Source organism: Meleagris gallopavo, chromosome 2 (assembly GCF_905368555.1).
Source record: "Meleagris gallopavo chromosome 2, MGAL_WU_HG_1.1, whole genome shotgun sequence".
Classification (NCBI taxonomy): Eukaryota; Metazoa; Chordata; class Aves; order Galliformes; family Phasianidae; genus Meleagris; species Meleagris gallopavo.
Genome location: NC_139405.1, coordinates 9,794,399 through 9,938,577, shown reverse-complemented (window position 1 = coordinate 9,938,577; position 144,179 = coordinate 9,794,399). Strand labels below are relative to the sequence as shown.

General features: G+C 39.5%; 1 protein-coding gene and 1 long non-coding RNA gene across 6 annotated transcripts; one reads left to right on the top strand and one right to left on the bottom strand.

Moving 5' to 3' along the window:
* Positions 1–34,320: 34,320 nt before the first annotated feature.
* Positions 34,321–110,595, top strand: FSHR (follicle stimulating hormone receptor). Of its 5 annotated transcripts, none has more exons than XM_085218884.1 (11): positions 34,467–34,578; positions 35,525–35,631; positions 63,651–63,722; positions 84,744–84,818; positions 85,199–85,273; positions 91,594–91,665; positions 93,782–93,859; positions 96,650–96,718; positions 96,831–96,905; positions 101,669–101,854; positions 108,366–110,595. In XM_085218884.1, the coding sequence occupies exons 3-11, from the start codon at positions 63,670–63,672 to the stop codon at positions 109,591–109,593; spliced, it is 1,911 nt and encodes a 636-aa protein (XP_085075010.1). In that variant the 5' UTR covers positions 34,467–34,578; positions 35,525–35,631; positions 63,651–63,669; the 3' UTR covers positions 109,594–110,595. The 5 variants fall into 5 exon arrangements, with proteins under 5 accessions (XP_085075007.1, XP_010704906.2, XP_085075008.1 ...); XM_085218883.1 differs by having other exon boundaries at positions 34,470–34,578; positions 35,493–35,631; XM_085218881.1 differs by lacking the exon at positions 35,525–35,631 and having other exon boundaries at positions 34,321–34,578; positions 63,654–63,722.
* Positions 101,669–133,900, bottom strand: LOC116216294 (uncharacterized). Its single transcript, XR_014881857.1, has 4 exons — positions 133,815–133,900; positions 121,011–121,091; positions 118,179–118,342; positions 101,669–103,177 (listed from the first exon to the last, which is right to left on the bottom strand). It is a non-coding gene; the product is annotated as an uncharacterized LOC116216294 (long non-coding RNA).
* Positions 133,901–144,179: the final 10,279 nt, after the last annotated feature.

Genomic DNA, 144,179 nt, shown 5'->3' with positions numbered 1-144,179 from the left:
AATGCTGAATCCCTTCTAAAAACTGGGTTAGATCATGAGGAGCCTATAATGGGACTTGCATTGGTAGGCAAAGTTGTTTTCAATTTTATTTTTTTTCTTGTCTTAGGGAATGTTGACATGTCAATGACTATTTTCCGTTCTATTTCAAAAGAACAAACAAGTCTGTAAAACCTCCCATGAAATTAATTAAAAAACATATGTAGTTTTGAGAAAGATTAGTGAAACTCATTAAACAGGAAAAGTTTATCATATTATATCCTGGCATAACATTCTCAATTCTCATTCTGCATTACCTGACCAGGCAGAGAGTAACATTGTTTTTTTGAGGTTTATTCTATTACCATTAAGGTTGTTGGGAGTTTCAGCTATCAGCTGTGATTTTGGTTTGCAGGATTGGAGGTTGGGTTGTTTTTATTTTAAGCAGTCGGTGCTTGTGCTGTAAGTTGGAAATTTTAATAGCTGTTATTTGAGCATTTCTAAACCGACTACAATAGGAAATTCATTTTAGCAGTCTAGGCGAGTTCTGTATAATTTTGACTTATGCATAATAATGTGAAAATAAAAAGGAAATAGCTAAACTAACAGCAGTACATTTGTAATAACTTAAAAAAAAAAAATTGACTAAGCGTTTTAAAATGTTCAGTATAAAGAAAACTTATTTCATTGACAGAGTCTGACCAAAAAAATCCAGTCTTTCTTAATCTAAGCAACTGGCAAATATTTCACAATAGGATATGTCTTCATGATCAAAGACGCTCCCAGAATTTCTCTCTGGCTCATAGCAAGGAATAAATTGGCTTTGTGTTTTAAAAGTAGGTCTTCAGCTGTATTTCATCAACAAGGAACAGGTGAAAATAGAATTTACAGAGCATGTCTTCTAGTTTGTTTTAATAGCTCATAAACAGCTTGTGAACAGCATGCTTTAGAGTTACATTTTGCTTTTCCAATGGGAGAAGATGAGCTCTTAGAAAATGACAACTCATCTGCATGCAATTTACACACTGCATTTTTGCAGGAATACATTTAACTTTTTTTGCACTGTTTTTTCTGGTAGTAGCATTTCATTTTCTCAGTGCTGTAGAATAGTTTTAAGTTCAGATTTTGAAAGGTAGATCCTACGTTCTTTGCAGATGTAGACTTAAGAGTGCAAAAATAACAGGATGGCCCTCTTTCTAGCTCTTTGGGCAATATGTAAAATCTAATATATATATTTTTTTCTGATATCTAATTATGTATTTGTCTCTTTGTCCTTTATATCATGCTGATCACTCTGGTATCTTACATAAAATTCCTGCTTCATTATTGAAAGGCATGGAAAGCAGAGCTATTTCTGAGGCAATAATCTTTGCTTTTATAGTCTATTCTCGTTCACATTGATTGCTTGAATTTGAAACTCTGATGACATTCTGAAGGTAATAAAAAACTGGTAGAATTTGTTTCTTTTTTGCCAATGTATTCTTATAAAATCAAGCAGAGCTGCTTACAAGCATGGTACAGTTGCTGTTGACAAATTCAGGTAAATGAGGAGCAAGACAAATTCCGTGGGGGTTGAAGCTGGAGCTTCCTTTGGCTGTGCTATGATATCCTTTCCTTTTCCAATTCAATCTGTCTTCATTCCATTTGAGACTTCGCTGAACTTGAGTGGATGAAGTTCTCTGGGGAGAAAAGAAATACCATCATTCTCTTCTCTCTAACTACGCACTTAAAAAAAAAATTCTGAAGTGTGGTGCAGATTCCAAAGAGGCTGGCTCACTCAAGAGTTTCTACCTCCATATACATTAAAATGTACTACAGTGTAACAGACCCTCTTATCTGTTCTATTTTTGAGCCCAATGAGATTCCTTATTTTAGTTTAGCCAGTTAGAAAGTGCAAGATGATGTGTGTTGATGCAGTGGAGCAAAGTCTCGTGATTGAATTTTCAGGTGTATCTCCTCCATAGGGTAAGACCTTTTTTTCTGTGTACAAGTATGCTAACAAGTATTTGCTCCTATTCTTTTCATACTCCATGTAGATACTTTATAGGTAGCTTCAGGTAAGCATAGTAACATGCAGATAATCTTGTAAGTGAATACCACTTCTAAATCTTCTTTTTGTCAGACTTGAATTAATATTTTAGTTACATTTTAGAGGTTCCATTTAGAGTTTCAATCTCTATACATATGGCATTGTGCAAACATATTTGAAATGTAACTTCTAATGTAGTCTCCAATAATTGAGAAAGTGAAGGTCTAGTTGAAAGTCATTGATTTAGGCTTGAAAAAGCAGAGGCAGGTAAAGTGTGGTGACATGATAGAATGGGAATGTGAGAGATTTCAGGTCTGTTCTTTTTTTATTATGTCCACCTCTGTTCTCTTCGTGTTTCTTCTTGTAAAGCAGTTTGCAGATGACAAACACAAGGATGTCCCTTGCTAAGGGTGACCAGTGATTCATGTAGACTTCTATCTTGTTTTTAATACAGTCCAGGAGCAGAGCAGGTATCTGTGAAAATAACATATGAGTGGAGCAAATACGCAGTTACACTTCTCCCACCACTTTCCCAAATTCTGGCAGTCTGTGGCTATTGATATACTGACCAAGTTCATTGTATAAGTCATGTTTTTTCTGGCATTTATAGGTCATTCTTCCACAGATTTCTTTTTCTCTCCAAAGCATCCTTGGCAACAAGTTTTGACATTTTAGTTATAGATTGTGGTCAAAGAGAGAAATCTGCTTGCTTTTCCTAGTCTTAAAACTACTGCCTGAAATTACAGAAATGAAAAAGTGCCAGATCAAACTCAGGCATAAGGAATAATAAGCACTTAATTGCCTCTACCAGCTTTCATCTGCTGCTGTATCCATTTGGAGGTGGGTTGCCTAAAAATGCATGCAGCATTCAAGCTGTGGGTACACTGTAGGCTTATAAGGTGGTATAATACTGATTTTGCTTTTGTTTTTCATCCCTTCTTAATGATTCCTATCAGTCTATTTTCCTTCTTGGTGCCTCTGAGCCATGAGCTGACATTTTCAAAGAACTATCCTTAATGACTCTGAAATCTTCCCTGAATGCTGAGAGATAATTTAAAGTACATTAATATATACATATTTAGACTAGTTCTTCCCCAAATGCTTTACTTTAAAATTCATCTGACATTGATTGATTGTCTCGTCACACAGTATTGTGAGATCATTCTGCTACTTGTCACAGTCAGTTTTCATTTTTAGTACTCTGAATAATTTTGAATCACGAAGAAACTTTGCCATCTTACTATTCATTCCTTTCTTGAGCTTTAAATATGCTGAAGAGGACTCATACAGGCCCACAGTTTTGATGTGTTATGAAAAATGACTATTCTTTATGCTTTATGTTCTACCTTTTAATAAGTCATTAATTCTGTAAAGGACATAGCTTGCAGTTCCATACAATTTAATTTTTTTAAGATCCTTTGGTGAGAGGCCTTGTCAGAACCTTATTGGAAATCCAAGTGGAGCAGATCAATCGAAATGGCCTCATTCCCATTTATCAACTCTTTCAGCGAACCTGAATACCCTCATGAGACATGACTTTGTGTCTCGGTTCTTCTGTGTTGTATTTATTTGTGTGTCTGCTACTTCTTCCTTTATTACAGTTTTTATCAATTCACTTGATATAAAAATGAGATTTACTGATCTGAACTTTGGTGAGTTTTCCATTAATCTTTTAAAGAAAAACTTGGCTCACAAATCCATGCATCTCCACTGAAGCTTGTTTAAGCAAGGAGTGCTTTCATGTGTGATTTGTTTTCAGGCTCTTACTGAATATTAGTATCTATTCTTTCTTAATCTTAAACCTTCCTTGGTTATGTTTCAGTTTGAGGCAGTCAATCTGACTTTTCTCCTGGAACGAAATGATCCAGTGTGCCATTTCTCTTGCTTCCTATCGAACACTGAAATAATGGATTTCAGAGCTCTGATAAATAGTGACCATTCGCTACTTCTAGAAATTTTTTGGCAGACATGATACTACTGATACACTCTTTTGGAAAACTATCTTTCCTCTTTGTAATTTCATCCTTAAAATTCTCTTTTGTCTGTACATATCATGATTTTTAGATTTGATTTCCTAGTATGCGTTTTTCCATTTTCTTCAGCAGAATGCAGCTTCCCATTCTTGATTTTTTTTTTTTTGGATTTGCTGGAAGCATGAATGTAGTTTCCAGTGTGATTTGTTATCTGCCCTTCCTTCTTTCACAAGTAAAATGAAATGGTTTACAGTACTGAAGTGTGAATTATCTCTGCGAGGTGCTCAAATCAATTCTGTGCTAAGGGATTTTGACTCCCCCCCTCTCTCTAGAAGCTCAATGAAGCCCACCAGCGTGGCACTTGGTATGGTATTTTTTAAAGCATTGCAGCCTGAGGTCAGCACCACTGTATCTTCAGAGCTAGTCCTACCTGAGCTGGGTGGATTGAACCTTGGCACAGTCTCCTCTCCTGCCAGGTATCCAAGAGATTCTGTGTTGAATGCACATTCATTTCCAACCTAAACATGGTACTCACAGTTCACTTCATGTGTGTGCTGATGACTTCACGTGTTTCCTTCCAAATACTCATGCACATTCTGAAAGCAGTGTGCCATGAAAGCATCTGCATGAAAACACTTGTTATTAATGTGCCTCATTTATTTTGCTATTAATATGCCCAGTGCTGCTACTGACATCAGTAAAACATCTTCTAAACTAAATGTCTGTTTATAAGTTGACTTTGCATGCTAGTTCACTAGCTTGGAAATAATGGGAAGGAGAGTTGTAGGGCACATAACTCTCTGACTGCACAGATGGCTTCTTCTTAAATGTTGAGAAGGTGAGTCTTTAAGAAAGTCTTTGTCAGGGAAGCATAACAATTGGTGGCTGAACGGGGGAAAGGTGATTTTTTATAAGAGAAGGTTTTGTTGGCAGGAAGCACACTTGAGATTGGACCAACAGGCAGCTAATTGAAAGAAATTAAAAATAAAAGACCCACACCAAACCAGGTTTCATCAACAAAATACTTGAAGGTAGATAAAATATTGAACTTCTTTCTGTGCATATATTTAAGGATTGCTTTGTTCACCATTGTTGAGAGCAACTGTCTTTTAGGTAGGATGTCCTGTGAAGTGCCAGAACACCTTTCTGATGAGGTAACCTGGTGCCTGCTAAGCCTGTGCAAGGCTGGATCATCTGAGGCAGGTTCTGATCTTACACCATTCTAAACATTCAAAGCATTTAAGCTGCAGATTTCTGTACTAAACACAGGGAATGTATCTGCAAAGTTAAACAATCTTCATGGTCAATAATTGTAGGCCTTACTTAATTTGTGAAGAAATGTACAGATATAGAAAGTTGTTCTTGCAAACTACATTGTGGAAATAAAAAAATATATGGCTTTATAATTTTGCCATGTTGAATTAGGTATTTAGGAGAAGTTCCATCTAGCACTCATATCAATTGCTCTTTAACTCGTTAAACAGTCTTTATTGCTTAAGTGTGGTTTCGTAGTCTTGGTTTTGCTTGGCATTGATGTCTTTCCATTTTATAGTAATGACATTTGTTAGGCTATGTATCAGTCTTTATTACTTCTGTCTATTCATTTCAGTTTCACCTTTACAAGTAAAAGACTATTATGTTGGAAGAAATCTCTAATACATTATTTAGCCTCCTTTTAAATGCAATAAAAGTAACTTCTCTACTGTAGATGATCTCTAATCTATTGATAGCCCCATCAAGGACATTGCCTGGGTATTATAAAAATGCTTGATACCTTATTCCTAGTGCTATATATGGCTGCCACTATTTCTCTGTATCTTTTCAGGAAAAGGTCTATATGAATGATTATAGATCTGGAAGTACATTTCCTCCTGAGCAAGAAGAAGAAAATTTCCTGTTTTCCATTGTTTTAAATACTTTTTCTGTCCTACATCGATCATTTTTACTCTTATCTTCCAACTAGAATGCTGGTTTGTGGTTGAAATAGAACTTCAAGACAACATTTTTTCTTTATAAACTACTGTTTTCTTTTTTATCTTCAACGTTTGTTCCACATACTTCCAAAATGCGTTCATTTTTGGTAGTTAAGAATTTTGAGGCCAAATATTAAGTATGCATTAAAAAGTGTGAATAGTTCTTGCTTTGGTTGGATATTCTTTTTAAATTGCATTCATTTAAACTCTTTTTCTGCAGGTGTCTTGCATATTTAATACACTGATCAAATTTTTTTTGAATTGTAAAGGAATCTCACAAAACTTTGAAATGATTTTATTCAACATTAAGGTATGTGGAACAGCCATCACTTGTGTCTGTCTCAGCCAGTGTCTTTCTCTTAAAAACAGAACTTTGATACTCTTCTTTTGCTGCATTTGGAATATTTCTCTATTCATGCATCAGTCGCAGAATATCAGTGTTGAGATATGTGATGCAAAAGTCAGAGAAAAAGAGGCACTAACAGCTAGTACAGAATCTACTGGAGCTGTAGAAAGTTTCCATCAATTTATATTAATAAGATACCTTTGTGGGGAATTAAGCTGTTAACCCATCAGCTTAATATGAAGCGTTCTCAGCAATTTGAGTCCTCTCCTTTCCCTGTAAAAGACATAATACAACTAATCGAGTTAAGGGCCTGTCTTAAGATGGTACCACCACTACATACCCTTTTCCATTCAGTTAGTGGGAAGTTTTATGAGTCCGGACTTTTTCACACCTTCTTTGTATTACTTTCATCGTAATACGAGTAAGAACGGCGAGAAAACCAGACAAGTTACTCTTATGGGAATAGAGAACAGGTTGATTACACTTTTGTTTTCTAAAATACACCGAAATTTCTGTTTATGACTGAACTCAAGGCTTGCCTGGAGGATTCCCACAAAGCAGAACAAGCACTGTGTATTTCAGAGTGGTGTAGATCTAATAGTGGGCTGATGAGCAGCCCATGTGAATGCAGACTTGGCTGGCAGCAGCCCTTCTTGGAGAGAGGCAGCAAGCAACTTCCAACGTTTCCACTCTGGCTGTAGTCTGTGGAGTTAGTTAGTATGCTGCAGCTGTGCAGATTTTCATTTCTGATAAAACTTAGCCTGAGAGGTATTTGCTGATGATTGTCAACAATCAAATGAATTATAGATGATGTTGGTAAACAAAATGCTGCCTTGATGAATGATGAGTTGGTTATACTATGACATGACTGCTAAGTCATTCAAAGTACTGATTAAACCCATTACAGTAAAATAATCACCATCCATTACCTTTAATGTCGTGAACTGACAACCTAGTTAAGGCAGCTGATGGTGTCAGCAAAATGATTTGTTGGTCTTCTTGTCCAACGACAATAAATCACTTCGATAAATCAATGAACAGTAGCAATAAAACAATATATTTTCATTTTTCTTGACATTCAATTACAGAGTGTGTATATGGACTTATTCTTAAACACTCAGTGATATGGCAGGATTCAGCATCCACCAGTAACTAATACATACAGTTGTTGAAATCTAGTTTTGTCCAATGATCTTTTTCCCTTACTGTTTTTTTTCTGTTGCATCTCTTGTTGTGATACACCACTTGTTTTACTCAGCTAGATTTCCTCAGGTCTAAAAGGCAGAACTTACAATATACTTTTCACTGCATCCAAAGAAGTTTCATCTTCTAAAGGTTTTAGAGATACAGCACTTTTTTTCAAAACCTGGAGGATAATAGTAATGTTCTTCATTTTTCTTCTTGCTAGTAATGCCTCCAGGCAACTAAAGTCCATAATTCGGCGTATAGATTAGTTGAAAATTGAACTTGAAATGCATTTGGTCAGCCAGAACAGAATCCAGACTTCTATGTTGCTTGTTGATGAAACTATAAAACCTAACTTAGATGGCAGCCAGTCTTCCCACTGTTCTGCCATCATCAGGGCAATGCCAATCTGTCCTTGCAAGTAGACAAAGAGTATTGGGAGTGTTGGGTTATATTTTAGAAGAGTATATCAGTATCTGCTTATTTTTCTGTCTCTTCAGATATATGTTTTGTGTGTGTGATATTAAAATTTTGGTTATGCACTGAATTTCAACCATAGTAGTAGTTTCCCTGGAAATCAGTCATATGCTCCTTGGCAATTATGAAGGGAAGGCATCTCCTGAAGACTGAAATTATCAAGTACTTCTATTAGAAAGCATTGTGCATTTTAACTAAATGTTGAGAAGGCTAAAATCCTTCTTTATTTATTTCAGATTAAGAAAAGATTTGGAGTACTTTAACAATTTTTTTCTGAATTCCTTCCTCTGTCCCACCCATGCACACACAAACACACACTGCGCCAGACCTTAAGGAATTCAGAGGATACAGATGTTTTGTGTAATTCAAAGCAATACTGGGAGGGTAATAATAAGACATAAAACAAGAAGATACAAAACGATGTGGCTATGGATCTTCTATCCTGAGTTTTCTTGTCATTTATGTGTTCTTGCTTGATCAGACTTGACTTTTTTTGCATCACACTTGCATTGTACCAGCAGAAACAGGTCTCTTTCATGTATGTGTAAAGATAAGGAGGAAGAGTTCTATCTTTTCCTTGTACAGGGCTTGAAAAGAAGAGCACAAACTGAGGAAGTAGGTAATGTATTGCATCTGCATTTACTAATGGCTAGAAGTATGCCAAAAGTTCCTTAGCATGCTGGACCTTATCCTTAGTGGTTATATGAAGTCAAATAAGAAGATCTCAAAATATGCATCAGCTCTTAGCTTGTTAACCTCCTTTTTAATGAAGAAACTATGAAAACCATGGCTGATATGCCTTTCTGTGCTGCTAACCTGGAGACTTCACCCAGATGAGCATTTGGGATAGTATGTGTTCCCACTGTCAGATCCTGTGCAGCCCATCAAATAGCTGAAAATAAGATTCAGTTTTCATTTGCTTCTCATTCTGACTCAGTTCAAGGTAATGATTTTATGTGGGATCCATTTCTTTTAGCGCTTGCCTGCAGAAAACAGAAGGATCATTGTGGAGATGAAACTTTTTCAATGTGGCGATATAGCATATGAAAGATTTTCTCATTGCTTTCTAAAAATGGATCTGTCTGTAGAGAATGATTGGTCTCACTGGACATATGGGCAGTTAGAACAAGAGAAGCTGAATGTCACTAAGGGATAGTAAAAATGAGCTGTTTGAATTATTTGTCATATTTAGATTCGAGTATAGAAAATGCAAGTACTTGATACAAGTTATGTAGCAGATGCCAGAATGTGTCATGAAGTGTTCCATTTTTTGATGAGAGTGAACACAGTGGAGACCCTGCATTGACTTTGGAGAAGAAATAAGTTGTTGGTACTTATTCCAGAAGTATTATCTGCAGCAAACTGTTCTGAAATTACAACTTTCAGAACACCATGGGATATTTTCTGTGTAAGTTTTATTAAAAGATCATTTGAGATAACCATCTTCAATTTGGTTCTGGAAAATCTCAGCAATTGCTCAGAAAACAGGCAGTAAAGCAGACTGTTGTCCTGTATTGAACCGCCTGTCTGTGAGATCTGTAAAAACAGTTAAAAAGACACGATAGGAGAGAAATAAAGGTAGAAATAGGGATTTTTGTTGAGAAAAATAAAATAAAAGCTTTTTTTTTTTTTTTCCTCAAGATTTCCTGGCCTCCCAACTCAACAGATACCTGTGTCTTTTCTGACAAAGCAGGGTGTTTAGATGTGGGCTTTTTTTTTTTTTTTTTTTTTTTTTTTTTCCTAAACCATGGATGCTCTCACCTAGAAACTGACTTCTTTGGGCCCTATTGGAGCTGGTTTGTACTTTGTCATACTTCATCAAGTGATCTTCAAAACTACCAGGACAGTGCACAGAGCCTTGACACTTCCTTGCTAATGCTGCAGTACTTGAATGCCCAGTAGGCTTTGATTTGCCTCATGCCACAAGGAGTTACCATCTCCAATGGGAGGAACTTATATACCAGCTGGGGCAGAAGATAAGGAAGATATTTTATATTGCAATTTTCTGGGTTATAGCATGCGCTCTTTAGGCTTCTCTGACTTTAGCCTGGTTTGGTGTGCCCTGTGAAGTTCATGTTATGAACTAGTCAGTGCCCACTCGTGTCACACAGCTGTCACTCCTGATCCTGAAACTAGAGAAGGGGAACCCTCTCTACTGCTGATGAAAATTTGAACAAAAAGCTGTGGGAGAGCAGGATCGGGTGTTCTTTTATAACAGCTGCACCTGATATGCAAGGCCATTGGCCTCCAGCGAGGTACTGCAGCTTTGAGTCATGGAAATACAGAGAGGTGAGCGCGGTGTTGTAGAGTCACACCAGAGAAATTTTGTACTGTCAAAAGCAATTTGACGTCCTCAGCTCTAGAGCAAAGATGAGATAGAATTGCTTTTTAATCTGAATCAGTGTGGCCATCTGTATGAGAAGCATTAGGTCACAGCCTGAACCAGTGATTGAGCACCTGGTGAAAGGGCATAGCCAGCCCTGGGAGCACAGGTGCAACCAATTCCCAACAGGTGCAAAAAAACCCTGGGTCCACCCCTCCCTAACCTCATTTAAAGTCTGGTAGCTGCAGGGGAAAGTTCTCTACTGGGAGATTATCTCTTTTGGAGTGTTTGGTGAGCTCTGATCTTTGGAAAGGGGTAAGCAAGTTCTTCTTTAACAGACTGTGATTGTTAACTTTCTTGGATGATCCAAAGCTGGTTTAAAACAACTATATCTGCTGCTTCCTATCCTTGTGCCATCTCAGAGTTTTACTAGACTATGCAGTATTTCAGGTGGCATAGATACAGCCTATTTAATAGGCAGTTTTCCCATAGAGAGCCAAGAGTGTATCTGTGGAGTATTTTTCAAGCAAATGCTTTTCCATGCCTTGCTGTAACTGCGAAGCATAATAAGAAAACTGGTGATGTGCGGTAGATAAACTTGAGCATTGAGCTGAGGATTCCTCTGAAGAGTTAAATGGTGTTGTTTTTTTTTAAGTGAAGCAATAACTTTTTGTATTTTTGATAGCTAAATTCTGAGATAGGTGTGCTATAATGGTACTTATAAACTGTATCTTTGGAGAGCATTTATCATTGAGTATTGCATGTGTCAGAGAAAACCAGCTTGAAAGAATTGCTTGAAGGAGGCAGAGGCAAGTTGTTATCATGTTTCCTTTAGTATTTCTAGAGATCGCATTTTGACAATTCTGTTGCTGTCTAAGTGTTAAGAATATGATACATATCGGTTTAAATGTGTACTTTTATATAGATATTAGCATTTTAAATAGCTTTTAAGTTGCCCAGACTGAATAACTTTCATTCTCTGTGTGTGAGGAAATCCTGTTGTATGATACTCTTGGATTTTCCTTTTCTTGGGAGAAGATGACTTTATTAGCCTTTTTAAACCATCATCTGTGAGGTTCTTGCTGTTAAGTAGGTATGCTCTATCTCAGTCAATGGTGATTTATTTGTAAAGCTGGCTTTGCAGTGTCTGATTGCCGTATCTACAAACACTTCTATAAATACCTTAACTACTGTTGGCTTTCTTCCAAAGCTGCTGTAGAATTTTAGAAAAAGCTCTAATTTACTAAGAGAGCAAATATTGAAAGTTCCCCCTGAATACATTCCTTTTGTATGTTGGCTGAGTTTGATTGAATTAGGATCCCTAATGTAGCTTCCTGAAGTATATCTGGTCTTTTTTGTGGCTGTGGGAAATGAAAAATGAAATATTGAGACTATGCAGTTCCTGTCATCCAGCTCAAAAGATGTAACAAGCTCTGGGTGATTCCTCCAATGCTTAACAGTGATCCTGCATGTGGCTCAGAGAAAACTGGACAATTTTGCCTTGCTGTCGAGTACAGTTTGAAGGCATGCTCCAATACTGAGACTATTGCAGGGAAAGGAGAGGGGAGAGGAAAGTGGGAGAGAAGAACATGCACATCTAATTTTAATAGCTCTCAGAAGTGCTTTCTTTGTCTTTGACACCTGCCCTAGAGTAAATGCAGTGCGCTGCTAAATAACATCTTGTCACAAAGACCAAAGAAATGATTACACTATGATGAGGTTCGTAATAGACGCTTGTCTATTAAGGTACAGGCAAGAATGATTGTTCAGGAGGAGAATGAGAGGTTTTTTTAGTATCTTCCTTTTGAAACCCCCTGAGTGTTCTACTGCAGTCATATAGTAATAATGTTATTATTTTTAAGCAAATAAAAGGCTTCCTTTTTGTTAGAAATGCATTCTGTGTCCCAGCTCACAGCAGTTTGTCACAAATTTTCCATTTTTTTTGTCAGCTCTGCATATGGTGTTTGAGAATTGATATTTATTTATTTATCTTTGTAAAGACTGGGGCTGTTGATATTAAGAGCATTCTTCCCACGATTTGCTGGAGGGGAAAAAAAAAAAGGTAAATTTTACACTTCATCAGTTCAATGTTATTATTAAAATTTAAAAGTCTTTCACTTTATTTTCTTGTGAGGCTCCCTCACTTGGCAGTAATCTTAATTCATGCCTTCATTGCTCCTATAAGAATGTATTCAGGGCTGGGAATTTGGTGTATATTGAGAATCCCATCATAAAATTCATATTCAAATCAAAGACTTGCCAAAATATTGTTAAGAATCAGAACAAATTCCTGACCAAGGGAAAACACTGAGATAACCAAAGTAATATATATGCATGCATGTATGTAGGTACAATACTTCCACACGTTCTCCAGAACATCTGGTCTATTAGATCAGTGTTGGAGTGACTCTGTTAATGTACTTTGAGACCACATTTACTTTTCCCACGGAAATAGCCAGTTGATAACCCATACTCCGGGAAGCGCATCACATTCATGTTACCTGTAATAGTCCTGGGAGCCAGACACTATTTACTCTAAGTGGAGAACAAGGAAGGAGAAGAGTCATTTCAGAATACAGAGTGAGCTCTCTGAAAAACAACTTCCAGCAAATTTGGCTGTGCCTGTGTCAGATGATCCTGACATCACTTGTTGTCTGCAGCTGTACTGCTAGAGCACTGTGACCTGAACACCCCAGACTAGCACTTTTTGCATCAGTGGAGAGCTTATAGTAGGTGGGACTTTGACATCGAAATCTGCAAACCAGAGCAGCAGAGGCACAATTTCCTGCTGAGCCAGCCTGCTAACTTTTAGTAGGAGGGCACTCATGACATCTTTGACTGCTGGTATTCGTTTATCAGAGCCCAAAACCCATCTTCCCTCCATTGGAACAATAATATCTGTGACAGAGCCCAGTGAACAGCTGGTACCCGAGTGGGCACACCACAAGGTTCTGCTTACAACAGAAAACGTTTCACTGACATTAAATGAATTGCCAAAAGAAAAAGACTGAAAAAATAGCCCCATCTTTTTATTCTACCTGGGGGAAGAATTTCATACAGCAAGTCACTCAATCGGTGGGATAGATAATAGTCCTGTGGCTCTGTGTTGCCTTGTTATATAGCTCCATGGGAGACAGTGCCCCCTCAGTTGAAAAAACGCCTCTTTCTGCAGCCTAATGAACAAACTCCTTCACAGCGTGTTCCCCCAGCACTTAGAGGAAAAAAAGTCTCAAATCGAATATATTGTTAGTGTTCCTAAAGTGAAAGGGAATAAAATATTTTGTTCCTGAGATGTAAGACTTTAATTTTTTTATCTCCTATTTTGTTGTCCCCAGGAAAGGATCTGATTTCTTTTGTAGGAAAACAGGTTGTGATTGGTAGAACATTATCTCCATTTAGAGAAATGCATCAGTGTGTTCCCTATCCTCGCATTAACCAGAAAACAAATTTGTTTTCTTTTTCTTGACATCTCATTCTTCAGTGTATTCTTTTCTCTAAATAATCAGCATGAGATATAGTATTTGTATTATGATGTTATTTCTTACTCATCATTTCTTGCATAGTCTCAATTCATTTCAAACATCTTATGAAACACTGGGAATTTTGCTCCAAATGTCGATTTATTCTGGGAGCCACGTGTGTAACTCAGTTCACCCAGGTTATGTTTTCTTTTTCTTGGTAGTCATTCTCTCATACCACACCAGTGGCACCAAGTATCAAACTATCAAAGCAAAAAGCTTCCTGAACAATAGGAGTGATCACAAACCCTCTTTCAATTTAATTAATTAGGAAGAACTTCTCTGAAAGGGTGGCAATGCATTGGCACAGGCTGCCCAGGGAGGTGGTGGAGTCGCTGTCCCTGAAAGTGTTCAAGAGCTGTGGAGATGTGGCACTGAGGGATGTGGTTGGTGGGCATGAAGGGGATGGGTTGGGGTTGGACATGGTGATCTTAGAGATCCTTATCACCCTTCATGATTCTATGACTCTATGATTCTAATGTATTTTCTTCAAGGTATTTGTCAAATAATTGCAAGCACTAAAGAAAAATCAGGCTTGGTTAGGAAAACCTGTCATGTCCAGATTGATATGCAGTGGGTATGGAAAATGGAATATGGATGGGGGTGAGATATCCAGTGGGATTCTGTGGTGACCTAAATTTCTTGCACTTTTTTCTGATCGTGAGTTGCATCTGCACAATGGAGTGCTAAATGTATCTCATTTTCACTCTATAGAATCATAGAATGGCTTGCGTTAGAAGGGACCCCAAGAATCATCAAGATTTAACCCCCTGCCACCAGGGCCACCAACCTCAGATCTGAAGCTAGACCAGGTTGCCCAGGGCCCCATCCAACCTGGTCTTGAACACCTCCAGGGATGGAGCATCCACAACCCTTCTGGGCAAATATCCCACCATTACTACTAGCATATAAAAATAAAATTCAAACAACCAATTGAATGCACTCATGGCAGAAAAGAAACACAACAGTTGATGATAGGGCAAGTGTTTGATTTTTCTTATTTTTTTTAAACTAGATAACATGGATTATCTTTCACCTGCTTTGCTCTGGTGGTTAAACAAGACATACTGAGCCCTAAGTAACAATACATGAGTAAAGGAGACTCAGTCCCTTCAGTTTTCTGTACAGAACATCTCAACAGGTAACAACATCATTGTTTCATATACAGTATTTCATATTGCTGTTTCAGGTGTATTTGAACTCTGCATTCTGCGATGCTCAGATATTTGGGTTACTGCATTCAACTAGGAAGGATAGCTCTTGGGAATTGTATTTAAGAGGTGCTTCTGTAGTAACTACTGAGAACAAGTTACTGTGTGGTAATGAGAACTGTGTGTTATAAGAGGAGGAGTTCAAAGTCAGTGCAGAGTGAAGACTTCTGTGACACCCAGCTCTACATGTTCTCTGATATCTCTCCTGTCATACCAAAGAGCTGGAGTGTTGCCCATCCAGCAGTGCTTTGTTGTGATGCTGTACTGATGAAGTACAGGAGGATGCAATTTGGTAAACTTGTTATAAGCAAGCCTACAGTAACGTAAAATGAAATGTGAAACCAAAGTTTGTAGCATTTTAATTCAAACATTCACAAAGAAATACTGAGTATTTTGATTTAAAGTGTTTATCTGATTATCTGGAAGGATAACTGCAAGTTTATGATCTATCCCAACAATGAGACCAGAACAAGCTTAATTCTGCTTCAGAAATTGCAAGAATGCTGTAGTAAATGGGCATGGACATTTATGCTTGTACTTACTTGGTTATGGATATGTATACTGCCTATATATGTAATATATTATGTAACATTTTAAAGTTTTGCAGCCTGTGTAACCTAAGTAAATTGGTGAAGTACTCCCATTGTCCTCCTATGACTCTAAAGTAGATCGCAAATTTATTTGTGATTTGTTTCCTTTAATCATTCTATGAAAGGCCTGCAATTTGTCTTTCTATCATAGCATCCCTATAGTTATTAATTAAAAAATAAATACAAAAAAGAATAAATGAAAGAGCAAAAATGTATCTGCAATTATAGTATAAAAGTGGCACAGTCAAAAAGCCAGAGTGCTATAAGACATTTTATTGTGTATTGTTACTAACTATAACAGTAACACTTCTAAATCTCTGAAATCTTACTAAGATTATATCCTCTTCTGTTATAAAAGGAATTTAGTACCAGTGAAAGATGTACCACAAAATGATGCTGCCTTTATGTAAGATGGATGTGTGGTATCAGCAGTGAGGCTCCCCCACTATTTAGGTGTCAAACGGTCTTGTAAAACTAAATCAGTTGTTTGGGAAGAAATCTGTAGAAGTGCTGTAACTTAATATGTCAGCCTAGGAACTGCTGCCATGCCTTTGCTGGTTTCTGAAGAAACTCTTCTGGAGCAAATGGTTGCAACTCCCTCTTTACTGTGCTACATCTTTGCTTATAAAAAACCTTAGGAATTTTGGGAGGTCATTCCCTGTCTTTTCCCAAATTGCTGAGATCAAGTTTTTTAGTTCCTAAGCCTCACTGTGGACAGACTTTCCCAGCATACCACCACATCATAGTATTTCTTATGCATATGATGGCTGTAAGTAAATTACTTGCAAGTCCCTTGGCAATGTCCCAATAAGTGGATTGTTCATATCCTTTTTTTTAGTAAGTCCTATGCCCAAGACAGTGTTTTTCCATGTTTTCTGCCGCCGCTGATGTTGGCTTATATGTTTAGCTAACAGGGTCTTGAGTGTTCAAGTTTCCACTGCTGCTCTGGGCCTGCAGCTGCCTGGTATAGACTACTATTGCAGTTTATCTTTTGCCATTGCTGTTCGGACCAAGGCCTGATCCCTGTGCACAGTGTCTCCCAGTCAGTGACACCTCTGTAGCAAGCTTTTGGCTTTGCAGCATGCTTCTATAAGCTAATCTAAACTCTAAACAAGACCGTATTTCATTTTGTGAGGTTTTTAGCAACAGCCTGTTCTTGCCAGCTGGCCCCAGAAAACGTATTTTCCATCACCTGCAGTTGGTGACACTTGTCCAGCCAAAGATTGCTGCTTATCGTTGTTGTTTTAATGATATTGCATCTGGCTCCACAAACCAGCTGGAATGAGAAAAGTCATTCACTGAATGGTATAGCTGCAAATATGGCAGCTGAATGATAGGTGGCTGACTTCTGCTGTGCATACACTTCAGGAATCGCCACTTTCACTGAAATTGTATCACAGACATCTTCCTCCAAAACTGAAGCCCTCCACATTTTGGTGTATGTTTGCACTACTTGCTACTTTCTTCCTGAATAGCTGCAAAGCTGAGATTGCAGGTGGCTCTAATTCACGTTTTCCTTGCGCTTGTCCCTCAGTACTTCTTCATGGAGATCTTTAGCTCAAGCCTCTTTCTTTTGTTTTGTTTTGTTTTCCCAAATTGTGCTTTTCCTGTTTTCTCTAATCCCTTGGGTGGTTCCAACGGGGTTGGTGATATTTGGAGGTACCTCCCTGGAGGAAAAGCCATTCTCTCCTCTGTCTCTGGAATCACAGGTTGGTAGGGAGTCCTTAAGTCTCCAAAACTACAGGTAGATAAGAAAGATTTCAGTCCTGAAGCTTAAACTTCCTGATACTTACTGTGGTTTAGTTTGCTTGGGATGGCGATAGTTACTCAGTGCTTCTCTTGGATGCCTGTTGTTTTAGATACTGTTCTTGGCAATGGTGTTTATCTCACTCTGCCTTTTTTTTTTTCCTTCCCACTGAGTTAACTGACCTCCCCCTACCCATTTTACCGTTCTTTATCTTTCAGCAGCCATCTCTAGTTCTCTGTACGTACTTTGTTCTCCCTGAATTTGTTTGTGCCAGATTCTTTGTTAGGAATCCAGTGTGGCCAATGGTCTGAGTCACTCTGTGCTAATCATATTCTCTTTCTTGATGTGTATCTCACTAGAAGGCCTCCGCTGCATTTCACATACCACATGTTGGCTCATAAAGAAAGAGGGTTTCATGCTGGTGAATGTAAGTTGTTCTTTATTTAGAGGATTACTTTAGAAATGCTGCTAATGTGCCGTAGACTTCATCTATAATATATAGGCTGAAGTCATGGTTCTTTCTTCAAATTCTTCTTCCTTTTGTACTTTTTTGTGTTTCAGGTTTTAACAGGGACAATGTCTCTGGGGGAGAAGCAGTGTTTTATCTCTATTTCCTTTAGTATTTAGTACTTCTGCAACCAGCATGCTTACTCTTTTTAAGAAAGGTCATTCACTATGTACATTAGCAACAGTTTCAGTCTATGCCAAAGAGACATCCTGCTGAATATGACATCAGTTCTAAAGTGCTCCAAGAGCTGTATGACTGTCATGTCTCATTTTCTGGTGTCTGTTCTTCAGTTCTGGGGAAATTTCCTCTCTCTTTTCCCATTCATCTGCTTCCTTATAACACCAACTGTTTTTGAGTGCTTCTTCCCATTTTAGTGAAAGATCTCAACATTTTAACAGGAATAGACTTTTAGAAAAATGTGTGGTGAGAGGGGATCTGTGATGCTTGAAGTGCTGGTTGAGCTCTGCAGCATGGGAGCATTGCTTTGGGCAGGACTGAGCAGGGGCTTCGTAGAGGGAGGGCTGAAGGGAAAATGATAAATGGAATGAAAGGTGGTAGTGGTGGTAGGGTGTGTGGTTGGACTGGATGATCTTGGAGGTCTCTTTCAACCTTAATGATTCTCTGACTCTGTGCTGGACTGGGATGTAGCAAGCCTTGGTTCAGTCCCTGGGTCTGCTGCAGATCTCCAGTGTCCTGGCCAAAACATTATGTACTCAGTGCAGATTACATCTTTAAGGTGATTCCTTGTCTGATTTAACCTATTGCATGTTGGTTGGAGTAGGTGCTGTTATTATTCTTGGTGCCAGTCAAAAAATGTGGTTATCTTCTGGAGTAGGTAAGTCTCAATATTGCCTGATCTAATTTTGTATAAACTGTGCCCAGACCGGAAGTTTCCTACCAGTTTGGAGAGGGGATACATTTTTCTGATGGGATTAGATCTTGATAGAACTCTTGGGACTGAGCTCATACCAAGGTGAGATTTTGCTCTGCAAAAAATGCTGCTTGTTTGACCTTGCTTCTGTTATGCGCATCAATAAGGTTGTCCTCAATTTCAAAGCTAAATGTTAAATGTCTAAAACAGTATTTTTTAAAAATGTAGTTGTGATGTATCAGTGAATGCGACCAAGCTACTGAGATTAATAAGCCCATAATATTTGAAGAACTTTAATGCAATGACCTTTTAAGTCACAAGTTTCAAGGAAGCAGCTAATAAACTCAACTACAATATTTATGTTAGCTATGCAATGCAGTATTTACTGATCTTGGAGCCTCAGTAAATGAGCATCAGACAAACAAAAATGTTTTTTTACACTAATCCTGTAAATGAGAAGTAGGTTTTGCCGCATATTAAGGCCTCTTAACTTTTAGGCAGAAAGCCTACCAAAAGGGTAGAGTAGATCTGAACTTTTTGACTGTATTTTTGTACATTTTGTGAGAAGTTGACAACATTCAGTTACCTGTACAAATTTTCTTTGATTGCCTGGGAATTTCTTACGCTGTATTCAGTCTTTTACTCTTTTGTTGTTTTGACTGGTAAAGGTATTTTGTGGGTGCTGTAATAGAAGCAGATGTAATATAGCAACATATATTTATATAAGTTGTGTCTAAGTATCGCAAACACTGAGACTTATTTCCAGATCTGACAAAGAACAGGAAGGTGACTGTAGTCATACGTAAAGAGCTGCTTGGGAACAATCACCCTTAACAATTCAAATCATTATTCCTAATTGTGGATAATAAGCAAAGAAAAGAATCAAGTATGCAGTTTTATTTAACAGAATGCTTTGAAGAGGTATGGAATTCTTTGTGAATTATTCATGGTCTTTAAGATCACAAGTGCTGAAACAAAAAAACAAAAAAACAAAACAAAAAAAAAAACCAAGGTGGAGAATTCTGCTGGGAGGTGCCAGTTGAGAAACAAAGCAATACTGCTGCTACATGTAAATGCAGCTGAAGCGGGATAGCTGTAACATCAGGGAAAAAAATCTTTGCTAAAATGTCTATAGCGATATAGTTGATCTCTTCTTCAGAAATTAAATTATTCATTTTGTCCTTGATCAATTCCAGTTAATGTGTATTTATGGCTCACAACGATTTCTCTGAAACATAAAAGCAAGTCACAGGGGGGAAAAAAAAAGTCACACTTAGGGAAAAGGTATCAAGGAAACCCTGCCGTGATGTCATCTTCTCCATCTTATTGCCCTTACCAGGCATCTCTGAGATAACCATTTCAACAACTTTGGCACTAACAAGTTAAGTTATCACTGCCTATCTCAGTACTTTTCTGCTGTATTAGACACAAAATTTAAATGAAAAAAAAAGCAAAGAAATATTGCAATGTGCTTTTGATTTGGGGTGATTAATTGAATAATAGTGAGCACAGTATGGACTATCAGGTGAAGTCTTAGGAAGGAGGGGTGGCAGCTCTGTCACTTTATTTTAACTTCCATGTACTCCCTGATATACTCTGCTATGAGTATGCACCAAGAAAGTTAAGTTAGTAATAATAAAAAAATGCTGTATCTGTAAATAGAGTGATTAGTCTTGCAGTTCAAACTGAAGATACTTAGAATCCACTTGTGCTTAAAATTCTTCCTTTTTTGAGGAACTGTGACTTTGTGGCATGGGCAGATTGTCATTCAGTGTATGTACTGTGGCAAATGCTGAAGCAGCTTGTCATTACCAAAGAGAAGCCCAGTCAACAGACAGTCTTCTACTTGTGATGTTCTAGTAATTTGTTTTTTCCTTCTTTGATGGAGAGTGCATGAAGAGCTCTCCAGAATTTATTTTTCTGTTTTTTTTGTGACACTTTGGTGACTTTTCAGTCATCTGCAGCAACCTTTTTCATCTGGTATTTTTAATTCCCCTGGCAGTTCCATGTGAATTGTTTGTGGTCAACATGTAGAAGCTGGAATACTTCTGCAAATGGTCCTACATACAAGCGAAGTCTTGCTTTCTGTATGTGTGCTGGATATCAGCATATCTTCTCTTGTCCCCGGGGCTGACCAAAACGTCCCTTGGCTTGAGAGAGGCTTCACGAGTACAGTATGGAAACAGGCTGTGTCGACTTACATGCCAATACCAGGATGTTTTCACAGTCTAGGGGTATAAAATCCCACTTGACTGGGAAACTAAGCAGAATATAAGTGTGTCAGTCTTAAATACAAATTGAACACTTGCTACTCCTTTCCAAGAAATATATATTTGAAAAAATAGTTTGCTGGTAAGGTTCATACAAATAAAGCTGACTGAACACTAAGCCATTTTTTGAGACACCCCAGTGTGCCCTGTACCAGTTCTTTACCATTCTATATGCACACAGAGAAGGTCAAGCAGTGAATTAGCAAACAGCTTTGATGGTGCCAAAGACAACAACCTGCTTCAATACATTACCAAATAATAGACTATAAATTATGTAAGCACTAAAATGCCAAGCAGCAAACAGCATTTCCACTGCTAAATAGAATCACTGAATTCATTAGAAACTGCTAACCCTGATGTATTTATTTTGAGGAGGATGAGCATTAACTGTTTGTCACCAAATTTCCTTTTCTTTCTGCCTTTTTGTCAAGTGTGCTCCTTTCTTTTTATCACACCGCTTCATTATGCGATTATCCGTCAAGACCTGCCTCTAGCATATAGAAGCTGCGTTTTGATTCATGTTTAAACCAACACCATATGGTGACAGACATCCAAGGCATCAGCCAAGGCAGCTCTAAAGGGGCACCACATGGCAGCATGTGCTGCAGCCTTCCTCCTCTGGGCTGTGCTGTCATACTCTGTGTGGTCTTCCAGGGCGTACCTAGATCTTCCCCAAGGAAAGCATAACCTCTTTTCCACTCAGAGGGTTTTTGTTTTTTTTTTTCAAGTCAAGTCCCCTTACAGAAGTACAGAATGTAAGTAAAAACACTAAGATGGATGCTCATCATCCAATGCGCTGTATTGTCTGCGCAAGTGTTTTCCTGATCTTTCCCACCAGCAGTGGGGCATCTCTTGCAGTATCTAGCACAGAAGTGAAACAATTTGTGGCACTGGACATTACAGTCTTAAGAAAAAGTACATGTAATGCTATGCAAAACATTGTAGTTGGACTTGGGAAGAAAAGATGTACAACTGTACTGAACTGAAACTTACTCCATGTGGAAAGCTTTAAGCACTTTGGTTTCAGGGAATGAAATCACCTTGTTGATAATGTTTTCATGTATCCAAGTAAAGAGATTCTTTGAGAAGCAGAAGCAACCTTAAAAAGGTATGTTTTTATATTCAAACACTATTTAACAGAAGTTCCCAGAGGCTGTAGCCAGACAGTATTATGCTAATACAGTTGTTAGACTTACAAGGACAAGTAGTGTGACATATGCAAAATACCATCATCACTTATTGACAAAATAAATGCTTCATAGGCTCAATGAGCTAAGTATAAATTAGGCTAAAAATAAAAAAACAAGAACCAAAGTAAATATTAATGAACAAAATCCGTGGTCTAGCAGAGCAGCTGGTCCCTATGTAAGCTTGGCAAGTAGTGTGAATATTAGGTACATGGAAGGACTCAGAGGTAATTGCAGAGCCCTATAGAAAAATTTGGTAGTTCTTATACTGTATAGGCTGCTATCCGTACATTATTTTTTCAGAGCTGCTAAAAATCAGTGGAATTGTTATCAAAGGATAAAAAGAATAAAGTTGAAATACATCACAGGCATCGGGTATGAGACATTTGCCTCTGAACATTGTACTTGCTAAGCTTTATTCTTTCAGGGAACTCTGCTGTTCCTAAATACATTTCTTTTCATGACTGCCTACCCTACAGCTTTTAAGACAAACTAATTCTTCCAAATAAAAACATCTTTTCTTTTTATTGCATTTTTATCTGGTTATTTCACTAAATACAGTAATTTTCTTAAGGCCTCCAGAGCAAAGACAATTGTCAGATTAATTTCAGTTCCAGCCTGGGAAAAAAACAAAAAAAAAAACCAAAAACAACAACAACAAAACCACAAAAAAAAAAAAAAAACCATCAAGAGAGCATGCTGTGTCCTGTGGCACTATTTTTCTGTAAGAGGACACAGGACACACATAATGATGTGTTTCATAGCTGAAGCTTGCTTTGATTGTTTGTATGCTCATTATAATTTGCCAGTAATGTTGCTTAAGGCAAGGCAGTGGTGATTCTACATCTTAATTCTGCAAGGAAACTTGAGACATCAGAGAAACAGCTTTCTTCCCTTGTTTATTTCATAAACCAAGGGATTGGAAGCTGACCTTAGATTACAGGTGTTTGAAAGTAGATTAGCTTGAAGTATGAGGAAAAAGAAAATACTTTGTACGACTTCTTTCAAAACAGGAGGTGCCATCCTTTGCCAATTGAAGCCCCTAACAAAGGACTATTCTCAGTCAAATATCCAAGTTTTAGCAGAAGTTGTCATTTTGATATGCATGAAACAATTCAGATGCATGAATTTAGATGCATACTTGGCAAGCAATGACTTCAACTCAGTAATGAACCACTGTCCTTGTGTGAATCTGGAGGCAGGAGGAATACATAACTCAAGAGCTAGCTACTAGAAAGTTCCTCCAATTTCTAGAATTATTGGTATTGGCATGTTTCAGTGTTCTTCTATCCAACTCCTGTGCAAGATGGTGTATGTATGAGAAAGAGGTCTTATAAGTGGAAAATAGTATCTAATCTGCATAGTAGAAGGCCCTCAGCTACTGTGAAAAGCTAATACTCTTTAAGTCTGGACTGGTCTTACATGTTCAAAACGGCAACAGTGTTTACACTAAGGATATGCTTCAATCCTTTGCAATTCAATCTCCAGGTGTTCTGCTAAGCAGACATCCAAGGAAGAGGAAGGGCAGGGAGAACTTGTACAATTCCTTCTCATAATATTACTTTAGTCTCTAACTTTCAGCTCTGGGAATATTCTATGTTTCTTCTTGCTTATCTGTTTAGAAACCTCAGATCTTCAATCTTCCAAGTAATTGTTTAATCCTTCCTTGAGTCAGACACAACACATTTAATACTGTTTCTTGAGCCAATCATCTTCTACAAGCTTCTCCCCAGACCTCTTTGCCTTCTGCTGGAAATATGCCACGTTGCTCTCTGTTGAATCACTTGGAGACAAAGAAGAAAAATGATAAACCAGAAACTATATACAGATGCGAGGCTTAACTTTGGTGCTGTCACCTTCATGTATGGCAGAAATGTCACCTTCTCCTACACACACTGGAGAACACACCCTACAACAGCTGTGGTTTGTCAGTGATGAAAGTTAGAGTTTGCAGTAGGATATGAAAGTGTGAATCTTGGCCATGATCAGACCTGGGAACTGGAGCTGGTGTACTTTCTGTCCATAAGTTGTATGACTTCAGTTCTCTATCAGCTGATGCCAGCTCTAGATTTGGCTAAATATCCTATCTGAAGGATTACATTTGAGCTGGGTTTCTGTTTCTTCCCAAACTATCATCTCATGCAGAATAGTTGTTGCTCATCCTTTTTCCTTTGGCACAGGTGTCTTTAGTGTTATGGCAGTATGGCAGACTTGCATAACCAGCAAACAAAGTCTAAAGATTTTATTTTCTTAGAGTTGCTTTCTTTCTCAGAGTGTCTTTTTCAGTCGTTTTCTGCCTTGCTCAATACTCAGTCGTGTTCCCACGCTTCAGTGTCACTGTGAGCATTTGGTAAAATCACTTCTATAATTCATTTGAATTGAGATATGTTAGGGTGACCAGTGGCTTAATGGTTCAACTATAACTACTTGAATCACCTCTTGTAACATGCAAGATAAGAATAGCTCCTCATCTGCTGCAGAACCTGAGGCCCCTGATGGCAGTTATTAAAGTTACTTCCACACATTGTTTGGCCAGATAATGCCATGCAATTAGGCCTTAAGAATAAGCAATGAGAGAACTATTGGTGATAGGCAGATGGTTGGACTGGATGGTCTTGTAGGTCTTTTCCAACTGTGGTGATTCTATGATTCAATGGAAAGCTCTCTATAAAAGCTGGTATGCTAGAGCTCAGCAGCATGTCCGTGTAGCACTCTCCTAGATTTGTTGTTTTTTAATGTCTCTGTTGCTGATCTGATCCAGAGAGAAGCTATTTATCCAGAGTGCTGCAGGCCAAACTTTCAGTACTGGTGCTCTGGCACATTGGAACTGTGGTCAGGGAAAATACAACCTGGATCCTTCTTTCTTACAATCCTTCACACTCCGTAATGTTAGTTGTGTCTCATTGGTATTTTTCAATTTCTTTTATTGTCACATTCATCTTCAACTGGCATAAATAATGTGTCGTCATGAACTCAATGGATCTGTTACTGGAATCAGGTTTGCATCATGGTTTTTGCACAGAGGGTGAAATGTTTGTAGGACTGTGGAGAATAGCACAAAAATAGAAAACCCTGGCGAATGTCAGTACAGTTTGGGAAGAAATCTTCACTGTCCCATATGGCTTCACTGCTGTGCATAGAAGGGTGGGTAGCGTAAAATAGTCTCCAACATAGCCCCATAGCTGAGCAGATGGAAACTGCTCTGGTCATGCAGGGTAGAAAACAAATATAGCTGGCTTTCAAGGGCAGGACTGCAAGCCCACGTTTAACGTGTTATGGTGGAGTGGGATGGGGTATCTCTAACAGTTAAAGAAGAAGGATTATTTACAGCTATCCTGTACTTGGTAAGAGGGCATTCATATATTGCCAGGAGTATTCTTTCTAACTCCCAGAGCTGCTGTGGTCTGGGAGGGTGCAAAGCAATTTTCTTGTGCTTTGTTTTCAAACAAGCAATAAAAGTCTTCCTGAGGCTGTGAATGCAGTGCATTCTCTTGAAGGGCACACCACACATTGTTTTGCAAACAAAGTCACTTTTCCCACATGCCAGGCCAATCAGAAGTTATGTGAGCAAGATGATCTTTAGGGACCTTTCCAATCTAAGCCATTCTAAGATTGGTTCATTGGATTGCTGTGCCCGACCTGTTGTCAGTTTATCCGAAAGGTACTTTTTTTTTGCCTCTTAGCCAGATGTAACACAATAGGATATGTCATTAGTTGATAAATTATATCGTACTAAACAATTTCCTGTGAGTCAAAAGGATAAGGAAAACTGCAGCAGAAGTATGAAAAATGAAATACGTTGGTGAAGCATGGCTTTAGTTTCTGCTTTGAATTTACAGCGTTTAATAGATTTAACTTTAGTGGAAATACGTAACACTGTTCTCCTTTGACCCACCAGTGGGTCTCCTTTGGCACTTCAGTGTTATCACAAGGGTGGCAGCAGCCTGGAGATTCTTTCTGAGTTGAAAACATGCAATCTATTGAGAGATGTAATAGAAATCTGTTAGTGCTTTTTATTTTTTCCACATAGGTGAGGATGTTCTGGTGCACTCGCCAGGTTTAACTGTACATTTTTAAGAATTTAAGCCATGGCTTGTGGAGTTTGTTTGAATTATTTGAAAAGCATCTTTGTGCTATGTAAACATCAGGTGTAGTAAAGACAAACAAGAGAAAGTTGAGGTGTTACCTGCGATGTGAATGGGAACCTTAGCAGATCTCTGCCCCTCCCCAGGCCTCCTGACACATACCAGTGAGTTCCCACATGCACAGGTAGCCAAGTTTCAGCTGGATGTGCAGTAAAGCACGTCTCAAAAGCTTCCCTGACCCTAACTAGTCAAGTGCTAGAGATCTTTCTGTGCACAGAAGCGGGGACAAAAATGCATATTAGAGTAGTGAGGTGCTTTGAAAACATGGTAATGAGGGCTGTAAAAGTACCTGAGCTAGATGGAGAAGATTCTTTTCTGTCACTTGTAAAATCTCATTAGTCTACCTTCATTCTTTTCATTAAGAGCAACAGCAGGACCTTATTCTCCTCCTCCTTTCACAGAGCCATGCCTGACCTCCTCGGCATGTGCTGAGAGCACTTACTGGCAGATGAAGAATGAGGGGCTCCTCTCTGCCACCTTCCATACAATAATCTGCTTCTGGCAGAAGAATGGGATTTTTATTTATTTATTTATTTTTATAGAAGAAGAAACTATTCCAACGAAGCATATAGCACTGGATATTCCTATAGCACCAATTCAAGCTGCTCCCTGTTTAGATGTGCCCAGCTTACTTTTCAAAGCTCATTTGCTTACATTTAACTGCATAGGTGATTTTTTCATTATTTTATCATATAAATGTAAGGTAAACAATCTGAATGTTTTAGTGATGATTGGCAGAGCCACATTCCAAAAAGCATCCTATTAACTTCAGTGAGCCTGTTTGTGGGTGAGGGTGGAAAAAAAAAAAAAAAAAAAAAAAAGCAGAGTACTACTCAACAGTAGTTCTGCAGGAACTCTGCAGAAAGAGCAGGGAAGAGTAAGAGAGGAAGATGGTGCAAGAGGTCCAACAGTGTTTAGATTTTAATAGAGCTCTACATCAGTCAATGATTGCAGTAAGTTTTGGGAGGGAGTCTGCTGTAAAAGGCTTACTCAGAATAGGAAAACCCTTGGTTGCCCTTCTAGAGAGGCTTAAAACGAAGGTGCAGTATTCATTCTCACTTTGTAGTGGTAAAAATAAAAAAAAAAGGCTCAGTGATTCTTTGGCTCCTAATTATCACCTCAGGCAGCTTATTTAGCCTACCTGTTGTGAAGGTAAGAAGTACCCATTGCACTGTAACACTTGCAGAGTAATTGTGTCACGTTTTAGCCTTCCGCCATCAATATTAATAACCTGCACTAATTGCATAATGCTTTCTTTTTTTCCTCTTTTTCCAAACCTGCTATGGGGATTAGTCATTAGCATCTTCTTCAGAGGCCTTAACAGATGTTAATTTGTATTCTTGACTCTGGTGGGTTTTTTTGTTTTGTTTTTTTTTTTTCTTGTATCAAGTGCCAGCATAAAATATATTTCCTAGGATATCTAGCGTCTTTTATGTATCAATCAGAACTGAGCTCTTCCTTTTCTCATGCAGGGATGGTTTCTCCTAAGATGGATGAGGTCAACAACAGAGAAGGTAACTTTTATACATTGTGGCATGCCTTGGAAACAAAGACATCAGTAGAAAGTTAAGTGAGCGGTGGTGTTCTGGCAAGATATTTCTATTTCAGACTTCTTTAATATATTTCAGTGCCCGAGATGCCCATCCAGTTTGAAAGATTTTCAGCATATTTAGTTGCTCTAGCCAAACAACAGGCTGTCAGTGCTGTCTGTGGGCAGATTGCAGGTATTAGAGGAGTAAGCTAGTTTTCTCCTTACGGATAGCTCAGCATTTCAGTCCTCAAAATTCCTCCTGTGTGCTCTGCCAGGCTGCTCTCTTTTCTTCATAGGGTTATGCTGGCTATGTGACACGTTGGGGAGGTATCACTGGGTTAAAGTGTCTTCGTTTTATTTCAAGACAAGTTGCACTTGAAAGTATTAATGACCTATTGACTTTTGACGAGTAAGGCATCCAGGTTTGCTGTAAAAATGTGTGGTTTTCTGGATGGCAGGTACATGAAAACTTGGAAACAGTGGGGAAGAAGCATTGTCAGTCTACTTTTTAATGGTAATGAACGTTTCTCTTTATTTGTGCATCGAAGACAAATAGCTGAGGGGTAGATCATAACCATGCTCAAAAACAACCAACAATGTAGACTGCAGGAAACATGAACAGTCAAGTCTGTACTTCAAACATACTGGGAAGGTGGTTTTCTGAGCCGTAAGTAGGATCATAAAAGAATGTGGGTAGAAAGGGACTTCAGGAAGAGTTCACTCCAACATTCTGCTCAAAGCAAGGTCAGACCAGGTTGCTCAGGTGTCAGGCAGTGCTGGGCCTGTATCCCTGCAGGGGGTGGTTTGTATGCCCCAGGTGCAGGATTTTGCATTCAGCCCTACTGAATGTCACCAGCTTCTTGTCAGGCTTTTTATCTAATGTTTCCAGGCTCCTTGGAAAAATGGAAATTACATCCTTAATTCTGGAGAGTTTTTAAAGGGGTTTAGGAGTATAGGTATTCTGGTGTCTTCCCATTTTAACTGTTTCTCTACAGGTGCTAATATGCACATGGATGGTGGTTGTTGTGGGCAGGTTTACTTTATACTACATTTAGGCAAGGTTTGCCTTGCCTAACATCTCTGACCTTCTCTTGCTGACTGGGAAAGGCATAAGAGAAGAGTACATGATGCAAAGTGAGCTTCTAGGCAGCCTTTGGTACTTCTTGTGTGTTATTTTGATCCAGTCAAACCTATGCAAAGGAAAATTACTTCAATAACTGTTATTCTGTAGACATATAATGGAAAACCTAGCAGGTGGGCTGTGGGCTGTGTCTCCTTACACACCTTGCACACTTACTGAGTGCAGATGAACAGACTCAAGCCTAGGTAGCAGTAATAGGTGGAAGTGGCAACTATTCTCTGGCTTCGGTGTTGTCTCTTGCAAAAGTCTTCTGTAGGTATGAAATGCATGAGGGTACTTATAACCTTCCTCTGAAAAATCTTGTAGGTAGAGAGCTGGGTGGGAATTTCACCACCAATGCCACAAAAGCATCAGGCAGAGTAAAATCAATAGTCATAATTCCCCTGCCCCCCTAGATAATGACAGAAGTAAATTCTCACTATAGAGAAATATCAGCAAAAATGTTAGATGGGATTGATGTCCTTTCAAGCTGAGCAGCACCCGTCCCTAGTTTAAGCAGATAGGCAGGGCTATTTGCATCAGATGCTAATTAAGTTTCAGAGCTGGGATGTGGGGGATAACAGGAGAGAAGCAGGAGGCACAGTGCAGTTATTGCTGCGTTGAATATAATGCTGTACAGCGTGCAGCTCCATGGTCTGCAGAGGTGCTATTTAATAAGAGAACTAATCACAGTCAAATTTTGAAGTCAGAGGGCAGACAGTCACAGGAAATCTGTGTGAGAGTAATTTCATCAGATTTTTAATCCTTTTCTCCTACCAGTGTTTCTTCTTGAGTGAATGCACTCCCTCTGGTGGCTCGTTTATTATCTCAATTTCATTCCTTTTTCAGTTAAGGTTGCATGCAAGCAGCTGGCTAAAAATTGGGAAAGCAATATGGTACTGCTTTTATTAGGCTAACTTAATGTTTTATGTTCTCAGCAGTGTAGGCACAGATAAAGTCTAGCTATTCAAATATGTTTTAAAATAATCTCCATTCATGAAAAAAAGGAAATCTTAGAAGGAAGAAAAAAAGAAGAAACTGCTTACAAGATTATTTCTGAGAAGAAAATGTTATCTTTGTTGTCAGGTAAATGTTCCATTGGCCTCAGTGATCTGCTGTTATAAAACCCAGGTTGATCATTCACAAAAAGTGAACCAGTGTTATATCAAACTCTCTCTTAACAATTTCCTCTTAGGTGTCCATCTTTTATGTCTCACCCTGTAAGTTTTTCAGGACAGAAAACACATTTTTTCTGATCATAGGTTGTTAGGAAAATAAATGCTATTGCTATTTGTAAGCCCATAAGAAGAACCTGTGAGCTGGGAATCATCAAGAGTGAGAAATCTCCACTCAGAAGGATAAACTTCTTTTGGGTGTGGTTTGCCTGTTTGTACAGGCAATTTATTTACTGACACATTCTATAGAACAATTTTGATTAAGCAAAGCCAATCTTACAGTGGTATTTGGTAATTAAACTCTATTCTGAGACTGGGAAACATCAGTAGAAAGAGTGTTAATTTAATTAGATGTCATGTCATGTTTCAAAACAGAAGCACAAGCCAAAACTGCTGCAAACCATAAACTTGCTTGCTTGCAGTCTAATGTACTCCAATACATAGTGAACTTTGTCTTACAAGGAACTCTTATCGGAGAATTAGATTTAAATGCTGAGCTGACCATGTCTATGCACTGCAGTGAAAAGATTTTGAATCATTTCAATGTGTTCAGAGGACGTTTGGCTAGGACAAAAGAAAAAAGAGCTGGGGATGGTTCCTTTTTACTTCTTTCTGTATCTCCAATAATCTGGGTGACAGACACTTTGGTCAGATGGTGGGATCTACAGAACACCACAGTTCAGTGCTTGCAGACTTAGACTAATGCTAATTTTAGAGGCCAATCCTATTAATTAGACTCATTTACTTTAGTCTTTAAAGAGTTCTCTGTGACCATACAACATTGAACTAACTGTCTATCCCAGAAATCATCTAATTACATAATCTGTAATATTGTTTCTGTCATGATTCACTTAATTGCATGTCTGTTGCTACAGTGCATCAATCTCAGAAAATTTTTGTTTCCTTACTCAAGAAAACAGTTTATGCTCTCAAGACCAATTTGCCAGCTGGAGCATATATTTCCTACAAAGGAATGCAAAGATAAGGCTCTTATAAGTATATGGAAACATCACCATCTCTGCAGCTATACTTTCCTACTAATGTCAGTGATGGTGCATCACATTCAGCCTTCTCCATAATTTCCTGGCACCTGATCCTCAGGGATGGCAGAGTATCTATCTAGCTGGGACGTGTCTATGGAGGCACTAGTTTGCCCCTTGCATTGCTTTGAACAAGTTACTCAGAAAAAGGAATGAAACCCTGTGGTGGCATGAAGATGTGGGATGTGTTTAGCACTAGCCTTAAGGAGCTGTCGCAGGTGTCCTGCATTTTCTCCTGTTGGCAGTTCCACCTTGGAAGCTGCCTGTGAGTTCACACACTTCAGGAAAAGACCTGGAGGTATCTTGGCTTTTTATTTTTCTCCTCGTTCTTTCAGGATTTTTATCTTGAAGGTAGACAGTAGTGTTTGTAAACTGGTAACACAGTTGTTAAGGGAGGATCATCATCTGATTAATTCATCCAGGGAGCTGTAGTAATATGGCTGTGTGTTACTTAACAATGATGAATAGAAATCAAGAAAGAGACAACTGCTTCACAAAATTAATAGACACTTGAGTCTATTCTTCAAGATCTTGGATCATATATATAAAACAAGTGGGAAATTATTCCAAGCCTCCATTTATCCCCATGTAGTTTGGGGATGGCCCTGAATCCTATCGCTAGTATGCATGAAATCACGGTTCTATTTTATATACTAGTATGATTTTATTTAATTCATTGATAATTGGATGTTTCCCTCAGTTTTATCTCAATGGTGTTTCAAGAGAATCCTATGTTTGGGCATTTTTGTGTTGTTTAACAACATCTCACTCTTACAGCTGTAAATGAAAGTGGAGCAGTGTGTACCATTCTGATGAAAATGCCTCACTAAACAAAAGGAGGAAGGAGCCAACCTCCCTCCACTTCTTTATTAAACTCATAATTTGTTGTTGGCCCCGACACAATGTCTGTGTTTCACCAGTTGTGTTAAAATGAAGCATGCTTGGCATAGTTTTGAAAGTCATTAATAATTGAAAAGATCCCTTCTGACTCCAGTGATATTTTTTTAATCTTCCAACTTCTGCATATAGAATTGTTACTAAGATCTTGAACAAATTTTGTAGTTTGATATATGAAACCCAGAGTTAATAAAATTGCTATGTCTTCATCTTGATGTCATTTATTTTGACATTCAGAGAATGTTGCCAGTTTCTCAACTTTGTCGTAAAAGCTACTATCCATTTCATGGACTGTTTATAGTGATGTATTTCAGATTGAAGGTATGGCTTAAACTTGTCTGCTCCCTGTGAGGAGCTGTTGGCTGCCATGAGGCCCCCCTCAGCCTGCTTTGCTCTGGGCTGGACAAACATAGGAGCCTCAGCGCTCCTCATACATGCAATCCTTTGGGCCCTTCTCCACCTTTGTAGAATTCCTTTGGATACTCTCTAATAGCTTTATGTCCTTTTTGTGCCGTGGTACCCAGACCCACACCCACTGCTGGAGGTGAGGCTGCATAGTACAGAGTAGAGGGGACAACCAATCCCCTCACCCAGTCTTTTTTTATCTCATATATTGCATATTTCATATACATGTATATTAAAAGAATGAATCATTCCTTCCTCTAGTGGTCACTCTCGTTCCTATGACACTGTAAAGAAGCCTTAACAGAATGGACTTTGCATTTTATACATACAGCTAATTTAATCCTTTTACAATTAATCACAAACATTCCATTGTTAGAAAGAGTCATTGTCATGATTTTTTTTTTTTAATTTTTTCTATGTAAACATCATTTTTCTCATCTGGAGTATGTTTAAGTGACTGGGGAAAAATAACAAATATTTGGTGATATTTGGTAATGTTAGGGTTACTGTGAGGTTTATGAAAGATTTAGTTGAATAGTTTAAAAAATCATCTCCTCTCAAACACCTACTTATCAGTGCTTATTTTGAAGGTGAGAATGGTGGAATCTTTTCAGAGAAAAGATGCCGTCTTGTGTCTCATTAACTTTGCTTATAGTTATAATTATGGAGGAATTAAACGAAAGAAACAAGCAAACAATCAAAACCCCAGCAACTTAACAGCTGCTTTTACCAAGGTTATTCTTCAGCTTGCTCAGGATTTCAGTGTGAGCCAACATCAGCAGAGTTACCCATGGAAATCCAGCTAGTGAGCTCATGTACCGTGCAGATGACTTACAAGCTGTGCATATCTGAAACAGCCATTTACCGTTACAACAAAACAAAAACTGAAACAACTCTGTATCACTAAAATGTCATTTCAAGTGTCTTGTAGACAAACTCTGGTCCCTGATGATAGGCTGGTGCAGAATGACTCAGTGACAGGAATGTGTTAGCAAGGTCCCTTCCGCAAGAATTAATATGTCTAACAAGGAAGATAATCTTGCTCAGTCAAAAAGTGAATAATAAGTAAGGACTCAAAGATGGGGTTCAGTGTCCAGGCCTTATGATCATGATAATGTTCATGAAGCTATTTCTTGAAGCTGTACCCCTTGTTGTGTATAGAATATCATTCTGTTTATTTTCCAATGTTAAAATTAGCTCACTGGTCTCCAGAGATCATTTGTGTTGTAGTGTTTTCTCCTTTTGGATTCCTTTAAAGGTGGTAGATAGAGAGGAAGAGAGACAATTCAGCAAGTGCATAAAGAAAAATAACAGTTAAAAATAAAGGTGTGTTATTTAGCTCTGGCTTCAGGGTTGTATAACTTTTAACAGGTGAAAAAGATTATATACCCTATAAAATACTATATACACATATATATATTTTGCCTAGAAGCAACATAAAAGCTAGGATTCTTGGATCTATGAAGGGGAACATAAATACTACCTCTCTTTCAATGGAAAAAATGCCTGGGCTATAGGACATAAAAGTACTTACTTGCCCCTTAGTCTTATCAAACAAAAGGTGCAAAATATCATAGCTGAGATGGAAGGCTCCCTTTCCATTGTAGATACGCACTGCATCAAAAGTATTCTAGTTCATTCAGCTGGGGCCTGCGATTTCAACGATACTTAAAAATTATAATCTTAAATATTATACAACAGTTTTGTCTTGGAAAATCAGCCTCGCTTCTCTCCATCCTAATGTAAGCCCATAAAGGATCTTTGACCATGAACTGAAACTTGCTGAGAAAGCATCTCCCAGGAGTCACGTGTTCCATCTCAGCTTTTAGGGCGGACCTTCAAGGAAGGGCGTCTCTCTGAGTTGCACCGTGAGGTCTTCATACTCCTTCCTTCTAGATGGAAGAGAAGGAGACAAATGTGAAGACAGAGATGTCCTTGGGTCTTACCTGCTTGCTGATTCTCCTGGCCAGCTGCTCCTGCTGCCAGCACCGCACGTGCCACTGTGCAGGCAGGATATTCATCTGCCAGGAGAGCAAGGTGGTCCAGCTGCCTCGGGACATTCCCACCAATGCCACAGAACTGTAAGTAGGGAGAGGGAAGGGTGCAAGCAGCTCTCTTGCCAGCTTTCAACATAGCTGCTGCTTGGCAAGCCAAGGGCTGTATTTGTAGGGGGTCACTGGGGAACCTCACACCAGCTGTGGAAAAGCACTGTGCTTCCTTTGGCACTTGGTTAATTACAGCTTGAAGCTCCTCTCCCTTACTCTTATAATGCTCCCTTTCAGATCTCTGTTAAGAGAAGATGTAGTACCATATAATACAAAGTACAGACTAGATTTTAAATAGGATTCCTTGGTGCTGTGACAGCAATTTGAAGCTTTGTAGGGTTTCTTTACAGCTTGCTCTCACCATCAAAGCATGTTTGGGGCAGGCAAGTTTTACTACAACAACCGAGTGAGTTCTTCTGTCTGTGCTGCAGGGCCTTCCCAAAGGCTCAGGCTTATTTGCCAAGAAGCAGCTTATTGTTTTCTGTTTTGAAATCACAAAGGCAGTAAAGAAAGGACTGAGATAAGCTTCAGAGGGCGATTCTCCTGTATCAGAGAAGCAGCGTGACTGACTTGGAGGGAGCTGACTGTGTAAAGATACAGTATTGTATTATTTGAGGAAGAGTTTTGTTTATCTTAAAGCTTCTTGTTTTCATGAACAGTACCGTATAGCAGCTGTTTTCTGTGTCACTAGCACAGGCAAGCAAGAGAAGTCATGCAATGTCAAGCACCTGCATAAGCAATTGTTTTCCTTTTAATTTATCTTAAAGCAGATCGTATTGCTCTTTGCCTACACCCATAGCTGTCTGGCATCATTAGCATCTAAAGCAAAAGTGAAAGGAATCATCCTGGATAAATCCTTCTATTAATTGGAGCAGTAAGTTTGGTGGGAGGATACAAAGAAGAATGATACATTGCGAGTTGAAAAATACATCCCTATCTTGACCTTACAGACCACACCATACCCCCACTTACTGTCCCACAGTTTGCCGAGCACAGAAGTTTTGTTTTATTCAGAAGAAGCAGTTGTTTTGCTCAATGAATCAGTGGACTGCAGTGAAAATTTGGAGAAAATGCCTGAATTAGCCACAGGTCAGTAAAAGTTTAAATCATTCTCACAACTAGAGAGAAAAAAATCATCTGTGAATTAGGTCATCTAGATTTTGGGCAAACCGTGCTCCAGGCATACACTGCTAATTTTGTTTAATTTTGCTATGATTGTTTCTTTAGATTACACGGTTAAGGTCTGCCTTCTAGGGATTGAAGGAAAAAAAAAGCAGTTTATAATTATTTCTGCAAATAAGCAGAGTTTTATATTGCCAAAAAGCACCTGCTAGCAAAATGGGATTTGTTTCCAGCAGATCCTTGTTAACTTCTCTGGGGTTTGTTAAGGTTGTTAACTGCTGGTGTTTCAGCACAAGTGTGTGTTCCCTAAGGCAGGCTGACTGCAACGTCAGTGTGACTGAGAGCATCAGCTGCGTCCTCTCTTCTTGCAGTAAATGTTGTACTTGGAATCTCTTGACTTGACTCTTCCCATTTACACCAACTTTTGTTTCCTCAGGAGGTAATTCTGGTCCTTGTAAACCAGTGTAGCCTGGGATTAACTTCAGCATAGTTATTGAACTCAAATACTCTGTAAAGTATGGTGTTCGTGCAACGAAAACTGGATGCATTGGCTGAGGAGTTCAGTCACAGATAAGCCTTAGATCTTCATTCAAAGTGAGATGGGAACTCTAGAAAAGTGCCTTCCCATGCACTTCTATGCTGAGTGCCCAGTAGGGCTGTTTCAGCAGACTGAAATAGACCTCGCCACTCCAGATGCTGTTGCAAATGCACCACTGGTAACAGAGAAGATGCTTTCCTCATTGTTCTTCAAAACACTTCTAGGAGTCAAAAGGGCTTTAAAACCAGTGTGGCACCTGGAGCGTAGACGGCAAAAGCATCCTCTGCAGAACATGAACACAAACTTCTCCCTGCCAAGTACAGGTCCTGCAAAGTGCTTTGTTTCTCTAAGAACTCGTTCTGAAAGTGCTGGATGTGTTTTATGGCTTGACATGAAGGAGGGGTCTTCAGTTTATTTTAATCCTTTTACCCTCTGTTATGTGGTCTTGATGGCTTTCCTCATTTATCCCGGTGTCTTTCCTAGTTTTAGCCGTTGAAAAACAAGCTCAGTAGAACTCCAGCACTTCTGCTTCCGTGTGTTTCTGTTTCACTACAGTTATTTCTCAAGTTGGGAAACTGGCAAGCAGCTATGTTACATAGTAAAAAAAAAAAAACCTTAGGATGAAAATAAAAAATAGCATCCTCGCAGAACAACTGGCTGTTATGCTGTTCTTTGCTGCAGTTGATTTTTGTGTGATTGGTTTGGGTTAGTTTGTTCTTGTTATTTTTTCGGGCGTTTTGTTTATTTATTTATTTGGTGAGTTTTTGTTTGTTTTGTTTTGTTTTGTTTTTGTGCTGGAGGGAGGTTTATGAGGTTTTTGACCTATTGGCCACTGACACACACTGCTACGGTGTTTTTTCAGTTATTTCCCGACAGTGAGAGCTTATGCTCGGCAGAGAGTGTGAGCTTTGCAGCATGGTGTGAGAGCAGAGGCTCTGCTCCCGGCTCAGCACCTGCTTTAGCAAGGGCAGCACAGAGAGAAGGTTTGCAGCTGCTTAGAGCAAGCCATTTCTGAACAACAGCACACAGAGCAGGGATTGGAAGCCACAGGTTTCCAGTTCTGCAGTGCCTGTTTTTGCAAAAGCTCTGGAGAGGACTGCTGCACCTCTGGGTGTGTTCTCTGCTCCTTGCTCATTTGAGATTCCTCTGCAGCTGGCCTGCCCCACGAGTTTGCAGGAGCAGATGGTTCTTATTAGCTGTTCTATTTTATAACTTTTCCTTGGAGGAGGAGTTCCAAAGGAATATATTTTGGCTTTTATATAGGTAGATAGATATATAAATAGATAGATGGTGAAATGCTTTTGAGAAATACATGAGGCTGTGACTTACTGTACTGGAAGCAATCCATGAGCAAAGAGAGACAGAAAGTTCAGATGGGGAATTTAGGTTCATTTGTGTCAGAGTATTAACTATTATACTATAACTATTATGATGCAAAATGAGAGGGGAACAACTGATTCATCACCTGTGATAGTTCACTCCTTAAAGAATTAAAGGAGTTTTAAGATGCTGTGTCAAGCTTTGTAGACCATCCTTATTATTTACTAAGGTTTTGTTTGCCCATAGAGATCTTGATTTGAGAAAGTTACGCAAACACAAATAGCTTGCTCTCAAATAGGAGGGATCCTTTCAGGAATTTATCAAACTACTTCAAGCAGAATCATGTGTGTAGCAAATGGGAATACAACTAGAGATGCCAGGAGAATCTTACTCATCTCTAACTGTACCCTTCCTTGCTTTTGAGCTTCTGATCTGAGTGCCTTAAATCACACTTACACTACCCCATGAAAGTAGAGAGATGTAGCCTAGCAGTTAGGTGTACCCATTTGGGCAGTAGAATATATCTCCAACAAAATAAAGCAACAGTACATGGCAGCTTTGTAAAAGAAATGGAAAAGGGTTGCTTGATCCAATTCTGCTTGCATTCCCACAGGGTTATGTGACAGAAGTATCAGTATCAGTGTTTTATTTGCATCTTATAATTGGTGTTATTTTTAAAAGGTATTATGAAATCAAATGTGTTCATGCTGTATTCATTACATGGAGAAACTGTCTCCAGCTAAGTTGATTTCCTTATTTACAGTTGCTTCTAAACAGCACTCACACAATGATTAGTCCTCCTTAGCCCACGGCAGCAGGGAGAGGTGGACCAACAGGTACTTCTGCTTGCCTCTTTCTGAGCCATGGAGACGTTGTAAGAAACCTCTTTGGAGAATGAAGGCTACTCAAAGAAAGCTTGCAAATGTGTTACTCAGCCAATTAAAAGTTCCCCCGTGAGGAACTGTTTGATGTGTTAGTAAGCCAGAGGCTTCAGCAGGAGAAGGCTGCCAGTTTTAGGAAGGAGTAGCTAAGATGACTGAAATAATTGACACTGGAGACAGCCCGTCATTTTGCACCCATCTGTCACAATGCTGCCTGAAAGAGAGGGAAATTGCAGGCAAAATTAATAAGAGCAAGCCTTGATCATAGTGTTTTGTACTTTAAAATACCTTCTCCATCTTCACTAACCAGTTTAGCCATTGGCAGAGCCGTTTAAATGTATGTTATGTAGAAGCTTTTCTCTCATGTATCTGCAAACTATAAACAGTGGGGCTTTTCTTGCCTTCTGCATAGGTGTTTTTGTACCACTGCTCAAGGTTATTTATTTTACACTATCAAGTCAAGGCTGAGTAGGTGTCTGCCCACTAGAACAGTGACTGCCTCGAAATAGCAAGTTCTGTGTTATAAACCGAGTCAGATGTGTTTCCCTGAGACGCAAGCTATGAACAACATGAATGGGAGCTGCAACACTCCCAGTGACAGCTGCAATTAGATTTTTGTTATGCTTTCACACAGAAGGTTGAAATTTTCAAGCAATTACAGCTCTTATTCAGGTGTTTATACAGGTGAATTGACCTTAATACAGGGTGTGGAGAGAAGAAACGCAGCTAACAAAAAGAAGACCTGTGAAGCTTTCAAGTACATTATGCAGTTAATCAATAAATCTACACGTTATCAGACAGGGATGATAATATTTGCACAGCAGAGCATATGCATTTTGTATTGCGTACTATCTGAAGCCAAACTTTTTAAAAACTCTTCCTTTTTAACCAGCGTTGCTTCTGTTAATATAGAAAAAGTCTATGGCTAGTGTTATGTTCCTCTCTTTTCAAGTTTATGACCAGTTCACGCTTTGAAGCTGAACATTAGGGCTTGGTGTGCAATCACCAGTTGTACAGTGCTGGAGAGGTCCAGTGCATATTTTGGGTTCTGTATTTGATATTTCCATTGGGAGGATAAAAAGAAATAAGCAGAGCATAAGAAGACAAAAAAGGCTCAAGGAAGCAAGTGACACTAAAGAAGGATAATAAACCCTGTAGGGCAGATCTTCAGCTAGTATAACTTGCCAAGTACATATCTCTGTAGAAACATCCAGTTTTCGCAGACTGAGAAGCATTTCAACATAAGGAGGTGCACTGTGTGCAATACAAGGGGCTTTCATGCTGCACCATGCTCTGCTGGCTTATTTGTGGTAATGTGGCAATGAATGCATGACTTCCACCTGACTTGCAATGACTGAAATGCATGATCTAGTCTGAAGGTGTATAGGTGTGTATCTACTGCATCTCTGAAATGGGAATGCATTCATTTAAAATGCAGTGGCAGTGTTTGACTTGTTATATCACTAAGTTTTTCCAGGGAAACAGAGTGAAAGACAAGACTTGTATTTTTTGTTTGCATATGACATTGGGATTTTACAAAAGGTCACAGCATGAGCCCTTGGGGTCAGCTACAGAGACTCCTGCTCACAAATCTAGACTTTCCAGCAGCTTCTGTCTGGTTCCCTGTGAGGCATAAATTCGCATCCGACTCTGTCTGGATTCTCTGCCTGTTCAAACAGGTATCCTTAGGACAGAAGGTGTTTCTGCTGTTCTCCAACCAAACCGACGGTTTTACTCTTCACTCTCTTAGTCGTTATTCTGAAGCATTTAAGTCGTACAATGTGACTGTCACATGCACGTCTTCATTGTAGGAGGTTTAAAAAGATTCCAGTTTAGAAAACAAAACTTATGTAGGCACTGGCATGTGATCTCTGAGATCCATAATTTGTAAAAAGGCAAATAATTCTTTGGAATAACAAAACCAAGGAGAGAAATATGGTTAGGGACCTAATTGATGAGGAACTTTCCTATTCTTCATGTGTCTTTTTGTGTTTGTGTGGATTAGGAAAATATTTACGGTAAAAATGATGCTCAGAATCAAAGATTTGTATAAAAATCAACTGGTGGAGCACATGCTTACATTTACATTAGCTGAAGCACTGTCCTAAGCACAAAAAGAACTGGGCTTATGTCACTTCCCAAGTCTTCCAACAGATGAATGGGGTTCCTGGGATTTCTCATCTCTGTGTCTCAAAATAAAGTCTCCCAGTTTGACATTTTAGACATGACCTGCTTTACATCTACTTATAAAGAATCATAACTTGTTTATTGAATGACATTAATATCAGTGTTTTTTTCTAAAGCATTTGGAAGATTAAACTTTGCCATTTGTAGCTGCTGTGCTTCTTTCTTTTGTCTCGAACAAAATGTCTTCATCTTGGATGTGTCCCCATTCAAATCTTGTCTCACTTAATTATATCCTAGAAAAGTTTGCCAGTAATGTTATTTATAAGATGTGGGCTGGTAGGCACCAAGGCTGAGCAAGAGAGTTCTGGTAAGGTCAGATACGGTTAGCTTTCAAATTAAAATGTGGTTAAAAGGGAGAAGTTGTTAATTTTAGGGGACATAATAATGAGGAATATAGATCCATCTTTTATTGCTTTGATAAAAATATGGATTAAAAAAGCAGGTATGAAGAATTCTGAATTCACCAGTGTGTTGCAGCAGCCGATTTTCCTTTGCTCTGAATGGTGTGTCTTACTAAACCCTTCAGTCATGAAGAGCTCAAGGTGTTTATGCTGAGGTGGATGCAGAAAGATGAGTGTTTGTGCCTCATCCTCCAATCCAACGGGGAATAAGCTGCTGTGCTGTCGGTGTCATGAAGCCATGCAGAACTCCTCAGTTTTCTCTCTTTCTGTGTTTGTCCATGCACTGCACCTTCAGCTCCTTGCTCTAGTTTATAAATGACATTTGGGGAATTTCAGTTAATCATTTTCTGGATCTGGCCTTTAGCAAAGTCATATCAGCACTACAGTGTGGAAGAATAAATCTTATTAACTCCCTCAAACCTAAACCATGTCTCTTAAGACTTTACTAGTGGTATTTTGTGACGTATATTGAAGATTTCCATTGGAAGATGATTCCAAAAGTTCTCTGCTTAATTCTGCAATTATTCACCCATTAAATGTGTCATCTGATAGGCCTGCGGGAGAAAGTCTGCTGTACAGCTGGAGGGTTTTCTTCCCAGGTGCCAAGGAGGGTCTCACTGAGCTGGGAACATCGCTCATAACACTAGGTACGTGGAGAGCTTAGCTTAACAAGGATGAAAAATAAGAGAGTAGATGAGGGATGCTAAAAGAACAGACAGTGTGGTCATATCAAAGATCTCCAGTGAATATACTGTCTTGAGGTGAATAACTGCTCTGTGTGCCTGCAGTTTATATATAGCAGGGGGTCCAGTGAAACTGAACCAAATTATATAGTGTAGCAAAGAGGAACAAACTCAGTCACCTCACTGAGGAATGGAAGAAACACATGCAAAGTTCCCTGTACTTTATACAGTCTCCTCTAGCTTGACAGCTTTTTATTTAGTTCTCTTAACTTTCCTGAGTGTCCTTGTGCAGGCAAGCTAAAAGATAATTGGGATAGGTTCACAGCTAATTTAAATTGTCATAGCTTCATTAACTTCAGTGGCAAGAGCTGAGTTCGTTTTCACTGTATGGCAGTGGGGACCTCTGCCAGCAATGTGTTTGTGGTGACAGTGGTTTGGCAATCTATCTGTGTGTGCTTTTGATAAACAGAACTCTTTGGGCACAAAATGCAGGTATTGTTTTTTCATAATGGTGTATTAGGCTTATGCTATGAGAGGCAATACTGTGGTAGGAAAAGTCACTTTCCTTTGTTTAAGATATTGACCTTTCCAGGCAGAGCCTGCAAATTATTTCTCAGCCTCTTCCTATGGTTTGATGAGATTGCTCTTATTAGCAGTGAAATGCAAGTCTTTAAAATGAAGCTTATTCTAAATTATAGGTCAGAATCAAGCCTGGATTTCATGTAAGAGTGTAGAAAAAATATTTCTTTTAATTGTATTGCATAAATCATAATAAGGAGCCCAACTGCTGCCTTTCTTCTGGTGCAGCTTCTTTGATTTTTAGCATGTAGGGTCAGGAAAGCTTGTGATTTGTTCTCTTTATTTAATGTTTTCTTCCAAACATCCTCATGCACTTTGGGAGCTCAGTCTGAAATATATGGATGCTTCTTATCTTTCATTACCTTATCAGGCCACTTTGATGCATTTGTTCCCAGGTAGCCAGAAGAGAATTTACAGCTTTATTACATGCAAAGGGAGATATGTGTCTGCTTGAAATGAAAACTGCCTTCAATCCAACCATGCACAAACTAGTCCTTGTTTTTCATTAATATGTTTCCATAACTTTCAGGTTTTCTGAACCATGTTTTTGCCTGGACTGGCTAAATAACTCTCTATCTTTAACTGTAACACATTCAAAATTTGATAAGGTCAGGGCAGCCTGGACTTTGAACATTCTGTTGCTTGGTGAGCTGCGAGCTGAAGCTTTCCACTCTGTACACCATCTTATCTACACAAGAATGCAGTTGCTAGTCAGCACATTCACATACTTGGCCTAGAAATCCCGTTTTGTGAAAGCCTATGCAAGACTGTCCTGGTAACTTTCCTGGTGATGTTACATTTCCCTATAGCTCGTATAGAGGATCTGATTTCTGATATGATGCTTTGTTCAAATATAGCCAGTTAATAAGAATTGATTTGCAAATATTTCTTCGTACGCAATCTGTGAATCTTCAGTGGTTTCCCAAAAACTCTGTGTACATAAATACTGGGTGGGGAAAAAAATCCAAGTTTTCTGTGTTTGTTTCACCCTTTGATTGAGTGGCATAAGGAGGGCATGTATGTTAAAGTGATGCTCAGCAAACGTTTTTGGATTTGAAGTGGTAATTAGTCATGTTTAATAAGGATATGGAGTTAGTCTGTGAAGATTGGAAGAGGAAGTAGAAAAAGTGGTGTGTACTTTGGTTTGGTTTTTTTCATTAAAGGGGATTGTCGCATAGGCAGATTAGAGATTTTAGCAGTTTTCTGTAATAAACCAGAATCTTTTATTGGTTTTATATTCTGTGCTATACCTCACATTTAGAAATGATCTCTGGTATAACTGTCTTGCCCATGTTGGCTTTGAGAACTGTGGATTTCTGTGCCAACTTTTGCTTCTATTTCTTTTTTCACTGCCATAAATAAATTGGGCTGTTGCCTTTTGCACCCCAGTAAGCATGTTGGAGGACAGAGCCCATGTCAAAGGACATGCTATTTAACAGGAAGCACTCAAATCTAAGAGAGCAAAAACAGTCATCTATGCAAGAAAGAAAACTTAACTCCAGCAGTGGGAGTTACAGCCCATGCTGTATTCTCTGGCATTTTCATCCTCAAGTGCAAAAAATGAGCACAAATCAGCCAAATCCCTTTTCTCCTTCTTAACTACTGGGAAATAATCAATGCTGAAGTTTTTTCTTAGAGCTTGGTCTCGCAGCTGGAATATTTATGGATATACCAAAATTTCTGAGCAGCCAAGGTGTAAGCAGAGAGTCTGTAAATCTCCTCTCCTTGCAGCCCCAGCACTATTAGGAGGCATAGGTTTGATGCTGAAAAACTTGCCTCATCCCTGAAGTTTTGTTTGGCCACCAAAGATACTATGGAAACCTTTTTTTTTGTTTGTTTGTTTTGGCAAGTGGAGAGTCATAAAAGTACAGATTGTTAAAGAAAAAATTGGAAAAGAAGAAATGACAGCAGTACAAGAAATGTCCCAACAGGACAACTCTCTCTAGGTGGAATTGCTGGTTTGGAAAAATGTCCACTGTATCTGAATCCCAGGAGTTATAAATCTCCTATTTGCAGTATATTGTTGCCATGGTGGATGAAGACCAGGCTATGCTCTTCATGGTAGTGACCCCTGAGAGGAATATCCTACAAGAAAATGTAGAATTTTATTCCACAAATATTTGTACACATCCTAATTGCTTTGCCCAAGCAGCTCTGTTGTGTTCCAATGGGACAAATCATAGGTGTGGAACTACCCATCTGTATGTATTTGCAGATTCAGGACTTTGTACTATTGCACTGCACAGAAATAACTCCAAGGAAAAATAAAAAGGTTTCGGAAAGTACGAATGAAATACAGACCTGATAAAATTTATTTAAAGTTATGAGTTGGAATTTTAATGGTTTTAATAAGGTGTACGGACATGTTGAGATATTCTTAGTGTTTGCGAAGATTTCCGTAAATATGAACAGATTTCACAGCGTTCCTTTTAAGTAGCTAAAATACAATTTTAATCATTTCAGAAATGGTAAAGCTATAAGATGTAAATGACAAGTCATTTCCCCAGTTACAGGGTAACAGAGGGAATCAGAGGGGTAGCTGGGACTACAGCCCCTTCAGGATCGTATTCACCAGACCACAATCCTATGGCAAGGTATTTCCATGCTCAAGGAAACAAAAAAATATCTTGCATACTCATAACTTTCTTACAATGAAAAGGTTTTATGCTTAGCAAAAAGAAATGGCTGTTCTTTTGAATCTAAGTAATGAGTCATAACTCTACTATTTTTGTAGCATTCCAGCAGTGCATATGCAGTTTCAGGGTGTTTTCTCCTCCAATTCTTTATTGCTATCATAGTACTGCTGCATCATCATGTGTCCACATGTGTCCAGCCTGTTTTTCACCCTGTGAACCATACATCTGCCCAAGCCATGAGAAGACACTTTCTTCAAGAGCATCCACTGAGGAGTACTTTCCCTTTTGGCCATACTGGTGTCTTGTTCTGGCAGGGGCAGCCTCGTAGCTTCAGGACTGTAGACTTGCAGCAGTTATTGCTTGCCATTTTGTTTATCTGACAGAGGTGTGCACACTGTCTGGAAGCAGTGCTCCATTGCACTGGAAAGTGGAGAGTCTGACTCTTGGTCAAGGCTTTGGGAGATATTTTTTTTTTATTTTTTTTCTCTGTCAGGTTGCCAAAAGGTGGCCTTGGTTCTAGGTGTAGATTCATCTGTTTGGTGTCCTCTGGGCTGAAGGAACGTAATGGTGGTTATCAGCTAAAATAGGGAATGAGGCAGGGGCTGCTTCAGAAGTTCCTGCTCTCATCTCCCCAGAGATTTTTTGCATTCCACAGAAGCCTCACTAAGCTCTGCTTTGGAGGGAAAGCAGGCTGTTGTATTTATTAGCAGTGCCTTCCTTGCTAGCTAGAATATGTCTCTATAGTGTTCATGGTATAAAGGAATGCATACATTTCTGTAGTGCACGACATGCTTGTATCCTGATTTTATGAACAGCTGTAGGCTTTAGCTTATATTGTACAGATTCAGTGTTTCGTTTGTCCGAACTCTGGATTCATGTGGGCTTTTGATCCTAGAAGCCCACAAATCTATAAGCATGAGTCTTCAATATATTGTAAACTACTTTTCCTAGAGCACTCCAAAGATTTAAAACAGCGTACCTAGGCTATATAGAGGCTGAAAGTTCACCTTGGGCATTAAGAATAACATCACTGTGGGAGTTTCTATGGCACTGAGTCCTTCCAACAACAGTATCTGTATTTCAGTAGCTGTTGTTACAGAATCCAATGGCTGTGCTTCTGTGCTAGCATGCCTAATAGTATGCTTCCAAATTATGCTTGGCTTACATGTTCACCCCAGTGGTTATTTAAAAAGAAAACTCCATGAATTTTATTGAGGAGATGGTGGCTGAAAATACTTTCTGGGGTGGAGGGGCATGGAAAGGTGTCAAATCAATGGCTAACCATTCCCTGCCATCTTAATGCTGAAATAGCAATATTCTCTATGTTAGAGGCTACCTATGGCAGATAAAGCAGATGATACATCTGTGAATTTCAGGGGATTATCCTTGAATGAAGGAGGCAGGAATATCAAAAAGCATACACAAAGGCAGACAATATGCCAGTTGTTTCTTTCTCTACGTTCACTGCATAGTTACTTTCTTTGCAATTCAGTATATGGACCCTAAATATTCATTTGATGAATGATAATAGCAGTAGTGCTTTTGCCAAAAGCAGCATATAATAATTTTTAAACACTGCAATCTAATAAACAAAGCCCTAGGAAATAAATGTCCTTTACAACTGTCAAGCTCAGAGCAAATGTCCATTTTCTCATCACCACAAAGTGTGCCTTCATCTGAGAAAGTGGGAGAGAATGGCCAGAATCACGCCTGCTATTTTCACAGATTATTTTCAGGAATAGATATAGATGTTACATTAAAAAGGGAAGAAAGGGGGAAGAAAAAGTGATTGGGTAGCAAGATGAAATTATCAGAAATGCTGAAATACTGAACACTATGTGTAACCCAGCAGCTTAAGAGAGAGAAATTAGTGGCACGTTTTATCAACGATAAAATTCACTTATTCTTTCATTTTTTGTAAAACTGTCTTTAAATTAAGAGACCTTTCACCATGTAAGACATTTAAAAAAGAAAAAAAAAAGAAAAAGGAGATTGTGTAAAGAAGCTGTAATTAGAAATCTTAAAGTGATGATACAGGCTTTTGAAATGGATCTGAATATACATAATGATTCTGGACGGGTAAGTGTGAGACTTAACAATGACGTTTCAGGTTTGGTGGTGACACTGACTGTCATTTCTACTAGCCCAAAGGCAAAACCAAACATAGTTAACCAAGTCTCTTGCAGCGGATTCCATCAGCTAGATAAGGTGTGCAGCACTTAATGTACAGTACATCTGCTGATTGTGGATGTCACTGGAGAAGAATGTGAGGCCAAGTCGTTCTTTCGTTATGAACTCTGATCAGAATGATTCCATCTTTGCATAGACAGATTATCATTATGTTGCTGATTAGTTAGCCTCTGTTCCCACTATTCAAGCTTATGCATTTGGTAAAAGGTCTCTCCAATACACACTGAAAAATCAGTGGAAAAACTCCTATTGATATCTATTGGATTGTCCAATCCAATGGTCTTCTACTGCATTGCTTTAATACTTAGTAATCAGCATTGAAGCATCAACTAATGAAAGCCAAAGAGTCTTGGCAGCATTTTTTTCATACTACTTATGAATAAATGTGTATATAAAAAGAGAGTTTTAGACAAAATGAAGCCACTATACAATTTACACTCCTTTAATTATCTTCTGTCACAGCAAGTTATCATTACTTTTAATTAAGCAAATGTCTTTGGGATGGTGAGAGTATGAGGTGCTGCCTCATACTTTGCGCCTGCTGGAAATGTTTATTTCTGTATTGAAGCTTTAATATGAAGTATCAGAGGGAGAAAGAAAGAGAGTAGAGGTTTCAGAATCAAATATATTCAAAAATATTTGTCGGGCTTGCAGTTAATCACTATCGTCTTTTGCCGAGGAAGTTCCCTGTCTTCTGCAATGGCACTGCTTGCTATAAAACATGAAGTCCGCTTCTGATGGAAATGTAATAAAAACTGCTTATAGATCTAAGCTGAAATTTCTGTCAGACATTCAGTGTTATGTTCTTGAAGATTAAAACCTCTTTGAATATTTATTTGCAAGGTGTCCGGCTATTCTAGATCAGCTTTGAACTATTACTGGAGTGTGTGAATGATGCTCAGTAGTACATCTGTCACATACTCCATTATAATAAGGTTATTATTCCCCTTTCACTGTTTATCTATAATTCAGCTACAGCAATGAAAAAGACTCTTATGTACTATATGTGGGCACAAAGCCCGTGTAACCAATGCAAGCTTTTCAGCCAGAGGATGAAAGGGAGTTAGTGAAGGTTATCAGCGCCAGGCATTGTTCTCACACCTCTGGGGTGTCATGCGGTGTGCCAAAAACCTCTTCAGTTACACAGTATTTGTTTAAATAAATTCAGGGCTCTTCATTTGGACTTGGCTTAACTTTAATAAGAAGGCTATTTTGAAAGGGGGAAAAGCAGTGGGTTTTGTTGTTGTTGTTGTTTTTTGAAGTGCTTTAGTTTTCTGTGCTGCACTCATGTTAATGCTTGGGTGTTTGAGTTAAAAACTTTGCGATGAATGAGTAGCTCATGGTGATGTCCTTTTGCTAAACAGTATAACCACTCACATCCAGACCCAGGGCTGGTGACCTGGAGTTCAACTGAGATTTGAAAAGCTGTTTGGAGCTGCAATGTGCTTTTCCTCAGCTTCAGTATGGGGGAGGAGGCCACTACTAATAAAAATAAGCTTATGTGAGATTGGGTTATCGCCCTGTTACCCAGAGAAGGAAAGCAGCTGGGATTCTTCATTTTTTCCTGCCCTTTTAGGGGAGATCAGAGCACGCTGTGTAGCAGCAGTATCTCTGAGCTGTACCCCTACCTTGCTTTGATAGTTGACCAGCCCTTGTTGTGAGCAGCAGTGTGTCTGGGTGAATATGTCCAACACAGAGTAGGAATCATTTGCTGACGTGCTCCTTGGTCACCTGGCCGTGGAGCTTGTAAGCTCAGATTGACCTAAGCAGTCCCTGCAAAGCTCCTATGCAAGAAACATAGAAATGAAGAAAGCAAGCTATTCAGGTGCAAATGCCTCATGCTGATCAAACTTAATTCCTTCTTGCTCCCCTCTGGTGGATAAACTTTGGCCAGCTTTTTGGGTGAGAGGAAACAATCTTTCCTAACCTAAGCTAACATACAAAAGGCCACATTTTCAGAGAGTTGAACAACAATCTCTTCACTTGTGCATTTAATTCCACATGTAATGAAGGATACTTTGTGCTCCTTTGTCCATTTAGTTCTGTTCTCCCTGTAGATTTCTGCATTTACTTCCAGGACAAAGAATTCATATTGTACTTACTTATTTTCCCTGTAGAGGAAAGGAAAAAGAAAAGGAGGCTATGTTTGTGTTTGGATACCCAGAAACATTTATAGCTCTGCATCCAGCTCTGTGTACAACTGTTCTGAGAGATACTAAAAAGCTGCAAGAGGCTTCTTGTGCCACCTTATCTCCTTCAGACAAGAGAAGAGACCCCCTGGCTTATAATGATAGGCTACAGCCTTGATCGATTTGATCTGTGCTTTTGTCCTTCATCATAATTTGAGCTATTGATTCTATTTATTAAAACTAATTCAAGGAACATAAACTCTGAGTGCTGTGCTGTTCCAGATCAGGCTGCTCTGGGCAGTCTGATCTGAAGCTAATCCATTCACTGCTGATTTATTTTCATTCTGTTTTCAAGCAGAGTTCTGTTCTGTGTCCTTATTTTTTTCCTCCACCTCTCTCAGCAAAAAAACCAACAACTACAACAACAAAAAAAAACCATTTAATTTCACACCTCCAGTGGGAGCAGTGTGATCTGGATTCCTTTTTCTGATATGCAAAGTGAGCTCAGGAAAGTTTCTCTGGCTCATATTTGTGCAAGTTTTTACATGGAAGGAGGTGAGGAAAAATTAGAGAAATAGTACAGCAAATGGGTCACAGAAAGCCTTTAAGCATCGAGAGATTTACAAGGCCAAGTCTATTCCAGTTGCTACTGTCACTTCTCCTTGGTGCAAAATTCAGGGCTTTGTGTGTGTTTTAGGAGAGGGCAATTTGTAGTGTCCATGGGTGGGTGAGCTGAGGCAGAGATATTGTCCACTGGTCAGTAGCTTGCTTCTTAAAGCACCTATGTATGAGAAAAGAAACTCCGATCTCGTTTAGTTTCTGATTCCCTGGCTATTTTGCAGCAGATCATGTACTGCAGTCCAATATAATGAGCGGGAAGCAGAAAGCTTCAAAGAGAAATGGTTTTGAGGAGACTGTTTTGGTCTGGAGAAAAAAGAAAGTAGAGATTGAAGGGACTGTAAGAACTTGAAATTTCACATTGGCGGCATATTTCCCCCGGCTTTAAAAAGATTAGCAAAATGACCTCAAAAGACTTTGTGGAAAGCTGAAGTGTTCTTTTAATATTTTCATTATTAAAGAATGCTGAAGTGTTCTGATGGAATTTATTTTTAGAAATGTGTTGTAGAGCCAATTCTTTGGAATGAAATAAGAGTCTGAATGAGATGCTGAAAGCATTAACCCTGGTTCAGTTTTACCTTTTGATCTGCTGGCAGAGGGAGGGCACTAATCTTTTAATTGTTTTAACCTAAGGAGCAACCTTTTCTTCTGTGAGATACAAACACTCTAGCTGCAAATATCAGAGAATATTTCAACACTTCAATGAGACAGAGATCACCTTTTCCCAGTAGTGCTAGAACGAGTGTTTGCTGATGTGGGCATGTCAAATGGTGAGTCCCATTTTGGCAGAGCTGTCCCATGCTGGCTGTGTTGTGGTGATGGTTTTTTTTTTTGCTTTTCTGATGTGCATCTCAGTGAAGAGATAGGTGTTCCTCCTACTCTATCTGGCTCAGGCACACCTTGAGTGGTGTCATGTTTTGGTAGTCAAACTTCTCATGTTTTACTTACATTAATCTATACATTTCTTCATCTTCATCTACCACCAACAGTATCCTGTAGCAAAATGCTCCATAGCTTAACTAAATGTTGTGCAAAGAATTAAGTCCTTCCATTTTTGCAACTTTTTATCCAACTCTTGTCTTACTGTTCTGGCAATCATGGACAGTTGTCACCTTGCTCCTCACTCCATTCCCAGATAATTTTTGTCTATGGTTTTCAGGCCTTGTGAAGACCTTTGCAGGATACCATTCATGACCTTCCTTCACTTTATCAACTCTTACATCTATACTTGTTTCTTCCAGTCGGATGTTATCCAATTTTACGTAAGTTATCTAGGAAGAGGACAAAAGTATAGGTTTTACTCACTAAGGTTATGTATTGGCATGACTGCTAACGTCTTTCTTAGGGGGTCTTTCATAACCTGCAGCTGTGCCATGAGCAGGTCAAGTTCCTCCCATCTAGATTCCACCCTCCTGTCACCATCTTTAAGAGGACCGTGTGCATTTATTATTTCAAAGTGCTCTACAGAGGTCTCACATTTGAGCAGCACTGTGAAGGTGAAAAAACAAGGCATATCTTTATCCTGAATGTCTAATTTGTGGTCAAGCTGACATCTTTCTGAAACAATAATAAATGCTTTCAAATTCATTAAAGATCTCATCTTGACCCTAGTACGAGGTTTTCACTGTGTATTACTGGGAAGAGACATGTCAGTATTAAATGAGATAATATAGTTAGTGTTTATAAGGATGATGGTTGTATCTGTTCAGGTTCGTCATTATAACATCTGAAGGTAAATCCATGTTTATTAGAAGTTCAATAGATAAGCTTAACATTTGCAATGGTGAGCTAGCCTTCGCTAAAATAATGAAAAATATATTTTATTTTATTTTAGTACAAGAAGAAGTAATAAGATTCCTGGTTTCGTCATTTGTTTCTGTATATCAAATCAATGATGTCTATGGAGAAGAGATCTCAATAACTGAGAAAGACTGTGAGGGAGAAAAGAAACTGTCAGGGGAGTGGAGAATTAAATTGGAAAGAGCTATCCACATGCAATTCATATCTCTGTGAATGTTTCCCTCAGCAATAGCTAATAGATGAACTGAGAAAAGTTCTTGTCATGGAAACTGGGCAGCTACAAAGAGTACCAATGACCTGAGAATATACTGTGAGCTCTGACTATGACAGTAAACACAAATGTTTGCTGGACATAAATAAAATGTGCTAAATATGTCAGTCAAATAGAAGACCTCATCTTGGCCATTATCTTTGCGGTGCAAAGACTATACAAGCTCTTTTATGCATACAGGAACATACTGCTCAGACTAATCTAGTTGGTGCTTGCATGTTCAATGTGCTGGGTCCTTATTTTTCTTGCACAGACATCAGCATAATCAGGAGCCTCCTGGCAGTAGTCAGCTGGGATGTTCAGATCAGAGGAAGGCCTGACCAGAGAGCATGAACAGAAGGTTTTGTGTCTTTGTATGGTGCCAGACTAAATGAAAGATGGGATTTTTCAACTTTTCCACTTTGGGTGGTGGTTAGTTCAAAACATATCTAAAAATGTACAATTTGTTGTGTGAAAGGATGGAAATGCTCCACTCACCAGAGTGAGACATGGGATCATATGGCATTAGGCCAGCATATTTCTGTATGAACTGTGTAAGCACAAGTCTAATTGGTGCCTTGAGTACAGTGGAGGATGTGCCGTTCATATGCTGGACCCCTGCTGTGGGACTTGCTGTTTTCCCAAAACTGCCAGTTGAGTTGGTTGTGTTTGGTGCTCATGATGCTTTTTGGAAAGTATTAGCATATATTTGATAGGAGAAAGGATATTTGCCTTTACAAAGCTCACACTCAGATCCAGAGGAAAAAGATAAAAGTATGATCAATTTTTCAGGTGCTGTTCCTTAAATGGTTTCTGACCGCTCTGGTATCTGGGAGAATCAGGTATTTCATTGCAACTTCAAACAAGCTTTTGTGTATCCAAATAAATCTAAATATTCGGTGGAGATTCTCTTTCTTATTAGGCTGTGTGTGCTAGTTAAGTGAAGTAACAATGAGTAACTTTTCTCTGTATTTCATTATTTTATGAGATTTCAACTGTGTCCCTCTAAACAAAGTAGATATTGTGCTTATGAGACTATGGATAAGAAAGATTAAAAAGCATGATACTTGACAGTCTATAGAGCTGACAAATTGTTCATTCAGTTGTATGAAGCTAAACAAGTGGAGTGCTGGATTCTGCAGCTGGAACAGGGCAACCCGAGATGTATGTACAGACTGGGAGACGAGAGGCTGGAAAGCAGCCCCATGGGAAGGGATCTGGGAGCTTTGATTGACCACAAGTTGGTGAAGGATCTAGGTGAAGAGGGCGATGAGCATGGAACATCCTGCCCAGGGCAGTGGGTGTAGCTCCAATGCTGGAGCTCAGTGAGTGCTCAGTCAGTGCTCTCAGACATAGGATTTGGATTTTTGGAAGAGATGTATGAATCCCTTCCAACTTGGGATATTCTATGATTCTATGATCTTTCTAATGAATTAATCAGGCAAGATAAAGAGACAGAGGCAAGTTATTTATTATTTTGCTAAACAGTGCAGGATCAGCAATACATTTTGCAGAAAAACTTTTTGTTTGAAGAGAGTTTTATCTTAAGTAAAAAATCCAACCCAGAACTTACAGGATTTTGTCCATGGATAATTTATTTCAGTCAATAAAAATAGCATCATGTGTGATGAGCGTGCTGACATAGCAGGTCCTGAGGTCTTCAGGATGGAAACACTACAAACAAAGGGTACCTATCACCTTTCTGGTATAACCTGTACTGATGAACAGACCATTGTTCTTCTCCCTGCTGAGGAGTATGATCTATTTTAACTCAGTCCTGGGACAGGAATAGAGCTGTGTGTGAGCGAGATGTCTATTCTTGCTCCAAATCAAAAATGGGAAGAAAATTCTGAAGAAGACAATACATACAAAGCCCCCCATCTGCTTGGACTGTAGACATTTTCCATAACCTTGTTTGCCTTGACAAGTTGCCCACAGGAAAGAACATAAAGTAGAACACACTGTGGAAGAACAAAATACCCAGGACTTGTGCAGTGCTCCTTATACTAGGAAACTATTCAGAGAGATTAATGTGAATAGACACGACAGAGAGAGTTTGCTCAGAGTGAATGAATTTTTAATGGCTCTTCACCATAAAGATGGTTGTAGATATTAAGGTCACTTTTCAAGGAAGTAGCATATATTTCTCATGCTGTGTGTTTCTCAAAGGCCTATGTGAGTAAGCAGGGAGAGCAAGCGTGCGCTCTTCCAAATGTAGTGTAGTGTCTCCCAGTATAATCAATACTAATAAAGTGCAGCTATTTGTAAAAATAAAGCAAATGCTGTTTTCTGGTTTTCTATAACAGAGACAGAGTAACTTCATTCAATTAAGTTATTTATCTTACACAAAACAGTTTTCACTGCATGCCGTTGGCATTAATAGGAGCAATTTTGGCTGAGTTTTCAAGCATACTGTTGGCAGTTTTTGTGGGCAACTCATTCTTGACAGTTAAACCCTTTTTGGATGCGAGAAAGCTAGCTGTGAGTCTGTTCTCTGAATGTAAAGGGGACTTGTTTGTTTTTGCAATTCATACTTGGTGGCAAATCTTTATTCTCTGTGTGTCTGTACTGTGGGAACCAATGTCCCAGTGTCAGAGGGTGTTCTGCAGTCATTCTACTCACGGGATGTCATTTGTGTTTGTTGCGTCTGCTGCACATTGCTGCTTTGCATCTAAATCTTCACAGTGGCATTTGTCAGACACTTTGCAAAGTGAGTTGACGTATCCAGGCAACTAGCCTGGATGATCACAACTCTGTAGAACTCAGTTCCTCTCCGGCTTTATCTCAGTGTAAAGCATCTCAGCCTAATGAGATGGAGAATTTAGACCTAGTGAGGAGCATTGAACGTCTCAGGCTGAGCAACAGGATGGTGTTTTATCTCTTTTCCTGACTGTGATTCTTGCGATTTACTTTTTTCTCCATCTTCTTTTTGATATATTTTTTTTAAGCCCCCAGAATCTGAATTCATCCCACTCTATTCAAGCAGAGGTATTTAAAGTCATTTTGAAGGTTTATTTTTAACTGCCTAAATGTGTGACCTCAGAAAGAAGTTATCTGCAGCACAGTAGGGGTATGTTACTGAGGACAGTGCATGCTTTGTCCAGAAATGAAAAGTGTATCAGTGCTGAGACTAAACATACCATGTTTTTTGGAAAACTAAGAAGAAGAGGAGAGGAGTAAGCTTACAAGCACATTTCTTGATCATTTTTGCAGTCATGCAGATTAACTGATGCTTTTTTCTCTCACTATAATTCTGTGTCCTTCCTGATCTCTCCTTATTCCCCCTTAACTGCTGAGGGGCACATCATGCAGCTTATTAGCTGATCTAAGTGGGAATTTGGGAGTAAAGCATCCCCCACAGCAAGTTTTCCGTGAAAAGCATTAAAGTTCTGTCAGGGAAAGGAGGACCTCAGCAGTGCAGGCAGAGATGTGCCTTGTTTCTGTAATGATATGATGGGTGCCTCACAATGGAATGCCAATGGAACATCACCTGTAGGATCTTAAAATGCCTTCCTTCAGCTTTTTGTAGTTAGGTGGAATTACTTTGCCTAGCAAATATTCAGTGCTATCACCATTTTGAATAGAAATGCCGTAACTGCTATTCATTGTACTTCTAATTCAAAATAGAAAAGGAAATTGATTTTAAGGGACACCATTAGTAAAGATTAAGGAGTGATTTTTCATATGCGGCTGCACATGTTGCCTTTTAAAGCCAGACCTTCAGAGTAGAAAGGCATTACTAATAACCGTATCATCACAGTTCTAATTGTATTTACTTTGTCTGTACACTTCACTGTTTAACAGTGCATTAATGAAAATATTTTCTTTCTCAGAGGTAGCTGCTTATATTACTGTTAGGCCTGGGATGATTCCTGAGTTGCGCACCTGAAAGGACATCTTGCTCTCCCTCAGATTTATTGTGCATTTTTCATTTAAACGTAAGAATAGTGTGACTCTGCTATCTTTAGCTATAATGCCTTACGCTTTTTGAATTTCACCCTAATAGCTTCTTGTAAAATTTTAATGTTTCATCAGTTTGCTATTTGTAAAAACAGCTGTAAAAAGATTGCTTCAATTTCTTCCATTTTGGTGGAGTTAGAAAGACAAAAAACAGAAGAAAAAAAAAAAAGAAAGAAAGAAGGATGACTTTTTGATTATGATGCTGAAACTCAGGAGCTCTGGCTTCAAGCCCTCACCCTCTGACAAATTTCCTTTGTGGTCTAAGGAAATATCTTTTGGTTTATATTTGTATAGCAAAGGCAAATGTGATTATTTTTCTTGAGATTTAAGGGGGAAAGGTGCCAAGATACTTGTAAGAAGTTCTTGTACCCATTTCTCTTTAAGTTCTGAATTGACTTAACTTTTTGTCAGGACCTGATGTCTCCTTTAAAAAATATATTAACTAGGCCTTCCAGTATTTGAAGGAAGCGTATCAACAGGAGAGGGAAAGACATTTTACGGGAGTGGATAGTGATAGGACAAGGGGGAATTATTTAAACTGAGGAGAAGTTTGAGTTAGATATTAGGAGGAAGGTTTTCACACAGAGGGTGGTGAAGCACTGGAACAGGTTGCCCAAGGAGGTTGTGGATGCCCCATCCCTGGAGGCGTTCAAAGCCAGGCTGGATGTGGCTCTGGGCAGCCTGGTCTGCTGGTTGGTGACCCTGCACATAGCAGGGGGTTGGAACTAGATGATCATTGTGGTCCTTTTCAACCCAGGCCATTCTATGATTCTAAGACCTTTAACTTGTCCATTGCTTATGTGGTCATTGAGGTCTCATTGAGGAAGTACTTTTTTTCCTGTCTTTTCCATAAAGTGTATAATGCCTGATTTTTCTTTGGAATACTTTCCTTCACCTGCTCTTCTTACCCCATGTCCATTAAGTAGCTGCACAGTCTAGATAATTTCTCCTTTCACAAGCGTTTGAATTGGTTGAGTAGCAATGGGCAGATCACAGTAGGTGAATGCAATGATTAGATGCTTTCAACCAGATTGTGCACATTAGCAAGGGATTAAGGTCTCTCTCTCATAAATCAATTTAACTGTGTGTAAAGTAGGGCTCCTTAGACTCTTAAATGCACAGATTATGTCTCAGATGGAAAAATGAATTTTAAATTGTAAAAATTGTAAAATAAATGAACTGTAAATTGGAAAATTAATTGCAAATTGTAAAGCTCTTCCTCCAATATTCAAGCATGTCTGTCAGTGTCATCCAGTACTCTCCTTTGAAACAAGTCTGTAAATATGAATAGCTGTTACTGAAAAATATTCTGCTTGCTTTTAGTTTTCCTTTGGATGAACACCTGTTGGCAATTGAAAATAGCTTTAAAACATCATATGAATGTGATATAAAGACTTTAAAACCAGAAAAGAAATGAAAGCAGTTTTTGTGTATTGGGGTTGATCATTTTTGAAGCCTGTATCATGATGGTTTTGGATCTGGTTTATGTATTTACTCCTCTATGTCTGCTGATAGGAAGGAGAGACCATAGCTATGTCGAAAAGCAGCTGCAAAATGCTTTTTAGATTTCAGAGATCTTCTACTTAAGACAGCTGATTTTCATGCTGATTCATGAAAACAATTTTTAAAAAGGTTAAAATTTGAAATGTTTGATTGCACTTTGAGAAAGGAACTTCAGACTTTGGCCCATTCTGCACTTGCTTGTAGATGAACAGACCGTAACTCCTGCTTCAAGATCCATAGGGTCTGAAGCCTGTCTGAGCTCTGTGTGCATGCTGAGAGTAGCACTTCTGCATGGTCAGAGGCTTCTGCCTGCCTTGGGTCGGGTCACCTAGACACCATGTCACAAAGCATGAAACAGCTGCCATAAAATAGATTTTCTAAGAAAAACAAAAAGCTGAACACAAGGCCTAGAGATAGCAATTGAGCTCTTCTTAAGAACTGATGGGAGGTAGTCAGCTACTCACTGACTTCTGCTAGGATTATTTAGCTTAGCGTGTGAATTTCTAGTCCAAAATCAAAAGTCATACATTTTGCTATAAACAAAGAGGGTTTGACCTTTTACATTAGCTTTTTTTTTTTCCTGCTAATGAACAGTTCATGTATTTCAAAATATTAAAATACATGTGTATTTTATGACTATTTCTAGAAAAAATGCTGTTGTTTGTATATGTCTGCACATTCCCCTTTCTGTGGAGATGTTTATTAGACCCAAGCCCTGGCCAAAGAGAAGTCATTTCAGTGAGCTGTGGACTTAGAGATGTTCTTCATAACTTTAAATCAAATCACATTTAAGCTCAAATGAATTTCATGATTCAATCCAGTGAGAATAGGGAGAAAAATTAGGGCCAAGCTGATACAGCCAGGTTGGTTTACATCATCTAAGACACAATCTGCAATGTCTTTTTTTTTTTTTTTTCCCAATTACAGCATGAAAAGCAAAATAATCCTTCACTATTGCATTGACTCATCAAGCAAAACCACAAATAAACACGAGGCAGAATTTTGTCGATTCTTGTATATTGTCAAGAGCATGCTAAATAGGTCATAGCATCATTTCATTTTGTATTCTCCTGATCTAAGGCAGACTCATCTGCTGGGACCTCCAGCAAATCTCCAAAGCAAGATGCAGTAACAAAGAGACAACCAAAAAAATTAGCAAATTAAATTTGGTTGTAGATCTTTCGATCTGACAAAACACATGGTACTGCAGAAGATTAGATGGTGATAGCATCTGTATGTTGGCTTGGAGACTGAAGTCAAATGGCTTTCAACGTCCTGTTGCGTTTATTTATTTGGAACTCAATTTGGTGATTTAGCATTATGATCATGGAATATTTTATGCTTTTTTGTTCTGTTTTCCTTTGGTCCTTATGATCTAAAGCTTATACTGTCTTCTTGATGTAGTTCATTTTAACATCATGAATTTGGAATTTACAGGGGAGGTAATTCTACAAGACACACACTTTCTGATTAGCTGTGTAGATAAGAGAAATGAGTTTTAGAATGTTTTGTAAGAACTGTATTCAGCCATGTTGAATGAAGCAGAAATTAATGAGTTTTTTTCCAAGTCCAATTTTCAATAATTGCAGTTGTTTGTTGGGCAAGGTTGTAGCTGGTGATGGGGGCCATTTTCTAGAGAAGAGAGCTAGGAAGAGGGGGCACCAGCACAATAGGAGCAAATTCTGGTGGAGACTTTTGCCAAGGAGTCTCTTTGTAATTGCTTAAGGAAAAACTTGTGGCACCTGGGTCTGAGAACTCATAAGTATGGAAAATACAGTGTTTCACACTAAGTGACTGACCTCACAAGCACAGCATATTTATGTTGATTTTCTCACTGCACCCACTTTGCACATTTTCTATGCACCTCTGTTTTTAGAGACAATTTGCAGAAATGACCCTTATTTATCCACTTTTCTAATCTTATTTACCAAGTCTTTTCAGTTACCCATACCTTAGGCACCAGATGCTTGAATAATTATATCCAGCCTTCTGTCTCTTTGTGGTGAGGTTGATCTACTTTCTTTCACTGTAGTCATAGAGGGCTAGGTGGAAGAATATTAATTTTTCTGGAAAATTCCATTTCATTCTTATATTCTGTCTGTCTGAACTACTTCAGCTGCTGAAGACTCTTTTTTAGGGAAAAGTTTCATACATCTCTTTGTAGCTGAAAAAGTTAGTTATTCAGGATCATTTAACTTTTACCTGCTAATTTCTGTTTCTTGCATCATCTTTATACACTTTGAGATAAACTTGGCACTATGATATTTCTTTTGAACTAGACACAACAATATAGAAACGAGATATATTTGGGTTGTATGCCCATCATTGTGATATAATGTGCAAGTCATCTGTGTCAGTGGCTTCATATCAACTGAGACCTTGCCCTCTTAAATAACCAGGCTTAGATGTCTATGTATAAGTAAATAAAATAGTAGGTGATAGCTCTGCTTTAATTCTGACAGGCCTAGCCTTAATTAGCAACAGTGTTTTAGTATTTCTGTAATCGAAAAATTTACTTGTAGCCTTTCATGAGATTAACTGAAAGTGATAAAAGGCATATAGATGTGCAGAAATTAGAGGTGGGACACGGGAAAACCTGTAGGAATTGGGCATGTTCAACACAGAGAAATATCACCTGATCTTACATGAGATTAATTCTCTCTCCAGATGTAAAAATATTCTACCACACAACAGACAACAATTATTCTCAATCAGAATACTGAAGAGGAAAAAATTAGTTAAATATTATGCAATACAATATATTTACGTGCATATATGTATGCAGTAACTTGCTTATATATATATATATGTATGTATGCAGTAACTTGCATATATATATATGTATGCAGTAACTTGCATATATATATATATGCAGTGTATATCTGGCTTTGCATGACAGTGGCAACTAACTTCTGTTTCTATTGGTAAAGTCCCAAAGAATGACCTTCAACAAAAGTATTTAAACTGAGACTTACATCCTCTCTGAACATCAGAGGTTCCACAGGAGAAATGGGCCAGATTAAAATCTAGCTTATACTGCTGTCCATAGGCAATAACAATTTTTAGTGGTATTATATCATTATACAGGACAGTTATTATACAGTTCTTCTATTTCCAGCCAGATACGATGAAAGGTAACCATGTTTCCTTTTCTTCTTTTCTCATTATGTGTTAAGCTTTTGATGGCCCCAACACTGGAGACTTTGCAAGGGCTTCTAGGATGAACCACTGTAGCATAAATAATGATAACACTAACATCAATGAACTTTGAACTTGTATCTATGTATATATATATTATATATATATATATATATATATATATATATGTATATATATATTTTTTTTTAACCTGTCCAAGAGAAATCAAATCTAACTGTAATGTCTCTAAAAGAATGCTAGGGTTAAGCTCTCTCTTCTTTTCCTTGATGGCATAAGGAGTTTCATAGCTTTGGCTATAAAATGCTTCACCTGCAGAAGGGCACTGAGGTGAGAGGTGAGTAGGGTAGAGAGAGGTTCCTGGCTGCTGAGCACCATTTGTGGTGAGGGAGGGACTTGATGCTGAAACTCCATTCCCTGTGTCTACCCTTCTGCTGCTGGGATAGCATCAAGGAGCACAAAGCCTTCTTCCATGCCAGTAAAGATGCTGTGAGAAGAGCTCTCTGGATTTTTTAATTATTTTTTATTTATTTATTTATTTATTTTGTATGTATTGAGGGTATGGAAGACCTGTGCATTGGAGATGAGATGTAGATCCATGTAACTGCCTGCACAAGGTACAGATTTTTGGATCACGTAATCCTTAGTCTAACCTTCCTCATATCCTGTGCCAGGCACCTGGCTGTGGATTTTTAATTCTGCACCATGTGATGAACGTTTATGGTTTTCTGTGGTTTCTGGTTGGGTACCTAAGTCCTAGCATTATTTGTTAGGACCAAACAGTGCATTTCTCCATTAAGTGCATGTTTTTAAAGGACAGCTTTTTGGTTTGGCATGAAACATGCTTGAACAAAGATGGGCTGTATTTATTTCTTTGGCCTTAAAACAATTGCAGGCACAAAACCAAGAAAATGCTTTTCAATTCTTTTCTCCACGTGCCCCAGCAAAAATTGTTACTGAGCAGCTAGTATCTCAAGTAGAGTGCAGACTGATTCTTGGAGCCTAATTGGTGAGATTTATTGACAATACAGCATTTCAATAGTTGTAATGGACTCCTATTCATTGCACAGTTGATAATTCAACAAGTAACTGATTCTAATTTTCAATATTAGTTATAACATTAAATGCTGACTTTATTAGCCTACTTGGGGATGTTTAAAAACAATTAACTTAATTTAATGAAGTGGAACGCAAAACTTCAGCTATTAAACTTCAGTTCTACCTTAACTGCTCCAGGGCACTAGGCATGTAGCTCCTAAATTCTGGCTCCTTATTAGCACAGGATTGCAGACTATTCAGCAAAGGAGCCCAAGGTTTGATACTTCTACGCAGTTGTAGCATTCCTTATACAGGTAACTCATCTATGAATGAAGCTCCCTTCTTTTAATTAGTCAGGATCAGGCTGTAAATTCTTTGTGGGATAAAGAATGGTATAGGCCAGTGTTTAATTAAAGAATTGCAAATCTATTGATGATCTATAGAGAGGATTCATTTCAGAGTATTGCCATAAAAATAAGTGGCATTTCAGACTGAGCCCACTTTCTATAGTGCCAAAATTAGGCATGTCTCTACAAAGGAGAGGTTAGGAAAGGTTTCAAAGTAGATCAAAGTTAAACATTTGCCTGATGGTTCAGCTTTGCAGCACTAAGCCTGCTGAGCGTTCTGCACGGATCCAATATCTGAACTCTGAAGGTACAGACATAGCTTTGCATGCATTATACTGACTGTGCTTTTAGTAGGGCTTCACAAACTGCTTGATCCAGGTTAGGCCTTTTCTGGAAGCCCTTTAATCCTTCAAGCATTTGCATAATGATCTCAATGCTGTAATATTCGTGTGACAGTATATAGAAGCACTGTCTAACTTACATTAATAATAGTGCAAGAATAATGGAATGCCAAATATCTTTCAGGACTGAGATTGCCACACATTTCAGTGCTTAAAATAGGATGGGGCAAAACTCACTGCTGCTATAATCCTACTTACATCTCTAGAACTAAATGAGTTGTGCACTGACTTTGTCGTGTATAAGTAAATGCTAACTTGAAATTTGATAATCTAAATGAGGAGATAGATTCTACTGAAGATCTAGAATTTAAAAAATAGAAACCTATCATAATGGTTCTCTATCAGAATATGATGTACTTTTTCCGTAAGTTTTGATTAAAACATGATGCTCTCATGTGAAAGTTCTAAACTCATCAGCTGAAATAAAAAATAAATAAGGATTCTATAAGTAGTTCATGTGAACAATAAGGAATAATGTCTCTAGTTTTTAAGTATTGTGTTCAAGTGTGCAGGACTACACAGCAGGCAATACCAGCCTGAGTTCCAATTTCTTTAAGGTGTAGTAGATACTCAACTGTTCTTTTTGTTGGCGGTGGTTGTTGTTTTTTGTTTTGTTTTTTTTTAATGTTTTGTAGTCCTCTGTTTACTGTGATAAAAGAAGATGAGTTCAGGTTAACAACAAGGTTTATCTGATATTTCAAATATTTATTCTTCATAAAGGATCTTCTGTGAACTTTAAAAAATGATTAAAGTATTATCTTGGTCCCTGTGTAGTAGAGTTGTGTATTCCAAAGTTCCAATTTTATGGCATATTATGAACTAATTAGAAGAGAGACTGTGAAAAGAAATAAGGAGCATTAAAGTGGCACTGATGGGAGATACAAGCTGACTCCTTAAATTATCTGTGGAGCAGGTTAAGGCTTATCTTGCATGAACATGCATGTAGCACCTTACCGCTTTGCGTAAGCAACTCATCCCAATCCAAACTCTACAGGGTTGCTTCATCCTGTGCTCGAGCATCTCTCAAAAGAGAGGATGAGATGAAAAAGACACAGTTCCCTCCAAGTGTGCAGCAAAGCTGCAGTGACCAGGTGTTTATTTCTTACTGAAGCCAGCAGGGAACTTGCTACTCACTGATGGATAATCTTTCCCCAGCAGCACCAGAGGCAACCCAGCACAGCGTTGTAATTTTGGTCCAGGCAGGCAGCTGGAATCCCACGAAGCCTGCAAACATTATAGCTGTTATTTTGGCTGTGACGCCTTCAGGCTGGAAACTCTCTTGTATCAGGGCTAAAGGTGTATTGGCAAGGCTGCCACACAGTCCTGCTTTGTGAACAGTGAATAATCACCCTATTTTCTCTATTTTCAGAAGATTTGTCCTCACCAAGATGAGAGTCATTCCAAAGGGAGCTTTCACAGGACTTCGTGACCTAGAGAAAATGTATGTATTTTGTCAGTATTTATCAATCAACAATCGTTTTAGTTTAAACAGCAATTTCTAGTTGCAACTCCTCCTTTTACTGCCCATGAGTAACCCCTGTCTCTGAGCTCCACTTAGTTTCATCTTTCTATTTAAAAAACAAACAATTTTTCCATTTTTCAGATTATGTTGCAAAGTATTGTTGTCACAAATACATTTTTATATCAAGTAGCTGGGCTGTCCTTGGTGAAAGGAGTGGTTCAGTAGGGAGTGCCATTGCAATTGCATACAAAGAGTTGCAGTCAATGGCTGGGAGTATGTCAGAAGCTTCTTGCACAGGATAGTTCTGAAATTCTTAGAACATAAAGAGAGCAAGCATCTAATTTCTGTGAATTTTACTGATAAACCTGGAGTTAGGAGTGCCTTTGATGAACAGATGTATCAGGTACCCATTAGTCTGCTGTGGTGAATGTCTTGCAGCCCTCCAAGACAAGGAAGAAAATGCTTGATTATATGTTGTAACAGCAAAGGGACTAGAGCAATAGGAGGATGTTACAATAGAAAAAGGAAAAGCACTCACCTGTCTCTGAAGCTCTAGGCTTGCAATAGAAACTCCATGAGGAAGGGATGTCCAACCAGAGATGCAGCCAGGCTGCACCCCTTCATCTGTGCTCCCAGGACTGAACCGGTCCTTTCTCCAGGTCATCAATCAGTGGTTCAGGCTGTGGCTCAACAGTTACCATACATACATTTCCTAGAATTCTTTAACTACCAAAAGTCTACAGGTTAATTACAGGCTAGCAACAGGAAAGATAAAATTCGCTGTAAAATATGAACTATTCTGGGGCATGTTGTATTTTTCTAAATTATTTCATTTATATGTAAATTTTGTTTAGAAATTCATTCAGTGTTTGTACCTTCACTGGTGAGGGTTGCAAATATACTATCCAAGAAGGGCCTGAGTAGCAGTGAGGAAATGCACTTCAAGGTCAGTGCCATTTTCAGTTCTGTTTTTATAACAGCAAAACTGCCTGCATTTCTCTGCATTGTCTTCTCCTTTTATCATCTCAAGCTCCAGTTTAATAATATAGAGGAAGGTGAGCACACTAGAAAGCATAAGAAGTGAAGATGCTAGAGGATTTCAAGAGGTCTTTGTGGAAAATAAAGATCTTATTTTCTGTGTTCAGGAATCACCAGTAAGGAAGAAGATCGGTGCTGTGTCACCAGTTACTTTGGAACTTGTTTCTCCCCAGTCATGCTGGATTCCTTTAAATGCAGTCCTTATGGAAAAAACATTTCAGCTCCCTAGACTGTGAAGTGGGCTGCAAAAGTGCGTTATAAATTGCTCCCATTGTCTTTAATTATTCAGAAACCATGTGCCAGATATCTATGAAATTAACCATCACACTGAATAGAATGTCTCTACGTGGCGATTTATTGTTAGCCAAAATAATTACTAATGGAAATGAGCTCAGTTTGAAAGTGTATCTATGTACTATTAAAACATGGGGAAGAAATGGGGACATTCTATAGCAAAATACCCTTGAAAGTAGGAGTGTGATAAATATGTAAATGAGACCAATCAACATCAACAAAGAATGCAGTATTTGCAAATGGTGTGGCAAACAGATGAAATTTGAAGAAGCTCACAAATCCTAAACCTAATCCATAAAACATTGATCAGAAATATTCATGATAACGTAGAGACCAAATAAAGTGTGTAATCAAATGAGATATTTACCCATAAAAACAGAGCTTTTGTGTGAAAGCCTCATTTCTCTTGCAAGATCATGCACAAAAAGGAAGATTAAAGCAAACTTCAGTTTATCTAAGGAAAAGAGCTAATAATGGTGTGATATCTCCATGTGGTAAAATGTAGATAGCCTGATGTATACAAATGAAATACCTCAATGTAGTACATGCTTGAGTTCATGTAGAACTAAGTAGGCTAAAAATGAAGAGAGTCACAATATCTCCTGAGTGTGTTACTGATTCAAAGCAATTGAAAATAAATAAATAAATAAAAATTAAAAGAAAGAAAGAGAGAAAGAAAAAAGTCTGTAATGTTTCCATTGGTTATCATTTCTAGGTGATTTCCAACAGTGTTTCAGAGAATGAGGTAGGTTTTTAAGACTCACAAATTGCAGGGAGCAGGTCATCTTTGGAATCATTCATTGGGGATGAGCTGGTTGAGCGCAAGTTAAATCAGAAATTAATCCTCTATAATAATCTTAACTCTATTGAGTTTACATCCAAAGTGAATGAAGGCTTTTGAATACAGTGACCAATAATGGTAGGTTTTCAGACAAAAATAATTCAATAATGTTTTTTCTATATGCACTTCAGTTTTATCCTATACCCTCAAGCAACTGAGAGCTTTGAACAAACGTATTTTTTCCCAGAATGTTGAATATTTCTGGTCAGATACTTCTAGTCAGACATCGTTTCTTTCCATTTGCACTGTCCAAAGGATCTCCAGTATGGACACATGTGACTGTAACTTCTTATAGAAAAAAAATGAGCAGGATCTTGAAGTGTCAGCATGGAGCATGCGATCTTCCCTCCCTCCATTTTAATTACAAATCAAAATCTTTGTTTTCATCTGTTGCCAAACACAGACATTGTGTTTGGAGATGGTGATGGTGATTGGAAAATGAAGAAAATTATCACTGGGATATTTTTACTCTTTTGTGATTTTTGAAAGAATGAAAGCCTACTTGAAACACTACCAGCTTGTATTTTATTTCTTGCCCACTTGGATTCCTTCAGTTACTGAAAAAAACGTGACTCTGCACAATCATAGAATCATAGAATGGTTTGGGTTGGAAGGAACCTTTAAGATCATCTTTAAGTTCCGACTCCCCTGCTATGTCTTATAAGACAAAGTTTTTCCCCAAGCATGTTCTAGGGAAAAAGATATTTTGTTAAATAAAATGTTCCAAAACATATTGAAAGGTTTTAACCATTAGAGATCTCTCTTTGTAGCTGTGTAACACGGAATTTTTTTATTGAAAAGTATTTCAGAGACTCAAGTCTGGGGAGCATCTTAACCAGCTCTTTCCTACCAGCTGTGCAACTTATGCATAGCTCTGGCTTCACATTAATTTAGCAGGAAGGGAAGCAGATTAGTCATTCTTGTTATATTGATATTTAGTTTGTTCCTAAGAAGTTTTAGCCAACCAGAACACAGCAGCTCTTCTAGACTCCTGCTTAACTAACTTGTTTGCACTACCAGAACAGATTAATTCTCCAGTTACTAAATTAAAAGGCAACATCATGCAGGCACATACCTGGCAAAATCAATTCAATATGCTCTGCAACTCCTATGTCATCCTCAACCCACACTAAAACTACTTAATTTGGAAATAAAGCCTAAAGCAATATTGAAATATCTCTTTTTATCTTGCTAAGTTTCCTCCCTGTTCTGTGGTGTAGCAAAGTAAATTCTTGAGTGGTGGTCTAACAATGCCTGACAATGCATCATATTTATAGGAAGTTTGGTCTGATCCTCAGTAGCTGAAATAATGATGGGGAGGATTGGGATGTATTACTGCTCTAGGGAGAGGTGAATGCTTCAGTCCCACTTGGAAAAAAAACAAACAGGAATTTTATTTCAAATCCCAAGATGAGCGGCTAGTTTAACTTAACCAAGGAAGCTAGACAGCAATTTCAGCTTCAAATCACTATTTGGATGATAGAAGTAGACTGAGGATGCTGATCTCCCTTGGCTTTTGAAATACCCATGTAATGATTTTTGGAGGACAAAAGAAGTCTTTCGTCATGCTCCTGACCTGTGTCATTAAGGAAAGATGTGCTGTGGAATGATGTTTCTCTGAACAGTGATATTGTAGTGAAGCAACAGTATTGCCTCCCCTGTGTAAGCCAGATAGCCTTTACTTTTTTATCCTGAAGCACAGTTCCCTTGAAAGTTCATTGTCAGTTATTTCTTCTTTTGAAAGGTTCGAGTTAAAAAATAACACTTTATTTCATGATTTGCTCCCAAAATCTACAGTTTTAGGCAATGGCAAATTTTAAGAATACAAACCATACTGTGTTCAACAAAGCTGGATGAGACTGATCCTTTATGAGCTCTGAAAATCCTAGAACGTGCAAACTTTAAGGGCTGAGGGAATCTGCTGGAGTTGACAGTCCTGCAAACTGAAGTCTTCTATCCATGGAAGATAGCAGGAGTGTAAGCACTAGCTATCTATAATATCTTCATGATTCTGTAGAGAAAAAAGCTTTGGATCACATCTCTATCTCACTTAGGTCATTCAAGCCATTGCATTTTTTTCTTGGGATTGTTGAGCTTGTGATTGCTCAAGCAGATTCTATTGGTCTGCTCTGACTTAGATACATTGGCACCAGCATATGTTGTATATGACAACCAACCTGATGTACAATGCTAAAATCTTTCTCTTTTGCCTCATAAGCTCAAAGACAAGCCACACTTTCTTATTCAAAATGAGTTAACATTAATGTTTCATCTAAACCATAGTGAGGTATTTGAAAACAGTGGAAGCCATTCAGGAAAATATTTTGAAACACCTGTTAAGGTTACCAAATCAAGGTGTAACTTGCTTCCCATGAGTGGGGAAGGAACAAAGTTCTTGGCTTAAAAGTCTCACTGGGAGACTGACATAGTAGTAGAAAGCATCACTGACTGTAAGTCTTTTTTAGCAAATTTGAACAACTTGACAACTCAGTGGGTAAACAATCCTGACCTTCTTCAGCAGTACCCATCAAAACTGCCAGGGCTAGCAGCTGTCTAAGGGATGTCTGTCACTCTCTCTGCTCCTGAAATCAGTTTCAATCAGCCCAAACGTGATCCTGTAACACTCGGCGGCATACAGCCCAAAAGGAGGGAAAAGAAGAGAGGGGAAGGCAGAAATTGCGCAATCACCTAAGGATAAGCAGTCTATGTCTTCTGCTCATAAGAAAGCTGGCTGGCATGTTGCAATTTCTCCAGGTGTTTTTGCATAATGTATCGTGTTCTGCTTCATTCAGTCTGCAAGGGGCTGTGATTAAATATGACCATTAAAGCTCTTGAGAAAATAGATTCAGTGTAACCAAGGCATTTGGAACTTGTCTCTAGGTAGGAATTCCTTTCCTTTTGGAAAGTTTTCCTATTGGAAAACCCTACTAATTTTTTTTCTAGAAGCAAAATACGGGTTTGCAGGAGCTACTGTGATGTTCAAATTAAGTAATGCATGTTTACAAAAATATTTATTTACATCCCTAAGGTGAAAGAGAGATGCAGTGCTTTCTGTGTATCAAAATATGTACCAAATCAGGTAAGGATCATACTTTGATAACAAATACTCCAGGGTAAAATCTCAAGGTGTAACTTAATGGATATTGAATTCTGATTTATATTATAGGAAATTATGTGTAGCAGTATACTCCTTAAAGGCAGGACACAAAAATAAGTATGCTGTTGAATGCATTTAAATGAATCTAAATATGTATTTTCTCTGAGGGAATACGGGACTACTGTTCAAAAACCTTAAGACCAGTAACCAGCAGAAGCAAAGAAATTGAAAGTTCAGGCTGACATTCCAAAGAATAACTCTTTCATTGGGACCACTGCTATGGTAAAGGACTTAGCCTTTCATCTCCATGGTTTAACCCTGTGTAAACTAGTAGCAACTACAAGGCTGCCCAGCCACCACACACTGGTGTGTGAGCAATCACAGGAATTTTCCAGGTTCCAGCAGATGGACTCATAAGTCTCAGATGCTCCTGTCACAGTTGACTGTCTGCATTTAATGGTGATCAGTATCTCTTGTCTGTACTGGAGGGGTTGCTTGTGCTTCAGGTCACTGGTTCAGCAGCAAAACCATGTAAAGGAGCTAATCTTGCACTGTATGCATTCCTTAGCCCAACAGCATCCAGGGTGTCAGTCTTCATTTGCCCATTGCTGTGCTCTACCCTTTGAAATGGGTTCCCATAAATGGGATTTGATGGGGAGCAGCCATGCGAGCTTCTCCCAGGGCACCAGTAACATATCATCAGTGGAGAAGCTGGGCAAAGCACTGAGTTTTGCAGCTGTTTCTCAGCATGGCACTGAGTGACTTAGGCACATTTCCTTCTAGAATGAATGCTATTACTACAAATGACCACTTTCTAACCATTGCAAATATCAACCACAAATAGCACGTTTTAGTTTGGTACAAAAACATATCAGGTCTGGTATGTTCTTAATTAAATTTGTTTTCTGAAAGTAGAAGCTGTGCTTTGTGTTCTAAATACAATGTAATGAGCCAAGGCTAGTGTTCTTTAATATAATTTATAAATGTTCAGCTGCATCCTCACCTGGCATTCTAATTTTCTCTGCCAAAGCTTATCTGTGGAAGAGGTCTTACATTTGCTGCTACTGTTGTCATCTCTTGCACCGTTACAAAACAAATGAAGTAGGTGTTTAATATTCTTGTCAGTAAGTCACTTCTGGTGTCAAAGAGCAAAGATTTTAATTACAGCTTTGTAATACTTCAGTAAATGTGTAGCTTGATCAAAAAGTTTTACTAATATTTTGGTGAGAAAAAAAAAAGACAAAATAAAAGCACTTGAAAGAAGAAGATAAGAATTGTAAAATCAATTCATTATGTCCATATCAGCATTTTCTAACTTTCCTATTTAAAAAGTCCCAGGAAATAATACTAATATTTGCATACTTTAATGGAAACATATTAGAGTGCAAAAAACAGAATTCCATAACTCCTTCTGTGTGGTTTGGTATCTTGATACTTGCTTTCTTTGATAGAACATATTTAGAAAAGAAAAAAGGAAGATACGTTTTGTCATTACTTTCTTCGCTTGAGCAAGAATGAAATTTATGAAAATTGTTAGCATAATCTTTATTTGTTAACAGTGTTAATATAAAGCAAGCATTAGAAACTGAAACTTGAACAGAAGAATCATCTTGGATATCATTTCTCATTCCTGCTTTATGGTTGTCTAAGCAAAGAGACAGTTAAAGTAAAAAAAAAAAAAAAAAAAAAAAAAAAGGAAATCCATTTTCCTGAATGTATGCCAAATATTTTAATGCCTCTCCCCAGTGTGACATGTTCACATTACCTGAATTCATAAAAATCTAGCTGGCAGACAGTCACAACTGGGCTCAGTACAGGAACCAGGTGACAAATGATAAGAAGAAAAAAAATGGTCTCAGGTTGTGCCAGTAGAGGCTCAGGTTGGACTTTAGGAAAAATTTCTTCATGGAGAGTATGGTCAAGCACTGGAATGGGCTGCCCAGGAAAATGGTGCAGTCCCTGTCCCTGGAGGTATTTAAGAAATGTGTGGACGTGATGCTAAGGGACATGATGTAGTGATGAGTCTCTGCAAGTTGGGCTGATGATTGGACTTGATGATCTTGAAGGTCGTTTCTAAATGGAACTAGTTCATTCTAGAATTCTACAAGTCTAAGACAAAATGCACGGAGAAGAACAATTGCTTTTTTATATGTTTAAGTATGGGTTCTGAATTAACCACATTCACTCAAAATGAGGTTTAAGGATTATAATGTATAGTTCTAAATAAAAGTTGTGAGCCTAGTGATCCAAAAACCCACCACATAGAAATGGTAAGAATTATTGAAAGTATAGGGATCAAAGAAAATATTCACTAAAATGAACACAGTCATGGATGCTTTCCACCTGAGGAAGAATGGGGTAGGTAGGCCAGGATGTTGGATGAAGACATTTGACAGAGGATGCTGGAGTGGTCTGTTCAGTCTGGATTGTGTGGGGAAGGTGATCAGGAATGATTGCTCCTGCCCATTCAAATGCTATAACTGGGGCACTGGATTTCGATTAAAACTATTAAATGACTAACCAAAAAAAATTGCAAGAAATAATTTACACAATGCGTGATTTGGCTATGGAAAATGCATCAAGATTGCTGATAAAAAGAATCTTCATGATAAAAGCCAGGGAAGAAACTGCAGAAAATCTCAAAAGAATTAATACAAAAGGGCTTCTTTCTACTAAGAAGAGAAAAATCTACAGTCTTGTGGGAAAAGGAATAACAAAACAGTTCTGAGAGAATTCACGTGCATTTAGAAGCACAGATGTTGCAGTAGTTCACTTGGTTGTAAAGCACCTCAATCTCTGCTGCCTGGTAGACTTGCTGGTGTGAGGGCTTGTGGTTCCTGGTGCACCACAGTGCAGTGTGGGTGGGAGTCTGTTGGAATTTGGGTTCAGGCATATCTCAAGAGGCATAGAAGTGGTCTGTACTTCCAGGTATATTCAGTTTCTCGATTTGCTTGAAAAATTACTGCTGTTGGGGGAAAAAAGGGGAAAAAAAATATTTTTATGGAAAAGTTTTGGAGTTTCTTCATCATAAAAAAAGATTTTTTTTAAAAATTATTTTTTCTATTAATCTTATTTCAGCGTATTTCTAACTACAACAGTGTGCGAGTGCAAAAGGTGTTACCTTGTTCCTGGCTTACTCTAACTGGGATTTTCTTCAATACTTATTCTTACTTAATGTTATTGTTAAATGTTTTTTGTCACAGAGAGGAAGGTTGGCACCAGTTCAGAAATGGTAATTCAGTTTCAGGTGGACTTCACAAAAACAGTCTCTTATTGATTTTATCTAGCTTTTCTTTTTATTTTAGAAATAGTGCTGTTGGAATTGGCATGTTGCAATGGAGAATTGCTTCCTATTGCTATACAAATGCTGATAGAAACCTCAGGAAAACAAACACTGAGATGAAGTCAAGACATTCATTTTCTAAGCAGGAGATGTTGATTGTCTGACAACATTATATTGCACAGCCTTTATTTCTATAATGCCAAAAGATTGATTTGGATTTAATCATTAGTTTGATGGGTGTTTTGCTCAGTGGAGAGGAAGTTGGACATTTCATCATTATTAGTGAGCTGCATTTTGATTTTTCTATAAAAGATGCTGCTAGCCTCTATTCATCCCAGGTGTAAATCCAGAGACTCGTTGCACACATTGTTTGCTTTGTGACCAAGCCAAGAACAATTTGCTTGCAAAATACTGTGAATATTTGTTTGGATTTCTTGAGCAGAAAGATGTTTTTGATGAAGATCTCCATGTATGTGCTTGATTTTCTTTAAGAAAATAATGCATACCAATTGTGTATATCATTTGTGAGTGAAGTGCACATGAATAAATATATGAAGACAACACAGGATCAGGTGGTGAGGATAATGACATGCTGGTGACTTTTTTAGTTCAGAACCCTGTCCCTGAAAACTAGCAATGCCGACTACTGAAGGACACAAGAGAGAATGTTTCTGGAATAATTATGGAATAGATTCTCTAGATGGAGAAAAGAAATATTTTGTTCATCCTATTCTGAGGAGGAGAAATGCATGTAATACATAATAGTGAAGAGCTGCCCAGTGCTGATGCTCAGCACAAATTCCTTGAATGGTTTCTGTGCGTTACTGTGTGCTGTGTGTTTCGTCCACTAAAAGTTGTAATGCAAAATTTCTGTTGTGGACTCAAGTAAACTGGTTCTTTGTTATTCAGGAACATTATTTACTTGTCTTGTTTGTCTATTCAAAATGACATCTTTATCTGGAAATGTTTACCCTTTGTAGTGTAATTATGACATGAAGATGCTCATTAGAACATATCTAATCCTTTTGTCTATCTTATCATTTATTTTGAATGAGATTTATGATTATATGCTTTCTCTTTTTGCTTTCTGTACTTTTAAGACTTCTTGTGCTGAATTCTTAAACTTTGTTCCCACCCGCACTGTGGGAAGGGAGGAGCATGATATGGTGAAATGGATGTGTTTTATTATTTACTACTTCTGTTCCCTATTACATGATGCTCCTTAGGAAAAGTGACAGCAGAAGAGTTCCTTAGAGGCAGTGGGATAGGACATTTCCTTTGCAGCCTAATGAGCATGTTCGATGCGGAGCAGCTTTGAGCTACTGTAAGTAGCAAGAGTTTTGCAGGTATGGAAATGTGCCACTCAGGGACTGCACTGAGGAGCAGCCCCTGAGGTAATGAATGCAGTTTCAGGGAGGTCTGGGCATGGCTTGCTGCCACTTGGAATAAGTCACTGAGGAGCTCTAAACCTTCTCCACAGGTGTTGGATGTAAGGAGAGAGAGGTGTATGAACTCTTTTTCCATTCTCTTCCACCTAACCAATTTCCTTTGAGGTTTTTCTGCTTTAATATTAATTGTCCTAGTTTATATTTTAATCAAACCTGTCTTTTTTGAACTTAAAAGCCTTTTTTTCTTCCTGAGGACGTTCTATACAGAGGAAGGTTGAGACAGATTGCCTCAAAGCTCGCTTGAAGTGTTGTCGCACAGCACTATCCAGACTTCCTTGCCATAATGATTTCACTGTACAGGCAGCCTTTGCTCTTTCCCTCCCTGAGCGCAGACCTCTGTGCAGGGCTGAGCTGCAGAGGAGAAGTTACCTCCAGAAGAAGAACATAGGGCAGAGCTAAGTGGCAACACATTTGTACAAAGAGGCAAGTAAACAGATCACGGTTCATCTGTCACAGCCAGCCTCGTGCCTCAGCATAGACACTCATCATTTATTTAAAAATAAGATTTTATTTTATTTTATTTGCCTGTGTTTCTTAGTATCAGATTTAAAAGTGCTAACAAGTGGAGTGGCTTTTCGTGAGCCTTCATCTGTCAGTGTCGAAGAGCCTGTTTTTTGTTCCCTAGGCCCAGAGTATCTCTGAATAGGACAACACCATGTTGTCGTCCAACTGTGCTGCCAGGCACAGTGCTTTCAAAGTAAGCAATAACGTGTTAACAGACTGTAAAAATAAGGGGCAAATTGTGTCAGAGATTGGCAGTCACTCAGGTCACTAGAAGGAGAACTTCCTAATGGATCCCAGCACTTGTTTAAATCCCATTCCCATAAGTTGTTGAGCCTCACTTTATTCCAAGTTTCATGTAGCTTTCCTACACAGGATTGTTGATTTCAGATGTAGGGACACTGATAAAAATATCCAACGTATTTATTCTTGTTTTGTGATGGTATGAAGTCGACATCATTCCCAGCAATGTGATCACAAGGCATCTTTTTGTCTGCAAATCTAGGGATGCTTCTATTCTTCATAATTTGTGAACCTGGTGATAGGTTAAAAGCATTCTGTAGTCACGTAAATGGCAGGAGTAGCCTTAGTTATGAATCCTTTTGTTCACTGAAGTATGAACAATAGCAACCATTCTTTGGGGAAGATTGTCCAGGATCCCACTCATTCTATTCTAGCCATTAGTGACTCTAAGTAGTCTTTTTAAAAATCTACAGAGCTTTCTCCAGTACTGACCTTGTCTAATCATATTGATTGTTACTAACTGAAGGCTAATTGGGAAGCAAGTTGCTATGGTAATTCTTGAGTCATACGTATAAAGAGAAAATACTGCTAAAACCACTAGTGCATGGTGACTATTATCACAGTTAAACAAATTAAAAAATATAATTCATTCAGATTAATTCTGCAATACAAATGAAGATACAGTATGCAACGAGGCAGTTTTTTTCCTTGTTACTACACTTTCCTCTTTTGCAACCGTTTTGTTCTTTCATTTGTCTGAGTTATGCATAATTTTAGGACAAAATTGAGTTGCGGTTGTTCGTCCCCATCCCCAAACCTTCCTCCCACACAAAATACGTCACAAACTTCCTGTGACAGGAGGATAATAGGACTCAAACCCCTAGATTTCTAGGTCATTTTTTCATATTCAGTCTGCATATGTGTGTGATGAATGGTTTATTTTCACATAGGTAAGTTGGTGTCTTGCATACCATGAGATGGTGATGTCAGCCTGTAACCTCAGGAGATGATGATTCACTCCAAGGTATGAGTGCTGCAGCTGGATTTAAATCAGAAGCCTCTTTTGGCCGTACTTTGAAATGGCTCTGAGACAGAGCTGGTCTCTGTGGGTGACTGAGCTCCACTGTGGGGCACTGTGGGAAGGTTGGATTACTTTGGCTGTGCTGTGGCTTTTTTATGAATAGATGGAGGATTTCACAAACGTGAAATAACATCTTTCCACTTTGTTATTAGCTAAATGTGAACCAAAGGAAAATCAAAGGCTTTCTTCCCTATGTAATGAGGGTCCTTCACCCTCTCCTTTGGCACCTTGCTAACCAGTCGGGTTCAAACACCAAGTTTAACTTTCCGGATCAGCCTCCATCGACAGGTCTTTTAACTTCAAGAGAGAGGATCTTTCAGAGGTAAACATGATAATGTTCCATTACACGTGGTATATTTGTTTTCTCATTTTCCTACGAAAATAAGATACTCTAGATTCAAAATACGTATTTTGTTTTTAGCGTGAGGCAAGAAACTATATAGAGCTTACCTTGTAGTTTTTAATTTGCTACTTAACATGCACAAAGCATTCATTTAAATTTGAAAATTAAATTGCTCTCGCAGGGTTGCTTTTGAGTGTATGTATTTCTGTGCTCCTTTGTGGATTGAGCTGTATGGTTTCTAGAGACAACATTTATGTAAACATAAATAGAGAAAAAAATTCTGTACATTTTTCTAAAATGATGAGTGCTAATGTAAATACAAGTCCAATATATTAAAGTTAATGGGCTTCCATGCCTTCTGCTTGGAGTGTTAAACCTCCTTCAGTCTCAACTAAAGCAATGATAGTAATCAGAAATCAAGAATTTCAGTTTCTTTTTTTTTTTTATTTATTTAAATGTATTTCATCAATGTGACTTTTCCAAATAGTAATTCTTGAGAATTCTACAGGTGTTGTTTTTTTTTTTTCATGCCCCTATCAGCAATAATCTTTTTTTTCAAAATGCTTTGCTGGAAACAAAAATGGTTTTGTGAGGTTTGTGAGGTATGGAAACATGGTCAGTTCCTGTTTGCTTGCATCAATACAGGAAGACAGAAGGAAAAATTCCTAAGTATATACTGCAGTGCAGTACAACAAAAGAGAGGCGACAGTGTTTAAGGACAGCATCATTTCTGTATTCTTCTTGTTTCCTACTTTGAGCTGTGTGGCGAGGCGGGAGGAAACCTTACTTTTCCCTTGATGATGAAGGAAGATCTGGTTCAGATAAGGTTTTCTGCATCATCTCTATCACCAACTTCTTTCCATGCCTGCAGCTGGAAACGACCCATGACAGTGTGTGGAGAAGGCTTCCCAAGGAAACAAAAAACAGGTCACTTCAGAGCACCAAGAATGCTTTTAGATTCCCAAGGGGTTGCACCTTATTCCTATGCAGACTCCTCTGGAGGAACCAGTAGTAAAGGCTTCTCAAGAGGCTGAGTCTGGCCTGAGGAACTTCTCATCAAAGCCCCATAGCAGCAGGTGGTTCAAGGAAGCCTTTCTTGTTTGTTTGTTTAGAGTTTTTACAAGCCTGGGTATAGCATAGTTACGGCAGAAATCCTTCAGATGGTTTGTGAGCCACTTCCTTGTAAATGGGGTTAGATGTGCAGAAAGACTTCTTAACAGTGAGTAAGCACCATCATGTGGCTGAGGGTCCGTTATTTGTATTGCTTTTATCGGAATATTCTGTACATGCAGAAACACTGACATATATTAATATACCAGATTTTCACCTGAGTTTTCTGGCACATTCTCTTTCCACTATTAAGTCTTTCTTGTGTACAGTCTTGTAGTGTTTGCAAGTGTAGGGGGAATGTCAGGGAAATCCAAATGGAATATGTAATTTTCCCAGGAAAAGAGGGTTGAGATCTGATCAGTTATTTGGTACATAAGACTTCAGATGTATTGAATCAAGTTCCTCTTTGCTGCTGCTAACTGGTTGGAAAAAAAAAAAAAAGGAAATTACGGATTGAATGTAATTCCAATCTTTGTATATTGTTTCATCTCTACGTTTTTCAATACAGATTTAGGTTTACTGATGATTTTTTTCTACTTTTATGGAACAGTGTCACAATCAGGTAAGATACTCTCGCTGCACTCTTGCTCTGCAAAGCTTTTACGTCAGTAGCTGCTTGCTGGTGTTTGTGTTTGCTGTTGCATTCTGTTAGAAAGAGAAGTTTCATTTTAACTTTGGAAGCATAGAAGATCCCTTTCCCAAGTAAGTTGTATCTGAGTGCACCAATCAAGTACATACTTATGCAGTAGGGTCCTGGCTGAGTCCGGAGATAAAGCTCAGGAATAAGAGCTTGTAGGGTCAAGACCTCCCTTAGAAAGAAAGAATAAGGATAGTAAATAGTTTTTTATGAAAGGAACTAACGAATGCAAACAGAAAAGGAGACAAAAGGAAATCTCTGTGCTGGAGAAAAGATATTTTGCAGGGATTGCGTAACACTGACTAAGGGACAACTAAATCCCTTCAGAAAGACATTTGAAAGATGTAGCAGCTGGAAGATAATGTCTGTATTCATAATTGAATTTCACATTAGACAATGTAAATATCTTTCTCATGATGGATCAAGTCAGGAAGATTTACTTTCATTGAAGTGAGTGTGATGTACTGCATGGTGTGCTCTGTATAATATATATATATATATGAATATCTGTAGATATTCAGAGTTCTCTCACAAGGCTTTGGAACATTTCTAACTGAGCAGTGTTTTTTTTTGTTTTGTTTTGTTTTTTGACAATTTTCCCCTCCTATTTAAGTTTATTTGTACATATCTGAGGCACTTACTATTGTGAATTCCCCTGTTTCTGTAATGCACTGGAGTTAGTAATGAACAGCCAGAGGCATCTCTTTGTTGTGTGTATGCACTTATATTAAACACTTCAGAAGTGTCTGGGAACATCTTCAAGATGGTCTCTTTGAAAAGGCTGTCAGTTGACTTATGGTCCTGGAAGCCAAAGTCCAGGACAATCTGAACTATTGATATCTATTGATATTCACTCAAAATGAGTTTGAGGTCAGGCAGAAGTCGGTCTTCTCAGGAGCAGGGTTTCCAGTTTCCTCATTCTGGCATTGCCCTAAGTGATTATCCCTGGTGTAACTCTCTCATCTGCCCAAGTCATTCTCAATAAAACTATTCATCATTAACTGACTACCAAAGCCAGGAAAGAAGCAGTAAAAGATAAGTGGCAATAAACTCTCCTAGTCCATTTCCTTGAAAGGAGTTACGAGGTGGGCATAATGCTTGTGTCAGCATCTCTGAACAAGGAGGACCCTTTCTCAGCTGAACAACCACTTTCTTTACCACCAACTCTCCGGAGCTCATTGCATTTGAGAAAGACATGCAACTGCTAGGGTGGGTGCTTTTATTTTAGAGGAAGCTTTCTGTCTTCCCTACATCCTTCATGGTTAAAGAGAAAATTTAGTGACTGTCTTCAGAGCAGTGGGGTTGTCAGTCAACAGGTACACCTGCCCCTGTGTCTGTGCAGCACCAGAATGCAAACCTCTTTCTCTGAGCTACCTGTGTTGATAGGGAGGACAGAGAGTTTGTGGCTCATTTCATCTAGAATTGGTCCAGGCTGGGTCCCTGTCTCTTTTAAACTGTTTCAAGATATAAGACCCTCCAAATATACACTGAAGATCTCATATGAAACTTAAATCTCAACACCTTAGTGAATATTGTTCATTAGGTACTTTTGCTTTATAGCTACTATTCAGCCATTTTCCCTGTAGTTTGCACCTTCCAAAACTGCACACGTGGCCATTATAACTCCCAGTCCTCAGCTAGCTGAGTCACGTCAGCATTTCTCTATTCAGAGAATCTGGAACTGCTTAGTCAAAATAGAAGTGGAGATTCAGAGTTTAATTTTAGACCAATAAGGCAGCCACGGGACTGCAAATATCCATCCCAGATGTGAAGTGGAGGGACAGTGGTGCAAGGTCAGCACGTGTACTTCTGGCTTCAGACTCTGGAGCCTGCTTTTCTGCTGAAAGCTGCCGTTTCTTTCCTCCAAAGACCTGGTCATGATTTGTTTGACTTAAAAGGCTTCGTGCATTTTCAGTTTTACCGTCAGCAAACCAAAATTAGTATAAGAGATCCCCTCAGTTCTACAGTACGAGGAGGTATCTATCCCCTCAAACTGTATTCATTATAAAATCAATTCTTATAACGATGTGGCTTCTGTAGCTGTGTTTGGTTGTTATCAGCTGCAATTCCGCAGACTAATCGCATGCTTTTTCAGATTAGGCAGACCAGTGTAATACTGTTACATGGACAATTAATTTAATGCAACCCAACTCTCAACAGACTTTCATCTGGATTGCTGGCATGGTGCTAAAGTACTGATAGAAATAAAAACTCCTTTGCTTCAACCTGCTGTGCGGAAATTTGCATTATATTTCCCATGCCTGAATTGATTTAAGAGTATGATGCCATGCCCTTTGGAGAAGGCAGGAAGACACAGTATTGGTGAATCCTGATAACCTCCTTCAAAGACTCAGGTATATGCTATTTTGTTCCAAGTGTGAAATCAGTTTTAATACTCAGCTGGTGAAATGGGCATCCCACTTATTCAGGTCAGTACAGTGTGCGTATCTTCAGAGAAGTAAGGAGATGATGTGGAGAGTCAGTGTTTGAATCCATTTTTGAAATGCCAATAACTTCTAAGATATACTAGCCTGTAACTGCCTGGTGTTCAGTGAATCATGGTAGGGAGACAAGTTTTTCGTGCTCACAAGGAAAGTGGCGTGAGAAAGTATCAAGCATCTATTTTTAAAAGGTCAAAAGCCTCCAATATTTTTAAGAAAAATAGCTTTTCTTTTGTAACTTGTTTAAAACAATGGAGTAGCATTTTGCTATCGCTGTAGTGGGAAATTTTCCAAAGGATATTCCATACTAACTCATTTCTGATCAGACCAAAATAAATAAGAGCTCTTTAGTCTCTTCTGCATCAAGACTGGTATCCCAGTGCTGGGTGCTTAATTTTTTCGTTCAGACTTAGCAAAGGCAGTTTTCCCAGTGGGCTCACCCAATGGATCCTGGGTGGGATCCACTGTAGTAGTACAGAGTGCCCAGGGAGGCCATTGGCACTGAGATGTGGCACCTGATACCTTCAGTATCTCTGGTCATTGAAGGCATCAGTAGGGTGAATAAAGTTTTGAAGAATCAACAGCACATCAAAAAATGAACTCCCAAAAGCCAAAATGCACATCAGTGGTGTATCACAGAAAGTATAAGGTGAGCAGATCATGGGCATAGCCAGTGCACATACCTCCTTTGGATCAGAACTTAATGAAAACTGCAAACAACACTGCAAAAGAGGGCAATGTGGCTGGAGAGAGGGGAAATTCCCCTTTTCTGTCTGCCATGTCTGTGTGTGAACAAACAAGCGCTCAGAAGACCTTGATCCATAGACCACTAGTCTGTCAACAGGGAGGTGAAATGCAGAAATCCATAAATCCTCCTGCAACTGCAAGCATCGTACAGCCAAGCTCATCAGTCAGGCACCCATTACCCTGTCACTGACTGCTCTGCTACTGATATTATAAGGTCATTGTGCTCGAGAGCAGATGTCACCACGCACTGTGTAAGGGACTCCTGCCGTCATCTGCCTCTAAGCTGCCGTGAGTGCACTTCTTCTTACAGCAGTTTTCCATGTCTTGATCTATGTTAAACCTCTTCCTCTCTAGAATCACAGAGTCACAGAACAGCCCAGGTTGGAACGAACCTCAGAAGACCATCAAGTCAAATCTTTTATGGGAAAAAGGAGCCCAGATGAGATTAACCAGTACCCTATTCAACTGCATCTTGAAAACCTCCACTTCTCCATGTGGCTCCTTATGAAAGCTCCCTATAGCCACCATTTTAGTACTGCAATACTCTGATGAGGTTTCCCCAAAGCCTTCTCTTCTGCAGGGTGAAAAGACCCAACTCCGTCAGTCTTTTCTCAGAGGGCAGCTTCTCCAGTCCTATGATCACCCTTGTGGCCCTCTCCAGTCTTTCTGCATCATTTTTGAACTGTGGGAGCCCAGACTAGATACAGTGCTCTTGATGTGATCTAACAAGTACTGAAACTAAGTTTGAGCAGATGCTTGAGCGTTGTGCTGTACTGAGGTCTCAGTGTGTGCTTTGGGGGTTGGGGAGTGCTTGGTTTTATTTTTATAAGGAAATTGCTTCTGATTATCTTACATAGCATCTATTCAAAGGCTTGCGTGTATTAGAAATTATGCTCAAATTGCTGTCTAGATTTGGTGTGATAGCTAGCACTAGAGCTAATAGTATAATTCATTACAGACAAACAATGTAATAACAGTCCCATCTTCTCTCGTGATGACATATAATAAGATATGCATTATGAACAATCCTCTATGGATGTGTATTTATACCATAAGACAAATCTCGTGCACAAATACTGGCCAGCAGTCCCCTATTTCTGTTTGTAGTTCACACTACAAACAGGCATTATTTGCTCTCCTCTAGAGAGGATCTGACTCTGCTGAGTTGGTTATTTGGTGTTCTTTGGGTTTTTGATGAGCAGGGTATGCTTTTATCACTCTTTACCAAGAAATAAATTGTTCTCAGAAATCATGCAGCCAAACACAGAGCAGTGCTGCTCCTTGCTTGCAGAGTGTGACTGTTCTCCTAAACTGAGTCATTCTTTATTTCTCCTTCTTACCTGAATGACAGCTTGCAACAGGTACATGGAGACCAGAAGGCCAAGAATAGCAATAGCCTTCTGTTAGAAAGCAGCACTTCCATGCTGGGAAAAGGCTCAGAGGCCCAGTCAGAGGATTGTAACCACAATGACTGCAGCAGTGGGTTGCCTGAGATGGAACACAGCAAAATCATTCTCAATGGGTATATTTCATTTCCTTGTTTAAAAAAAAAATTACTCTGTGCACATGAAGAGAGATATTTGTATGGAAATTAAGTCATTTCCCTAATTATCTACTTCAATCAGTTCTAAATCTCCCATTTTTTCTAACCAAAACAAAGCACAGAGCCCATCTCAAACTCCTAGAAAGCCAAAACACCATCCTGACACAGAGATGTTCCATTCTAAGCACTTGAAATACGCCTTGAAGAAGGGTGGTGTTATCCAAGTTGTTCCAGTGTAAGCTAGCAGATTAGATCATAAAAAATCATTACCCCTGACAGCCCTATCTTTCATGGGAGATCACTACTGTACTCTGGTTTCTAAATAAATTTTTGTTTGCCTATATAAGGCCAACAAATTTGCAGCATTTAGTCCTGAGCTGTTTTGTGGTGTGAAATCTCTTCTGACTAAATGGAATTTTTGGTACTAAATATTTGGTGTTTTTTTTTTCCCCTATGATTCTTTTTCCTAGAAAACTTATTTTCAGACTGTGGGAAATGACAAATATAAAGCTGGTGGTCCAAAAAAGAGCAGAAGCAAAACCAAATCTTAGAAAGTTGATACCTTTCGTGTCATTAAATCTTACAAACTGTTGTATAGCAAGTGAATTGTACTGTCAAATAAATACAGCATAGTGAGTAGCGGCTTCTATTCTATACCTTATAATAGTTATTTTGAAAGAAAGTAGGAGAAGAGCAAAAAGTAAATGCAAATTTTTTGGTGTATGTTAATGAGTTAATTGGCTGTGTTGCAGCACACCAAAGGCAACTCCAGATCCCTCCTCAGCAGTAAGGACCTTGGGAACCTGGGCTCTTATCCTAGTTCTCCTAAGGATTCGCTGCAAGACACCAGAACAAGTCACTGCTCGTTTAGTTCCAGTTTCCACTGCTTCCCTTTGTCTGCTTCAGTGGGAAGCTTTCCAGCACAGAATCCCTTGCAATGGCTGTGTAATTTACATAGAGTAGGGGAAACCAGTGCAAGAATTTCATTATTGCTCATAGATAAAGAAGGATATTCCAGAGCAGAGATCAGGACTTCTTCTCTAAAAGCCTTGAGATGCAGAGGGGGAACTACTTGTTAAAATAAAAAATGCCAAGCCACTAACTCGTTTTTCTAAAGCAGAAAAGGTCAGATGAACAGCTTATTATTTTTTCTGCAAGGCTGTTGTCTTTAATCAGCAGGTGATTTTCAGCAGGTACAGTTCAGTTGTTACTCAAGAGAAAGTGGAATACTTTTTATATTACTTGCAGTAATCTTTGTGATTACTTTTTAAATATCGACTCTGTACCCAGATGATTATAATATAATCCATTATTTTACCTCAGGCCTGTTTGAATCTATTTGCAGCTATCATAATTTCTAAAGAACAAGATACCTAAGAGCAAGGGATAACTACTTTACAATCTGTTTATCCAAGATTTCATTCCAAAGATGTCTGCAGCTATATTAGCAGAAAAATCCAATAGAGCATTGCAGTATCATCAAGTTACACTGGCAGTCCAGTATTTTCTTCCTACAGCTGATTTCAGGCTGGGAAATAGCATTTTTGCACCATTTTGAAAAATGACCATGGTGAATCTTTTGGCGTAATAATTTTTATTCCAACTTCAACAATCGCTGCCAGCATAAGAGATGTAATCAGAATAGGTTGCACGGCAACAAATCCCTCTGACTTACCAGAGGAATTCTTGAACTCTGAATCATACTAAATAAAGCCTGTGCTATGTGTTTGCCACCCCACAGATTAAAGAAGAAAAGATATATGCCTCTGGACTAACAGGAAATGCATCTGGTGTGTTGATAACATCAAGCTGGCCATTTTTTCCCCACAAAATCTGTGTCTACAAGAGGATATTCATTGCACATAGAAGAGATCAAATAGGGGGTTCCCCAGGGTATGGAAGAGATTCCATTTGGATCTGTCCGTTCTTGGCTTAATTTTAATCTCTGGAGTTTTCATCAGGACAGTACAGAAGCATATCCTACAGCTTGAGGGTGTGTCCTATTTCTTGAGAACTTTTTAGACTTGTTCTGTTTTCTAGATAACTTTCATCTCCTGCAAGTTAAAATCTTGCATTAAATTTCAATTGGTAATTAGTGATGTCAGAAATGCAGTAGGCAGTGGTGGCTTGGCCTCAGGAGGTATACTGTTCTGAACTGCCTTAGTTTGCCTTTGGTGGCAGTTTGTAGGTATTTCTGAGGTATGTTTTCTTATCTGTTGTCCACCTTATTTTTAAAACGGATCTGTACTTTAGGAACCAGTTTCTTCTGGATTTTTTCGCTTTTCCATTGTCTGCCTCACCTTTTTACTGAAAGCATGGCTTGAAATATCTTGACTTTTCAATTATTTTTCAGAGAGATCTCACAGAACGATGCCTTGGAGATCATAGAAGCAAATGTGTTTTCCAGCCTTCCCAAACTACATGAAATGTAAGTAATAAGCAATCTAAATTCAAAGGAGACTATTATAGGTAAGTTTCAAAGACTTAGCAGTTTGGTTCAGGCAAGTTGTGAAGAATTCGTAGTGATATAGAAACACTGGAAATCTCACTTTGTCTTTCCCATCATCTTAGCCAACTCTCTCATTCTTTCCCTTATCAGCTTATATCTTGTCCTCAAACCACCACCAGTATCAAGAGGCAGTGGGGTTTGCTATTCTGTGGTTGCTGCTTTGAAAAAAAAAAAGAAAATCTCAATGTACAGTACCACTACATCCCTGGGCAACTACACATATTCTAGCATGCAACCACAGACATTTTAAGATCTATACGTTCATATATTTCCTCTGATGTTTCATTTTCCCATTGCAGAAGAATTGAGAAAGCCAACAACCTCGTGAAGATTGATCAAGATGCCTTCCAGCACCTTCCAAGCCTCAGATATTTGTAAGTCTTTTTGGTCTTTGAAAGCACTATAATAATTTTAAATTATATGTATGAGTTTTTATCCAAGCTATGCTAAGCGCTTTTCTAAGACAGGATAATGCTCACTCTTCTCTCACTAGTTGCCTATTGATGATCTACATTTTCATACTCAAGCCTGTATATTGTCTTCAGAAAAGCTGAAGGTACTGTTCTCTATGGGGAATCCATGGAGATTCTACAGTAATCTCCAAACACAAAATCTTTGGGCTTTTCTAAGCAACATGTTGAAACTAAGTGATGAGAAAAGGATTGATACCTTTATTTTATCAGTATAAAAGCAGATCTTGATTGAAATTCCTCCCGAGAGCTTTAGGACAAAATTTCATCTGTCTTTGTCACGACTCTACTTTCTGTTAAACTTTGTGCACGTGATCTTACGCATTCAAACTTTTTTCTTCAGCAATGATAGTGCTGTAGCAGTGGTTTTCATTAACATTGGTTGTGAGAAGATTAAAACCTTAGAATGCAAATTGAACGGTGCAAGCTGTACATTTATTTTATTAGCCACCTTCATCAAGAATGCAATTTGCACAACTGTGGTTGCCATATCAGATCCCATGGGGTTGCCATCATGATTCAGTGATAACTGAATCCATCCTTAAAATAAACTCCATCTCAAAAATATTTTCACAGCTTTTAGTATATTGTCCTAACATGACTAATGGTAGATCCTCTGCTCCCTCCTTTCAACATTTGTCACTACATACTCCTCTACGCATTGACCCAAATGCAGTCCAATGAAATCTGTTCAGCCGTAATTTTTTTTTAATGAGCTTAACTCCCAAAGTGCTCTTTGCTGAAAAATGGCATATATTCCAAGCAGGATATTTTCTTGATTTTTCTAATGTCCATCCTGCTGAATATATATAACCAACCTTCTTTTCCTTGCTTATATAATAAGCTTCACTGATCACAATTTATTAATTTGAGTACGTAAGTGCTTTGTTTTCAGATTATCTGCTTCTTAAAGATGGATGAAATCAGATCAGTGATCCAATAAACATGAGTGATTCTAGACTCCCAAAATCACTTGTGTCTGACAGATTCTGGGCTCGGAAACGCTAAGAGGTGTTGGTTTGAATTTGAACTTTAAGATTCCAGATTTAATATTCGGACTTCAACATATACTGTTTATTTAATGATATACAAGTTGCTAGAGTTTAAACCATCTATAAATCTGAACGTGCGATAAGATCTGCACTGTTGTCTCTCTACACAGTATTTTGACCAGTATCTGCTTCACCAAATTCATGAGGCACTTTGACAAACTTTTATTTTTGTATGCGTGTGACTACAACACAGATTCTCTCTTAGTAGTAGGGAAATAAAACTTTAAGTTTACTCTGTCACAAGAAGAAACCTTGCACCTTTTTCCTTTGGTTTCAAGCAAAAGTTTTCAATGTCGATGTGAATGATTCTAACTCCACAGCTCATTGAAATTACAATCACTAGTGTGAATTTTCTCCAGCTGAGGATCTAGTTTGCCACTCAGGATTTATAGCACAGTTTCAAGTTCCTTATCCCAATGATATTCCTTCAAATTTCGTATTTTGCAATAGGTTGTCATAAAGTTTAGACATATGGGATTTTTTATCCTCATCAGAGATGAAATGTTGTTCATTGCTTTTGATTAGTGTAAAATAGCACTATAAGCAGTGAGAAACATGCTCCCTCCTTTCAACATTTGTCTCCATACTCCTCTATGCATTGATTCAAATGCTTAGAGATTTTTTTTTGTATAAAAATTCAGCTGCAGTAGCTCTCCTATGACCTCTAGAAGCAACAGATTAAAAAGATAGAGGATTGCTTGTATAGCTAGCCATTGCCCTCACCTACTCTTTGGCCAGTTTCACTCAGCTTTCCAGGCTTTTCCAGAAACACATTGATTTGGTGACTAGAAAATTTCTTCTAATTTTATTGACATCCTCTTCATTCAAGTTTGTTTTAATTCCAAATCTTTCCCCCAATCTAAGTTGATAAAGTCCATCTTTGATGTTTACTTGATTAACAGATTTATGTTGTATCCCATTTGCATCCTTATTTTAAAAGGTTTTAATTTTATTAAAATTATTACTTTATTTTAAAAAGACTCTTTCTAGACTGTAAATAGCACGAAAGATGCAGATATGATCCCTAGAGTATGAACTGCTGAATGTGCCTTTCATGCTAACAGTAAGATTGGAAGTAGCTCCATTTTGGATACAAATTAGTGTCGCATCATTGGCTCTGGTGAAGATACATCGATTAACATCACAGGGATTTGGTCAAAACAGTTTTATTGAAAGAGATTTTCAGCAGTATCTGAGCTGTGTTCCCCACCAGAAAAGGGCAGATGAGGCTGAATTTGTAGGGTAGGAACTTGCTGGACTTGCAATTCACTCTCAGATGCGCTGGCACAGGAGGACAATTTCTGGACATACAGGAACTCCTATCCTGTGCTGCATTATCCACACCAGCCATGCAGATGGGTCTCAACAGAGCTATGCCACCTGTTTGTTATTCTAAGGAACAGCAGCCTGGAGGTGCCTACAGTTAGACCTGTGAGTGATTGAGCACTGGAAGTCATTTCTGAAGAAGTGACTCCTACCTTCCTTTGCCTGCCCTGAGATACGGGGAATGTTCCCTTTTCAGCTAATCCTGCCCGCATTACTGGAGCAGAACATGAAGTCCCTGTAGGAGTCTTCCAGTGAGCTGGGTGTGATGCTGAGTTATGTTGTACTCACATCACTCTCTATGTACAGTCACTAAAGCAGGGATCTCAGGTCTGTGCCTTCTGCTGAGCTTGTTGTTGTTGTTCCTTCTGAAGTTTCCAGCCTCAGTGGCAGCATATGAGATGTGTAGTTCCATTCCTCATGACAGTGCGACAACTATGATGGAACTGTTAAAATGCAGTTCAGAAAATACTGCAGAAAAAAACAAGTATTTACTAGCAGTTTTTGGGGAAGGAAAAAAAAAAAAAAAAGAAAAAAAAAAAGAAGCAGATACAAATTAATCAGTGTTAATGCCTGAGGTGGAGGCCAGACGTCATAGCCCATGAGTTTTAATGACCTTTGCTGTTGTTGCTTGCAAGGCTCTCTCTGTGCTGCTTCAAAAATGCTAGCATAGCCACTAGATCTTACTTACGAGCAGGGAAGAAGCTCTGGCTAACGTTGTCAGTCCTCTCATCAGCTTTACAGTCTCATTACAGCGACTGGGTGCTGACCATTAATACGCTTTTATCTGTGCCTACCTGAGCACAAATACATTCTCTACTCGTCCTGCTCCCTCTGCCTCTTACATCATCATTACTAGTAAAGCAAAAATGCTATGGAGAGAAAAATGCTTTAAGACAATGTTGAGATCTCCTAAGCCTTCTAGAAAAATGCAACCTAAACAAAAAAGTTGAGGTTAGTCGTTTAGAAGCTGTGAAGAGGGTTCTTAATTGGTCTTCTTGGATACAAGCCAAAGAGACAGTCTGCTTCAAAATGGTAACTTGCTGACCTTTTCATCAGTACAAAATTATTTGTCTGGCTCTCGCTAGGGAGAGCTGTGGCATTGTCTCTTTAATAATGCAGTGATGACTTTTCAAACCTATTTTCTTGCCAAAATTAGTGTCATACGTAATTTATGTCTTTTTTGGTTCTTTTTTACAGTGAATATATCAATGTCCTGCATTAAGAGATCTCATCTTTAAACAGAAAGATTTAAATGTAACCTTTTTTTCAGATGAATTTTTAGGGCATTCAGCTCCATTGCTGGTGAGAAGCAAAATGTAGGCCACGAGAACCTATTTGCTCTGCAACATTTGTTGTAGTGTAGGCTTGTAGCTGCTTCTACCTGCTGCCCTGTTTGTTGGAGGTCTTGACACACAGATGTCTGGCATGCTTCTTAAATCCATTTGTTTGATGCAGCCAGAGATGCCTAGCAGAGATGTCCATGTGGTCTGAAGTCATCCACAGAACCTTTGCTTGGAGGTGGATTTTCAATAAAAAGAAGTGATGATCCACTCACTCCTTTTGCATGAGAGTCTACTGGTTAAAGACCTCCCCTACCTTCCAGCACTGTGTGCTGTGGATTATAGACTTGTCTTCACGGATTATAGACTCTAGCCTGCAAGACCCATTCCCATGAGTCAAAGGGCTCTCGGTCTGTAGTCAGCCCATGTGCAGCACAAAGCCACTAGCATGATTAAGGGGCACATAAATAATGCTCCCTGAGTGATGCAGTATTTCATTGCTTACCTTGTGTTGGCAATTTAGCAAACGTCCGCAGTAAGTCAATGAGCTGAACTAAGTGCCAGCTTTTGTCAGAATATCTCCTACCAACTTGGTTTAAAAAGAGCAGGGAAGTTGCTGTATCTGGAAATGAAGCGGCCAGAATCTTCCAGGAATTCACTTCTGAAAGACTTTTTGTTCTCTGGTGATCACAGTGCAATGTTTTTTTTACGTGCTGACTCCAGTAAGCCTTCTCAGAGAGACAATTAATGCTTTGGAAAGCAGCCATCAGCGATTTGAAACACATGTTCTTACCGAGCTGTTTAGATATAGCAAAGGGGAACTCAGTTTAAGCTGATATTAAAGAGGACATTTGTTTAAAGCGAAGCTACTAAGGATGTGTACGTTGTATGATAAAGATATTGACAAAACTGTGCTGCAGTGAAGTTATTCAGTAAATTGGATTATCTACATTCTAACGAGATTATCCATTCCAAGGCCTCTGGAGATTTGCTGGTGGAATAAAAAGAGAAGAGAGATCTAGGCCACAGACTAGCATGTTTTTTCAGTTCTTTTTCTGCAATTAATTAAAAGAACATCCTCTCCTGCTCCTAACCACTGTTCTGTGCCTCTGTGCACTCAGTACCTCGTACCTGTAGATTTATCTCAGAACAGAATCATCTATTATTCTGTGATTTGTCAGAACACTTTGCTCTTCATCCCATACTGCTCATTGGACACCAGTATAAACCAAACCTTGAGTACCTTGGGATATTACTGGGAAGATAGGACTGTGGCATCACCTAACGTGTTTATTCACATATAAGGCAAAAGCCCTGCTAACCAGTATAGCATTTTGTGATGTTTGGAATAAATTGCCACTGGGAGCATTGCCTGAACAGAACATGTTTAAGTACCATCATCCTTCATTACAGGAACAAAAGGATCAAGATTTTCTCAGGAAAGTAAAATAGATATGAAAGCTTTTCATGTCTTCTCCTCAGTCCTGCAACAGCCACGCACTATTTGGCAGCTGTTTTTGTCTTCATTTTCCTATTAAAGCAAAGGCATGCCATAATTTGTATTTAACAAGTAGCTCTTGAAAAGAATTGCGTGAATTTCAGTATATGACTCATTTAAAATGAAAGGCAGCTTCCAGACAAAGCCCAGTACTTGTTCAGCATTTAGAGAGTGTTCTTTACAATACTGTAAGTGGGGATTTGCAGGCTCTCCCATTGGTTCGAACTTTTTTGGCTAACTCCTTTCACAAGTGCAGAAGTACTTTACGTAATTACGGCCTTGTAAAATCCACCTGTTTCATTAATCACGCTTTCTATTTAACCGTATGTAATAGTTTTCCAAAGGCATTTTTTAGAGCTTTCTTGGTCAAAAGTGACAGCTGTGATTTTTAAGCTAATGCAGTGTCAGACCACTCTGACTCCCGGGATAAAACAGTCACTGACATTTCAGCAACGTTTCCAAATTGGCTTCATGAATATTCACTACACTTCTTTATATATTTTTTTCCTACATATAATGTAGTGTATTTTGTTACGATGTAGATAACCAGTTGGCTTTTCAGTGTGAACCTCTGAGGATATCCAGATACCACCTCAGAGAGCTCAGATGAGTGCTTATGCAAGTGAATGAGTATTTTATGGACCTTTTTGGTCCTTCCGGATTTGGTTGTCATATTTGTCTGTTTCATTTCAGTTCATAAAACCTGAAAGTTTGAAGCTCTTCTGAAATAATCTAGATTAATAATAAACATAAAATGAATGCTGTTACTTTTTTCCCAGTCCCAGGAGGTGATTTTCATCACCATTCAACACCATCAATTCGGCTCCCCTAACATATAATTATCCCAAATATGGTTTCTCCCTTGACTTGTGTGGGGGAGAACTCAGCTTGTGCTTCTCACAGAAACCTTTTTACATTAGAAGGCCAAGTTTCCTTTGGACAAACACCATGTATGTGGCTGACGTCAGTTTTTTGCAGCTTCCATATTAAGTTCAATGTGCTTTTTATTTTATTAGTTATAGCTTCATTCCTGGAACAGAACTAATCACCTTAATTTCTCCTCCTTAGGTTAATATCAAACACAGGTCTTAGGTTTTTACCTGCTGTCCATAAGGTGCAATCCTTCCAGAAGGTTTTGCTGTAAGTTTTAATAATTTTATAAGTTCCGTATGAATGTCTTGCTGTTCTAACAAAATCTTTCGAGATCAATTTGCCTTGTGCTTACTTATTAGCTTTGTGGTAGTATTTTTGGTTGCAGTTTTGTAGCTATTGATGATAATGTAGCCTAAAGGGTCTCTATTCTCTGGAACTCCTTTCTACAAAGCGTTGTAGCTTGCACTCTGACAACTACTCTTCCATTAACGATGCTATGAGTGCACAGGTACATGTCCCAGGGGACTGATAACAGCCTTTTAGTTTTGATTCACCAGCTGAAATTCAAACCAGGCTGGTGGAAATGGGAATTTGTTGCCACCTGGTGACAGTTCTCTGGTCTGCATGGAAAGAGTTGCTGAACTTTGTGCTGTTTTCTGTGGATGGCAAAGAAAACAAAAGCCACTGGAAAATATCTCGCTCAGTTAATTCACTGATTGTGAAAATGCCCAGGGAATGTAATATATTCTTCTGTGGAAAAAGTTCAGTGCCAATAGGAGGAAAGATGTGTAAAATTTTGTGGGAAAGCTTGTTTGTTTTTTTTTGTTTCCCAGGAAAATTGCATCTTTTTTTGGGGGGGGGAAAAAAAAAAAAAAAGCATGTTAAGAAAAAAGTGTCTTTTTTTCATGGAAAAGATCTTGACCAATATTTTTTTCAATCGATTGCAAGTATAATTGTATCAAAATCAAAAGGAAAACTAAAAATAGGAATTAAGCAACTATTTCTTTTCTTCTTTTTGATGAGGAATATTAATGGCATGCAGAAAAAAATGTGAATTTTCAAATCTCTGATTATAAGATTTTAATCTGTAGGAACATTAATCCTGCCATTATCTTGCAAATATTGTATACACGCGTAATATACAAAATACCTTTCTGTTATATGCTTGACAGGTAGTTTTGAGAACTGCACTTCAGGACTCCATGAAGTCATCAAGCAAATGCAATGGCTGTAGAGCCACCGAATCTTCCCCCTGCTTACCTAGCATTAACTAGACATGAGTTGCTGTGTCCCACTGAGCAAGAGATTTTTTTTAGATGAAATTCCTCACTTTTTGTAAGGCCTTGACACAAAATAGACCTTGGTTCAAACCCTGGCTATGCTGAAGCTCAATGAGAAAATTCTTGCTGACTTCAGTTGTTCTGGTGTTTAAATCCCAAAGATAGAACCTGATGGGTTATTGAGGTTTGTGAGGACCTGGTTGTTTCCCTTTTGCAGTGGGAAACTCACTTCTATGGATGCCACACTCCCTCCCTATTCCTCCCTCTTCTGATCTCAGTGTGAAGAAGGGTGGACATGTCAGTTAATACAGTGCTGTGGCCGTATTTAACTCTCGGTATGAGATAATTTTGGAACCTCATTTAACTTCAAGCTTTGCAGATAATTCATTTTGTTCCATGCTTCCCAGCAGAAACAGCATGAAAACAACCATATCCCCAGACTAAATTATGACTAATGCTGTTTAACTTCTTTGAGGTCTATTTTGAGCAAGCAACAGAATGTATATCTGCCGTTCTTTTTGTGTAGCAGTCAAAACTGCTGAAAGATTGAAATGCATGCTTGTCACTTCAACAAACTGAACTGACAGGGGTCCTGCATTGCAAGTTCTGAAGCACAGACCAAGCTTATAAGCAACCTCACTGACATTAGCAGGGGATTATTTTCATGGGTTTTCAGGTTCCTTGCTGAATCAGACCACAAAGGCTAATGGTCCTTCCATTTTCTGGCTGGGAGGCTGAAAGGAGGTGTTACCTCCCAGCCACAACTTGTATTTAATGGATAACAGATTTTCTGGATGGTCAGTTGGGTTATAAGACCCAAGCTTGTGTGCATTTCAATGGCTTAAACCAGTCTGGGAGGTGGGCATGTAGGGGGTGCAGAACAAGGTAGGTGCTCCTACCTTTTTTTTTTAACCAGGAAGGTTTGCTCTCTGCAGATGGTAAAATGTTCAAATGTCTTAAAAGCTTATGTTGTCAACCTTTGCATAAAAGAGTTCCTCAGACTGAATATAACAAAAAGCAGCATGTTTGAAATATTATAACGTATTGAAAGGCTCACAGAAGTGCAAAAAAAGGCGTTGTTTCCATTGTATTTTATTTTCCAGAGATGCTCAAGACAATATCCATATACGTACAATTGAAAGGAATACATTCATGGGCCTGAGTTCTGAAAGTGTGATTCTGTGAGTAAGACGTGGCAAGTTCATTGCTCTCACCTGCTCATTCCTTCTCCAGAACTGAGTTGAGGATTCTGTGGGATGTGCTCTGTACTACAGGCTTCCAAATTCAGTTGGAAGTTTTAGATTTTACCCCTTCTCCTGCAATCTCTGCATTCTGTTTTGCTGCCATAAAAAATTAATGTATCTGTGTTGTGTTTTTGTTGTTTTTGTTGTTGCTGTATTCAATCTTTGCTCCTTATTTTAGAACCTCTGGGTAGAGTAAATTTTGTAATTACTAGTGCCAAGGTTAAATGTATTCCACCTACAGCAACAGTTCATGTGATACAAATTGTATTCAGAGGGATGGTGTGACTCATAAATATTTACAGTCAGACACATCATTCAAAGGCATTAGTAACCCTGGCAAAATAGATGTAGATGTTTTGAAAATACAGTATATTTGTACACAATGTTAATGCATTGATACAGGCTGGTTCACAATGCAGTTCCATGCTGTGTGGTTAGATGACTCCTCGTTTGACTCGAACAGTCATGTTTTTTAATGAACTACCTGGCTTCTTCTGTTGGCATATCAAACCGTACCGTGTGCTTACTAACAAGCTGCCTTCATTCCATGTAGCCAGTGGCCAGACTGGTAGAATCTCCCACTGTGTGTGCAGTTAACCTCTCGTGATGCAACAGACAATTAAAGACTGATTGATTTGGTTTACATTGATTTTGGTGGCAGCAGAGTCAAACCATCCATACTTGAAGAGAGGACAGTAACAAGTCACCCGGCTGTTATCTCTCCTTTTTCTCTATAAGTTATCCACAACCTGTCAATGCCAAGTTCCCTGAAGTTTTAAACATACACACACACACATACATGAGATATTCATGCAGCTATCTCGAATGTGTTCAAGTAATGATACCCCAAATGTACTTTTTTATCTTTCCTCCTATAATTATAGTTTTCGCTGCTCAGATGGGACGTGGTTTTGTCAGAGTACTGCACAGCACATAGTTTATTTATTCCCATAATGCCACTATGGGATGAGAGGTGTATGCCAGGTTTTTATTGTGATTTGCCCTCCTTATAGCAGTCGAGCATTCAAGATTTCCAAGGCACAGTGAACCCCTACAGTCTGAGGAGAGCCAATTTTAGCAGGCTTACTGCAACAGGCTCCCAGTGTGCATAAGCCAGTAATTTGGATTGCATCTAAGATTGCTTTATGCATGGATCAATGCCGAGGAGGTGAATTGTAAGTGGATCTTAAACATACCAGTACAGCTAGGAAATGGTGAGTAAAAGCCCATATGTCCAGGCTCTGATTTGTGCCTTTGTGTCACTTGTTGCTATCATAAGACTTCCAGATTATTTAGGGGAACCAGTAAGGGTGCTGGTTGAAGTGAGGGGAGAAGTAGACTCTCAGTAGAATCTTGTCCAGGTAACAACAGAGAAGGAGGTATAACAAAGCCTTGGGATATAGGCAAAATGTTGTTTGCTCTCTTTACTGTCTGAAGGCAGTTTGCCAGGTGACATGACTGTACAGTCCACACTGTATGACAACAGTAACTCAGACTGTATGACTTTAGTATCTCATTGAATTAGCATCATGTTCAGTGAGAGAAAGCAGTATGAGCTAATACTGTGATTTAAAGCACATACATCAGCCTAGTAGATTGGAATGGATATGATCAATTTAATATAATAAATATTTTAAATGCCATAAGCAGGGACATAGCTCTCCCGTGTGCCTGCTCACTCATGTCTAATAGTGCTATTGCAAGCAAAGGGGATGATGGCAGTTTTCCTGATGTGACCTGGCACACACTGTAGACATGGAGTTATGCACATCTGCCTTCCGTGGTCAAAAGGGTAATCCCTTCAACCAGACCCGTGACTGATTTTCATAGCGAGCTGAGCTCACCACCTCGGCCCTCAGATAAGTGGGTCACTTGCATGCTCAGCTTTCAGTGTGATTTAGGAACGTGGTGTCCGTGTTTACTGACAGTGTCACTAAATCAAGCCTGTTTTGCCACCAATCAGACTTGTCATGCCCTCTTGGAGAGAGCATGAGTTGCACCGCAACGAGATGAAAGATCACACCGTAAAGATGATAAGCATAACTGACCCAAATGTAAATTTTCAGGATCATGAAGGGAAGTGATGGAAGGACATTAAGCATTCATTAGTTAATGCACTACAGCAAAAGCTTGGCAGAAAGCCCTACAACTCCCTACCTGTGCCTCCTCTCAGAGGAAGGAGCCTGGGGAGATGCATAGCAGGGCTGATGACATTGGAAGAGGCAGCCGGTGTGTGGAGAACTGTCTGCTTCCCAGGCAGTTTGGCACCAGCCACATCATTTTGTCCTTCTTGAGCCTATTTTAAAATAATAATTGGCAAAGGTTAAGCTCTTCCAAAAGCATCTTGGGAAAAGTGAAGTGTATATATAAGGAGCAGCAACAGTAGGAAAGGTCTCACTAATGTTGGGGTTAACCTGATGCAGCTTTGCTGGCTCCCCTTGGGATTCCTAGGGCAGCTGAGTAGCACCAGTGACTTCATCAGTTCCACCTTTGCTTCAAAAACTTACTTTAACTCATCTCTTATGGTAATGCTGGCTTCCCCTCTTCATATCTGTTCTCTGCAAGTCCTACCTCTAACTACTGGGATCTTATCAGCTGAGATTCATAGAAATTTGGTGATTTAAATAGTCATTTAATAATTTCTCACTTGAGATCCTTTTCAGTGGTTTTATTTGCACGTTGAAGCTGTATCCAAACACTTTTTTTTTTTTTTTTTCTCTGTTGCAGACGGCTAAATAAAAACGGGATTCAGGAAATCAAGAATCATGCATTTAATGGAACCTGCCTGGATGAGCTGTAACTACTTTTGTTGTTTACTATTCTGAAAAACAACTATTAGAAGATAGCAACTTATGCAAGGCATTTTCTTAATCTCTGATTATTTTAGAATCAATATTGTGTTTTCCAGAAATCTAAGTGACAATCACAACTTAGAAAAATTACCGGATGAAGTCTTCCAAGGAGCCATCGGGCCTGTTGTTTTGTAAGTAAGAAAAGATTTGTCTTTTCTCATTAGTTAGCCTACAGAAGAGACCAAAAAAGAACATGTAAATGCCAGTCTGGATTTCAACATCTCCCAAATCTTGCAATTCAAAATTGGAAGTGTAGAAAACATCAGAAATATCTAGATCCATGTTTTCACTTTGTCCTCGGGGCTTTTAGATTTTTTATATCCAGGGATTTAAATCCAAAGTCCTCTCCACAGTTGATTAAGCTCTGTAGCTCTGCTTCATTTTGTGCAGAGAAAATACAGTTTGTTTTTTGTTTGGGGCAAAATCAAAAATAAGTAGTTGGGTTCTCAGTGTTTACATCTGAATAGCTCACCCTTAAACCACAAACAGTGAAGATCTGCCCTGCATCTCTGAAGCTTAGTTCCTAAGAGAAAATCCCTACCCTAGAGGGACGTGTATATCTCACACAGTTGAGATACAGCTCCCATGTTGGCTGGCAGAGTGAAGAGCATGATCTCAGCAATAGGATGCTCCTGGATCTCAGCACTTTGCACTACACTTTGCTATGTTGTAAAACACCTGTGAGAGTGCACAACTGCTTGTGTTTCTGAGCACAAGCTACAGGATGTAAGAGCTGCAACGAAGACAAGGGTGTCTTTTCCTTGTGGCACAAGACACAAATCATAAATTCATCACATCCTTTCTTTCTTCCTATCTGTCCTAGACATCCAGAGAGTGCTAAGAGTCAACCAGGAAAGGGGAAAACAGATAGATGGAAGCTGATGGAAGATGTTACAGAGAGATTAAAGTGGTTAGAAATCTAAAAAATGAGGGAGAAAAATGACTGATTAACGTTTAGCTCAGGCAAGAGCTCTTCTGAAGGCATTTTTCCATGTAGTGATAGTGCATCTATGACACAAAAATGTGTTACTGTATTCTATTCCTCTTCCATCATTCCCTCAGTGCCTTTCTCCTTCGGAAAATTGGAGCATCTTTTCAGCAGTAACATTGTTGATGTTTCTTTGGAAAAGCATTGGTTCTTGTACCAAAAAGTAAATGCATTTTCTTTGCAAGTTGTAGTGATTCAAAAGGTTTATAAAATTGATATGGCTGTAGCTCAGATTCATTTGGTAGTTCAACTTCTAACACTGAATTACTTGTGTAAGAAGTTTTCTGTTCCACTACCACTCTATCCACTGTTCTGTGGATGGGAAATTACCTTTTCATCCTGACTGAGATCAAGAAAGCAAAGCCTTCTTACTCATCCGTCACTGTGGCTTACACCTGGAATGCTGAGGAAATGACTGACCCATACTCATATCTTTGCTGGAAAAACAGGGCTGTTGAAATTGAATTTGTGCTGCAGGCTGCCATGTTTTATTAGGCTGAACATCAGGATGTTTTAACTCTTGTTTTTCCTGAACCAGTGCTCTGTGGTCAGTTAATACCAATCCCTATTTTATATTTCAGAATATTTAAACAGCATGAAAGAATGACAAACACAAATAGTAATGTCAGGAAGCACCTAACTTAGTCAGCTTTATGCAGACTGCACAGTCTCAGCAATCAATTCCTCTTTTGGCTGAATTAGAATCTCTCTCTTGGAAAGATGTCAAGTTTTGAGTTAAAGGAGTTCAGTGCTGACAGTAAGCAAGGAAATCAAATGGCTAATTACTCCCACACATATACACATTCTTTCTATACAGAAATATGCTTTATTTCCATTATTCCATCTACTCTTCTTCTGGTGTTCCCACAGCTGTGGTGACTTACATGAACTTTTACTGAAGTCCCTAGGAACCTCTGCCTTAGTAAGCACTAAGATCATGCTGGAGGTACCAGCAAATTGCAGGAAGCTCCAGGGAGACTCTCAGCATCCCCCTCTCTATAAATATAGTTCATCTGATCAGTGATGATCCATTCTGGGCTGAGCTCTCTGGCTGTGTCCTGCCTCAGAAGCAGTGCAAGGTACGGCCATGGTCTTTCCTGTCCTTGCAATTTGACTACAACAGGAACCCCACAGATATGGACCACAATAGACCTCTAGAGGATCCTCAAGAGGACAGCTGAGACCCTGAGGCACAGCCAGAGGGCACTTCAGATACAGCTACTAGAAAAACTGATCTCAATATTGGTCTCCCCTCTCTGGCTTCTGCTCTGACAGCCATGCCTTGCTATTCCACTCTGTTCCTTTCAAAACCTAAATTGGACTATCATCTGGTCAGTGTTTTGAGTAATTCAAAAAAGATTCCCAGAAGGAAGAGGAAGAGGTTGGAAGAGAAGTCAGATTCATTTTTCTGATCCCATACCAACCTCTGTCAAGTCTGATGACTAGCAGTCAAGCATTAATAATACACTGTGTATTCCCATCACCAATGCTTTTTGGTTTGATTTCCCACTGCTATTTTATCTTCTTGTTCATCTTCCTTATGTAATTTACCAGTCCTGTAACTAGGGAGGAACGTCTCGAAGAATCTCTGCACTGAATTCTGCTCCATGATGTCTCGGTGGATAAAACTACTAAACCACCTGCACCATGTCTGCGTTTCCTGTCTGGGGGAGTCTCTTGATGGTATATCAATAATTTTCTCTAATAGACATCCCAGCAAACCCTGCAGTAGTTTACAAAACCCTTTCCCCAACTCACATTGGTTTACATGCAATAATGAGCACACACACACACACACAAAGAAAAGCATTTTTAAGAGAAGAAAAATGTATTTTCATGGGTAAATATTCAGTATTTATAAAACTGTTTTAAGATGCACAGAGACACAGATCCAGTAATATTTTCTTAGTTATTTTTAAGTCCAGATGTACTCCTGTTTATTTGTTGCTTCCACCCTGTATATTAACCATTTGGGACACTGATGATTTCTAGCTAGTGAGACAAAGAAACCATTTCTCATGCTCTTAGTTGGAATATGAAACCTTGTGAAGTTCCATAGACTCTTAATGATTCTGTGAGTGATGTTGTCTGTGAATGTAGGGGAAAACTGCTGTTCAATTGATGAGTCATTAAGATCTACTCTAGCTGACAGTTTTCAGGGCAGGCAACTAAGGACAATAGTCAGTCCTTGTTGTTCATTGCTACCTAGTTACTACTTTAGGTCTTGAAGCCAGAAATTAAAGTCTGAAATTTCTCTTCAACTGCTCCTGTGAGACACAGGTCAGTCCCAAATGTAGCCCAGGATCAAGCCTTGGGTTCTCTCAGCCTGACCAGTGGAAGTTCAAAGCATTTCTGCCTCCACCAGTCCATTTTGTACTTCTAGTTGAAGCTACAATGCTGGGGCAGTGCAGCAGTGTGGGCTCCATCTCCAAAATTTCCAGCTGTGGGCACAGTATGGAGACAAAGATCCTCCATACCCAAAGTCAGTAACTTTGGGTGTGACTTTGTTAGCTGGGCCCATCCTGCGCTGCAGGCTGTGCATTCCTGTATTCATTTTGTTTTGGAGAGAGGAGAATGGAGGTGCAAATGTGCATATCGTATATGGCAAATGTCTGAACTTCACAGTGTGCTGCTGAAATCTGATTTCCCCTTCACACGGCACCATTCTCCTACATTAATATGATAATAAAAACACTTTGTGCCTGTTGTGATGTTGTATAATAGAGGTAAAATAACACGTTGTCCTGCCATCATACTGTTATAGATGGATGCATCTTGGAGGGGGGGCATGGAGAAAATGACAAATGTTGTCAGTTCCTTTATTAGGATAAATTCGTTTCTTTTGTAAGAGAATGAAGACCAGAGCAACCTCAGCAAAAACTGCATCCTACATCACTCTTGTCCACTAAGAGCATGGGAGCTAAGTGAGGACAGGGTGATTTTGTATAGTCCATTCTGCTTTGGTCTACAATAAAGAAATGTACTCTTCCGTTGTCACAAGCTGAGGGACACAGTTTGTCCCTAGCCAAGGCAACGTGGGGATGTTTTGCCCCAGATATTACGGCATGGGGACAGGTTCTTTGGAAATGGAGCGCCACTGGTCCTTTTTCCCTTTCCCTACATGTGTGGCACTAGTCTCAATTTAGTGTTTGCACAATGTTTTTCCTCCTGTAAGCTTCACTAATGCTCTCCGTAATATATCTGTAGCTGCCTTTGATAGCCTGTCTCACAAAGTAATTGCCTTCCACATAAATACATCTCTCCTAACCTCCTGTAATCTTACCCCTTCCTCTGCTTGAGTCGATACTCTCTTTGTTTTTTAAACCTCTGGAAATATTTCGATGTTTTTGTTCCTCACAGTTTGAACTGTATCACCTTTCTCTCTCTTTAATCTCTTTTCCTTCCTAATGAGTACAAAATCTGAAATCCCCAACCTCTCCTCATATCTGTAACCCCCACGGGGTTCACTTTGTGTTTACTGCCTCTTCTGTGGTGGCTTTTGCACGATGTGATGCTCATGAGGGACATCACAAACTTCTCTTGTGACTTCATCAGCCTACTTTTTTCTCCTGTAATAGTGTTCTTGAATGCATTTATTTCAGTATTTACTAAATTCAGAATCATATGGAGCTAGTAGTTTATGTCACTGTTAATCGTTACCCAGAGGGCATTGGGATCTTTTTCCCAAATCAAAATAACATCTCTTAATTGCTGTTTACAGTGAATAATAGTTCAGATTTCCTTGAGGAACCCTTATTTATTCCTGGATTCTGTCTTCAGCACAAATTTCCAGTTGATCTCTTTTTAATCACTACTCTGATAATGAGTAGGACAATCTGTAACGTATCCATTATGAAGCTGAAATAAATTTGCTTTTTACCAGGATTTTCATATGTTTTCTTAAAGGGATGTTTCAAGGACAAGAATCAGCTTCCTGCCAAGTCATGGATTAGAATTCATTAAGAAGCTAAGAGCGAGGTCTACATACAAGTTAAAAAAACTTCCTGATTTAAGCAAATTTAGATCTTTGATTGAGGCAAACTTCACCTATCCTAGCCATTGCTGTGCATTTACAAATTGGAAAAGACAAAAGTAAGTGATTTCATTTGTTTTAATTTTTGATGTTTCTCAGCAGTTGGTAGTGAACAAACTGGATATGAAAGTACACAAATAGAAATAAATAAATGTGCAATGCATTCATGCTTACACACGCTGCACAGTGCACTGTCTCTCCATTCCAGGTAAGTACTAAATTTTGGTAGATATATTGGTACCAGTGTTTTCTCCAGCTGAGACTCCAGCCATCTCTCACTGGGACCTGCTGTCCTGCATCAGCCTGGAGCCACCACGCTGAAGACATCCAGCAGAAAAATGTTCATTACTTTTCAGGAGGTAATTGGAAGGAAATCTGTGTTTCCGGAGAAGCAGGTCAATACTTGGCCATCAATTCAGGAGGGTAACAGGACACTCTCAGAAGGTGGAACCAAATAAGATGAATTAATAGAACCGAACAGACTAGTTCAGTTGGAAGGGACCTACTGAGATCATTAGGTCCAACTGCCTGAACATTCAGGGTACTACAGAGCGAACCTTTTCTGTCCAAATCAACTGAGATAGGAAGGTCTTTTTAGGTTCCCAAAGTAATTTCCAGGGCTCGTTTTAATTTGGCATTAGCAAAGATGTGCTGAGACATCAATGATTTCCTCTGAGTATTTTCAACTATTCAGATAGGCTTTAAGTGTACATGTTAACTAGTTAATGAACTTGATGATCTCCAGAGGTCCCTTCCGAGTAGGATTCTGTGAACTCCTGAATTTGTGCCACTGGAAAACTTGAGGCACTGTACCTCTGGAAACCCATGCTATTATTTGAAGTTCTTCTTTTACAGATTGTGTTTGGAATTTGCCAAGGCAGAAAGAAATATACTGTGGATCAGTGTTATAGCTCAAGACATTGTTTTCAGAAGCTGCCTGGAACTTCAAAAAAAGTAAAGATATGTAGAGAAAGCATAATCTAATAGTAAGCTTCATTTAAATACTTAAGATAAGACAGCCATTCATTTTAGTTTTAGCAGTGTACTGTCACCAGGCAATTAAAGTTTCATCCTGTTTGTGCTGATAGGTACTATATATCACCCACGTGTGTTTGTAAAACTGTATGGAAAAAGCGCAAGTCTGATGTTGGACACTACAGCGCTAAGGAAAATATTTGGCAGAATCAATCCATCATTGACCATTTTTGATCCACAGTTCTGAACTTCTTACTGCAGGAGTCTACCACCAGTTGATACTTCCACATACTTCTATAGGCTTGTTCAAGCCTTGGTTGTCTGCCCGCCCCTCCAGCACCAATGGTAGTGGTAGTTGTTTGCTAATGAGTTCAGCTTGGTGAAATCCAGGAGGCTGCCATCACAAGCTGTCAATAAATGAATGAAATTTAAAAAAATGAAAATCACTATAAGGCAACAGGTCTCTTATATGGAACTTTCTAGGAAACAGTTTCGGTGATTAAAAAAAATTCACGCTACGAATATGTAGCAGAGCTATATATGTTTTCTTAAGCTGACCTATCAAATCTCATTTGTTCCCCATAGAGGAAAACAAGCCTTCTTAAAATTTATTTTCTTAATGGCTGACGCATGTTCTGGTCTTTGCTCAATATATTGTTTCTACAGGAGGACAGCTGAGCTCCAGAATACCCCCAGTAAATGATCTCAAAAAAAGTATCCTAAATGACTGAAAGATTTTTAAAGTAGTGGAAAAATATATTAAGATATACTTTTGTGAAGTTAATAAAACTGAATCTGTGAAGGAGTTTATTCACCTTTTTGTTTTTCTAAAGGATCTATACTTAAAATATAATATGTCCGAAAGCATGTTAATTTCAGATTAAAAAAAGCTAAAAATACTCCTGAAAGAATAGCTACATTTCAGCAACAGAAGCAGTTCTTTTGATTTCAACTTATTCTAGTAATTTAATTCAAATAATATTTCACTTAGTTGTAGCTAACGAGGCAGGAAGGCTTTTTGTTTATTAAAAAATAGATGTAGAAGGGAGCAGACGCACACCAAAATCTACAAGGGATCCAGCAACAAACTGTGATATTTTGGCTAAGATTATGAAATTTGGTGTTAAATACACACATTTGGAGGAACTGTTTTCTGTGTATAGCACATTCCAGGTAGATTTGAACACGCTGTGAAAATGACTGAACACCAGTTTCCTACATTTTGATATGAGCTAAGTTTTCATCCAACTAGACTGTGGCAGGAGTCATAGGGACAACATCATTGTCTTGTAAAAGAAATGCATTGAGTAACAGAAAAGTATAAAAATTCAAACCAATTCCATAGGTGCTCTGCTGTATGTTTACATGAATAAATGTGTACGTGTAAGCTATATCTCTCTGATAACAGAACAAAGTTGAATGCATTTATCAATGTTTTCAATGCTTACCAGACATATCTTTTAATAATATTATGCATAAATACAAAATGATTAGAGCCAATGATTTAGATCAATCTTTCCAGTTAACTGCTTTTAAACGTAATTAAAAACGATCATTAACATTTGTACAGTTGTCTCATGTACTGAACTTGGTAGGCGACCAATATCCCCTGTCCAAAGATGAATGTCTGCCTGTTGGTTTGGTGCTATGTGTTTGGATACCAAAGGTATTCCCATGCATTCCAGCAGAGATTAGTCGCACACACTGCAGCTCTACCCACTTGCATTTCAAAGCAGCGTTCTTGACGAACTGTGTGTATTCAAGGCTGCTCAGGTTTTTGAAGAGCTATTAATAGCTTGCAGTGTTTGCTCACACAGCATCTAGTATTTCTACGACAAGAGTTGCACTTGGTTTAATGCAGTAGACATTGCTTATTCTGCTGGGAAAAGTGATGTGAGCTGACTTACTGTGCCTCTTCACCTGAGCCAGTCATTCCCCTATAGAGGTTCTGTAGTGGAAATGCTAAGTCACAACTTGAACCAGGGACTGAGCACCTGGTGGGAAGGCAGGGCCAAGCCAGGGGAGCTCAGGTGAATTGCTTGCACCTGAGTGACTGGAAGGGCTGGAGCCAGGATCCACCTCTTCACAGACCTCATTTAAGGGTTGGCAGTGGAGGTGAGGTTATCTCACTGGAGATCTCTGCCTACTGGAGACCTTCCAAAGGTAAGCAGTTTTCCCTTTGTTTCTGCATCTACAGCTGCTGCATTTGAACTTGTTCTCATTTGCTGCAGCATTGGATTGTGTTACCCCGCTACTATCACTGTACTTTCCATCACATTATAGCATCACAGATCTCAGAATTTTTCCTGGTTATTCAGAGGATGCTTCATAACCGCTGGAAGTGTATTTCTAAGGATCACTGCAGTATTTGATGCACACATCAGAAACCTCAGGAGGAACTGAGCCAGGAGCGTGTGGCTCTATTTGTATAAGATTTCCTTTTTTTTTTTTTTTTTTCTTTCTTTTTTTTTTTTTTGAGATTTTTGAAGTACTTGAGAACCTTAGATAAAATAAGTAAATTGCCATAGTGGATCATGAGTGATCACTTCTCCCATCTGCACCATCTCTGTCATATTAATGGAAGTATTAAACTATGAAACTATGAAACAATTAAAGTGTTGGCAGTTTTAATTCTTTCTTTTTCTTTTTTTTTTTTTTTTCCCCCATTCTCAGAAAGATTGTATGATAAATATTGATCTGCAGGTTTATCATACTGGAATATTGTGATGCTGACCTAACAGATAGTAAAGTGCTTTTTAGGACAAGTCCAGTGAGGTACATTGAGCTCTCACATTCCCCTGTGACTGGAAAATAATATCCTTCAAGCTCAGATAGGGCAGAGATTGGATGTTAAAACTCTCAACTTGACACAGACCATTATGAACTTCAGCAAGCTTTTTGGCTTTCCTTGACATAAAGATCACCTTCTGCCTGAAAGATTGGCATTGTTATGACTCTGTCCTTGTACTTGGTCATTATTCTTTGGAGGAGGTATCACTTGAAAAGCTATTTTTAAAGAACGTGGCAGCACTGGGGGTCATGTTCTTGTGAAACGAGAGCCAAACATAATATCAGTTGCTCACTACTCACTTGATGTCACTCCTTGGTAAGGATGGTTGGTTTGAGGTAGGGCCCAGTGCAGAACCGAGACCTGGACTTTTTATTCTGCTGAGTGCATTTCTTAGCACGAAAGATCCTGCTGTCACCAGATCCAGATGGACTGCATGAAATAACTGCTTGCACAAACGTTGCTGTTTTTGTCAGAGTGCCATGCCAATTTTAATGTTATTCTTTCAGTTATTCTTTCAGTTATCCTTTCTCTGGTTTATTTTTCAGGATGTTTACTTGAGTAAAACAAGTTAAGCAGCAGCCGAGGTTTACAAATAGCCCAAATAAATGAACTGTGTTATGATACGTGCCCTGTCCCTTGCCAACAGTGTTTTGAATTTTTGCTCTGAGAGCACAAAGGGCAAATATCTCAGGGCAGTCAGTACCAGGTGATGGCTTTTCTTTCCCCTGAGAGTTTGCAGCTGCCCATCATAGTGCTCACGGTGCAAGGAAGCAGCCAGGAGGCCCTTTGCTGCCCATCCTCAAAGCAAACAGAGCAGCGAACTCTGTGGGAGCCTGATTCTATTTGAGACCTCTGTGTGTTAAATAATTCAGGAATGAATAAATAATAATAATCAGAAATGTTTCACTAGCCTTACATAGCTGTCTTATCTGTGGGATGGTGCTAGCTCTAGGCAGTCTCCATAATTTAGGAAATGGCTTATTTTTAACTCATAGCTGAGAAATGATTGGATAAGAACACTTCCTTCAATTCATTTACTAAACCCAGGAGCTGCAATAGCTTTTATGCCCTCAAGTGCTTGTTACACTCAAAACTGAATGACTTTCTCCCCCATTATTTCTCCTCAGAAGCATACAGTCTCTTTCAGCTAGAGAACCGTTAATATATCGATCAACACGCTGGGCCCCTCACTCATCCTTACACAAATAGAACACAGGGGAACAGAAAGTAATGCCTTGCTATTGCAGCTGTGACCTCCACAGTGCATATTTGACCTCCCAGGAAATCGGCTTTCTGCCTCAGTTGACAGGCAAGATAAAAAATATTAATAACAGCAGAACCTCATAGGAAACGCTTCTCGCCTTCTGGTGCTGGACTTGCGTTAGTTTTTCTTTCTTCCTTTGAAACTCGATTCTTTTGAAGATGGAATAAGTGCACTAAGTCAAAGGGTAAAATTAGATTACCAAAGAGAATTCTAGCTTTTAACCTACTGCTCATTGTTTAACCATTTCAAACCAGCTTAAATAGAAAGCCAAAATGGGAGTTAAGCTGTGGTCCCGTGCTGGAAAACAGACACCAAATTTGCTGTCTACCAGTAAGTGAAAGTAGGCAGAGCAGAACTGCTCTGTTGGCTTTCAACACACTGTCAACTGTTTTATTTGATTATTCAAATTAAATTTGATCCACCTTTGTGCAAACCTATGGATGTAAGTTTCTGGAACAGCAAAACTTTGATGTTCTAGGAGAAACAGTTATTTAAGGCCTTTATTTCTTGCTAACATATTTTTTTATATTTCTTACCTTGATGGATCCGATCTTTTCAGATAAAACATTTGTAAAACATTTGTTTCTTCCCTTGGTCTATGCATGGAGAAGGGTTTAAAATTAATCCTCTAGAAAATAAAGCCAAACACAAAGTAACCAAAAAAAAAAAAAAAAAAAAAAAAAAAAGACATTCAAAGAATTTTTTTTCTTGAAACTTCTCCATTTTTCTCCTACTGAAAATTCTAAAAACATGAAAAAAAACTCAAACGATTCTAACAATGTTGGTTGTGGAAGTGAAGGCTTCCCTTCAGTCCTTCTTTTCGCTTCACTTTCCTTGAAAAAGTGTGGTTGAAGCAAAATATTCTGCCTAGTCTACTGTTTTTATCTGTGATCTGTCTTTCAGAGATTATCTGAAAACCCTGCTTGATTCATGCTATTTATTTGCTTTAATGGCCAGTGACAAATATGATATTAGATACTTACAATGAACAGCACACACTGCAGATGCTCTGTGCCCTGAAGGAATTCTGATATTGAGTATGACACACTGACTGCCAAAAACTTCGGGAAAAAGGAAATTCAAGAGTAATACTGATGAACAAGGGAGTGATTCTGGTTATACAGACTCCTTTCCTTATGGGCAACACTGAATTGATTCTTCAGAGTCCAGTGTTATGTAGGACTTCATCATCATGTGTTTTCCCCATGCAGAATCACCTTCTCAATGACAGGTTATGTGAGAAATTGAGTTGAAATAAGGGAGGCTTCTTACTCTGTCCAGGTGAATAACTGCATCAAAATATTGTTAGTAAGGCAAATATCAGGATTTCATTCCCATATGTTTTAAAATTAATTTACAGTAATGTTGTATTAGTAGGGACCTATCAGTCTATTGCTTTCAAGTTCCAGGCAAACCTTTATAATCAGCTAACCAGAAGAACAGAACTGCTGATGTTTGTGATATGTTTGTTGTGAGCCTCACGCTGTGTCTCTTAGTTTATAACTGCTTTTTTTTTTTTTTTTTTTTTTAATAATTTCAGCACAGAATTATACCCAATATGTAGCATATCTCAGGCTAAGCAAGACCTTGATGAGCAGACTGGCAAAAAGAAACACAAACGATCTGCAGCTGAAGATTATATTTCCCATTATGGCACACGTTTTGGCCCTGCAGAAAACGAATTCGACTATGGCTTGTGCAACGAAGTCATTAATGTGGCTTGCTCACCCAAACCTGATGCCTTCAATCCCTGTGAAGATATCATGGGATACAACGTTCTGAGAGTTCTGATATGGTTTATCAACATTTTAGCTATCACTGGGAACACCACTGTCCTCATTATTTTAATAAGCAGTCAATACAAACTCACTGTACCTCGCTTTCTAATGTGCAATCTTGCATTTGCAGATCTCTGCATAGGTATCTATCTGTTGTTTATTGCATCAGTAGATATCCAGACCAAAAGCCAGTATTACAACTATGCCATAGACTGGCAAACTGGGGCAGGATGCAATGCTGCAGGATTTTTTACTGTTTTTGCAAGTGAACTCTCAGTCTACACGCTGACTGTGATAACTCTGGAAAGGTGGCATACCATTACCTATGCCATGCAACTCGACCGCAAGGTTCGACTTCGGCATGCTGTGATCATAATGATTTTTGGCTGGATGTTTGCTTTCACGGTGGCACTTCTTCCCATATTTGGCATCAGCAGCTACATGAAAGTCAGCATCTGTTTGCCCATGCATATAGAAACACCGTTTTCTCAGGCTTATGTTATATTTCTTTTAGTGTTGAATGTACTCGCTTTTGTGATCATCTGCATCTGCTACATCTGCATCTACTTTACTGTGAGAAACCCCAATGTTATCTCTTCAAACAGTGACACCAAAATTGCCAAGCGCATGGCTATATTGATCTTCACAGACTTCCTCTGCATGGCACCAATATCTTTTTTTGCAATATCAGCTTCACTCAGGGTTCCCCTCATCACGGTCTCCAAATCTAAGATCCTTCTGGTTTTGTTTTACCCTATTAATTCCTGTGCTAACCCTTTCCTCTATGCCATTTTCACAAAGACTTTTCGCAGGGATTTCTTCATTCTGTTGAGCAAGTTTGGTTGCTGTGAAATGCAAGCCCAGATTTACAGAACAGAGACTTCCTCATCTGCTCATAATTTCCACACAAGAAATGGCCATTACCCTACCACATCAAAAAACAGTGATGGGACTATTTATTCACTGGTTCCTCTGAATCACTTGAACTGAAATGCTTGCATGAATTTGTGTCTGAAGCAGTGTGATAATCACTTTCAACTATTTGAATAATGACTTCGACGTAGCATGCAAACTTATTTTTTATGAGAAAACATTTCTATTTCCACTTTGCTTTTTTGTTCATCATCAGAGATGACACATCATCTTCATTACTTCTTGAAGGACAAAGAACGAAGCTGCAGTATATGTCAAAGTGTCCTTGTAGAATTGTGTCCGGAAATAAATGAGCTTATAAATGCATATCTCCTACTATACAGGCAGAGATTGCCCTCAGCCTAGAAAGATGTCAGCTGCTTACTGAGAATGAAGTAATGTTTATACGTGGTCAAAAGGGAAAGAAAAAAAAAGTGGAATTATTTTTGTTGCCTGTGAAACGTGTTGGAAGAATGACAAATAAATAGCTTTTTTCATTAACCGTATCTTCTGAGATTACAGGAGACAGAAGCCCAGTTTAATGCCCTCCTACGACTGTGTTGATTGAGACAGGTGGGCCCAAAGAATCAGATTTCATATGAATTTCTAACAGTTTTGTTTAGCTTAAGTTTTGTTTCTAAGACAAGAGAGGAAGAAAAAGAGCAGAAGGAATCCCTCATAATAATCATTTCTCAATTTGATTTAATAAAGTTGGGTTAAAATCTCTTTTGCAGGGCTGGATCCCTTGAGTACAGCAAGGTGAGGCAATGAGTACTCTTCAAGACTGTAAGAGGCATTGCAGGTCTGTACCATCCCCTTCATGGGACACTGGTCCTGTTATAGCTGCTTTCAAGGTAGCTGTTTGTGGCTGTTTCTTTTTTTGTTTGTTTTTTTTTTTTTTAATTGAAAAAGCAGTGTAAGAAAAAAAATGCAATATGTATTTTATTCATGCCTGCAATGCCCAAAAAGCCTGTTGGTTTCTTCTCACCACTGAACAATGTGTTTTATGTGTGTAATCTTTAAACTATTTTGCATTTTCCATTCTGAAATCCATTTTAATAAAACCAATATCAAAACAAAGTGCCTTGAGAACAACTGTACGGTCAGAGATATGCTGATGAAGTAAGCAATTAACGTTACTGCTTATCTGGAGAGTTCCATTTATGCAGCACAGCCTCCACAATTGGGTCACTGTGACCTATGAATGAGACTTGCCTGATGAAAGTCTCCACAATGAAAAAACCTGCAGTCTCTCAGAGAGTTAAGGAAGCACAGAAAGATATGTATGTCTGAAACTTGTTAAATACGTATCTTTGCAGCACTCACATGTCCTTCTTTTAACAAATCTTTTCCATTAGTTCTCATTTCCTATGTTGTAAGACACAAACTATTGATAGAACTTAAGTTTTAATTATTTAATATATATATATTTAAACTATTCAATATATAGAAATTACTCTTCTCGGATGAGACAATCATCTGTTTCCCCTTCTAACAACCAAGGCTTGGAATCTCTGACACTGGTACTACAAGTGCCAGTCAACTATAAGTTCAGTCTTCTGTTCAGCGCGCAAGAGATGAGCCATGAGTAGCAAGGAAACAGTCTTTGTTTTCTCTGGCACAAAGGAAAGCCTTGTAAGTTATTCTAACTTGAAGCCCACTGCCAGCTTGCTCCACAAACCATCTGACAACTGACAATATTGTAATGTCTTCTGGTTTTCCTCTCTACCCTTCAAGGATTTGGGATGGCATAATCCACTCAGAAAGAGCTGCTGCTTTGGGCTGTCATCCAGAATTCCTGGGTGTGACACAGCTTGTGTCACTGCACTGTGTAAGTAGATAGATCACTAAGCAAGGCTAAGACCTGGTCATCTCTCCCAGCCCCATCAACCTCCAGTAACACATAGACTCACACAGAGAAAGATAAAAAAGGAATGCAAGTGTTGAACAAACAGAAGGACAGTGGTATGCTGGAGACCACTTGGAACACGAGCTGAGCGTGAACTCATTACAAGCACCAGGATAACATTTAACTGGTTTGAATGGACTGAGCTGAGCACAGGGCCCAAAATGGCAAGTAGACCAACTCAAGGGTGGAGAGAGTATTTCAGAGAATACAAAAAAACTATATGAACATATCTTTTCTATTAAACTTTTTTTTTCTTCTCTGTTTTAACTAGATTTACATTTCATGGAATCTGAAAGCAGTCCCAGATGCCACACTGCTAGTGCAAATTTGCCTTACATGACCCTTGTATTTCAGTCTCCACCAACGCTAGAAAATGCCCAGTTATAGAAGTATGTCTGCCTTTGCTCTCCTAGTGCCACTGTCAAGATGACATAGATTGTGCTGAAAGTGAATTTGCTGCCTTTGGGGACACCATGAACTTCATCTGCCTGATAGAAGCATCTCTCCTTCAGGCATGTACCTCGAGAGGAGCCCCTCCCTGACCTCCCCAGGAAGCACATGTCTGGAGTTGTGATGGGTAGTGAGAAATGGGGTCACTACCTCGATAGGCTAAAGGTCACAGCATGAACATTGCCACCACGGGTAAAAGTAATGGGAGCAGCTAGTCAAAAGCATCAATAAAAGCAAAAATCTGACTCAGTAGAGAAAATGAACTGTGAGCCATTTTCTTTACAGCATTTGCTCTGGGGGTTGCACAGATATGCCAACCAGGGTTTGCTCATTAGAAGGCAGGTCTACATTTGAGCTTGTTAGGAATGCAGGATGAGGCTCTGCATCCTATTTAGCAAGCCTGCAAATCATCTGACCACATTTCTTTTCTGTAGATTCCCTCCTAATCATTCCACTGAGGACACAGCAGATAATCTTACATTTAATTTATGCAGCTTTGTTGTTGAGAAGAGTTAATAATGCAAAATGATTTATCCTTGGGGAATAATCTGACTACCCCTCCTCCTCCTGGAAAGACAGAACAGAAAAGGAAGGTGCATCCAGTTCAAACGGTCAGGTAACTAAAGGCAAACCTCCTCACATGTTTGCATTCTTAATTTGAGCACGTGTAATCTCCCATTACATATTGCAAACGTGAATTGCATGCAAACTCTTCTTCAGAGTGAGCTTTTAGTCAAAGTTAGCTGCAGACACATATTTGAAAATTTGGGCCTTGTTTCTTTAAAATATTCATGCACAGGAGCAGGATTTTACAGCTGTCATCTGGATAATTAAACTCTTCATTAACAGTTGTTCTGAAACCAGTAGGTGACCTTTAATTAGGGATGAAAGTACTCAGGAATGGATTTCAAGCATTTAAAAATGCAGAGAACTCCCTCTCTTCTGTCATCCATTGAAAACCTTTTGTAAAGCATCAGTTTTCCAAGAGAAATAATGCTGGGTGAGACAAATGTGCTTCCAAGTCTAATACAACAGATGAATGCTTCACTTAGCTTTACTGTAACTAAAATTTGTAATTATTTCTCTGTCTCATATGTCTTTTGCCATATGTCACCTGAATCTTTGCTACCTCAACCTCAACGCCAGCAGACAAATGTATCCACACGAAAAAAAGAGCCATAAAAATTAACAAGGACACAAGGAGAACAGTGCAAAGATCGGAATGTACTGAATTTGTGGGTGAGTGAAAGACTGAAGTGCAGGACAGAGCAAGATAGACTTTTTTGTTGAGTCTTCTTAAGATCCAGTGCTAAAATTCTGCACTAATGGGGCCATTCTGGATGAATGCAGCTCCTAAGCAACAAACAATAGGAATGCACATGGGAAAATCTTATGGAGAGAGAAATTTAAAATGAAGTTCCAGTCAGGGGTTGGCCACTACAGAGATTCATTAGGTTTCCTTGGTAGAGTGAGGGGTGGTCACAGCTTGTGGTTATAATTAGAGATGTGTTATTACATAAAGAAGAAAATAACAATCACCATATCCTAACTACAATTTCTAGCACTTAGCTCATAGTAGCACCGTATTTCTGGAATTCTGACTTACACATGCTTTTCCGGTCACCTCAGCAGACCCTCTACAGATCAGGTCAAACTCCTATCAAACAGCACACAACGCAGCCACAACCCAGGCTCAGGCTTTATGTAAAGATCACGAGTCACTCAGTGCTCAGAGGAAGATGGCACATCCCTGGACACTAGGTATCATGGAGTTTGCCACAGAAATGTAATATACAATATAAATATTTTGTATATGCTGACTCTGAAAAGGAGAGCAGTTGCATTAGGTGCCATACAAGCTACAGACAGCACCATTACCAGTCTCCTTTGCACTGCAATTCAGTGTACTTCTTGTGAGTTCTGGTCTGATTCTTTTAGCTTGCCCAATTCTTTTCTTGCCCAAGCTGTATGGGCAGGCATGCAGCCCTGAACATCTACCTCAGCTTTTCCCCATCTTGGTTCTTCCCAGGATAAGTGGTTCATGCTGTCTGTGCCCAGCAATGCTCTGCTTTACCTGCCATCCTCTATTAGCAGAATACCTGCTCCTCAGAAGTATTGCTTCAGAAATCAGCAGCGAGAAGTTCAAAAGTCTGCTCATTGTTCACTCCGTACAGAGTGAACTTGTCTTTTTATGTTGCTTTCCAGTTTCTCTTTGCTATTTTAGCTATTTTTTGAGTGATTGCTGTGAGGATAACTAACCCTTGGCCAAGTTTCAAATGTTCTGCTTTGAAGGAGTCTCTGTTTGAGGCAGCCGACATCAATAAATCAGGGTGAGACACAGATTCCCCTCCCTGCCTGCTGCAGATTCCCTGGACTTTGTTGGAAAAAAACTGATTTTTTACACAGGTGATTCAGAGTTTTCTTTCCCTCATGCCACAGATGCCTTGGCAGCAGGAGGCATTTCCTAGTGAAAAGTCAGAGAAAGTGGGGGCCATCAAAAATTAGAAAAGTAAAGCCAAACTAGGGCAGCTTTCAATGGGCCTCCACATTCCTCCAACACTGCCTGACATCACTTCAAGGAAGGCCCAAAGCCTTTCTTTTTTCTTTCTCTTTTTTAAATTTCCTGGACCAAAATTGGCACTAAAACAGGATTCACCCTACTTTGCTGTCTCTACGTATGTCCTCTTGCATAATACAGTACCAAAATTTCAAGTTGGCACAGGGACTAAAAAGAGTATTTACATTACCTGCACTAGCATCCTATGTTCCTCAGCAGAGCCAACTTGCCTAGACCTGGCAAAAATTCAGTTGAGCTAGATGTCTTTCCCACAGGTATTGAGGCCATATCTCCATGGCACTGCATTTTTTGCCATATTGACTTAACCAAGATTTGTTTTATATCCAACGACTCCAGTTTCTCCTATTACCCAACACTGCCTTTCACCAGGACTACACATTCTCTCCCTTCAAAAACTGCTTCGCTCACACCACCACTTTTAGCATCAATTTTCCTTCCTTCCAGGGACAGCATTATCTTTTCATGTGTTTACACTGGAGTTACAACACTCATTAGTCACTTAAAAAAAAAAAAAAAATCCAAGGCATTGGTATTTTATTTTTTTTCACATAAAAGTGTTGTTTACCTCTTGGAAATGCTCTGTCTACAGAATGTTCTTCCATTCAGCACCATCACAGCTACCACTCAGCTTCAGTGCAGGTGCTTCAGCATGCAATTCCTGAAGGCGCCAGCTGAGCAGTGTTTTTGGACTTGGTTCCACTGTCGCTTGTGCGCCTATGCCAATTAGACAAGGGTCATCACTCTTGTCTCTTCAGAAATTTTTGACTGCCCTGACTGTAGGTCCTAGTCTTGCTACAGTGTTCAGCCATGCAAGCAGAAGAGACCTGCTTTTATCCAGGGGAAAAGTCATTCAAAAGTTAAGTGAAACTGGGGAGAAAGCAGGCAACCTGTGTTCAAAGCCTCATCATTACTCAAAGACTTCAAAGAGCAACAGAAGGGCTGCCAAATTGTAAATTAAGTACTTACAATTTGGCAGAGCTCTACTTGTTGCTGTCGGTGAAACATTTTTTCCTTTGGATATCCCTGGTGCATGCATCACATGGTATCACAGGGCAGTTTTCACCATTGCTAAGTTGTGTCCCAGATCTCATGCTGTCAGCACTGCCTTCGTCTAGCACTGTGGAACATCTTGTGTGAAATTAGTACACACCTCTGACCACAAACTAAAGGGCTAACAGTTAGTCATGTAACTAACTAGGCAACCAGATAGGTCTATCTTTATTTCTTGAAAATCACTTTCCAGGAATCCCTTGGCTAGCTTTCTCTTTAGGACTAATTCATTGAGAAATATCTTGTCTTTCTTCTGCCAAGGTTCCCATGTAAGTCATAGCTTAATTGGATACTTAGTTATTTTCTTTGTAATTAAAGAACCCATAGCATGTTTTCACTGGGTGGCAGACAATATCAGTGCTCTACCTGGTATCCTCTTGCCTAGTAGGCACTGGTGATGATACTTCAGGCTGTGAGTGAGCTGAGGCTTTTTGCACAACATATGCTTCCTCTGTTCATAGTATTACTGCAGCCTCTACACTTTCCTAAATCTTGCAAAGCTCTAGTTAACCATTGTGTGTAGGCAATTCCTATATAACTACATACTTATATAAGTAGGCAGAGATCTTCAGAGAACCCTAAATAACCAGTAATACTTAGGTAAAGCACTCAGGGATGCGGACACCTCTTTTGAAGACAAAACTTTATCACTCCTTTAGTCTCAATAAGCTGTTTGAGGGAATGGGTTATGCTTTACCATGAGATAAAATGATGATCTACCCTATATTATGTAATATTTATGCAAAGGATGTCCCCAGAATCTCTCTTCTTATCTTCTATGAGGTTTCTGCTCATAACCCAAAAGACCACAAGAATAGCACAGCTTCTGGTAGGTGAAGCTGGAGGCTTGCCACTGGCAGAGCGAGAAAAACAAAAAAATGGGACAGACAGACAGCATTAGGGAAAAAAAGATATGTCAAAGCACTCAATAGAGCTTTTGTCATATATCAGGAGCAGAACAATTGTCTTAATCTCAAGGCTGCACCCAGAAACCAAGATGGCACTGGGACAAAATCTTCCATGTCCTGTGCTCTGCAGCAAGAAGATGACTGCAGTAAGAGGAGAGAGTCCTGGGAGGATTTCAAAGGCTTTTTCCCTTTTAGAATGTCAGCAAAATGAAGAAGTGATATTGAGGAAGGAGGGAGGCGGAGATGGGGAAAATGAAATTTCTCTCACTTAAAATAAGACTACACAAATAATTCTTATGAGGCAGTGAAAAGAATTGCACTGAAGAGGCTCATAAAAACACAATGTCTAATTTTTCTAATCTGGGTGTCCTGCAAGCAATGGTCTGCACTGAGACTAATATTCATCCCTGTTCAGAGTACCAGCACAAGAGCCATTTCCACAATAAATGACCTTTAAGCTGAGCTGACATGATGTGTAAGTTCTGTGCCAGCCCTCTGCACTGCAGCAAATTGCACATCAGGAAGGTAACGTTTGCTTTTTGTCTATGAAAAATTGCTCACATCCTCCACCACCACTCCTAGCCATTCCTATCACACATTTGTTTGCAAGTAATTTTGACTAGGAGGCGCAGGAATGAGGCACAGGAGCACCTGGGCTCCTCTCTGCTCCAATCGCATGGAAAATAACAGAAAGAAAGCCTCGGCGAAGGGATGGTGTTGTAGGTCTAAGCCTTTTCAAACAAGCACCCTCTCCTCTGCAGACTGCGGTTGAAGACCACAGAAGCTGCTGTCCTCCCAGCAGCCAAGCAGTTGGGTTGATCATTGCTTCTGCAAAAAGGATTTCTTTGTATCATAGACCAGACTGCCCAGAGCCACATTCAGCCTTGCCTTGAAGTATATCCTTACCTATTAGCAAACCCTACTTGAGTAGTAATGTGCTGAACAGGCTGCCCAGAGAGGTTGTGGATGCCCCGTCCCTGGAAGTGTTCAAGGTCAGGTTGGATGGGGCCCTGGGCAGCCTGGTCTTGTATTAGATATTGAGGTTGGTGGCCCTGCCTGTGGCGAGGGGGTCGAAGCTTGATGATCCTTGAGGTCCCTTCCAACCCAAGCCATTCTGTGATTCTATGATGCTATAAAGTCCCTCCAAACACCAACAAGCCTGTCTGAAACAAGCAGCCCTGCCACGTGTGGCAGCAGTCACGCTGAAGTCCCATTCCTTTTTGCTACCTTGGCAATGAAGTCCATATCAGCAAACACAGCTGTGTCTAGAGACAGAGTTGAGCCACTCCTTCAGTCCTCAGAGCTGTACATCCTGACAAACTTACTGTATATGCAATGCATGCTTTCCCTAGGCAGCATGTTAAACACAGCAAAATGAGATCAGGTCCTCAGTAGTTTTGCAAAATTGTTTTTGATCATATGCTGTGTGAGTAATTTACAGAGAAAAGCATAGGAAAGAATTGAGCAGATGTTGTCCCACTGACCGTGCAGGCATGGAAAGAAAAGAGGTGGTAGGAGCAGCTTGGAAGAGGGCTGACTGCATCCTGCATAGTCTGCCCTCCCATACACCTCACAGAGCCTCCTTCATTTGACTGCAATATTTCCCAGCAGGTTTGATGCAAATATGATATGATAAGCAAGGGAGCAAGAGGGAAGCTGGGGAAATAAACATGTTTAGCAGCTTGTGCTTTGGCTGCGTTCTTTGTGCTACTTATTAACTAACAAGACATAGAAATATGGCGCTGCTTGAACAGTATCAACTACTCACGTTGAGTGATAATCAGGCATGAGTCCAGCAAGTTGAGCGCTTTTCTGCTTGTATCATTTCCTATCTTTTTGCATCTCTTTGAACTGATGCTATTACACTTTTCTCTTGCCTCTGCACTTGTCCCTGCCTGGAGCAGACAGCAGTTGTGGAGTCGCGAGTAATGTCTGAAATAGAAAAATACTGCAATCAAGAAAACCCTATTTAAAAACCAAGGATATCTATTTTTTCCTTTGATTTTTTTGTGTCTTTTTTCCTTCAAAACATCCTTTGTAATCCTGAACATCACTGTGAAATGGATGTTGACAGTTCTCATTTACTTCAGAGAGGACTTCATCAAAGGAAATGTTGCAGTGTTCTTTCCCTCCCCTCTACACACATGCTTCTCTCCCCACTCGCCCAGCACACACAAACACTGTGGTTTTCTTTCCCATTCCCTTTTCTGTTCTGTGTCTGCAAGCACAGACAAGGAGCACAGCTCTTGGATGGGAATGAGTTACGTTCTTCAAACACACACAGCTTGTACAGAGGTCTGGGGGACTCGGATTGGGTTCTGTTTCTTAGAGTAAGGAAGAAACTGAAAGGTGAGACAATTTGTTTGAGAAAATCAGAAGGCACAGATGGAGAAGCCTGAAAACATCCATGTCCTGACTGGGGGTGAACTTTTGCAGCCAAAGAACTCACCCTTCATAAGAGACAGATTTAGATAGCTTGAGATGGTCTGCTGTGAAGGAGAAAGGTAGTGAGCGATGCTAGCAATTCTAAGAACAGATCATCACATTACTTACGTGACATCAGATGGCATTTATCAGTTAACAAGAACAATAGCACATCAAAGACCTGTTGCGTTTAAAGCCCTCCCAGGAAAGAAAACAAACATAAAACACTGCTAGGCAGTCTCTGATAATAAAGTCAGGCTGGATAGGCAGTGATAGACACCTCCCTCAGTGCTCCATGCCCCACAAAGCACCTGCATGCCCTGACTGTCCCTGCTGCCTCCTGCAGCTGTCAGCAAGGCTTGGTGGGCAGGAGGAAGGGTGGCCTTGTGCAAGACACCTGTCACACCCAGCACCAGTGTTTTGTGACCACCTGCTATTTTTGTATTTGTAAGCCTTCATTGTGGTTTCCTGGCTATTCCCTTAATTGCATTAATTTATATTTGCATAGAAAAACCAATCTCAACTCATCTGTATCAATAATTCAGAAGCTTTCCTTTCCTCTTCAAATAGTAAGCAGATGTCCTGGATTCCTACTGTATCCAGTGCTTAGAATATGAATGTGGTGGCATCAGTTACTGCTGCAGTTCAGTAGCAGTTTCTGTTATACATTTCAGCATTATTTATAACTTGATCGCTATGCTTTCTAGACTCAGCCCATACATCTTCCAAGGAATGGACACCACATTCACTTCTTGGAGAGGCTCCGAAAGCAGCAGTAAGTATTCCCTTCTCCCACCCAACAAACTTTCTTCTGGACAGCTTGGTTAACCCTTTCTGTAGCTATGACAAAGCTGAAGGAACTGTTTCCCTCTTCCTCTGCACCAGGAGCACTCACTCACCAGTATACCTCCTGAACATCCCTGAGCAGGCTCAGGCCACCTCATCTCAGAGGAATTCATTGCAATGTGCATTCATGGCAGTCATTTTACACTAGCAAAACAATACAAATACTAATGAATTCTGGGCTTGTTTTGAGGCAAAAAAAATAGTTTTTCCTGTTGGAGGCTCAGAGAAGCCTGTGCAACAGGAACTGGCTGCAGTATGAGTGCCTGAAAACTTTCAAAACCAGACTTTTTGCCAGTGGGAATACAACAAAGCTTGTGGCCAGGACAGCTGGAGTACAAGTGATGGGCATGCCCCAAGGCTGCATCAGGCTTTTGAGACAATCTCTGCATGAACAGCAGAGGTGAACAATCCTACTATGGGGATCCCTGAAGAGGTGAAGCAGTAGTACTCCAAAGGGCATATCTGCATTCCTGGAATCATCAAGGTGCATGGGCAGCCCACCTGTGTCTTCACCTATGGGAAACTTGCCAGTGACAGCAATCAAAGTGTTTAAAGTTGCCGAGCATCAGGGGAAATTCTGCCTTGTGAGCCCTGCCTGTTGCCCAGAGGAAAAAAGAGATTTCCAGCCCACGTCTCACGCGCTCATACCAACATGGAAAGGACCCCCCTCCTCCTTCATCCTTCCAGCAAAGTCCAAAACTCCCCAAAGAAGTGGACACAGGGTGCAAGGGATAAAGCTCCTTTCTGATGCAGTTTTCAGCCCAGAAGAGCCATAAATGGAGGCGGTTTCACCTGGATCAGCCCCAAGGAAGCAGGCATACTGCCTTAGGCACAGTGCTGCCTTTGGCTCCTTCCCCAGCCCAAGGTCATCCCCGTGGTTAGCCCTCCTCCCTGGAGCTGCTCTGACTGAAAAATGAGTGCCTCCAAGAATGGTATGGCAGAACACTCCCACACACAGCTGCAGAGGGAGATATTTAACAGCACGGATGTTATTGAAGTGCAGACTGTAGAGCCCCTTCTCTTCCTGCAGTATAAAAAGCAGCATTACATCATGCCTGTGCTGAGAAACACTCCTCCTTTAAGGACAGCATAGAGAGGTTATCTCAGAAAACACGACAAAAATGCAGGCAGGTGGACACAGACAAGGCCAGATCCTTCCACTCCTGTGTTGGTGACCTTGCTTGTGTTGTTCTTCTTCTCCCTGCCTGTGGGACATAACACCCTGGGGAGAGGAGAGGATGGGGGTTTGTGGTTCCCCATTTCTTCTGCTGCCCATGAAACAATGACAGAAACACCCATAAGAGTTCAGCATGATGGAAATGTATCTCACCTGAGATGTTAAAGCCCTAAGGTGCCAAATGTCTCCTGGGAGCTAAGAAGAGCCAAAGACCACGAGGTATGTCAGCAGCATCTGAAAGGCACACAGAAAACAGGAACTATAATCAGTCCAGGCCAGATCACCAACCACAACCAAGGTAGTAGTTTCTCCCATACTATGTGAAAGATCCTCAGATTTCATTTCTGCTCTCTGTGCTGATGATGCTGACAAGAGTTAGGATACATTTAATACCAGGTGAAAAGTTTAAGACAATGCTGCACACGAGTGAACCCTTACAGGAGTCTGGCAGAGAAGATTTGCTTGCAGCAAAAAGGCAGACATTCATCTTGATATCTTTCCTATCACCTACTGCTGCTCTCTTTGTCACTTTGTTGCTCTCTCTCCTTCTTCCCAAATAAGTATTTCACTTAGGGAAAAAAAAAAATAGAAAAATAAATTTGTTTCCAGCCCTATAATAGATGCACTTCTTTTACTTCAGGATTGATCTCTTTGTGTGTTGCTAAAAATTTACAGTCTACTTCCAGTATTTTTGTCACACATTTCCACGTTTTTCCATTTATGGGACAAATTATATCAATAAAAATCCAATTTGCTCTGCTGTATTTAGGGAACAACTCCTGTATGAGAGCTGATTCTCTGAGGTTCTCAGTTTCTCCTACAAAATGCTCTACAGCTTAACATCCTTCTTGGGAAGAACATCCTCAGAGTTGCCTTGGGGAGGATCAAGAATAAAGCATTTTCCATATAGCTTTGGCCAAAAATTGATGTCCCATTAAATGCAGGGAGTTTAGAAGGGTAGCAGTAGCGGTGCTCAATGAAGATCTACTTTTGATTTACTTAAAGATATCAGATACTGTCTGGTGATTATATTGAACAAATAACTTTTAATTTCGAAAAAATAATAAAGGCAAAACATCTCTAAATCATTAGCTGTAGCACTGTTATCTAATAAAATATCCAAAATTTAGGTGTCATACATTAGCCTAGAATATTCATTTCTGTTTATGAATTATAATGGTAAAAAGAGATGCTTTGAAAAAAAAAATTGAGAATGGTCTGAAAATTAAAATAATAGCAAAACCTTCACAAAATAAACCCACAAATTCTGTTTCTTGAGCTGTTATTGGAAAGGTTACCATATTTGTGTGAAATCACACGGATGAGACGTATGCAAGCATCCTGCTCAGCATGAGCCCCAAACACCCACCACAGTGCTAGATTAACTGCAATAACGTGTTCCAAAAGGCAGATACACTGCAAAGCAAACTGCACAATTCTTTAGTGCGCTTTGACATCCAGAAGGCGAAGGTACCATTGAGCATTCCAAATATACCAAGCCTACAACAATGAATCACAAGGCTGCAAGAAAAAAATATGAACAGGTTGCCAGCCACAGTCAGATATTACCACAGAAGGGAATAGTCAGTCTCCGAGGAAGAATGGGCTCCGTATGGGCCGGCTGCCTCCTAGAGAGCTGGAGTTATTTCTAGAAAAAGCAGATTGTAAGCAGGAGCTTTGCCCTGGAAAGTACCTATTTCTCTGAAGTAGAGTTATTGAGCACGCATGAGGAATGAACTTATTTTTTTTTTTGTACAACAGAGAAATGCAAAACAAAACGAATGTAGTTCTCTACCTTTCCCACAGTAGATCAGAGACTCATTCCAATAGGACTGCCTCAGTTTCATGAAATAATGAACAAAGGAAAATCTGCACAATAAAGCGTGCTTTTTTTCATATGCTCCTAGCATATATGCTTTACTCTTTAACACTTTCTTCCTTTGACATTTATTTTGTAAAAGTAATAAAGTCTTGAAAATAAAGGACATCCTACCTCATGTCTTCTTCACTGAAGCTTTCATGATAGATGTGATTTATCAGCTGAATATACGGAGGATAACGCTAGCAACGTGGTCAGAGCACGGGGTCAAGCCCAACTCCAAAACAGAACAAAACTACACAACCCATTGCCTAAATCTTGGTATAGATCCAGGTAAAACAATCCAGTTCTCCATTGGTTATGGACATGGCACTTCTCAGGCTGACAGAGGACTGTACTCCCCTCAGGGATAGCTCACAGCTCCCCAGCTGTTCTACTGCCTCAAGAATGAGAATAAAATCACTAAAAGTGGCACACTGCAGTGAGAGCCAGCCAGCTCCTGCCAGCACTGACCCCCCTGACTAATCTGAGCCCGATCGATTTGGAAAAATCTTGTTCTTCTCTATCATCTGCTTGGTTGGAGGTATAAAGGAAAAATCTGACTTGTTTCTGTGTTTTAAATATTGTCACACATCAAATGACTGCTTTTATTTTAGAACCTGAACTTGCCAATCTGTCCTTATTGAAACAGGTGCATGTGGCTCTCAGGTTGCATCAGCTAATTGTCCCTCTCATTAATCTCATGTCCATTCCTAAAGGCAAGTTGAGGAATTCTGGTTTACAGATCTAAGTAGTGTTTTACATTTAGCTCATTGGCAAATAACCACCAGGAAATAAAGAATCTGATACACAAAAAATACGTGGTGGGGACCAGCACTGAGATTATTTCTCCTATTCCAGACAAATGGAGATCCAGAATACTCACCATGTGACTCCTACTAATGATCACAAAACAAATCAGTGAGGTTTTGTGTTTTCCAGGGGCAGCTAAATTATTTGCCATTTGTGCTGAAGGTTTCCAGTGCCTAATAGATCTCAAAGCAAACCCTGCTGGAGCCAGTCAGGAACTGGCAGCCAGGTGAGTTTTGCATGACTTTTAAGTTTGATGGAAAATATTTCTCGCTGCTGGTAGAAGGGAGTTACTGAATTTAATTACTTCAAGCCACAGTCATACAATTAAATACATAAATAAATAAATAAAAAGCAGAAATAATTCATCTTTGCTTCACAACAGAGAGAGGAAAAAAAAAACAAAACACACAATCTCAAACTAAGGCCAAAGTGTGGTAAAAGGATCTTGCATTTCAGGAATGAATAATAAATTCAAACATTGAGTTCACTTTTGTTCTTCAAAACCATATTTTTTCAGCATACTTATCGTCAGCACTTTTTTTCCTCTGCTCAGCTTGCTGCTAATTACCATTGGTGAGAAATTTCTGGAGCCACAAAAAAGGAAGGTTTAAAAAAAAAATAAAAAAACGCTGTCATCACTGTTATAAGTGCACAGCACAAATCACTAATATTTCCAATGGTCTCATAAGAGAAAGAGGCATTAGTTCTGTCTCACAGATGGTAAACATGGGCACAGATCCTTGAAATCACTTGATGCAGTCATGGAGAACACCTGAGGCTCTGCTCACCTTATCAAGTAGCACAGCTTTCTCAAAGAGTGAGTCTTCAAGTAGAGAAGACTATGTGAAGACCAGAGGTCTACAATATTTTGTGTGGTTTACAATACCCATGCAGGTAGCCCTTCCTATTTATTTACTTCAAATCTGGATACGTAGAATCATAGAATGGCTTGGGTTGGAAGGGACCTCAAGGATTATCAAGCTCCAACCCCGCCTGCAGTAAGGGCCAACAACTTCCATATCTAATACTAGGCCAGGGTGCCTGGGACCCCATCCAATGGAGATCCATAGAGACACACCCAGCAGACAGAGTGAATTATGTGCACATCTTTAGCGTGCTCCAAAAAGTTCATGGGGTCCAAGCCTACTCCATGAGGGGAATAAAAACTCCAGTGAAGAGGAATGATAAGAAAATTGATATCAAAACATATTCCGGCTGTGCTCTAAAATGCTAATGCAGACTACACTGCATGTACTGAGATAAACCAGGCTAATTCTGGTCCCATTTACATCATCTTTTCACTTCAAACCAGAAAAAGGTGCACTGTGAGATGATTTGAGTGTTTCAGAAGTATAGCCAAGCCAGAAGTAGTCACTATAGCACTCAGTCAACTGTTACTACTGATTGCCTGAAGACGGGGATTGTCCAAGTTCCATTCTTCATTCTTCTTCTGTACTTTTCTTCATGCCATAACCATTATCAGGACTATTTATAAATGGAAATGAAAGCTGCACACCAAGGAAAAAAAGAATATCTTTTTCTTTTGATGGTATGTTGCTTGAAAATGCGGGAACTTTTTTTCAGCTAAAACCTCACTTCTTGTAATACTGGAAATGTCCTCAGTTGTCCTTAGAGTCCTACCTTCCCTTATGGAAGCATTTACTACCATGTGCTACTGGGGGCAAAGGAAGCAGATGCTGAGACAGCAGTTATGACCTTGACACTATGGTCAGTGGCAAGGTCAAGTAAAACCCAAGATCCAAACAGTACTCAGCTCTCTCCAAAATGACAACAGATCTGTGATGAAGCGTGGGTTTTAGAAATCTAGTTACATCTGTACTTATATTTTTCTTTCACGAATAAATGGCATTTTCCTTCTAAAAGAAACTTGCACAATTTAAAGACAAAGTCAATGAGGAGTACCAACTATGGCTAATATCACAGTGTTATGATGACTGTGCAAAGGAGGCCCTCTTTTCTTTCTATTCCTCCCTGACTCTGCCAGTATCATAGGATCACCCAAGTGCTTTGTGCACATGCATTATTCAAGACATGCACTTTTTAATGAGAAATTTTACACAGAGAAAGCAGGGACTGGTAAGATATACAATGTAAACAATACGTAGAGAAGTTATCAGTATGTACATGGTGGTAATATTAGGCAATAAAGGTGCTACCACAATTGATTGATATGCCTTAATAATGCCTTTCAGTTTTCCTAAGGGAGGAAGAACAAAATGGAACTGAGACTTCCCCGTGTTAAGGATGGTATTTTGTAAGTTTGTATTTCTTTACAGTCACTTTCTAGGAAAGGACTTTGCAACGAGTTAATCTTCTCTTAAAGAACCCTTCCAGTGTGCTTCCCTTTACAAAATGGCATTAGCTGTTATTAAAATACATATTTATTCACGTGGAATTGAAAATATTCTTATTTCATTAGGCTTCTACAAGTATATGGTAATGGTAAATGTATCGGGTCACTGCACTATCTGCATCATATTTATCTCCTCTTAGATTCTGTTTGCAAGCTAGGAATAGATTAGAGCAAAATATATTTTAATACAACGTAAAACACAAAGCACTTCAAAATAAAATCATTCTTTTCCATCTGGTTGCTTTATGAGTTTTGCCTCGGGGTTTGATTTCATAAAAGCCAGACAGGAGTTCTGCAGCTTGTGCCATCCAGAGACTTTAAATGTGGGGATGGAGATTGTAAAGGTGGTTTGAGATTTCCAAGCTGAATGTTTGTGTTCATAAGAAAGAACCACTTGCCCATAAAGGCAAAGCTAAATTTGTTCAGAATCTGTACAGGAGGAAGAAAAAAGTAATGCGATTCTATCAGCATAAACAGCAATATAATGAGCTGCTTTATGGAAGAGCCCAGTCCTTCAATGTACAGACACCCCCAACCACCCTTAGACCCAAGCCTTCCTGCAGTGTCCTGAGCTTTCTCACCTCTTTGGCCTGAACCTACTGCTTGTTTAACCCACTATGACTTCTCTGACTTTCAATACTTCAAAGTCCATAGAAGGCAACACGTCGGATCAGCCAAAAAACGTCACTCAATACCATCTGCAGCTAAGTTTCCTGCAAAGGAAGTGACCCCAACAGAAGCCTATATAAGATGCCTCCATGAGTGATTATTGTTTTTACTTTTTAAATGCATTAATGTATTTATGTCCATTTTGAATCTCTTTCCAATCTCTGTTCTTACTCCTTTTTTCATGCTGTGTTACAAGGCTGGCTATTTCCAAAATGTAAGTAGACATATACAGTTAATAGCTCACTTCTCAGTATTGCATAAACAAGACACATAACATGGCAGATCTGAACCTTATTGTGCTGGAAGCTACATGCCAGTTAATGAGACACATTGTGCTTCATCCCTTGGTCATTTGTTACGCACTCCCGGCAGTCTTCCCTCCAACATTACTGACCACTCCACCACTTTCCCCACTATCATAAGCTTTACAGAATTGTATTTATTTCCATTCATTATAGCAAAGAACAATTGCTAAATATCACCAAATTGGTAGTTGCTAAACTTCTAAACCAGTGCTGAATACAATACTGAATGCAACAAGCATACCCTCTATTGAATCACAATTTTCCATTCACAGTTGCATTCTGTAATTTAGCAGCTTAATTGCTATACAAAGCACCTAGAAGGGCCCACCATGGTATTTGCAGACTGCTAATCTTTTCATCAAGATGGCGGATTTCAATTGTTTTGCAGAAATCAAAATATATGACGTTGACATTATTAAACAGAGCAAAGTGATGTTTCATAAATCTACAGCAACGCTTTGGTTATTATTTTAATTCCTTACCTATGGATCCTTCCTTTTACGTGATTTATCCTCCAGAGAGCCAGGAGATTAATTGGTCTATAATTTGCTGGGTCATTCAATTTACCCTATCAAATAGTGGCACAATATTAGCTCTGGCATTCCTCGGCCCTAGTGCTCTAACACTTGTTAGAAATCAGTGCAAGCAGGTCATACATCTCCTCAGGCAATCCTTTCCATACTTCTGGATGCAGGCGCCAGAGTCCCGAGATTTAAAAGTGCTTAACTTCAATAGTTATTTAACATCCTCCCTAATTAAGAACAGAAGACAAAGTGTTTGTTACCATGCTGAGACACAAAGCCATCATTCTGCTTATTTTTGACCATAGGAAAAAACCATCATTGACCAGTCCTGAGGCAAAACTTCAGGGGATAGGTGCTATTTTTATTAGACTGACAGCACTGATCACAGAGATAGTAGGTCTAATAAAGGATTTTATCACTCTCTGAGAAGTTTGCCTTACCTAAATCTTTAAGTTACCAACAGTGCCGTTATGGAAGGAATTCTACTTTTTTTAGTGTAGAGACTGATCATTTTGTAATTCTTGACTGTGACCTTCCATGTGTCAAGGCTAAGGTCTTATCTGTTCCTCATACATTTGAGGAGTTACAGAATTGGAGGGGTCCAACCTCCTGCTGAAATGGACACTCTCCCATTGGTTGCACAGGTAGGCATCCACCCAGGCCTTGAATATCTCCATAGGAGAATCCATAAGCTCCCTAGGCAACCCTGTTCTAGTGCTCCATCACCCTTACTGTAAAAAAAGTTCTTCTGCATGTTTGCATGGAACTTTCTATATTCAGATTTCAGGCCATTACTCCTTGTCCTATTGCTACACGCCACTGAGCAGAGCCTGACCTCATCCATTTACCTCCTACCTCCTTTTAGATATCTATAAACATTTATCAGATCCCCCTTCAGTTTTCTCCCCAGCCTGAACAGACCCAGGTTACTCAGCCTTTCCTCATCCAGGAGATGCTCCAGGCACTTAATCATCCTTGTGGTCCTCCCTGGACTTCTACTAAAACAGGGAGGTTTACACTGTTCAGCATTGTCTTCAGCCTCTTTTATCTATTTTCCAAATTTTAAGAGCGTCACATTCCCGTTTACTTTCTGTTAACATGAATGTGCAAACATATCCAGTTTCTCATATAATTGCTGATCCCACTTCTAATCTGCAGCTGTCTGTAGCTTGTATTTCCCTTATTACCAAATTTCAGGGGCTTGAAATTTAATAAACCTCTCTTGAAGAGTTTTCTATTATCATCTGTACTCTGATGTTTCAATTTTTCTCATTATCAGCTGGGCTTTTGAGAATTATCCCTTTTTACAGCAGAGAGAAAGTAAGAGAGATTGCTGAGCACGTCTGTCTTCCAGTTAGGATCAGCAAATGCAGTTGGGGTTTAGCACTCACATTTCATCAGTGCTATTTACTTTCTTGCTCAGCGATCGTTGCCTTATGTAACAGAACAAGACCTAACGCTGTTTTTTCCTAATAATATCTATTTTTTGTTTGTTCTTAGAAAACTACCTAACATTTTTAGAAATTCGAAGGAAAGCAGTTTTAGCAACTGCTTATTCCCTCTACTTATCTCACTTAAATTATAAGGGGACACTGTCGGTAACCTACTGCCTCCCAGTCCTTCTGTATGGAGGTCTGTGAACTTCAGCATGTAAGAGGCTCTTAGATAAATCACTTTAGGGGACAGCATCTTTCTTGCAGAGATCTCTTCCCAGGCTACAGGTACCCAAAATATATACACACTAGCTATTTAATTTAGTTTTCCTGCAGAGGCTATGAGCCGTGATTTGGGCACTCTGGCTATCTTTCTCTTGCGACCAGCTCTCAATAATACTAATGATATCCAATTTCTTTTCACAAATGGGAATGTGTAATTCCTCTTGTTTATGGCCCAAGCTTCTCATGTTCTTAAAAAGACTATTAAAGAATTGCTCTTCTTTAAACCCCTCAGTGCCTTAGCTCTTTGCATGACTGTAACCTTGAGTTTAAGCAACATGACTTGGTGCAACTTACTGTGTTAGTGTCTGTTAATTCACCATCAATTGTATGCTATTTTTAAATCCTTTGGGTCGTTTTAGGAGGTAACTCCCCAGAGATGGGCAAGAGACATAGACCCAAGTCAATTCATGTACCTTCCAGCCTTCCTCTGCTACTTCTGGTGTGCTGACACATGCAGCTCTGCAATGCCAACACGTTAGGGGTGTAAAACACTCCCTCTCTCAGTTAGAAGTGGTGCTGGGGAGAATCACATCCAAAGCTTTTCTTAGATGTGCTTTCCTCCCTTACCTATATCACATAATACTGAAGTCCAGAGGTAACCTCCTCTTCCAAAGAAAGCTCTTCTGTATGTCCATACAGCATAGTGATATATACCTATTACATCAAAGTTATTAACAGCATTGGTTTGGGTGACCACAGGTTGTGCAATCCACTGTGGTAGCATATATAAAATGCCTCCAATTCTACAAGTAATATCATTTCTCTAGGATGTAAAGGATTGCATCCAACTTTCACTCCACTAACACAGGCTATGGGCAACCCACTTTATCATGATTCCAACTTGCAGCACCAACAGAGGCCTGGAACACCAAATATTCATTTTCTAATACAGATACCCTGATGGATAGCTCCACCCTCCCCAAGGCACTGTTAATCCAGGGCTCATACTGAAATATACATGCTTCATGTTAGCTATTTTGCTTTCACTGGTGGGTATTCCTCAGGTAGTTCTGCACAGCCTTGGGATGAGCTGCAGGGGCTAGCTCTGAGCAGCCCTCAGGGATATAGTGTCAACTATTCTCAATTTTGGTCTGCAGAGACAATCTGACAAGTGCAGCTAGACCTGATAACAAAGATCATGCCAGAAAGGTGCCAGATGCAGTGCTGTATCCCCCTCTGTTAGCTTGGCACCCGGCAGGCTATTTAAATTCTTTCTCCTATCCATAGACAAACTGTGGGACACAGCATACTCGCATGAAGACAGCCTCCCAGTCTTCACATGAGCAAGTCCTTGTGAAGTACCACGTGGGCTGAAGAGTCCAGCTCTTCATATGGGGAGAATGGCATCCTGCATGTTTTTGCACAACCACCAAGACAGAGTATTTGCACTTCAAGGTAGCAGCAGGATAAATCCTCCCTTGGCTGTCTAAAGTAAACAAACATTATCTTCAGCGGGAGAGATTTGCAGGTAATCAGTTCAGTGTGAGCTCTCGGTACAGCACTGTGGCCCTGGACAAATGTAATCATTAGGTACATAATTAAAGAGTATGGATGGAAGTAGGGAGCTTAGATTTTCTCTGCACGTGAAACTTATCCACCTGCAATGGAAATACTGTGTCTGTTGCTCAAAAAAACTCTAAAAAGGTAGGAAAAAATTCAACACGTATCCCTGAGAATGATTAGGGAATATGATAACACATTTAAGAACAACTGATTTTAGATGCTTCAGATATCTATCCCATCAAGTTGCAGGAGTTACTCGGTTAGGTTCTAAAAAATTCTACCTGCTCAAAAAGCCTGAGCAGAATTCATGCTCTTATCTAGCAGTCAAATACATCAAAGAGCAGATGGCTAGAACCTGAGGCTGGGAAAAATGAGACTGGAAAACCAGTGCAGTTTTAAACAACATTTATACTTAATCACAGGTAAATTGGATTCTCCATGACAGGAAGACTTTGCAGTAAAGGGATAGGGTTTAGTTTCACTAATGATTCGAAAAAAGTTATCTCAGGGCAGCCCTGTGCCCTTGACTATTGCTATGGGAATCCCACGCTGAAGAAACCCTGCCATGCTCCCCCTCTTATTCACCCCAGGAGGGCGGGCATACTGGGGCACATTGAGGCCAATCCACAAGGCAGTGCACATCTGCAAGAAGATACTAAGATGGCTTCAGGGTCCTGTCCTGCAACATTTAGCTGGTGTGATAGAGCATGCTGCCTGTCCCACCTGCATGCTCTCTCTGCTTATCTGTATGATCAAAGCAAGAGCTCAAGGGACTGGGAAGGTCTAATTCCCATTGCCACAGCTCATTGATTCAAGAGCTAATGCAAACTACAATTGATTGTGCAAGTAATTAATAAGTCAGAGTGATAAGTGCAGTGCTGCAGAGAGGCTGAAGGCAGGTCAAGCTGTGACCCTGCTGGAAGTCTCCAGACAGAGGAAGGAAATCTTCCCCATATGAATCACCTGAGTTTGTGCATCAGAGTCTTTAATTCACAATAATTTAATTCTCTGAGGCATAAACTAGAGATCTACAGCCACTTAAAACCCTCGAGTGAGAGCATCCAGGCATGCTATGAATTTTGCTCACTGTCTTCACAACTACACTTCAATTTCTGCTTCTCATGCAGATGGAGACCTGGAGCCAAATAACTGCTGTTCAAACTTAGCCTCATGCATACTCCCAAGGACAGGTTTGACTCTATGGTGTCTTGATGTTTTGATCAGAAGGTGTGCTTCTAAGCAGCTCTATGTGCAGCTCCCTTCTGCTCAACTGATGGCATCTTTTACCAGTCTTGCTGTGAGAGGGGCATGTTCCCCAAAATACTGTTTCTGAGAGTTGATGTAAAGTGCTTGAAGGTCTCATTTGGACCTAGCACTGCCTTATGGAAGGAATTTTGTAGTTGCTGTAGGTGCATAGCAGTGTTCTAGCTGGACTAAGAACTCCAGTTCCTTGCAGCTGAGTAGTGTATAAACATTGAATGCACAGGGTTTTAAAAATTGAGTGTCTTCAACGAGGTCATAAGTACTTATATTATTTCTCCATAATACTAAAAACTAGCATGCAGATTAAGGCAGCGAGGTTCAGAAATATATTTTAATCATTATGTGAGAATTGCAGTAGTAGATTCACACACCTAAACCCAAGCTGGGTTTTAAGAATAGCGTGCCTTTTGTCTTTTATTCAAAGCCAATTAATATTTATACTTTATAGAAAGCTACAACTAAGCTTTAAGATCAATGAAATCTTTCTGATTTAGATCTGTAACTGCTTAAATTACCTTTGTCCTGTCCCACAGCACTGCTGCTTTTAAGTGCTGTTTTTAAGTGCTGTAAGAACAGCACTTCTCTATGCATTCAGTTATAGGGTGATGATAATGACACTTTTTATTCCAGTAGAATTTCATCGAGCTAATAAATATTACTATGCATTTACATCTAGTTCAGATATTTCAGCTGAATATTCAGCTATTTACTTTCAAGAAAAATCGTTTCTTCTCCATGCAGAAATTATCACAGCTCAAGAGAGCCTGATCTCCACCAGTCAGGAATTTACTCTCATCTGAGTAAATCAGCTCCTGCACTAATTTAATTAGAACTTCTGTCTGTTCTAATCTGATCCTTTATAGAAGAGAAGAAGTGGAAGTGAACCAGGGATATCGCATTAGAAATTTTAGCTACATCTAGAATGCAATCAGTGGGCTGTGTTAGACAACTATGGCCAGACTCTGCTGAGGCTTTCTATAGAAAGTAGTTGATGGCCTCCAAGAAGAGGCAAAATGATTTGACCCACTCTCCCTGCAGCAGTGAACGTAGGTAAACCCACCAGTGTTGCTGGCCCATCATCTCCAGCCTCTTCAATAGCAAACCTGCAGCCCCAACTGGACAGCCAGAGATAGGATCTGTACCTCATCCACGCTTCTGCAGCTTGCACCCCTAGCAATGATTTGCCATGCAGCAAAGGGCATGTTGCTCACCTCCCCATAGCTGAGGACCTGCTGTCTGACATTTCCAAAGGGGTTCCCTGCACTGGTGCAGCAGCTGCCAAGCACAAGCCAGCGCAGCATAGGCTCACCCTGCCCCTTCCACACGATAACCCATTTATCTCACCCTGCTGTTAATAAGCCTTCACAGCTCAAAAAGCAGGCATCTTTGGAAACAACAGCTTAGACTTTGTCCTGATTTCACTCCAGCTCCCTGCTGACAGATAGTGCAAGCAAGCTCTTATATCTTGTCTCACTTTTCTGATTAAAAGTATTATCTTTATGTGAGGCTAGAATTTAAGGCATCAGATTGGACTCCAGCTGTAGGTAAGTGACAGTGTTTGCTAGATAAGTATCCTGAATGCTTTGCCGAGGGTTTGGTCTTCTGAAACAAACTGTAATGATACCATAAATAAAAAGTGGCACGCAGAAGGGCTCAAACTGACTTTCAGCTTTAGCACAGTGATAAAAAGGCACTGCCTTTCACCTAGAATACAAGAAACCTTCCTGCACAGGGTTATCCAGAAAATAATCCTATAAACATGCACAATTAAAAGGGGGAATAAAAAAAGCAAAGGGCTGTGCAACAACAGTTTTCCCAGGTAAAGCACAGATAAAAATGCACATGCAAAGTACCCTGTCACAATAAAACACAGGAGCTCATTGATCACTTTAAACCATAATCCTCAAGCAAATACAAATCTTCTTCTTACCTCTAAAAATAGAGCTGGATCTTTAACCACATTGGAGGAGTAGATAATAATCATCAAGAACCCACAGAGACTCAGCTACCAGCATGAAGATTTTCCTCTATTTGAGAAAGAGCACAGATTTAGCTTTCCAAACATAAATGGGAGACAGCATAAGGGAAATCAGCGTCTGCTGAGGGGAATATTTTTTTCTAGGTAGGATAATGATAGTTCTCTCAGGCTCTGTCATATACATAATTGGTTCTCTTTTTTCATTAATGAATCTCTATCTCTGGCTCACTGAACTAGACCACACGAATAAAGGTGATCCAACAAAAAAAATAATACACTTTACATTAAAAATCATTCATCTGTATGGAAGTACAGGAGAAGAGAAGTTGGCCTGCAGAAGAAAGGCCTCCTCTCCCATACATTCATAGAAATGAATGATTTCACTAATGTAAAGAGAGGTCTACTACCATTAAACCTTGTCAATGAGATCAGAAACAGGGCCCTGCTATCTGTTCCTTAAAGTACATTATTTTTTGTTAGATCACCTTTGTTCATAACACGGCCATTGAAAATTTAATGTACTCACATATATCACTGTCAGACTTTATTGCACATTCACGGAGAAAAGTAATTCCATCAAGTGATAGACTATGAAGGCTACTAAATATAGATTTATTGGAAATTCCAGTTGAAGATAAGTGAATCCTTTCTGCCAGCTGGAATGGAGAGCTACACTCAAGCTATTTTCTTACCTGTCTATCATTCTTGATAGAGAAAAAGACGTATGTTGACGTATGTTCTAAAATCAGATTATCACTGCAGTATCTGTAAGGTTATTTTTAAGTATCCAGTGTTTGTCTTAGCTCTGGAACAAAAGCCATTTTAGTCCGTAAACTAACCAATTGGCCAGAATGTACTGAATAAAGTAAGTTGTTAGGAAAACAAAAAAAAAAAATCCCTTTCCAACAAGGTCCTGTTCCTACATCTCACATTCAGAACACAGTTCCCAGGCCAAAACTCAACATCTGGTGATCAGCAAGGTGATGCAGGGCACAAGAAGACAACCAATATCAGAGGATCCACACGAATGCAAGCATCATGGACTGCCATGGGGGCAGCTGGAGTGCCCATGGTGCAATCTCTTGGAAGAAAGGTATTCACTTGCTGACCAGAATAAAGTCATCAGCCAGCCAAGTTGCTTTTGTCTCCATTTCTCACTGCAAACCAGAAAGATTACAGTGGGGCACGAGGAGGCTGCAGCAGACCTGCTGACAGGGGCTTGGTGGTCAGGGAAAGGCTGTTGCCATAGCCTGCTGTACCACACAGCCTGGTGCTCCATCTTTTGCCATAGGGCTGGGGTTATAGCCAAATCCTGGCTGTGGATCAAAGCACCTAATGCTGGGTGCATAGCTGGGGTCATCTCCTTTACTCATCATTTCCTAAAGGCTGCCATGGGCAGGATAGATCCTAGTAGGTTTGAACCAAGACAGATGTAGGGGGAAAAAAAAAAGTACCCCTCATCAGCAGCATCACTCACAGGCTATGGTCTAAAAAGTACATTCAGTCATAACACTCCTCCATTGATAACTACTTGTATCAAGATCATGAAACTGAGATTATACATTGATTTATATAAATAAATTCATTCAATTTTCATCAACATTCTGGAATACTGTCTGAGTGAATCTACCTCAGATTTTTTTCCTGTTTAAGTTAATTGGCTTAATTTGAACTAACAACACATTGGTAAAGGAGGGGGTGAAGTCTCTAAGTAGCAGTTCCACACCAATTCCTGTAATGCCAGTGGTTTACCCTGAGGATCAGCCTTAGGCAGCAAATGTTCCTACACAAACACACCATTTGAAGAACGAACTTTGTTGCCATTGCAGTAGGCTCCAAAAGTACTTTCATGGGTCGTATATAGTGAAAGGTCATTTCACTGTATTTGCTCTATTTCACATCTTTCCACTTCTTTTAGCTTTACCGTGAGCTGCTGTATTTCTATGGGAATATCAAATCCATCCCAAATACAGCACCATTATTTTGAATCACTACAGCAAAAGAATCTCTAAAAGCACTCATTTCCTAGCACAGCTCACCAACTAAGCCCAGCTAGTACCTTCCTGGTAATGTTACCGGTTTAAGAGACAGAATAGTTGTGTTAACAAAGCTAAGGGTGATGGCCTTTTCTATTTAAAAGTCAGAGTGCTCACTACCCCATTAAAGCAGAACTGATTCTGAAACAGGTTGTGATATCTAAAGTGGTCTGGTTGCTCAATGATATGGAGCCATCCTATAATTGCAGCTCTTTTAGTAGGTCCAGCTTGGAGATACTCAAAACTTATATGGACTCGGTCATGAACAACCTCTTTTAGGTAACCCTGCTTGAGCAGAGGGCTTGGAACAGATGACGTCCAGACATGCCTTTCAATGTCAACTGGTGTGTGACTCTTTGAATTGATAGATGCAGATGGCTTAAGTATCATGTAGGCATCAGAGAGAGAAATGCATTAGAATCATAAAATGGTTTGTGTAGGAAGGGACCTTAAACATCACCTAGTTCCAACCCCCTTGTTATAGGCAGGGACACCTCCCACTAGAACATAATATATAATAATAAGTACCAATTTAGCATGCAAAACAGTAGTCACATTACACCAGTGTAACATTGGTTAGGCTAATTGAAGTTTGGATATCCAGGAATTAATAGAAAATGCAAGCAGATGTCAACTGGGAGTTTTCTACCAGCAAACAAGAAAAAGACTGGTTAAATCTATACAAAACATTTTTACCTTATTTAGAGTTACTTAAAAGATTATTTCTGATTATTTTAAAGATGAATATATCTTTGCATTAGTTATTAAGAAACATAAGGAAAGGCCAGGGAAGAACATTCAGCTACCCTTGGACCATGATTTATCACAGGTTCCTATTTGCAAATGCCCAGGCTCTTCTCAAGAATTTGTTGCATTTGTTAGCATTTCCTCCCCAGTAGGGGAATATTTATATTCTTTGGGTTTTAAGTTTCCATTCTCCCTTTACATTTATGTCCCCCTTCTGCTAGTATCCCCACAACAACTCACTGCAGACACTCCTCATCACAGCAACACAGGACTGTGCCACGTTATGCGGTACGGCACTGCTCACTACTTACCTCCTGTGCTGCATAATTAGGTGGTTACATGAAATCCTTCCCATCTGTTACCATGACAGCCCAGACATCTTGGGAAGGCTTCCATGAATTTTTGCACTTCCACAAAATGGGGTCAAATAACAATTATTTCAGTTAATGACATCGAGTGTACACCTGGAGACGGCACCGTTTCCAAGAACACGCAATGAGAGTTAAGCTCAGTGGAGATATAAAGATAGAACCTACTGCTCACAGAGCAAACAAATTACACAGCACGTGTGTAGGCCAAGTAGCTGAAAGGCTGCCTCGGCTGCCAGATTTCACATCCACCGAGTGGCCGGGGGGGACATGCAGTAGCCACCAAATCTGACCTACACTCAGTCAGTGTCAGCTCAGATCAGAGAACTGGCAGGAGTCTGGAAAAAGGAAAACAAATGTTGCTGCTGCTTGACTCTGTCAAAAGGGGTTTTATTATAGCGGTTTTTATCTTGGGAAGATGTGATCTGAGAAAAACAGACAATGCTTAGAAGTAATTTCAAAGAGAAATTGACAGACACATGCAAATGCTTGAAGTGAGGGGAGGGGAAGGGGACTGAGCATGCGAGAGGCAGAAATGATCAGAGGGCTCACATATGCAATGGCAGTGCAGATAAGGGCAACAAGAGGTTAAAAGCAATATGAGTGTAGGTAGCCTAGCAAGGTAGGAAGAAAAGCAACATAACAAATTTCCTGCTCTGTTTTCCTCAACCAGATTATTAAAAGGATAGCATCTCCTTGCATAATGAAGGACCTTGCTGTTACAGAGTCATAGATTATCCCAAGTCAGAAGGCGCATAGAGCAGATGGGACAATCCCTCCCCTTGCCCACTGGCAGTGCAGTGCCTGGCCCTTAGGGCTGCTAGGGCACTGCTTGCTCATGTTTAACTTGCCATCAGTCAGAATGTCTAGCTATTCAGATCAGACAATTTCATAGAATCATATTATAGAATGGCTTGGGTTAGAAGTGACATCAAGGATCACCAAGTTCCAAATCCGTTGCCACAGGCAGGAATGCCAGTTGCTAGATCAGGTGCTAGATCACATTGCCCATGGCCCCATCCTACCCAGCCTTAAACACCTCCAGGGATGGAGCATTCACAATCTCTTTGGGTAATCTGTTCCAGCACCTGTTCACACTCTCAGTTAAAAAAACTTCCCCAACATCCAATCTAAATCTCCCTTCCTTTAATTTAAAATCATTCCGCCTTGTCTTATCACTATCTAGCCTTCTAAAAGTTGTTTTCCCTCATGTCTATAAATATCCTTTACATATTGGAAGGGTTGCAGCGAGGTCTCCCTGCAGCCCTCTCTTTTGCAGGCTAACAAGCCCAGCTCCTTCAGCCTACCTTCATAGGAGGGGTGTTCAAGCCCTCTGAGCATCCTCATGGCCTTCTTTGGACCCTATCCAAAAGCTCCACACCTTTCCTGTATGCAGTACTCCAGATGGGACCTCATGAGGGCAGAGTATAGGAAGACAATTCCTTCCCTTGCCCTGTTGGACACCCCTCTTCTGATGGAATCCAAGATACCATTGGCCTTCTGGGCTGCAAGCACACACTGCAGCCCACACAGCAGATCCCTGTGGTGTGGTTTCCTGCCTCCCCTTCCTCCTTTCTTATTCTGAGGGATGGAGAACTCTTGTGCTCTCGGAAAGGCATCCTTAAAGAATAATTAGCTTTGTTCCACTCCTTTGTCTCTAAAAAATTCTTCACAGGATATCTTGTTCAGCAATTCCTTAAACAACCTGAAGTTCACTCTCTTGAAGTTCAGGGTCTCGACTATCATCCTCACAAACAAGGCAAACCAGTACACCTTTCAAGCTGAGCTGTGCCAGACGGTGCAGGGAGGTGTTCAGGAAAGCCTCCAACAATCCCTGCTCTGCATCAAGGTTGCTGTCCCTGTGTTCACTTCCCCTTTGTGAGCTGGACTAGGAAAGGCAAGAGCATGTGATACTGTTTTTTTCCTAAGTCTTACAGGTGTGCTGGACATGAAATGTAACCAGCCTTAGAAGGTTGCTGAGCCAGGGCTTTGATCTGCAGAACCTGGCCAGGTATGCAGAAGCTGGGAGCCTCAGGACTGAAGCTCACTCAGCTCACAGCATTGCAAGCAGTCAGATGTGGCACACTACGTACATCTGAAAAACCATTTCTGTTTATAGGCCAGATACCATACCCCACAAGGGACAGACATTATCCGATATCTCAGCTGCTGAAAGCAGAAATATCTACCCTACACACTCCCCTCCAAGAAAGAACAACTCCTTATAATCTTTTTGTGCACTTGATTAACTGAACCATTCTAGTGGTTCAGTTCATTCTAATTAGACCCTCAAGGAGCGTTAATCACCCAGCACTATGGAGAGGTGGCTGGCATGAAGAGAAGCTGTACTGGTCAGATGAGTCCATCTGATTTCACCTGTACACTCATACCTGAGAAAAGAGATGCAGAAACTTCTAGTTAAGGGAGGTGCAGCAGTATAATGCCTAACATTGGCTAGCTCATCACAGCTAGCTCATCACAGTAGACAGCTGGGGAAAGTGCCAGTCAAAAAACCAATTTCTCAGGCAAGGCAGAGGCAAGGATGAGGTAGGAGGTGATGCAGCTGAGGGCAAGAAGCTGCAGCAAGTATTCAAATAGCTACCATTACTTCCTTATAATAAAATAAGCAGAACTTTGCAATACTGAAATACAGAAATTGATCTGGGGATGATCATGGGATCCATATCACTGCCTGCAAAGTATAAACAGAAGAGGGTGTAAAACACTCAGAAATGACACATCCATTATCCAAGCCATCATGTGAAAATACAGATGACAATTGCAGCCCTCTGTATAATCCTAACTCTTACAACGAATGCTTTTATTCCTGCCAGAGAAAATGAGGGATTGAACTCAAAGTGAAGAGCTCGGGTTATAGCTGATGGAACTTGCTAATTCAGGAAAAGCTGCGCCTTGAAAATCAGAAATTGGTAAATGAATGTAAATCCATATAAAACCTTAATTCCACTCTGAACGAAGCTTCTGCATTTCCTTATGCCTTTACTACAACACTGCTTTTGAACAGAGCTGATCAGGAGCCAACAGACTGCAGACAGGCTCCTGTAGGCTACCATTTAACTTTCCGCACAGATAGAGCAGTGCAGTTGCTAAACTGCACAGCCCTCCAACCCCTCCAGTCTTTTGCACTCAAGACCACTTGCATCTGTATATTCTCCTATAATAATTGCATCGGCAGCCTGTGACTACCTCCACCAAACCATTGGCAGTTCCTCAGCAAGGAGTCTATTGGCCTTTTATTGGCACAGCTCATACAGTACAGCAGTGAAATAACAGAAAGTACACCACATCTCTCCAGGGACACGATGACATCTATCTTCACATAGAGGTCAAGCAGAGGGCCACAGCTTTCCTGTATCATTTCGAATCAGGCTCCTCCAGCAACTCTACAAGCTACGGACCACAACTGCCTTAGACACTGCAAAGGCAGCTGGTATGTTAGCCATTGCCAGCTTCAGGGAGAGTAGCCCATACTGGCATGGCTATGTGCCTGGATGCATTGCCACTTGCCTTGCTGAAATGTGGTATTTGCAGAAACGAGCCTTTTATTTGGAGCCAGGCTGGCTGAGACATGGGCCGTGCAAGTGAAGGTTCTCATTATTTGAATGAATTTGAAACCTGCTGTAAAAGAGTAGTGAAAAGTTTTACTCATACATTAAATTTTATGAGTTTTTAGCCTGTGTAGGACCTAATATACTGGATGGAAAGGAGTAGAGAAGGGAAAAGCAAAATAAATTATAATGAGATCTGAAATGCAGTTAGATACTTTATATACAAAGAAGCCATTTGTGCCCAACTGACTTTCTAGGCACGATTTTTTCTGATATAGCATCAGCAGTTCTGATCACCTGGGGAGAAGATAGAGAATTATATTGTTTCCCAGTTAAATTACGGAGAAGAGATTAAGTGCAATTTGTATTGCAGAAGGAAGAACTGGCAGCATGTTTTGGCTTAAATGCCATATGAAGTTGGGTAGGGAATCACTGTCAGCGTGATGCTGCTGTAAGTACCTGTGGGCTGCCACAGGTCAAGCAGGAACATGGTTACCTCCTGTCCCATGCATCTCCCATTGTGGAGGGTGGACAGGCAAAAAAATGACGGGTAATTATTACAAGAGTTTTAAAACATGACTTATTTTCTGAGGATTTGGAGGGCAATCAGAACTAAATGCCTCCATCCAATATTTTAGTGCAAAAAGACTCTTCTTGCCCTACAAAACATTTAAGAAGCATTCCATCCCCAGGATCATTCCTTTCTTCAGATGTGCTGTGAGATGCTTTGTGTTATGATGCACAGTGCTGGGCACTGTCTGTCAGATCACGTTAAGCTAAAGCAGTGGCCTGCAGCACAGACTCAGTGTGATTCCCAATAAATTGTCAGCAGAGTGGAAAGCAATAGTTGCCCATAATTTGAATTTCATGCCCGCTCATCATGGAAATCTTATGTGACAGTTTGTTGTGCCTGAGAGCTTGCTCAAATAGATGCCTGCATCCGTAGAAAGTATGTCCACTAGGTCTGTATTGCCCACACAGCTTGCTTGACACTGGCCTTGTGGCATAACACTGCTCCACCATCATCATGAATGCTTAAAACAAAAGGTTCATCAGTGGTTTAGAGGCCTGGATCTTAATTATAACAGCTGTGCAGAAATAGAAAGCTGAAAACAACTGAAATTCAATTTTACCTTGGCAAGAGGAAAAATACATTTAGACACTTTTATCCTGGCTCAAACAAGGAGAGCACACGCCATCCTTCTGAGCTGCTTCTCTATTTTAGGCTCTCATGCTGCCCAAGAGAGTTTCTTGTGGCAGATCCCTGCCCCGGCCTTTCCACGGGCAAGTGCTGCCATAGGAAACAACACAGTGTCTGCTCTGGGTGTGCAGAAGCTCTGCTGATCCTTCAGCTGGCAGCCTCAGGAGCTCCTTAACTGGGATGGAGGCACGGTCACACCTTGGACCGTGAAGGCATGCTGCAAATCAGCAATATCAAAATCCCGCTGTCAACTCAATAAATGAAATGAAGGCAATATAAAAGTGTGTCACCTGATGGGAGGAGATGCTGTGGTGCTGTCTCTCATCACAAAGAACAGCAGTCCCCACAGCATGTGGTCAGCTAGCAAGGGGTTTCTTGTGGGTATCACAGCCTAGGAGAGTTTTCAAAAGGGATGTGAAGGAATATAATGAAGGGTTCTGTGAATTTTTACAAGAGGTATGAAAAACAGCATGGGAGAAGATGGGGAAGTGTTTACAATGTTAATAAGGCAAAGGTATTAGAGGATGTAGTTTGCAGCACATAAAAAGTGGAAGCCAATGCATTAATGAAAGACAACATAAGACAACATGGAAGGACAATGTATGTCACTGAAAGGGAGGAAAAACACCAAGTATGTTTAGGACTTGGGGGAAAATTGAGAGCTGTGGAAAAGTGCAAATTGAGATACATAGCCAAAGAGATCTTTAGAAGAATTCTCTCTGTGGCTGCACTTGGGACTGATAAATGAAAGTCAAAAATAAAGGATAGTACTTGACCATCTCAGCTACCTTGCATGGATGCATATAAAATAGTCTTTCACTCTGCAAAAACGCTCTAATGTATTTTGTTCTTCTCATTGAATTTCACAGGACAGCTAAAAATCCTCCAGAATAATCTGTGTTGCTCTCCAGACCTTTGGAGCAGTATCTATCGAAGCTCTTACTTTTAGCATCCAGAAATCCTATAGATTTCCTGTAGGATCATTTGCTACAAACAACGTCTCGTTCCAGTCAGAATGCGTAGCATTAGAGTACCCACTCCAGCCCTAATGCCTTCTAAGCCTGTTTTCACATCTAGCCATTAGGTATTTGAGAAAGCAAATCTCCAAAACACTTAAAACCCCTTTCAAAATACTCACACATTCTGCAAGCTTTGTGTGAACACTACCATAAATTTCATTCACAAGACAAGATAAATAACAAGGAGCTCTCTAAAGTGAGCTGGCACATTTGCAAAGTTTTATTTGCAGAAAAACCTAGAATCTCAGATTGGAGACCAGTCTTCTAGGTACAAATGCAACACTGCTGTTATGAGTGTGATAACTGCTTCCATTATTAATTGTATGTAAAAGAAAAAAAGAGACATCATATGCACCTGAAGATGAGTCTGTGGCTGAAATACACAGCAATCTCTGATCTCTACTTTTGACACAGGGCAGAAAGTACATTCCAGCTCTTTCCTTACACTGATAAACAGAAACTAACTGGCACCTCCACGCTTTGCCAGGGAGTACAGAAGGTGTTTTTCTCCAACACTGCCAAGGAATGGGTTGAATCTGTTTATACCTTCTAGAAGGCAGGTAGCATCTGATTGGGATGCCATGTGAAAACAAGAAGCAGTTTCCAGACTTGATACATCTGAGTGTTGTATAAATCCTCAATCTTTCAGTTAAATGACTTCAGAGTTAGAAAAAACTCTAGTATTGCTAGAGATTCTTAAAGCCTTGGCTTTAGCTAGCTCAGGTCACCATCTTTTAAGACTTGTAAGTGCAGGCAAAAAGGACTGACTGCTTAAATTTGATAACATCTTGAAAATAAGTTAATTACATCTAAACCTTCAGATTCTGAGACAGCTCCCTGCCTGATTTGTTCTCACATCTCTATCTCAAGCCAGACCAAATCTACTCTTAATAAGGAGAGCCATGTTAAAATATACAGCTTCAGTCCACTCAATGTGAGGCTGAATACAGTTGATAAAATCAAGCAAAAGCAGCATTAGCACATCCTTTTCATGAAACATCAGTATGCACAAGCTATGGCCATCAGCGATTTACAGCATAGCTAAATGCTACCTGCATTTGACAAACACGCATTTAAATCCATCAGCTCAAATGAATTTCAGTGAGAGGAGGAACAACTCCATTCATTTTTCTTTTCATCTTTGAATGCAGACCTTATAAAGTGAACACCAACTGTTCTTGAGTACGGTGCTTCCTCATGACTGTACAGCAATAATTATCTGTTACGGAGTACAAAAGTATTTCTGAAAAACGTTGTGATGTTTTAAGGTACAGATTATAATTGTTTCTAGCAGTTCAGTGAGAAACCAGATACTTCAACATGCCTTCTTCTCCCCGTGTCCTCCGCTTCCAGCCCCAATCCTCTAAACATGCACAG

What these genes read in the sequence shown, in the direction of transcription:
- FSHR (XM_010706604.4), top strand. Translation starts at nt 34,394, where the DNA reads ATGGAAGAGAAGGAGACAAATGTGAAGACAGAGATGTCCTTGGGTCTT. An exon ending in GGAACCTGCCTGGATGAGCT is followed by an intron (nt 96,719 to 96,830) that starts GTAACTACTTTT and finishes TGTGTTTTCCAG; the next exon opens with AAATCTAAGTGACAATCACA. An exon ending in GCCATCGGGCCTGTTGTTTT is followed by an intron (nt 96,906 to 101,668) that starts GTAAGTAAGAAA and finishes GTTTTCTTAAAG; the next exon opens with GGATGTTTCAAGGACAAGAA.